This window comes from Salvelinus namaycush, chromosome 16, assembly GCF_016432855.1.
Source record: "Salvelinus namaycush isolate Seneca chromosome 16, SaNama_1.0, whole genome shotgun sequence".
In the NCBI taxonomy this organism is placed as follows: Eukaryota; Metazoa; Chordata; class Actinopteri; order Salmoniformes; family Salmonidae; genus Salvelinus; species Salvelinus namaycush.
Genome location: NC_052322.1, coordinates 21,043,129 through 21,162,262, shown reverse-complemented (window position 1 = coordinate 21,162,262; position 119,134 = coordinate 21,043,129). Strand labels below are relative to the sequence as shown.

General features: G+C 41.0%; 4 protein-coding genes and 1 long non-coding RNA gene across 11 annotated transcripts; 3 read left to right on the top strand and 2 right to left on the bottom strand.

The window, feature by feature from the left end:
* The first annotated feature begins 19,361 nt into the window (after positions 1 to 19,361).
* On the top strand, positions 19,362 to 21,967 carry LOC120060695. 2 transcript variants are annotated; one of them, XR_005478259.1, is made up of 6 exons: positions 19,362 to 19,474; positions 19,712 to 19,755; positions 20,147 to 20,238; positions 20,387 to 20,499; positions 20,638 to 20,696; positions 21,531 to 21,967. It is a non-coding gene; the product is annotated as an uncharacterized LOC120060695 (long non-coding RNA). The 2 variants fall into 2 exon arrangements; XR_005478258.1 differs by lacking the exon at positions 19,362 to 19,474 and having other exon boundaries at positions 19,508 to 19,755.
* A 3,951-nt stretch (positions 21,968 to 25,918) lies between these two features.
* Positions 25,919 to 28,919, top strand: LOC120061169 (cell division control protein 42 homolog). 2 transcript variants are annotated; one of them, XM_039010759.1, is made up of 6 exons: positions 25,919 to 26,059; positions 26,513 to 26,636; positions 26,803 to 26,875; positions 27,108 to 27,217; positions 27,429 to 27,626; positions 27,867 to 28,499. In XM_039010759.1, exons 2-6 carry the CDS (start codon positions 26,532 to 26,534, stop codon positions 27,954 to 27,956), a joined length of 576 nt encoding a protein of 191 aa, XP_038866687.1. In that variant the 5' UTR covers positions 25,919 to 26,059; positions 26,513 to 26,531; the 3' UTR covers positions 27,957 to 28,499. The 2 variants fall into 2 exon arrangements, with proteins under 2 accessions (XP_038866687.1, XP_038866686.1); XM_039010758.1 differs by lacking the exon at positions 27,867 to 28,499 and adding an exon at positions 28,610 to 28,919 and having other exon boundaries at positions 25,929 to 26,059.
* A 2,838-nt stretch (positions 28,920 to 31,757) lies between these two features.
* On the bottom strand, positions 31,758 to 47,022 carry LOC120061166 (F-box only protein 6-like). Of its 4 annotated transcripts, none has more exons than XM_039010755.1 (6): positions 46,897 to 47,022; positions 38,347 to 38,608; positions 38,141 to 38,246; positions 34,389 to 34,484; positions 34,156 to 34,291; positions 31,758 to 32,350 (listed from the first exon to the last, which is right to left on the bottom strand). In XM_039010755.1, exons 1-6 carry the CDS (start codon positions 46,942 to 46,944, stop codon positions 32,204 to 32,206), a joined length of 795 nt encoding a protein of 264 aa, XP_038866683.1. In that variant the 5' UTR covers positions 46,945 to 47,022; the 3' UTR covers positions 31,758 to 32,203. The 4 variants fall into 4 exon arrangements, with proteins under 4 accessions (XP_038866683.1, XP_038866681.1, XP_038866680.1 ...); XM_039010753.1 differs by lacking the exon at positions 46,897 to 47,022 and adding an exon at positions 46,468 to 46,787; XM_039010752.1 differs by lacking the exon at positions 46,897 to 47,022 and adding an exon at positions 45,994 to 46,173.
* On the top strand, positions 46,035 to 54,503 carry LOC120061168 (THAP domain-containing protein 3-like). The gene is made up of 4 exons (XM_039010756.1): positions 46,035 to 47,310; positions 47,419 to 47,614; positions 47,834 to 47,965; positions 53,755 to 54,503. Exons 1-4 carry the CDS (start codon positions 47,240 to 47,242, stop codon positions 54,016 to 54,018), a joined length of 663 nt encoding a protein of 220 aa, XP_038866684.1. The 5' UTR covers positions 46,035 to 47,239; the 3' UTR covers positions 54,019 to 54,503.
* Positions 54,504 to 54,764: 261 nt separating this feature from the next.
* On the bottom strand, positions 54,765 to 63,867 carry LOC120061165 (dnaJ homolog subfamily C member 11-like). Of its 2 annotated transcripts, XM_039010750.1 has the most exons (16): positions 63,778 to 63,867; positions 61,847 to 61,976; positions 61,615 to 61,688; positions 61,372 to 61,473; positions 61,151 to 61,279; positions 60,914 to 61,036; positions 60,619 to 60,692; positions 60,325 to 60,514; positions 60,124 to 60,209; positions 59,418 to 59,534; positions 57,099 to 57,254; positions 56,172 to 56,241; positions 55,966 to 56,023; positions 55,712 to 55,854; positions 55,304 to 55,433; positions 54,765 to 55,185 (listed from the first exon to the last, which is right to left on the bottom strand). In XM_039010750.1, the coding sequence occupies exons 1-16, from the start codon at positions 63,847 to 63,849 to the stop codon at positions 55,160 to 55,162; spliced, it is 1,680 nt and encodes a 559-aa protein (XP_038866678.1). In that variant the 5' UTR covers positions 63,850 to 63,867; the 3' UTR covers positions 54,765 to 55,159. The 2 variants fall into 2 exon arrangements, with proteins under 2 accessions (XP_038866678.1, XP_038866679.1); XM_039010751.1 differs by lacking the exon at positions 59,418 to 59,534.
* Positions 63,868 to 119,134: the final 55,267 nt, after the last annotated feature.

The window sequence follows — 119,134 nt, the reverse complement described above, 5'->3', positions numbered from 1 at the left end:
TCTCACTGAGACGCGCTTCACTGCTCTACTCACTATGGCTGAGTGCAGGGGAGGAGAGGGAAGGGTGGAGGTAGAGAGGGAGAGAAATGTTGTAATAGAGGAGAATAAATCACAATATACTTATCTGTCCAGATGTCTGTAAAAAACACTTCCTAGACTGTAGTGTGTGATGCCTCATATGTTGGTTTGTTTTTCTGTTGTGTGACCACATATACAGTTTCCAGGTAAACAACAATGCTAGTTTTATCCTAATCAGCACCACCCCTATTATCCCTGTGTCTGGCAACAAATGCAGCCAGCTAATGGAGTTTTCTGCTGTTTGGATTGAATCTCCACTGCTACTGCACATTACAGATGTATATGTTCATGCATGGACATTGTTAAAACGCTTAGGCCTTTTGTGCATGATATGCGTAAATACTTGACACATCAATCTAGTCTAGTTTTACATCCATTTTGCAAAATCTCCCCTTCCACATAAACTAATCCTCTGTTATGTGTCACCCTTACTTTTTTCTCTTCCACCATTTTGTTTTATCAGTGTGAGGAGGAGAGCTTTAGATTTTGTAGCCCTTTCAAAATGGAATCCCACTAAAACTAGAGTTCACTAGATATGAACTATTGAAAAATACCTTTGATATAAAAGTGAGCTTTGTCAAGAACAATTGTAATATTATGGCTCTTCAAAAAAATCAACAAACAGTATGTCTTAAAGAGGATCTTGGTATGATGATGCAGTGAGCTCAAAGTTTTGGGACAGTGACACATTTTTGTTGTTGTTTTGGCTCTGTACTCCAGCACTTTGGATTTGAAATTATACAATGACTATGAGGTTAATGTGCAGACTGTCATCTTTAATTTGAGGGTATTTTCATCCATATCAGGTTAACCTTTTAGAAATTACAGCACCCATTGTAGGGGACCAAAAGTATTGGGACAAATGTACTTATGTATTTTAAAGTAGTTAAAAGTGTAGTATTTGGTCCCATATTCCTAGCATGCAATGATTACATTAAGCTTGTGACTCTACACACTTGTTGGATACATTTGCTGTTTGTTTTGATTGCGTTTCAGATTATTTTATGCCCAATAGAAATTAATGGTAAATCATGTGTTTTGTCATTTTGGAGTCACTTTTATTGTAAATAAGAATAATGTATTTCTTAACACTTCTACATTAATGTGGATGCTACCATGATTACCGATTAGTCCTGAATGAATCGTGAATAATGAGTGAAAAAGTTACAGATGCACAAATATCATACTCCCCCAAAAATGCTAACTTCCTCAGTTATTGTAATGGAGAGAAGTTAGCATGTCTTGGGGGTATGATATTTGTGCGTCTGTAACATTCTCACTCATCATTATATATCATTATTCAGGAGAGGGGAGGGAGAGGAGGCCTGAGACACTTATCTGTAGTTTATGCCGGCTACAGTAACTTTGACGTTGATGTGGCCAGCATACCAAATGTCAGCAGGCTTCAAGGAGGGGGGTGTGTGCCAATGCGACAGACCGAGACAAAAGAGAGGTGACGGAGAGAAAATAAATTAGAGGTTGACTCATGGGCATTAATCCTGAGAGAAAATGAAAAACTGTCTGCCAGTACAGTTTTTCATTTAATCTGATCAATAATGTATGGATCAAGATACGTGACAGAGACTTTGTCTGCTATTTAGAGTGTAAAAGTGTTAATCTGATAAACGTTCAGTATTAGAGACATCTGATTTGCAGGATTAATCAGCATATTTTCTTTTAGCCAAATCTATTTACAGAAAATCTACTATGTCTAAATAAATCGTGTTGTGTCATAATATTATTTCATTTCTACATTCGGTCCCCAATTGAATTAAGAAGGGCCATCTTGATGTTGATATTGACATAATTGGCATTTCATTTGATTGGATACAATTACTGAGCAGTAAATGTAATTTCATGTTGAGGGAACACAACATATGTGTACCATCAAGTGTTGAAAGTCAGCAATCTCAACCCCACAACTCTACTATAATCAGAGCTTTAGTGGGCAAGTGACACTTTATTAGATGTGCTATTTTGATGATGTAGTGGATGGTAACTCTGGGATATAATAAATACAAATATTAACACTTAAAGTGATACTTCAGGATTTTGGCAATGATGCCCTTTATTCCCCAGAGTCCGATTAACTTGTAAATACAATTTTATGTCTCTGCGTGCAGTTTGAAGGAGGTAGCTAACTAGCCTTATGACTGGAAGTCTATGGTAACTGCTAGCATGCTACTAGATACCATAGACTTCCAGTAATTGTGCCAATGCTAGTTAGCATTGGTTTGCGAAACTACCTCTAACTTCCTTCATACTGGATGCAGAGACATAAAAAGGGTATCCAATTTGTATGTCACAGGGAAGTAGAGACAAATCCCGAGGTTTCCCTTTAATTAAAAAATATATACTTTTCTTAATAATAGAGTATGTAAAGTATAAAGTATGTAGCAAAAATTGTCAAATCAAATGTATTGGTCACATATTTAGCAGATGTTATTGCGGGTGTAGCAAAATGCTTGTGTTTATAGCTCCAACAGTGCAGTAGTATCAAAAAACAATTCACAACAATACACACATCTAAAAGTAAAACTATGGAATTAAGAAATATATAAATATTAGGTTGAGCAATGTCAAAGTGGCATTGACTAAAATACAGTAAAATAGAATACAGTATATACTGTACATATGAGATTAGTAAAGCAGTATGTAAACATTATTTAAACATTATTAAAGTGACTCGTGTTCCATTATTAAAATGTATAGTAATGAAAATATAATGAAGTTCTAATTACATCCCTCAATTAATGTTAATACATTTCCCTTGGTGATCAATAAAGTGTTCTATATATCATTTGCATTACCAGATTGATCATGAGCAGTCAAATGGGCTGGAAGCGCACAGTGAGAGGGATGGACACCAGACATCCTGCAGTGATGGCTGCCCATGAGATACTAAATCAAATCTAATGTTATTGGTCACATACACATGTTTAGCAGATGTTATTGCAGGTGTAGTGAAATGCTTGTACTAGCCAGGTATCCCGCGGTCTTCTTTGGTAGAGACATGGGGGACCGGAGACACTGCGTATGTGTACACAAAGCCTGCATATGCACCCTGGGAATAGAACGTGGAAGTCCACAGATTAATCCATTGCTTTATACATACACTAATATGGAGCAGGCTGCATAGTTTTAACAGAACAAGGCAATCGGTCATGAACAGGACCATTCAGTATGTTCCTAAAGTGGTCCGTGATCTCTATCACATTCTCTGTCATGTTCCCCATCCTGCAGCCTGTCCTGGACAGGAAGGGATCCACAATCAGAGGGCTCACCAGCGCCCCAAACCCAATGAAGAAGTGTAGGGCCTGCAAAAACAAGAAATTGTGATGTACGGGGAAAACATTTACTCAAAATACTCAACTGAACTGGGCATAGTTACCTCTCTTACCTGGCGAAAGACAGCTGAGTCCGTCTGATAGATGGCGACAACCTGGATTTTGGCATTGGTGTCAATGATGCACATAGCCAGACCGGACACAGCCATGGCGATATCCAACAGCAGCATATTATGGCAGAAGGGGGATGATGGAAAATATTACAGAGATAAGTAGCAAGGACAAAAACAGGGCAGCTAGAGCACTGAACAAACAACCTTTGTGCGGGGGGGGGGGGGGGCAGTATTATCTTACTAGAGATAACATACACACACACACATACTAAAGGTTTGAATGGATCAAACATTGAACACGATTAGCCAACACTATGATTGAATTATGCAAAGTATGCTGACTAGGGCCTCACTATGAATACAATAGGCTACAGAGGTAATTCCCAAATTTTCTGATGCATTCCCTGAGCTTCAATCTCAAATAACAGTAATATTTTCTTGTGAGAATTCAACTAGCACAGTTGTGCTCAAATCCTTGTCAAGATGACTACTGTGTGAGCAGAAATAGGCTCTTGTATAATCTAAGATGTATTCACTGGGCTGGATCTCCATAAAATGCTTCACACAGGGATCAGAGAACTGTTTGAATAGTCACTCACGTTTTCTTGAAGACCCCTCCGATAGAGCTGCCGATGATCAGGCAGAACTGCTGGGAGTGTAGACTCAGTGTAGACTGGGTTTGACATTGCAAGTACAACATGGTGGGTCCCAGGAAGGCTATACAGAGTCCAAAACTGAAGAACACACTCCAGTATGTACAGGTGTGGTGTAAGTTCCTTTTAAAAATTGAATTTGAATTCGCTCTTTTAAAAACATGATTGTATTTGTATGTATTATGGATCCTCAGTAGGTGCTGCCAGGCAGCAGTCAACTGTTCCTGGGGTCCAGCAAAATTATTACAATACATTCACAACAGATTTCACAACACAGTAAGTGTGTGCCCTCAGGCCCCTACTCCACTACCACATATCTACAACACAAAATCCATGTGTACGTGTATGTGTGTATGCATGTGTCTGTGCCTATGTTTGTGTTGCTTCACAGTCCCCGCTGGTCCATAAGGTCTATTTTTATCTGTTTTTTAAATCAAATGTTACTGCCTGCATCAGTCTGTTCTGGACTTGGGGGCTGTGAAGAGACCCCTGGTGGCATGTCTTGTGGGGTATGCATGGGTGTCCGAGCTGTGTGCCAGTAGTTCAAACAGACAGCTCGGTGCATTCAATATATCAATACCTCTCACAAATACAAGTAGTGATGAAGTCAATTTCTCCTCCATTTTGAGCCAGGAGAGATTGACATGCATGCTTCCAGTTCTCTGCTGCCAATGACTGGAACGAACTACAAAAATCTCTGAAACTGGAAACACTTATCTCCCACACTAGTTTTAATTACCAGCTGTCAGAGCAGCTCACAGATTACTACACCTGTACATAGCCCATCTATAATTTAGCCCAAACAACTACCTCTTCCCCTACTGTATTTATTTATTTTGCTCCTTTGCACCCCATTATTTCTATTTCTACTTTGCACATTCTTCCACTGCAAATCTACCATTCCAGTGTTTTACTTGCTATATTGTATTTACTTTGCCACTATGGCCTTTTTTTGCCTTTACCTCCCTTATCTCACCTCATTTGCTCACATTGTATATAGACTTATTTTTCTACTGTATTATTGACTGTATGTTTGTTTTACTCCATGTGTAACTGTGTTGTTGTATGTGTCGAACTGCTTTGCTTTATCTTGGCCAGGTCGCAATTGTAAATGAGAACGTGTTCTCAACTTGCCTACCTGGTTAAATAAAGGTGAAATAAAATAAAAAATATATAAATATTATTAATGTTAGCTCTCTGTGTACATCCAATGGCCAGCCGTGCTTCCCTTTACTGAGCCAATTGCTATTTTTTTGGCACCTGACCACACGACTGAACAATAGTCCAGGTGCGACAAAACTAGGGCCTGTAGGATCTGCCTTGTTGATAGTGCTGTTAAGAAGGTAGAGAAGTGCTTTATTATGGACAGACTTCTCCCCATCTTAGCTGCTGTTGTATCAATATGTTTTCACGATGATAGTTTACAATTCAGGGTTACTCCAAGCAGTTTAGTCACCTCAACTTGCTCAATTTCCACATTATTTAATACAAGATTTAGTTGAGATTTAGTGAATGATTTGTCCCATATACAATGCTTTTAGTTTTTGAAATATTTAGGACTCACTTATTCCTTGCCACCCATTCTGAAACGAGCTGCAGCTCTTTGTTAAATGTTAGCTGATGTGTATAGTGTTGAGTCATCTGCATACATAGACACACTGGATTTACTCAAAGCCAGTGGCATGTCGTTTGTAAAAATTGAAAAAAGTAAGGGGCCTAGACAGCTGCCCTGGGGAATTCCTGATTCGACCTAAATTATGTTGGAGAGGTTTTCATTAAAGAACACCCTCTGTGTTATGTTAGACAGGTAACTCACTATCCACAATATAGCAGGGGGTGTAAAGCCATAACACATGTTTTTTCTAGCAGTAGACTATGATCGATAATGTCAAAAGCCGCAATGAAGTCTAACAAAACAACATTGTTTAACAAGCTTCAGAAATGAAAGTTGAAAATTTGCAGTAATAGACCTAACTAGCCTTTTGTTATTTGATGCCCAGTCTACAGTATGGTAACTACTCTGTCTCTATCTGCTGTAGGTCTTGTAGTATAATATTTGCTATCTTAAGGGATTCACTCTCTTTTAAAGCTTTTAAGATAGAGTTTCCCCCTGAATGACATAACTGAAAGGATGTCCTTTGTAGTTCATGGGAGATTCATGAACATTGGATCTATTTCAAGTGTCAATGATTTGCTTGTAGGTGCCAAACTGTGTCTAAATGATATTTGAAAGCTAAATGTCCTATCTGTCATAGGTTGCAGTCACTTGTGTCTCTCCATTCATAGTTTAGGTCAGGCAATGACACAAGATGACAGGGTGCTTAGTTTCTTTTGGTGCGACCATGAAGTTGCATCATGTTGTAACGAGAGCCCAGGAAGTAACCATGCACCCTTGGTTGTGGGTGAGTCCACATTCCAGGCCAAGACTTACAGTTCTGTTAGTGATGGCGTCACCCTTTACAAGCCATCACGAGAACAAACAAACTGCTCTTCCTTTCGCCTTTTACGACTCTGAGATGACCCTGAGGGGGGTCAGCAAACAGAAAACAGACACCTTCGGCAAGTCAGCAGACCATCTTGTGATCTGCATGTGGTACTGAGTAAACGACCAGCCAGGTTTTTGAGTACTTGGGATGTGTATCCCAAGAGGAGAGAAGTCAGGAACTTTTTTCCCCTGCTCTTTATAACAAAGAGAAAATGTCACCAATAGCGCAAAGGACATTAAACATGTTTTCCAGACAATGTATCAAACTGAAGGACTCATGACATGTTGATATAAACTTGAATCATACAGTGATATTTTCCTTCTACTTTTCTATGTCATTAAAATGGGTATAATGGTATTTTGCTGTAACATCAAATGTATGGATTTTACCAAAATTATGTTTGGCACCTACAGGCTCATATTACATCGTCGGGACTGTTATACGGGTTTTGTACAGAAGGAACATTCTGTAAACACTTACGGTGAAATCTCAGATGTATCTCACTGAACCTAAATGTGGTGAATTCTTAGAACCAACAGGGTTCCGTGATGCCCTGTCCGGCCAGATGTTAGATCAAGTTTCTTTGCGGTGCGGCCACACCAAGTTGAACTGAGTGATCCCATCTGCTTGGCAACCGAACACCGATCAACTTTTCCAACTTTTATTGCCTTCAAGACCAACTGAGTTCGCAATCTATCTATCTGAAATCAAAGGAAGGATTCATTGCACGGAAGCAACTAATAGACTTTACTAAGGATAGAGAGCGAGAAGAAGTGGGTATCGCTCCTTCGGCTGTGAACTACTCTTGCCCGCTGTCCTCAGCTCCAATGACAAAAGATACTGGGACAACCATCCTTCAACCACTCATCCCATTCTAACGGAATCCCACTGAGGCAACAACAACATACAAGTAATTTTCCCTGATACATTATTCAAATCCTATGAAAGTGGTGTTGTGTGTGTAACGTGATGGAAGTCATTGAGTAATTGTAAGACGGCAAGTCTAATCTACCAGCCCATGGTCAATACTGTTCCGGCATTGTCTACATTTGGATGCTAACTGATAGCCTAGTTCACTGGCTATTCCTGGTTGGTGAAGCTCTCTATAATTTTGCGGTTGTGAAACCTGTGTCGGTGTAGCCTCTCACATCTTCTCTTTCAATTAATATTATTCTCAAAGTCCTGTAAATGTGTTGTTGTAATCCCCACGTGTCGGACATACGCACCACCAACACAGGCTCTCCTCAGTGATGTGTTTTGTCCCCACTCCTGTACATCTTGTACACTAATAGTTGTACTAGTTCCCATCCTGACAGACACCTCGTTAAGTTCGCTGATGACACTGCCTTGATCAGCCTGTTGCATGATGACGAGGAACACCATGGCCCGGTCCTAAATTACTTTGTAGAGCGGTGGGACGAATCACACTTGGTCCTCAATACTAATAAGACCAAAGAGATGTGCATAGACTTCAGGAAGTGTTCAACACCTACCTCTGCAACATCTATCAGATGTCAGAACATAGAGATTGTAGAGGAATACAAATATCTGGGTGTCCTCTTGGACAATAAGCTTCAGTGGAGTAAATGTACAGACCTGATCTACAAAAAGAGTCAACAGAGACTGTACTTTCTCAAAAAGCTGGGATCTTTTTATGTTAATTGTACTATACTGACTCTGTTTTACAAATCTTTCAATGAGAGTATTTTAACTTTTTGTATTGTTTGTTGGTTTGGCAATGCCACTGTCAGCCAGAGAAATATGCTGAGAAGGATTATCACCACAGCATGCAAGGCACTTGGAATCAAACAGACAGGCCTGGATGAGATCTTTAAGGTCAGGGCCCTCCACAAGGCTCACAAAATAATTTTAGACCCAAGCCACCCCCTGTACCCAGACATTGAACTACTCCCCTCTGGGCGCAGGTATAGGGCACCCCTCAGCAGGAAAAACAGAACTAGACAATCATTTGTACCAGGTGTGATATCCCTCCTAAATAGCTCGGATTAATGTTCCTATCGACCCAGTAAGGCCAGCAGGCCAGTCTCTTTTTATTGGTATGTAACTGTTATGAAAGTTGTATTGTCAATTTGTTTTGCATTTAAACGCCACTTTAAACGTGTACATGACACTGCAACAAAATTTCCCCATGGGGACAATAAAGTCAGTAAAGTAATTTGTACATGTAGGTAGGGGTGAAGTGACTATGCATAAATAATAAACAGCGAGTAGCAGCAGTGTACATGTAGGTAGGGGTGAAGTGACTATGCATAAATAATAAACAGCGAGTAGCAGCAGTGTACATGTAGGTAGGGGTGAAGTGACTATGCATAAATAATAAACAGCGAGTAGCAGCAGTGTGCATGTAGGTAGGGGTGAAGTGACTATGCATAAATAATAAACAGCGAGTAGCAGCAGTGTACAAAACAAATGGAGGGGGGAGTGTCAATGTAAATAGTCCGGTGGCCATTTGATTAATTGTTCAGCAGTCTTATGGCTTGGGAGTAGAAGCTGTTAAGGAGACTTTTGGTCCGAGATTTGGCGCTCCGATACCGCTTGCCATGCGGTAGCAGAGAAAACAGTCTATGACTTGGGTGACGGGAGTCTTTGACAATTTTATGGGCTTTCCTCTGACACCGCCTATTATATAAGTCCTGGATGGCAGGAAGCTTGGCCTCAGTGATGTACTGGGCCGTACGCACTACCCTCTGTAGCGCCTAACGGTCAGATGCTGAGCAGTTGCCATACCAGGCGGTGATGCAACCGCTCCACTACAGCCCCGTCAATGTTAATGGGGGCCTTTTCGGGCCGCCTTTTCCTGTAGTCTACGATCAGCTCCTTTGTCTTTCTCACATTGAGAGAGAGGTTGTTGTCCTGGCATCACACTGCCAGTTCTCTGACCTCTTCCCTATAGGCTGTCTTATCATTGTCAGTGACGCTGTTGTGTCGTCAGCAAACTTAAGGATGGTGTTGGAGTCGTGTTTGGCCACGCAGTCGTGGGTGAACAGGGAGTACAGGAGGGGACTAAGTACACACCCCTGAGGGGCCCCAGTGTTGAGGATCAGCGTGGCAGACGTGTTGTTGCCTACCTTTACCACCAGGTGGGGGCTCGTCAGGAAGTCTAGGATCCAGTTGCAGAGGGAGATGTTTTGTCCCAGGGTCCTTAGCTTAGTGATGAGTTTGGTGGGCACTATGGTGTTGAACGCTGAGCTGTAGTCAATGAACAGCATTCTCACATAGGTGTTCCTTTTGTCCAGGTGGGAAAGGGCAGTGTGGAGTGCGATTGAGATTGCGTCATCTGTGGATCTGTTGGGGCGGTATGCGAATTTGAGTGGGTCTAGGGTATCCGGGAGGATGCTGTTGATGTGAGCCATGACATGAGTGCTTCAGGGCGGTAGTCATTTAGGCAGGTTACCTTTGCTTTCTTGGGCACAGGGACTATGGTGGTCTGCTTGAAACATGTAAGTATTACAGACTTGGTCAGGGACAGGTTGAAAATGTCAGTGAAGACACTTGCCAGTTGGTTCGCGCATGCTTTGAGTACACGTCCTGGTAATCCGTCTGTCCCCGTGGCTTTGTGAATGTTGACCTGTTTAAAGGTTTTGCTCACATCGGCTACCAAGAGCATTATCACACAGTCATCCAGAACAGCTGGTGCTCTCGTGCATGCTTCAGTGTTGCTTGCCTCGAAGCGAGCATAAAAGGCATAAAGTTTTAGTTTAGAGCATATCTTCAAAGGATTCCAACATGCTCTTGGTCATTTAAATGGCAGACCTTCCTCCTCTACCAGGGTTTGTGATCTGGCCAGGAAAAAGTACTTGTGAGAGTTAAGGTAAGGAAAATTATTATCTCAAGTTATTGACAAATTGTCACATCTGCTCTCAGTTACATATGCAACATGAACATGTTTGCAAGTCTAAAGTCCAGGAGGTTGACTGGGGATGGAGGGTAGGAGGAAGTGCATCATACAACACCACTAGTTTTATATTGTGTTACATTTGTGGTAAAACGTCACCCATTGCAGGAAGAGAAAGGGATTTAGAGGGCTTCTCTTGGTGAGTGTCTTGGTTTGCTGGCCTATAGTTCATTCCTGAATTGATTTATTGAGGCTACTGGCAAGTTATGGATTTCCGGGTCACCACAGGGGCAAGGAATAGGATTCAAGAAATGGTAGTAATTCTAATCATCACAAGCATTTCTTGAATCCCATTCTTTGCCTACACATTGAACTGGAAATCCAACCCTGTTGTGACCTGGAGGGGAACCACAGGTCACCGACACCCAACCATTTACGGTTGAAGTCGGAAGTTTACATACACTTAGGTTGGAGTCATTTTTCAACCACTCCACAAATTTCTTGTTAACAAACTATAGTTTTGTCAAGTCGGATAGGACATCTACTTTGTGCATGACACAAGTAATTTTTCCAACAATTGCTTACAATTGCTTACAGACAGATTATTTCACTTGTAATTCACTGTATCACAATTCCAGTGGGTCAGACGTTCACATACACTAAGTTGACTGTGCCTTTAAACAGCTTGGAAAATTCCAGAAAATTATGTCACGGCTTTAGAAGCTTCTGATAGGCTAATTGACATCATTTGAGTCAATTGTGGGTGTACCTGTGGATGTATTTCAAAGCCTACCTTCAAACGCAGTGCCTCTTTGCTTGACATCATGGGAAAATAAAAAGAAATCAGCCAAGACCTCCGAAAAGAAATTGTAGACCTCCACAAGTCTGGTTCATCATTGGGAGCAATTTCCAAACGCCTGAAGGTACCACGTTCATCTATACAAAGAATAGTACGCAAGTATAAACACCATGGGACCACGCAGCCGTTATACCGCTCAGGAAGGAGACGCGTTCTGTCTCCTAGAGATGAACATACTTTGGTGCGAAAAGTGCAAATCAATCCCAGAACAACAGCAAAGGACTTTGCGAAGATGCTGGAGGAAACAGGTACAAAAGTATCTATATCCACAGTAAAACGAGTCCTATATCGACATAACCTGAAAGGCCGCTCAGCTAGGAGAAACCACTGCTCCAAAATCGCCATTAAAAAAAGCCAGACTACGGTTTGCAACTGCACATGGGGACATAGATCGTACTTTTTGGAGAAATGTCCTCTGGTCTGATGAAACAAAAATAGAACTGTTTGGCCATAATGACCATCGCTATGTTTGGAGGCAAAAGAGGGAGGCTTGCAAGCCGAAGAACACCATCCCAACTGTGGGAATGGTGTTCGTTTGCTGCAGGAGGGCCTGGTGCACTTCATAAAATAAATGGCATCATGAGGAAGGAAAATTATGTAGATATATTGAAGTAACATCTCAAGACATCAGTCAGGAAGTTAAAGCTTGGTCGCAAATGGGTCTTCCAAATGGACAATGACCCCAAGCATACTTCCAAAGTTGTGGCAAAATGGCTTAAGGACAACAAAGTCAAGGTATTGGAGTGGCCATCACAAAGCCCTGACCTCAAACCTATAGAAAATGTGTGGGCAGAACTGAAAAAGCATGTGCGAGCAAGGATGCCTACAAACCTGACTCAGTTACACCAGCTCTGTCAGGAGGAATGGGCCAAAATTCACCCAACTTATTGTGGGAAGCTTGTGGAAGGCTACCCAAAATGTTTGACCCAAGTTAAACAATTTAAAGGCAATGCTACCAAATACTAATTGAGTGTATGTAAACTGTGGCGGATGAATCAGAATTAGTTGGGTAACATAGATTAATAAGATGTTTTATTTATATAATATGCTTATGTGAGATACTTGTCATTAGAATGTATCCTTTTGGACTATAGTTTTGGCAATTGCACTTTTCCCTCAGCTAGGGCTCAGTCACTTGGGGCCCAGAGAAAGGAGAGGTCAGGCTTGTCTTTCACATGTCCCTGGTGCTATGCAGAATATCAGAAAGGGAAGAGGACAGAATGGAACATTGTCTTCATATGTGAATGTGTCTTTACCTATTCTTAAACCATGTGAAGGGATGGCGTGATTAATGGGGAACCAATTACTTGTCTCCACAATGTCTGTGCGCCAGTCACTCCCTCCTTTTCCCATTGCCCCCCAAGGTGTATGGCAGTGTCTGAAAACATTGTATGTCCTCTCTCATCTTACACTTATCCTGGGATAGTGTATGACCTAGAGGCTCACTCCCCTCAGTGAGCTTGTCCAGGAGTGGGGTCAAGAGGGGGTTTACTTGAGATGGGAGTATCTATAGTTGACAATTGAGTTATGCCTTGGATGAGGTCATGTTTTTATACCAGGAACGAGATTAGAACCTCGTTTTAGAGACCAAACTGAGCGATAATTTATAGCGAATGCTATCTGGCTAAGGGATACTCCTTTCTCAAGTAAAAGTCCCTTTGTGAAGAGTTCCTAAGATCTGTAGTTCGTCATGTAAGTTGAAAGGGGCGTATCTTGGCTATAAAAGATCTTTGTATTTTTCTGTAGTCACTCTCAAAATTCATTATAGATAGTGAATTGTTGAAAGTCAAAGGGCTATTGTAAAGCTCATATTATTAAAGATGAAGTTTAAGTATAACTCTGACTGGTGTGTGGTTTGTAACTCTCCTATTTTGGTAATACAGGAAAATGCCACCACAAAACTTCTGACCCACTGGGAATGTGATGAAAGAAATAAAAGCTGAAATAAATCATTCTCTCTACTATTATTCTGACATTTCACATTCTTAAAATAAGGTGGTGATCCTAACTGACCTAAGACAGGGAGTTTTTACTAGGATTAAATGTCAGGAATTGTGAAAAACTGAGTTTAAATATATTTGGCTCAGGTGTATGTAAACTTCCGACTTCAACTGTACCATACTGCACCCACTATCCTCCACATAGATGTTTAACATAACGACTCGTTCATGTAATTTATGCTACACATTCGCTACACATTCATGCTGCAATATGCTACATATCAGAGGATGCTGGTGGGAGGAGCTATAGGAGGACGGGCTCATTGTAATGGCTGGAATGGAATAAATGGAACGGAGTCAAACACAAACACATGGAAACCTTGTTTGACTCCGTTGTGTTCCTTCAATTCCAGCCATTACAATGAGCCCGTCCTCCTATTGCTCCTCCCATCAGCCTCTGCTACATATACTTAATTTACTTGTTAAAGGCTCAATAGTTCTATTTGTGTGCAACTGAACAAACTGTGTCAAAATCGAACGAGTTGCTGGATTCATATTGTGTAACTGATTTGCCAAGTCTATTGGAGCGGAGATGCTGGTCGAGTAATGACCCCTGAGAAATACTGTGTATGTTTTGATAAGAGGCATTGATTAACGACCATCAGCCTCAACACTTCCTCTTTCATAGTTACACCAACACACAAGTCACTTTTTAGGTAATTGTCAACTAACAACTTCAACGAACTAACATCCTTGCAGAGATTTGTAAGGCAGTTGTTAATTTCAACTGTATTGTCATTTGAAGGAGGGTGAAGTGGTTTTCCATGGTTGGTAGAACTGGTTCTGTCAAAGTTGTCACAAACAGAATTATAAGAATGTGTGTCTATATTAAACAAAATATTATTATTTACTCGTAACCTCTCAGATATTTGGTTAAGCACCCTGGCCTCACTATCACGATCACAGTTCAGGAGGCTGAAGAAATTTGTCTTGGCCCCTAAAACCCTCACAAACTTTTACAGATGCACAATTAAGAGCATCCTGTCGGGCTGTACTGCCCGCAACCGCAGAGCTCTCCAGAGGGTGGTGTGGTCTGCCCAACGCATCACCGGGGGCAAACTACCTGCCCTCCAGGACACCTACAGCACCAAATGTCACAGGAAGGCCAAAAAGCTCATCCTACACTGCTCAAAAAAATAAAGGGAACACTAAAATAACACATCCTAGATCTGAATGAATGAAATATTCTTATTAAATACTTTTTTCTTTACATAGTTGAATGTGCTGACAACAAAATCACACAAAAATTATCAATGGAAATCAAATTTATCAACCCATGGAGGTCTGGATTTGGAGTCACACTCAAAATTAAAGTGGAAAACCACACTACAGGCTGATCCAACTTTGATGTAATGTCCTTAAAACAAGTCAAAATGAGGCTCAGTAGTGTGTGTGGCCTCCACGTGCCTGTATGACCTCCCTACAACGCCTGGGCATGCTCCTGATGAGGTGGCAGATGGTCTCCTGAGGGATCTCCTCCCAGACCTGGACTAAAGCATCCGCCAACTCCTGGACAGTCTGTGGTGCAACGTGGCTTTGGTGGATGGAGCGAGACATGATGTCCCAGATGTGCTCAATTGGATTCAGGTCTGGGGAACGGGCGGGCCAGTCCATAGCATCAATGCCTTCCTCTTGCAGGAACTGCTGACACACTCCAGCCACATGAGGTCTAGCATTGTCTTGCATTAGGAGGAACCCAGGGCCAACCGCACCAGCATATGGTTTCACAAGGGGTCTGAGGATCTCGGTACCTAATGGCAGTCAGGCTACCTCTGGCGAGCACATGGAGGGCTGTGCGGCCCCCCAAAGAAATGCCACCCCACACCATGACTGACCCACCGCCAAACCGGTCATGCTGGAGGATGTTGCAGGCAGCAGAACGTTCTCCACGGCGTCTCCAGACTCTGTCACGTCTGTCACGTGCTCAGTGTGAACCTGCTTTCATCTGTGAAGAGCACAGGGCGCCAGTGGCGAATTTGCCAATCTTGGTGTTCTCTGGCAAATGCCAAACGTCCTGCACGGTGTTGGGCTGTAAGCACAACCCCCACCTGTGGACGTCGGGCCCTCATACCACCCTCATGGAGTCTGTTTCTGACCGTTTGAGCAGACACATGCACATTTGTGGCCTGCTGGAGGTCATTTTGCAGGGCTCTGGCAGTGCTCCTCCTTGCACAAAGGCGGAGGTAGCGGTCCTGCTGCTGGGTTGTTGTCCTCCTACGGCTTCCTCCACGTCTCCTGATGTACTGGCCTGTCTCCTGGTAGCGCCTCCATGCTCTGGACACTACGCTGACAGACACAGCAAACCTTCTTGCCACAGCTCGCATTGATGTGCCATCCTGGATGAGCTGCACTACCTGAGCCACTTGTGTGGGTTGTAGACTCCGTCTCATGCTACCACTAGAGTGAAAGCACCGCCAGCATTCAAAAGTGACCAAAACATCAGCCAGGAAGCATAGGAACTGAGAAGTGGTCTGTGGTCACCACCTGCAGAACCACTCCTTTATTGGGGGTGTCTTGCTAATTGCCTATAATTTCCACCTGTTGTCTATTCCATTTGCACAACAGCATGTGACATTTATTGTCAATCAGTGTTGCTTCCTAAGTGGACAGTTTGATTTCACAGAAGTGTGATTGACTTGGAGTTACATTGTGTTGTTTAAGTGTTCCCTTTATTTTTTTGAGCAGTGTATAAACACCAGGAGTATATTCCTGTTTGTTGGGACAACTCTACTGGGCCTGTTCCTCAGCAGCATCTTCCCCTGTATGCTGACCTACACTAAGGACATTCTGGACTACCAAGGTACATGCATCAATCACCAGCACAAAAACAACACAGTAAAAACCCAGTAATAGAGTGGTATGATAGAGTATGATGAGATAACATATCATCTGTCTGAGTGTGTTATTCAGCTTCTCTTTCTTTCTTGGCAGGATGTGCAACCGAAGTGCTGGGATGGGCAAAATGCCTTGAGAATTCATTGGCGAGTGGGTAGCCCGCCTCTACCATCCGTTTTATTGGCCAACGTGCAATTATTGGAAAACAAACTGGATGATATATCCGTTCGAGATTATCCTACCAACGGGACATTAAAAACTGTAATATCTAACGTTTCACAGTCGTGGCTGAACGACGACATGAATAATATAGAGCTGGCTGGGTTTTTCGTGCATCGGCAGAACAGAACAGCTACGTCTGGTAAGATGAGGGGTGGGGGTGTGCGTCTATTTGAAAATAACAGCTGGTGCGCGATGTCTAATATTAAAGAAGTCTCGAGGTATTGCTTGCCTGAGGTAGAGTACCTCATGATAAGCTGTAGACCGCTGGGCCAGACGGATTACCAGGACGTGTACTCCGAGCATGCGCTGACCAACTGGCAAGTGTCTTCACTGGCATTTTCAACCTCTCCCTGTCTGAGTCTGTAATACCTACAGTACATGTTTCAAGCAGACCACCATAATCCCTGTGTACAAGAGCACTAAGGTAACCTGCCTAAATGACTACCGACCCGTAGCACTCACGTCTGTAGCCATGAAATACATGGCTGACGTCAACACCATTATCCCAGAAACCCTAGACCCCCTCCAACTTGCATACCGCACCAACAGATCCATAGATGATGCCATCTCTATTGCACTCCACTCTGCCCTTTCCCACCTGGACAAAAGGAACACCTATGTGAGAATGCTATTCATTGACTACAGCTCAGCATTCAACACCATAGTGCCCTCAAAGCTCATCACTAAGCTAAGGACCCTGGGACTAAACACCTCCCTCTGCAACTGGATCCTGGACTTCCTGACGGGCGCCAACAGGTGGTAAGGGTAGGCAACAACACATCCGCCACGCTGATTCTCAACATGGGGGCCCCTCAGTGGTGCGTGCTCAGGACCCTCCTGTACTCCCTGTTCACTCATGACTGCACGGCCAGGCACAACTCCAACACCATCATTAAGTTTGCTGATGACACAACAGTGGTAGGCCTGATTACCGACAACAATGTGACAGCCTATAGGAGGTCAGAGACCTGACCGTGTGGTGCAAGGACAACAACCTATCCCTCAACGTGATCAAGACAAAGGAGATGATTGTAGATTATAGGAAAAGGAGGACCGAGCACGACCCTTTCTAATCGATGGGGCTGTAGTGGAGCAGGTTGAGAGCTTCAAGTTCCTTGGTGTCCACAACACCAACAAACTAACATGGTCCAAGCACATCAAGACAGTCGTGAAGAGGGCACGACAAAACATACTCCCCCTCAGGAGACTGAAAAGATTTGGCATGGGTCCTCAGATCTTCAAAATGTTTTACAGTTGCACCATCGAGAGCATCCTGACGGTTTGCATCACTGCCCCCATCACATGGCAACTGCTCGACATCCGATCGCAAGGCGCTACAGAGGGTAGTGCATACGGCCCAGTACATCACTGGGGCCAATCTTTCTGCCATCCAGGACCTCTATACTAGGCGGTGTCAGAGGAAGGCCCAAAAAATTGTCAAACACTCCAGTCACCCAAGTCGTAGACTGTTCTCTCTGCTTCTGCACGGCAAGCGGTACCGGAGCGCAACGTCTAGGTCCAAAAGTCTCCTTAACAGCTTCTACCCCCAAGCCATAAGACTGCTGAACAATTAATCAAATGGCCACCTGGACTATTTACATTGACACCCACTCCCCTTCGTTTTTACACTGCTGCTACTCGCTGTTTATTATCTATGCATATTCACTTTACCCCTACCTGTACAAATGACCTCGACTAACCTGTACCCCCGTATATTGACTTGGTACCTGCTGTATATAGCCTCGTTATTGTTATTTTATTGTGTTACTTTTTATTAGATTTTTTACTTTAGTGTATTTAGTAAATATTTTCTTAACTCTTTCTTGAACTGCATTGTTGGTTAAGGGCTTCTAAGTAAGCGTTTCACGGTAAGGTCTGCACCTGTTGTATTCGGCGCATGTTACAAATAAAATGTGATTTGATTTGGCATTCAGGCCAAAGTGTTCAATCTTGGTTTCATCAGACCGGAGAATCTTGTTTCTCATGGTCTGATAGTCCTTCAGTCGCCTTTTGGCAAATTCCAAGCGGGCTGTCATGTGCCTTTTACTGAGTGACTTCCGTTTGGCCACTACCACAAAGGCCTGATTGGTGGAGTGCTGCAGAGATGGTTGTCCTTCTGGAAGTTTATCCCATCTCCACAGAGGAACTCTAGAGTTTTTCAGAGTGACCACCGGATTCTTGGTGTCCTTCCTGACCAAGGCCCTTCTCCCCTGATTGCTATATTTCCGTCCTAATTTCACACTGCATAAATTCAATAGAAAATTCTGATGCTAATGGAACATGTTGTGCAGTGTCAGTTCTAGTCTGAGCAACCACCTGAAATTAGAATTTATTGAAAGAAGTAATATTTTGTTCTTACTATTTCCCTAAGCAACCTTGTTTGTTCTGCTGGAGGAATTTGTAAACTTGAGATAGGAAGCTAATCAGATGTAAGTGTAACATTAGTAGGGGATCTCCCATTGTATACCCATAGGATATGAATTTACCTTGGCCAACGTCAAATGTGGGCCATGTTGGTCAGGAGAAGCTGTGTGCAATTACATTATGTTTCTAAACACCAGCCCCAAAAATTCATGGTCATATGTGGGCCATGTAGGTCAGTTGTGTACAACTACAGTAGGTTGCTAAACACCAGCCCCAAAACTACAAGGTCATTTATTAAAACATGGTTAATTCATGGTGAACTAATCTCTAAGGTCATATTCACTCCAAACCAGGTTTTAACATCGGTTATTGGCATATTATGACTGAAGGTAGTCCTTGGTGGATATAAATATTTGTAAATAGTTTGTCTCTGACTACAATGCCAATGAAGGACATAATGAATCATTACCACACACTCTTGGCAAGTGTTACAGCTTTTCTGCTCTCTCATTTACTGTGTTCCTGTTTAAGCAAATAGTATCTCACCTTGGAAACACCTACCGTACGACATGTATTTTGATCTGACGCAAGTTATTTCTTCATGAATAAAAACGTTGAGTCACACAATTTCACAATACTGAGATTTTCCTAAGGATATAAGCACATAACAAAGTCAAACTTGGCTCAGAATGTTAAGAACATTCTAGAAGTGTTACTAAAGGTAAGAAGTGTTATCTTTTTTGAAAGTCTGGTTCTCCTTTTATCATCTTAAACCATCCCCTTAAGTTGAGTATGCTCGTCGACTTAGGTTACTGTATAACCAGGGACAAAGACAGTTTTAGGACATTTTCAATGTTAGTTTAGACTAAATTCAAAGATGTGTTGAAATACATTAGGGCGTCAAGTTATTCATCACTCTGTGTGCTGTGCCTCACCAATTTGGTCCGTTCACTCATAGAGAACAACAACATTTGCTGACACAAATGGGAAACAAACCATCAAGTAAGTAATTTCCTATTCATAAAAGGATCTAGAAAATACACAGTATTTCTTACATAATATACTGTCACACATACATCTTTACATTGTGATGCGATCAAAGATGTGTATTTAATTGTAATGTTCTATATATGGGATGGATAAGTGCATGGATAAGTCAAAGGTGACCTTGTGGTGGCAGTGATTGGGACTTAAACAGCTGTAAACAGGCAATATTAGTCAAATAAAATATACTGTATGGTTGTTATATGAAGTTGTCATGAACACATGTTTCTGTTGGCTGTTTTTTGTGGTATTCCTTTGACACAATATTAAAGCACTAATTTAATTTTGCTCTATTTTTATTATTTGATATTGTGTTATGGCTACTATAAATATACTCATATCCTTTAAGGCAACAACTACTACAATAGCACCAACAACAGTAGCAACAACAACTACTCCTACAACCACATACATACCAACAACTACATTAATTGACCAAAGGTAAGACTTGAATTCTACAACTAATTCAAAGTCACTCAAATTCATACATTTTTTTCACAAACACCAAGTCAGATAAAAGGCTTACTGTATATAATACATGTTCAACTCTTAAATCACCGTTTTTCTCTTGTTCCTTTTGACCCTTTAGGTCTGTACCAGTGGAGCAGATCATTATTGGCCTGGCCACCTGTATTTGTGTTCTCCTTATGGTGGCTGCATCAGGTCTGCTTGTTTATACCCTCTGCAGAAAGACAGCTTTGGGTGAATAATCATCTTATTTTGAAACTTATTGAACCAATTTAACGTAAAACAGACAGAGATGTATATTGGTTTATTCTGAGAAACATAAAAAAAAAAATATGTTTATTTCTTCTGTTTCCCTTTTCTGTTATTTTCCAGCATGTGGGCCAAAAGCAAAAGAGTTGGATGATGAAACAAAAACCACAGACAAACCACAGGTTTGGAAATGCATCATTCAACACAGACCAAAAGCATACTCTATACCTAAGTATTTAGACAAGTTCCTATTATTTGTACAGGAGATAACTGTCCCAATGCACTGTTTCAGACCCCTTGACCTTTTCCACAATTTGTTATGTTTCAGCCGTATTCTAAAATGGATTCAATAAAAAATAAATTACCATCAATCTACACACAATACCCCATAATGACAAAGCAAAAACAGGTTTTTGAAATGTTTGCAAAAGTAACAAATATAAAACACACAACACACAAATATAAAACACACAATACTTATTTACATAAGTATTCAGATGTTTTGCTATGAGACTCAGGTGCATCCTGTTTCCATTGATCATCCTTGAGATGTTTCTGCAACTTGAAATTCAATTGATTGGACATGATTTGGAAAGGCACACAGCTGTCTATATAAGGTCCCACAGTTGATAGTGCATGTCAGAAACTCCCCAAATACAGGTGTGCCAAGCTTATAGCGACATACACAAGAAGACTCAAGTCTCTAATCGTTGCCAAAGGTGCTTCAACAAAGTACTGAGTAAAGGGTCTAAATACTTATCTAAATGTGATATTTCCGGAGTTCGTTTTTATACATTTGCAAACATTTTTAAAAAACATTTTTTGTTTTGTCATTATGGGGCATTGTCTGTGGATTGATGAGGGAAAAAACAATTTAATCAATTTTAGAATAAGGCTGTAACATAACGAAATGTGGAAAAAGTCAAGGGGTCTGAATGCACTGTAAAAGCATACATTTACCAGTCTCTCACAATACACAACTTTAGGGTGTAATTTGTTTGTATATTATTTTACAGGTTGTTGTTATTGAAAATGAGCACACATATGCAAACGATGGTAAATCCAAGGCACAGATGATTGATGACCACTTTACTAGTGACCTGACCATCCTAAGGGCTAACGCCAAACCATCACCAACCACAGAGATGACTGAATATGCCAGTGTTAGAATCCACAATTCTGATGTTTTAAATGTATAACAATGCACAAACATGCATATCTTCAAGTATAATGCTCTAAAGTCACAGGAGTGGGAGGCAGCTCAGCATTGGAATCTTTACATTTATTTTGAATGATTTTGATGGGGTTACTAAACATGTGTTTTTGATTGCAATGTTTATTCAATGCAATTATGTTTTGTATCATATATGTTTAATTTATTGTTATCTATAATTTTGTATATTTTTTTAATCATGATATTAAAGTAGCATATAAATAAACTGCCTTACACATATTTGGTGGTTTTCTCACAAAATGACCAATAATCCCCTATTCTTATAAAAAAAAATGTCAACATACAAGTAAAGAAAAGCTAATTCTTTATGGGAACACCTAGGATCTGGTGTCATTCATTGGCATTTAAATCGATGATCTGATTTGAAGAGAACTAACTTCACACCACACAGCCCCTTATCCACATCGACGGGACAGTAGTGGAGAAGGTGGAAAGTTTTAAGTTCCTCAGCGTACACATCACGGACAAACTGAAACGGTCCGCCCACACAGACAGCGTGGTGAAGAAGGCGCAGCAGCGCCTCTTCAACCGCAGGAGGCTGAAGAAATTCGGCTTGTCACCAAAAACACTCGCAACCTTTTACAGATGCACAATCGAGAGCATCCTGTCGGGCTGTATCACCGCCTGGTACGGCAACTGCTCCGCCCACAACCGTAAGGCTCTCCAGAGGGTAGTGAGGTCTGCCCAACGCATCACCGGGGGCAAACTACCTGCCCTCCAGGACACCTACACCACCCGATGTCACAGGAAGGCCAAAAAGATCATCAAGGAGAACAACCACCCGAGCCACTGCCTGTTCACCCCGCTATCATCCAGAAGGCGAGGTCTGTACAGGTGCATCAAAGCGGGAGACTGAAAAACGGCTTCTATCTCAAGGCCATCAGACTGTTAAACAGCCATCACTAACATTGAGTGGCTGCTGCCAACATACTGACTCATCTCTAGCCACTTTAATAATGAAAAATTGATGTAATAAATGTATCACTAGCCACTTTAAACAATGCCACTTTATATAATGTTTACATACCCTACATTACTCATCTCATATGTATATACTGTACTCTATACCATCTACTGCATCTTGCCTATGCCGTTCGGCCATCGCTCATTCATATATTTTTATGTACATATTCTTATTAATTCCTTTACACTTGTGTGTATAAGGTAGTTGTTGTGAAATTGTTAGGTTAGATTACTTGTTAGATATTACTGCATGGTCGGAACTGGAAGCACAAGCATTTTGTTACACTCGCATTAACATCTGCTAACCATGTGTATGTGACAAATAAAATTTGATTTGATTTGAGGCCTTTACTGCCCCCCAAAAATCCTGCAATTCTACACTTTTTGCCATGGGGCAGGGATTTTTTTCTTCTGTTTTATAGCTCATCTCATGCTGTTGTTCACATTTTGTCATGAGGCTGAGAGAACATTTTGTAGTTTTAAGTGAATTTCTTGCAATCCTACAAATGTTTCTATCATATGCTGCCAGGATAGATCTATAGCCATCTCCTGCCAGTACAATCCTTACTATAGGCAGAACACAAAGTACTGGTGTAGGGGACCTATTTTAGATTATTGTCAGATTGTGGTGAAGACCAGCAAGCCCAGAGTTACAGAAAGGAGCTACATCATGGAGGGTACGAATGCTGGGGTCTTCACTGTCACAATGAGTGAGTGCACTGAGGCAAAGTGAGGAGGGGAAGTAGTGGTGTGTCATCTCCAGACCTGGGAGGAATGTCTACAGCTACATGTCCTCTGCACATTTAATGCCACTCAGATTGTGACTTCAGAATGTTTCACCCACAGTGTTGTGAAACCATGCAAAAAGCCAGATCAGTATGATCTGCATGAAGTGTACCATTTAATTTAAGATCAACTATTGCGTTCCTTCCACATGGCTTTCTGTAGAAAATGAGAATATGAAAACAATGTACAGTGTATGTCCTTGTACTTGATCATATTGTAAATTATAATATGACATTAACATATATTTTTCCAGGCATATCTTTTTCAACTGCTACCACTGCATCTATCGATTTAACAACATTAGTGCAGGAGGAAAGTGCACCATGGCGAGTCCTAAAAAATAATATTTTCAAAGGGTAGAATGTTTAGTTTATAGGGGAGGGGGTTGGTGTCAGCCATAGTAGTACGGCACCCCTGCAGCAAATTAGGATTAAGTGGCTCAATCAAGGGTACATTGACCGATTTTTCACCAACAACAATATACAATATGTAAATAAATAGGCTTCATGTGTCTATATTATGCGTGAATATAATTTCAGGAGATGGGTAGTCCTACCCCTCTTAGTTTTAGTTTTATAAAATAAAATCCATAAATGTCAACAAGTCAACAACAATGTTCATCCGGGACTTGGGTTGGGTTGAGGTCCCAGCACCATGCTAATGAATTATTTGACATGAGTATTCAGAAGTCAAACTATTGTCCTGGGTAGAGCTTTTTGAGTCAACGCGACAAATTCAAGATACAAGAACCATTTGAACAGTTTGCTACTAAAGGAGCGGAAACAGCCTGGAGATGTGTAAATAGACAGCGAGGAAGAAGGAAAGGTGCTGAGTGTAGAGGGAAGCGGTGTGGGGAGAAAGATTGGCGTCACCGGGAGCTCAGAAATTCAACCTGATGAGAGTGAGGAGGAATTACCTGCAGAGGCAGGTGCGGTGAAGACCGCTGAGGTTGAGCCTCCTCCCGATGATAAAAATGATTATTTCCCAGTGGTAGTGAGATTTTTGGAGAGAATGGATACTTGCATTCTGGCTGATCCATATGTGGTTGGGTAGAGAAGAGTTTGGGAACTGAAATGTAAGATTCTCGGTGTCTGTGACGCCTACCGTTTGGTCCGGTGGAGAGTGCGGTGAAACAGATAAGACACTGTCTGTCCTGCTGAGTTTTGATGCAGTCTTTACCAGATAAAGTAAAGTTAGGATGTGTCAGTTATCCTGTGAGAGCTTTTGTCCTGAACCTAATACAGTATTTTAGGTATCAAGCTTATGGTCATGTTGCAGCAGTGTGTAGGAGGGAGATTGCTAGATGTAAGAAGTGTGCAGGACGGCATGAGACAAAAGAATGTGTAGTATCGGTGGAAAAAGATGTGTTAACTGTAGGCGTACCCATGTTGCTGGAGATCAGAAGTGTCCGGTGAGAGAAAGGCAGGTCGAGGTTGCCAGGGTCAGAGTAGTACAGAAGGTGTCTGAGGTAGAGAAGAGAGTAGTAGTGGAAGATGGGTCCAGGGTGAGGGATCCTAAGAGGATCCCTGTGACTAGGCTGAGGCCAGTAGAGAGTGCTAGGAATAACATGTGCTTCAGTAAGGTTGGCTTCTTAGCAATAATAGCCATTGTTATCAATTGTACTGCAGAAATAAATTGTAAAACACAGAAAATAGATGTCATGGTGGCAGCTGCAGAGAAGTACTTGGGTGTATGATATGTTACTGCAGAGGAGTTATATGGTGTGTTGAATGATAGTGTCCAAAGTAGTGGAAGAGTGGTGAGGTTTTAATGGGTGTAGGGTTAGCTGGTAGGGCCATTTTTCTTCCCTTTTCCCATCCCCCTTTGTGTCACAAAGTGCAATGAATTCACACTCCATAACAGGGCAAGATAAGAAAAATACCATAGACTAATAGAGGCCGTGACTGGTCTCACAATCCAATACAGTAGATGGCAGTGTATGCACTTTTCAGTTGGTTGTGATCCACCAATACAAATCAGAGAGGAAGAGGCGAAGTGAGAGTCATAAGAGGTCCAAAATCTGTCTTTTCCTATAGGTGGCGTTTTTTGTTTTTTTGCTCATCAAGCAAGGAGTTTTTGTATGGAGGTCAATAAGAGAGCAAATTTGGTTAACACAAAATGTAATGGCTTATTTGCTACGGGGACTTATAAAATCAAATATAATTTTCGTAATGCTTAGGTAGTCACGAGCGCACTGATATAGGTACGACACGTGACACCCCGGCAACTTTGAGAAAAAGCACTTTATATCGGAGGTAAGCCTGTTCACGTGCGTATCTGCCCTCTCATTGGCTAGAATGGTCCCCCCTGATCTTGCCTCCCATTTTTAAGACGTTTGTTTTAATTGTTAGAGCGGCCAGTTGAGTATTTGGTCAATATAATTGATCCGTCTATGGTTTCATAGTCCCAGAGCCACATCGGCCCGAAGTTTACCTCCACATTATTTGCTATCGTGCACCCCCTACTGGTGTTGACTGGGATCACACGCACTGTCACTAGTAGCAGAAAGCCAAGCAGCTGCCAACGCCCGGCGAAGTAAATACCAGATTCAGTGAGGAAGAGGTAGGAAAATCACCGAATTACATTTTATCCTCATCAATAATTGACATGTACAGCAATACCAAAGCGATTATTTAAGGTGTTTTAGCAATAGGGTTGTCATTCATTGTTAGGAAAAATAAAATTAATAGGAAATTGAGAATGAGCTCGCTAGCCAGCCAGCCAGTTAGCTGCTAACACCGACCCAGCTAACTAACTAACGTTAGCTGTGTCAGTTTAAATTAGCTACAACCAAGTAGCTAGTTATATTTGTATTGAGTCTGTACAACGAAGTCCATAATGTAGCTAGATGGTTATTGCTAGTTACAACATTTCCATTTAGACCTGGTTTGCTAGCTAGCAAACACATTTCAGACGCCAGCTAGTTAGCTAGTAGGATAACAACAGCTGGTGGTGGTGGATACTCCCTGCCACTCATCTGAAGTCTTGTAGCTAACTTTCACTTGTCTTTTTCAGACAAAAGTAGAGCACAAATATGCAGACGATTAAATGTGTTGTGGTTGGAGATGGAGCAGTGGGAAAAACCTGCCTTTTGATTTCATACACAACCAACAAGTTCCCCTCTGAATATGTACCAACAGTAAGTACATCTAATTTATACATTGGATTTCTCTCGGATTAATTGATCTAGTGATTGTTTCACACTGACTCTAACAGAAGAGACTTGGGTCTTCTCAATAACTACCATTCTGAATAATCATGGAACAGGACAGATGCCTCATTCTCTTTTCATTTTCTCATCACAGGTGTTTGATAACTATGCAGTAACTGTCATGATTGGCGGTGAGCCTTACACCCTAGGATTATTTGATACTGCAGGTAAGAGGCGATCCTTTTCATGGACATGGTCTTCAGTGCTTCCACTGTGCTTCTACACCGGCATTGCTTGCTGTTTGGGGTTTTAGGCTGGGTTTCTGTACAGCACTTTGATATATCAGCTGATGTAAGAAGGGCTATATAAATACATTTGATTTAGTTCCCAATTTTTAAAAAGAATATGTTGGTTGATTGCTATTCACATTTAATCAATGCTTTATACCCGTCTCCACAGGTCAGGAGGATTATGACAGGTTACGACCTTTGAGCTATCCCCAGACGGATGTTTTTCTAGTTTGTTTCTCTAGTGTTTCACCCTCTTCATTTGAGAATGTTAAAGAAAAGGTGAGTACAATGCCAAACCCATGAAGCATACAATGCACATTTTTGAATAAAGGAATATTGAGTTAAAATAAATTATTTCTAGTAGGTTAAATGTAATGTCAAATTGGCAACAAAATTAAGTGATGGGAAAGATACTAGTTATAGTGTCGTTGACTAGCTGACTGACTGACCATTCTGAGTGTTTGAAAACAATGTTTCCTCTCTCTTGCAGTGGGTACCTGAAATCACTCACCACTGTCCCAAGACACCATTCCTGCTCGTTGGAACTCAGATTGATCTGAGAGATGACCCTTCCACTGTAGAGAAGCTGGCCAAGAACAAACAGAAGCCCATCAGCCCTGAGATGGCTGAGAAGCTCGCCCGCGACCTGAAGGCAGTCAAATACGTCGAGTGCTCTGCCCTGACACAGGTGAGATGTTCTAAAACATAAACAAAACAGGTAATGCCTATCACTTGCACGATAACCTATTGTGTTAGATGTACACGTTGCTGTATGTCGTCTTTGTGCTAAGCTTGACGTTTCAATCTCTGTTAGTGGTGGCCTAGAACTGCATGGAAACCCATCCATACAATGCTCTTTAATCTTGTCTGTCTGCTAACTAACCTCTCTCTAATGCTAGTCATATTTTCCTTTTTCTCCCCTCTCTAGCGAGGTCTGAAGAATGTATTTGATGAAGCTATCCTAGCAGCTCTAGAACCTCCTGAAACCCAGCGAAAGAGAAAGTGCTGTCTGTTCTGATGACAAGCTCTTTTAAAATCTTGCTTTGCCTCTGATCGTCTGCTGCTTCTTTAATGTCAAGAAATTACTGTCTGTCAAGTAACTAACCAAGTTGCTCTTTTAAAACGTGTGCCCATTAACTTCTTTCATTTCAATATCTGATTTTGTTTTGACTTACCCTAATAATTGCAATAGACTATACTGCCTTGGCCTTCATGGCAAGGATGCCAACACTTTCATTTTAGTACTTAATGTGCAAGTTTACATTAGGCTGTAGCTGAGTTTGTGTGTTCCTTTTAAAATATATTACCTCAGTATTTATATGCTTAGGTTCCATTCAACCCTTCCAGGAAACATTTCTGTGCTGTCTAAACAAGTATTATGAGCTTCAACTAACTTAATGTTTTTCTATCACATCAATGTATTTCTTTTCTACTACTATATCAAAGACCGTAACTAAACATTATTGAAAGTTTAAGTTTTCCATTGGAGGTTAAGATCTTTGCAATCTTGAATGACTAAAACCTGTTATGATATATGAATAAAGGATAGTTTAAATTACAACTCTCCCAGTTCAGTCAAATTTATTTTACATTCAAACAATTACAATAGTTGTGTTTACACACTGCAAGGTTGAAATATGTATTTGGTACATTCATGTTTTGTGTTTGCAGAAAGGACTAAAGAATGTGTTTGATGAGGCAATACTGGCTGCCCTGGAGCCTCCGGAACCCAAGAAGAGGCGCAAATGTGTGCTGCTCTGAGCATTTCCTCTCCTATTGTTTAGAGCATTTCAACAACATTACATGGACAAAAGCAAACCATTATTGCACAAGAGTACTTCAATCCTATTGGTAACTGATACAAATACTTTTAAAATGTTTGCAAAGTAGTGTGTGTGTGTGGACTTAATTGAACTAGATTGATCTTTACTAGAACCTGTGATAACTATCCTCTTATAAAATAATAAACTTCTTTCCTAGAGCCATCTCAGTATTTTTAAGTTAAACAGATTGGTGGCTTCAGTGTTGTCCGAAGAGTTCAAGGGTCACAGACGCAAAGCTGATGGCGATCAATGACAACAGAACAAAACCCTTTCATGTTGAATAGTGTCAGGGCAGCATTGCCAGACTGATTTATAAAGAATTCACGTTTTTAGGTGTATATAATGCCTTCGTGAACACCTGATGTAAACAAATCCCCCTTCAACTGGGAAAGTGATGATGGCTTCGGTAAGTTGGTATTGAACAATATATACAGTATGTCAGGGCTGTATATTTTTTATTTGATCAAATCCTTGTCTGTCACATACTTTGTACTGCATTCCAGGCACTTAAGTCTTAACGCAAATTGTTGCAGTGTTAATTCAAGACTTTTGCTTTAGGAAACAGATTGTTCCTCCTTTGACTGGAACTACATCTTACAGTATATTTATTTGTTTTATATATATATAAAAAAGACATCTCACATTGTCAACATTAAGAGTGTAAGTGCATCAACCTAAAAGCTTAGAATTCTCAAGTGTGCATTCTTTTCAGATTCATTCTCAGAGTAGGAGTGCAGATATGGCCCACGATGCAACCATGGGGTCTCAGTATATTGATGTAGTGTCTGTATTGCAGTTGATTAAAATCACCCTACAGTAGTTGAAGATACAATAAGGACAGTACACTTTAAAATGTATTTATTACTCGAGACAAAGCATGAGAAGTAATTTCCACATGATAGCAGTACATAACCAAATTGGCATACTTTATATTAATGTATTACTGGTTCAAACACTTCAATCTTCATGCATTTGGAAAGTAATCAGACCCCTTGACTTTTTCCACATTGTTATGTTACAGCCTTATTCTAAAATGGATTAAATCGTTTCCCCCCTCAATCTACACACAATACCCCCAAATTACAAATGAAAAACAGGTTTTTAGAAAATGTATTACAAATAAAAAAGGAAATATCACATTTACATAACTATTCAGACACTTTACTCAGTACTTTGTTGAAACACCTTTGGCAGCGATTACAGCCTCGAGTCTTCTTGGGTATGACGCTACAAGCTTGGCACATCTGTATTTGGGGAGTTTCTCCCATTCTTCTCTACAGATCCTCTCAAGCTGTCAGGTTGGATGGAGAGCGTCGCTGCACAGCTATTTTCAGATCTCCAGAGACCTTCATCGGGTTCAAGTCCAGGCTCTGGCTGGGCCATTCAAGGACATTTCACGAAGCCACTCCTGCGTTGTCTTGGTTGTCTTCGCCCCCCAGTCTGAGCGCTCTGGAGCAGGTTTTCATCAAGGATCTCTCTGTACTATTGCATTTAAGAATGGAGGCCACTGTGTTGAGGACCTTCAATGCTGCAGAAATGTTTTGGTACCCTTCCCCAGATCTGTGCCACGACACAATCCTGTCTCGGCGCTCTACAGACAATTCCTTCGACCTCACGTCTTGGTTTTTGCTCTGACATGCACGGTCAACTGTGGGACCTTATATAGACAAGTGTATGCCTTTCCAAATCATGTCCAATCAATTGAATTTACCACAGGTGGACTCCAATCAAGTTGTAGAAACATCTCAAGGATGATCACTGGAAACAGGATGCACCTGAGCTCAATTTTGAGCGTCATAGCAAAATGTTTGAATACTTATTTACATAAGGTATGTTTTTTAAATGTTATAATCTAAATTTGGAAACATTTCTATAATGTCTGAATACTTTCCAAATGCACTGTATATCCTTATGCAGTGCACCATGTAATCTGTGTATTCTCTAAATATACAGTAGCAGTCAAGTTTTATTTTTTATTTTCTATATTGGAGATTAATAGTTAAGACATCAACACTATGAAATCATGTAGTAACCAAAAAAGTGTTAAACAAATCTAAATATATTTTAGATTCTTCAAAAAGTAGCCACCCTTTGCTTTGACAGCTTTGCACACTCTTGGCATTCTCACAACCAGCTTCACCTGGAATGCTTTTCCAACAGTGTTGGTGTTCCCACATATGTTGAGCACTTGTTGGCTGCTTTTCCTTCACTGAGATCCAACTCATCCCAAATCATCTCAATTGGGAGGAGGTCAGGTCATCTGATGCAGCATTCCATCACTCTCCTTCTTGGTCAAATAGCTCTTACACAGCCTGGAGGTGTGTTGAGTCATTGTCCTGTTGAAAAACAAATTATAGTTCCACTAAGCGCAAACCAGGTGGGATGGCGTATCACTGCAGAATGCTGTGGTAGCCATGCTGGTTAAGTGTGCCTTGAATTCTAAATAAATCACAGTGTCACCAGCAAAGCACCCCCACACCTCCTCCATGCTTCACTGTGGGAACCACACATGCAGAGATCACCCATTCACCTACTCTGAGTCTCACAATGACACAGTGGTTGGAACCAAAAATCCCAAGTAATGATGGACTGTAGTTACTCTTTGCTTATTTGAGCTGTTCTTGCCATAATATGGACTTGGGCTTTTACCACATACATATACATGCATACACACACATAACCCCTACCTTGTCACAGCACAACTGATTGTCTCAAACGCATTATGGAAAGAAATTCCAGAAATTAACTTAAGGCACACCTGTTAATTGAAATGCATTCCAGGTTACTACCTCATGAAGCTGGTTGAGAGAATTCCAAGAGTGTGCAAAGCTGTCATCAAGGCAAAGGGTGGTTACTTTGAAGAATCTCAAATAAAATACATTTAGATTTAGTTAACACTTTTTTGGTTGTTACATGATTCCATATGTGCTACTTCATTGTTTAATAATAGTGAAGACAAACTATGTACGAAATAATAAAAACGCTGGAATGAGTAGGTGTGTCCAAACTTTTTACTGGTACTGTACATGTTAACAATTACATTCTTATACATGTTAAGAAAAGTAGGTGAATTCAACCAAAAGATTGCAAACGTTTAGTGTGGCATTTGTCAAAGTGGGTCAGACGTTTATATACATACTAAATTACATTCAAGTTAGCACTTTCCTTGGTCTGTCTGTCTTTGTTTATGGCTTCAATGTATTCCAGCCATATACAGTGCATATTTGTATTGGTCTGTATAATTCAGAGACGGACACAAATGATATATTCTACAGCCAAAATAGTCTATATCCACAGAGAAACAACATATTGCCTAAGACAGAAAAGCTGGAACAAGGTATACACAAAAGTATTCTAAGGGAGATTTCAGATGCTAAAGTAAAGCTTTCAAGTAGGCACAACATTCACATGTAACCTCTTGAAATTGGGAACACCCCGAAAGCTATCTGTCCACTGATAGGCAGATCTCAACGCTACTGTTGGTGACCCTTATTCCATACCAGCCGGCCCAGAACTGAGTGTCCTTTCCCCCATGAATGAATCGGATGTATCGCACACCTGGTCCATAATTCTTGAACACATGAGTCATCTGAAACATTGAAGAGATCATAACTTGCAACGCAATCACTGACAATGTATATCCCACATAAAAACATCTTAGAAGAACACAAAACAAGAAATCACATTGTTCATGCATACTCAACTTACAGACCCATGTATATTGATGATTATCTTATACTTTAATGTTTACATACTGTTTTACCCAGTTCATATGTATATACTAGTCAAGGCTTTCCTACTTAACTATTGCTGTACATATACTATCCATATACTTTTGACTGGTACCATACATGCATACATAACAGTTGAAGTCGGAAGTTTACATACACTTAGGTTGGAGTCATTAAAACTCGTTTTTTTTTTTAAACCACTCCACAAATTTCTTGTTAACAAACTACAGTTTTGGCAAGTCGGTTAGGACATCTACTTTGTGCATGACAGTAATTGACAGTGTGCAGTAATTTTCCAACAACTGTTTACAGACAGATTATTTCACTGTATCACAATTCCAGTGGGTCAGAAGTTCACATACACTAAGTTGACTGTGCCTTTACACAGCTTGGAAAATTCCAGAAAATGTCATGGCTTTAGAAACTTCTGATAGGCTAATTGACATCATTTGAGTCAATTGGAGGTGTACCTGTGGATGTATTTCAAGGCCAACCTTCAAACTCAGTGCCTCTTTGCTTGACATCATGGGAAAATCAAATCAGCCAAGACCATAGAAAAATAATTTTAGACCTCCACAATTCTGGTTCATCCTTGGGAGCAATTTCCAAACGCCTGAAGGTACCACGTTCATCTGTACAAAGAATAGTACGCAAGTATAAACACGATGGGACCAGGCAGCCGTCATTCCGCTCAGAAAGGAGACGATTTCTGTCTCCTAGAGATGAACATACTTTGGTGCGAAAAGTGCAAATCAATCCCAGAACAACTGCTAATGACTTTGTGAAGATGCTGGAGGAAACAGGTACAGTAGTATCTATATCCACAGAAAAACGAGTCCTATATCGACATAACCTGAAAGGTCGCTCAGCAAGGATGAAGCCACTGCTCCAAAACCGCCATAGAAAAGCCAGACTACGGTTTGCAACTGCACATGGGGACAAAGATCGTACTTTTTGGAGAAATGTCCTCTGGTCTGATGAAACAAAAATAGAACTGTTTGGCCATAATGACCATCGCTATGTTTGGAGGAAAAAGGGGGAGGCTTGCAAGCCAAAGAACACCATCCCAACCGTGAAGTACGGGGGTGGCAGCATCATGTTGTGGGGGTGCATTGCTGCAGGACGGACTGGTGCACTTCACAAAATAAATGGCATCATGAGGAAGGAAAAATATGTGGATATATTGAAGCAACATCTCAAGACATCAGTCAGGAAGTTAAAGCTTGGTCGCAAATGGGTCTTCCAAATGGACAATGACCCCAAGTATACTTCCAAAGTTGTCGTAAAATGGCTAAAGGACAACAAAGTCAAGGTATTGGAGTGGCCATCACAAAGCCCTGACTTCATCCAATAGAACATTTGTGGGCAGAACTGAAAAAGCGTGTGTGAGCAAGGAGGCCTACAAACCTGACTCAGTTACACTAGCTCTGCCAGGAGGAATGGGCCAAAATTGACCCAACTTATTGTGGGAAGCTTGTGTATGTACATACATACACCCAACATTATTCATCCTAATAGTTCTATATTTCTTAATTCCATTCTTTTACTTTTTAGATTGTTGTGTATTGTTAGATATTACTGCACTGTTGGAGCAAAAACATCTGCTAAATATGTGTATGCGACCAATAAAATGTTATTTTACTTATAGGTCTGACGGTTTTACCTGATTCCATTTCTGATCATTCCACTGTTGAAAGATGACAGTATCTGGACTAAACTTCCTAATTGGCTTCTTCTTTTGATTTAGCAACTCAACACAGATCTCATATTCAGAGCCACAGTCCCAGCGTGGAGCATACCTGATATGGACACACAAACATACAAGTTGTACATTAATGTTCCTCTGACAAGCAGAGTAGCAGACAGTGAACAACAATATTGTAATATTCTTCTCACCAGTCAGATATTACTATGGCAGGTTGAAAGTCATCCATTAAAGAAGGCCTGTAACCCTCTTCCTCCAAGTCAATCAGTTGAGACTTCATGCAGGTCCTGAGATGAACCAAAGACAACAGGACACACAGCCAACCCATTTACCATGAATGATAGTAAGTAACTAGGGCTAGGAATGCATACATGGGACAGCATCGCATACATGGGCTACATATAGTAAGACATAGGGGCGCTGTTTCAGCAGAGAGGAAGAGGCGAAGACAGAGGACTCACTATAGCCGTAATCTGTCCTGAATAAAGCCAATGTGTTTCTATCGGCATAATATGCAGACCTAAGCTTGTCGCCTGCATTCCTGCCTTTGGGACAATGAATTCCATTGTTAGCGTAGACATGAGCATCTCGTCAATATATACAGATCTCTGGTTTCAACCACTTGCGAATGGAAAGGAAAGTTGGCGGGTGCACAGTTCACTGTCCGGATGCTGGCTTCCCCTAAATGATATAATTACTCTTATCTAAATAAAATACTTCACCAAAGACCTTGACTTCGCCACAGAGGATCGTTAGCTTTTAGCTTTAAAAAAAATAAATAGTCTTGGAGTGTTTCAAATCACAAGTGCATAGGCCTATGCCTATTTGGGATGCCAGCAATTTGGACAGAGCGCATGGCAATAGGTCTAGCTGATTATTGAGTTGCGGATGTCAGTGAAAAGCATCTAAAATGTGAAGATAATGCATCTTGAGTATAATTTAAAATGTTGAGACAAGAAGAAGGGGAGGGGCGATTGGCGAAGAAAGACGTCACTCTCCAGAAAGTGCTCCACTCGGCTCTCCAGAAAGTGCTCCACTCGGCTCTCCAGAAAGTGCTCCACTCGGCTCTCCAGAAAGTGCTCCACTCGGCTCTCCAGAAAGTGCTCCACTCGGCTCTCCAGAAAGTGCTCCACTGTCTCCCGCCAATTCTCACATTCATTGTGTGGATTGTTTGCCCTTTAATTGTTTATTTTTATAAAATTCCCCATTGCATACTGTACAGTGCATTCAGAAAGTATTCAGACCTTCACTTTTTCCACAATGTTACATTACAGCCTTAATCAATTTTAGAATAAGGATATTTTTTCCTCAATCTACACAATACCCCATAATGACAAAGTGAAAACAGGTTTGTAGAAATTGCTATGAGACTCAAAATTGAGCTCAGGTGCATCCTGTTTCCATTGATCATCCTTGAGATGTTTCTTCAACTTGATTGGAGTCCACCTGTGGTAAATTCAATTGATTGGATGTGACTTGGAAAGGCACCTGTCTATATAAGGTCCCACAGATGACAGTACATGTCAGAGCAAAAACCAAGCCATGAGGTCGAAGGAACTGTCCGTAGAGCTCTGAGACAGGATTTTGTCGAGGCACAGATCTGAGGAAGGGTACCAAAAAATGTCTGCAGCATTGAAGGTCCCCAAGAACACAGTGGCCTCCATCATTCTAAAATGGAAGAAGTTTGGAACCACCAAGACTCTTCCTAGAGCTGGCCACACGACCATACTGAGGAATCGGGAGAGAAGGGCCTTGGTCAGGGAGGTGACCAAGAACCCGATGGTCACTGACAGAGCTCCAGAGTTCCTCTGTGGAGATGGGAGAACCTTCCAGAAGGACAACCATATCTGCACCACTCCACCAATCAGGCTTTTATAGTAGAGTGGCCAGACGGAAGTCACTCAGTGAAAGGCAAATAACAGCCCGCTTCGAGTTTCCAAAAGGTACCTAAAGGACTCTCGGACCATGAGAAACAAGATTCTCTCGTCTGATGAAACCAAGATTGAACTCTTTGGCCTGAATGCCAAGCGTCACGTCTGGAGAAAAACTGGCACCATCCCTACGGTGAAGCATGGTGGTGGCAGCATCATGCTCTGGGGATGTTTTTCAGCGGCAGGGACTGGGAGACTCGTCAGGATCAAGGGAAAGATGAATGGAGCAAAGTACAGAGAGATCCTTGATGAAAACCTGCTCCAGAGCTCTCAGGACCTCAGACTGGGGCGAAGGCTCACCTTCCAACAGGACAACAACCCTAAGCACACAACCAAGACAACGCAGGAGTGGCTTCGGGACAAGTCTCTGAATATCCTTGATTGGCCCAACCAGAGCTCGGACTTGAACCCAAATCGAACATCTCTGGAGAGACCTGAAAATAGCTGTGCAGTGATGCTCCCCATCCAACCTGACAGAGTTTGAGAGGATCTGCAAGGAAGAATGGAAGAAACTCCCCAAATACAGGTGTGCCAAGCTTGTAGAGTCATACCCAAGAAGACTCAAGGCTGTAATCGCTGCCAAAGGTGCTTCGAGAAAGTACTGAGTAAAGTGTCTGAATACTTATGTAAATGTGATGCGTTTTTTTTATTTTAATAAATTTGTTTTTGCTTTTTCATTATGGGGCATTGTGTATAGATTGCCTACACATAATATCCCATAATGTTACTGTGGAATTCTTTATTTTTTATTTCACAAATTAATACAAAGCTGAAATGTCCTGAGTAAATAAATATTAAACCCCTTTGTTATGGCAAGCCTAAATACGTTCAGGAGTAAAAATCTGATTAAACAGTTGCATAATAAGTTCCATGGACTTATTCTGTATGCAATAATAGTGTTTAACATGATTTTTGAATGACTCGCTCATCACTATACCACACACATGCAAATATTTGTAAGGTCCTTCAGTTGAGCTGTGAATTTCAAACACAGATTCAACCACAAAGACCAGGGTATTCCAATGCCTCGCAAATAAGGGCACCTATTGGTAGATTGTATTGGTGAATAAAAGCAGACATTGAATATCCCTTTGAGCATGGTGAAGTTATTAATTACACTTTGGATGGTGTATCAATACACCCAGTCACTACAAAGATAAAGGCGTCCTTCATAACTCAGTTGCTGGAGAGGAACTCAGGGATTTCACCATGAAGTCAATGGTGACTTTAAAACAGTTACAGAGTGTAATGGCTGTAATAGGAGAAAACTGAAGATGGATCAACAACATTGTAGTTACTCAACAATACTAGAAATGGAATGGAGCTAAGCACAGGCAAAATCCTAGAGGCAAACCTGGTTCACTGCTTTCCTCCAGACACTGGGAGATTAATTCACCTTTCAGCAGGAAAATAACCTAAAATACAAGGCCGAATCTACACTGGAGTTGCTTACCAAGAAGACAGTGAATCTTACGGAGTGGCCGAGTTACAGTTTTGACTTAAATCTGCTTGAAAATCTATGGCAAGACATGAAAATGGTTGTCTAGCAATGATCAACATACAATTTGACAGACCTTGAATAATTTTTAAAAGAATAGTGGCCAAATATTTTACAATCCAGGTGTGCAAATCTCTTACCCAGAAAGACTTACAGCTGTAATCACAGCCAAAGGTGATTCTAACATGTATTGACTCAGGGGTGTGAAAACTTATGTAAATTAGATTTCTGTATTTCATCTTCAATACATTTGCAAAAATGTCTTAAAACAAGTTTTCACTTTGTCATTAAAGGGTATTGTTTGTAGCTGGGTGAGATAAATAAAATCTATTTAATCCATATTGAATTCAGGCTGTAACAACAAAATGTGCAATAAGTCAAGGAGTAAGAATACTTTCTGAAGGCTCTGTAAGGTCCTGGGACGTTGATGAGTAACAATGTGGTAGTGAAACAAAGTGGGGCCAAGTAAAGGTCTTCTCACTGTAATTGTGATATGGTAAAGTAATATACTCACGCGTAAGAAGTCACAAAGTATTTTATGGCCGTGTTATTAAGGTCCCCTGGCTCTATGTTCCATTGATCCCCTCCATTCTTCATAATCTGCCAGCCATTGAATTTATCTGGAGAAAAGAGGGATTTGAATTGTTGGTTCTGGAGTTAACGACAGGATCCCCACCCCAACGTAGAGAATTTAGAAATTTCTCTGGTCTCGACTCTTACCCTCTGCTCCGGGGTTTTTGATAAGATTACGTCTCTTCTTACACAAGAAGTAAAATAAACGCCAGTCTTCCGGTAGTTTAGTGGCATCACATGTCTGGTATCCCTCTCTTCGGCACCTCTCTCTCCAAAGAGAATCACTGTCTACTACTTCTTTCCACTCATGACACACCAGTCGACAGACACACACCACCTGGTGTGGATGTACATTCAGCAGTATCTCCTCCAGGACTTCCAGAGGGAGCATAGGTAGCTTGCCTGTGAACTGAAGAAGAGAATGGATGTTTTTGTTGACATGGGAGACTTTAGACAAATGATGTACAAACAGGTTTGGTGTCAATTCCAATTTAATTGGAAATTCCAATTCAATTCTTGAATTCGATTTAAAATGTCAACAATCTTTAAAGTTATGGAACTGGAATTAAATTGGAATTAGACCATTTTTAAAACATTAAACCTCAGGAATTGACTTTAAATTCAGTATTTAAAAATGTCCCAGTTAAGGGAATTAATGCACATAGTATCAAACATTGACTGCAGGATTTTCAGTCATTTCAACTTGTATATCTATATTTCCAGGATAGCTAAGCTGTCTGAACAGTGACATAATCAGCCTGAAAGCCGGAGGGAATTGATTGAATTATTTGAATCGTTAGGGATAATATTGAATTGGGAGTTGAATTATTGGAACTTACAAGGAGAGAGAATTTAATTTGTGCAATTAACCCCAACCCTGCAGGAGTAGGCCTAGATAGGTACACTTGCCCTATTAAGCCCACTTCCATTTTTGGATTCAAATAAAAAGGCAAAAAATTATTACATTTTCTGCTATTTAAAGTGAAACTCAAATCAAAAACGAATTCAAGTACCCAAAATGTTTTGCATGTCAGCAGTCTAGTTTTCAAGATATTGGACTTTCAAGAAGCAAAGCGTCACTTGCCACATCATTATGAATCATAAGTGTACCTATCTAGGCCTACTAGAGATCGACCGATTAATTAGGGCCGATTTCAAGTCTTCTTAACAATCGGTAATCGGCATTTTGACGCCAATTACATTGCACTCCACGATGAGACTGCGTGGCAGGCTGACCACCTGTTATACGAGTGCAGCAAGGAGCCAAGGTAAGTTGCTAGCTTGCATTAAACTTATCTTATAAAAAAAAAAATATCGTTAACTACACATGGTTGATGATATTAATAGTTTATCTAGCTTGTTCTGCATTGCATATAATCATTGCAGCGCCTGTTAATTTATCATCGAATCACAGCCTACTTCGCAAACGGGTGATGATTTAACAAGCGCATTCGCGGGAAAAAAAGCACTGTCGTTGCACCAATGTGTACCCAACCATAAACATCAATGCCTTTCTTAAAATCAATACACAAGTTTTTTTTAAATTAACCTGCATATTTAGTTAATATTGCCTGCTAACATGAATTTATTTTAACTAGGGAAATTGTGTCACTTCTCTTGCGTTCTGTGCAAGCAAAGTCAGGGTATATATGCAGCAGTTTGGGCCGCCTGGCTCGTTGCGAACTGTGTGAAGACCATTTCTTCCTAACAAAGACTAATTAATTTGCCAGAATTGTACATAATTATGACATAACATTGAAGGTTGTGCAATGTAACAGCAATATTTAGACTTAGGGTTGCTGCCCGTTCGATAAAATATGGAACAGTTCCGTATTTCACTGAAAGAATAAACGTTTTGTTTTCGAAATGATAGTTTCCGGATTTGACCATATTAATGACCTAAGGCTCGTATTTCTGTGTGTTTATTATATTATAATTAAGTCTATGATTTGATAGAGTAGTCTGAGCGGTGGTAGGCAGCAGCAGGCTTGTTAGCATTCATTCAAACAGCACTTTCCTGCGTTTGCCAGCAGCTCTTCGCTGTGCTTCAAGCATTGCGCTGTTTAAGTTATATGAAATACAAATGGTATAGAGAGAAATAGTCCTATAATAACTACAACCTAAAACTTCTTAACTGGGAATATTGAAGACTCATGTTAAAAACAACCACCAGCTTTCATATGTTCTCATGTTCTGCGCAAGGAACTTAAACGTTAGCTTTTTGACACGGCACATATTGCACTTTTACTTTCTTCTCCAACACTGTTTTTGCATTATTTAAACCAAATTGAACATGTTTCATTATTTATTTGAGACTAAATTGATGTATTATATTAAGTTAAAATAGTGTTAATTCAGTATTGTTGTAATTGTCATCATTACAAATATATATTTTTTTAATTTAATTTAAATAAATGTATTTAAAAACCGGCATCGGCTTTTTTTTTCAACTCGTTATCGGAGTTGAAAAATCGTAATCGGTCGACCTCTAATTATGATGATGCAAAATGCATCATACATTTTTTTTATTTGTTTGCGTGGATTTTTCCTTTAATGGTTTCAACCAGTTCATATCTCCATTCCAGTTTTTATTCTAAGCCAATTAGATGTTTTATTATTAGTTTATGTTACTGTAGGCTATCGGTTGCAGTGTGCGCACGTGTGGCGCGCATGGAACAGTGGTTATTATTGAAAAAACTGCTTATAAAACACAAATTCTGTTTATGATATAGAAATAATTACAGCACACGTAGGTTAAAAATGGGACAGATGGGTATTTAACTTAAAAAATGGCTCACTCGGTCTTCTAGTGTTCAGTAGCACAAAAAGACACCCTATATACAGAAAGGAAATAAATGAATATGGATCAATGTGATCAATACAAATGTGGCATGATATTGTAGTATGTAGTGTATATTTATACCACAGACCATTGGTTTCTAAATACTTGAGTAAACATTGCTATTCTGTCTTTTTCACCATAAATCATTTCTGTAACATTAAGCCCATTATGCTTTGGAACACATGGCGATAGTGTGTTGATATCCCTAATATTCAAAAAACCTGAGCATAATTATGATTTTTCTTCAGATTTAAGTGGATTTAAAATAAAATACTCAAACTACAGTTATGCATCTGTCCAACGGTTCCTTTACCAAGATTAAAAACCTCTGTACTCTCTCCAAGATATTTGGAGTGAACATGTAGACATTCATGCAAAGAGAGAAGAATAGGATCAGGGTTGAAGGATATCAGAAATAGAAGACCTTACAAGTAGTAAACAAAAATGGAAACAAATGTGGGACAAGATGACTATTGGACGACTACTCATGCACACCCGGGGCATTGTCATATTGTTGTCCCTCATTCATACAGGAGTTTCTCATTTTTGTTTCACCACATGAACCTTGGTAATATAGAGTGAGATTTGAACATGTTTCAGACAGGCTTTAGGAAGACAAGTTGAACTAATGAACAAGAATAATGGTACACAAAATGTGAACCAGCTTTCAGATAATTCATTAAAAGTTGTGTTATGGTCTTTGTGCAGATTTGATTAAAGTCTTCAAATCAAGCTTTATTTATACAGCACATTACAGACATGGAATGCAACACAATGTACTTCACTAAATATTTACTACAAGGAGAGAAAACAAAAGAACAATAAAAACTGAACGACTAAAAAGCAACCTAAGGACAAACAAAGCTAAAAAGCTGTGTTTTAAGATCTGTTTTAAATATGTCCACAGTTTCAGCCCCCCTCAGGTTCTCTGGGTGACTATTCCAGAGGCTGGGGGCATAATAACTAAAGGCTGCCTCTCCATGCCTTGATTGAAGTCTACGATTAGATTAAATCAGGTGTGTAGTGGTTGGCAAGAACAAAAGCCTGGGCCCAAATTGATCTCTGCGGATACGATTGGACACCCCCTGTTATGAACGCTACTTCAATGATGAATAGTAATGATCAATTGATTTTTATAACCTTATGGGAGATTATTATAATTTAAGCTTACATAAGAAACGTCAGTTTACACATTTGGAAATTAATTCAAATTGATTATTTAAGAGGTGGGCTTATTTGGAACCGCCATGTGCTTAGAAGGGTACGTTTAGTACCCATTAAGCCCAGTCTGGACTTCTCATAAATTGTATCAAATATTTCTCACATTAGAAAGTAAGTAACTTCATAAAACTACACGAGAGATTAATCTTTCATTTTATTTCCACTTCTTTACAAAAAAATTGGGCTCTACACTGCATAAAGTGAAATCTAAGAAAGCCTAAATATCTTATATTGAGTGATAATTCACTTAAAATTGTTTTTAAGTCATTGGCAGATCATTTAGCTTATTTTAACCCCAAAAAATACACATTGTTGGTTTTTCCTTTATTTTGTCAGTTACTCATATCTTGTAATAAGATAATACAAGTAATTTAAGTCTTTTTTAGATTAAAATAAGCTAAATTGTGCCAATGACGTTCGAGAATTTAACATTAAAAATGTCTAAACAAATTATGGTGAGTTTAATTAGGTACACTTACCCTAGCTCTGGTTTAGATCCATGTAATATGGATATCTTACTAAGCTAGCCTAGATGTAAACACTAGCAACAAGTTGACAGGCGGAGGATATAAACTCAGCAAAAAAAGTAACGTCCTGTTTTCAGGACCCTATCTTTCAAAGATAATTCATAAAAATCCAAATAACTTCACAGATCTTCATTGTAAAGGGTTCAAACACGGTTTCTCATGCTTGTTCAATGAACCATAAACAATTAATGAACATGCACCTGTGGAACGGTCATTAAGACACTAACAGCTTACAGACGGTAGGCAAATAAGGTCCCAGTTATGAAAACTTAGGACACTAAAGAGGCCTTTCTACCGACTCTGAAAAACACCAAAAGAAAGATGCCTAGAGTCCCTGCTCATCTGCGTGAACGTGCCTTAGGCATGCTGCAAGGAGACATGAGGACTGCAGATGTGGCCAGGGAAATAAATTGCAATGTCCATACAGTGAGACGCCTAAGACAGCGCTACAGGGAGACAGGACAGACAGCTGATCGTCCTCGCAGTGGCAGACCACATGTAACACCTGCACAGGATCGGTACTTCTGAACATCACACCTGCGGGAACGAACAGGATGGCAACAACAACTGCCCGAGTTACACCAGGAAAGCACAATCCCTCCATCAGTGCTCAGACTGTTTGCAATAGGCTGAGAGAGGCTGGACTGAGGGCTTGTAGGCCTGTTGTAAGGCAGGTCCTCACCAGACATCACCGGCAACAACGTTGCCTATCGGCACAAACCCACCGTCGCTGGACCAGACAGGACTGGCAAAAAGTGCTCTTCACTGACGAGTCGCAGTTTTGTCTCACCAGGGGTGATGGTCGGATTCGCATTTATCGTCGAAGGAATGAGCATTACACCGAGGCCTATACTCTGGAGCGGGATCAATTTGGAGGTGGAGGGTCTGTTATGGTCTGGGGCGGTGTGTCACAGCATCATCAGACTGCCTGCAATGACAACAAGCTCAATCTCAACGCTGTGCGTTACAGGGAAGACATCCTCCTCCCTCATGTGGTACCCTTCCTGACATGACCCTCCAGCATGACAATGCCACCAGCCATACTGCTCGTTCTGTGCGTGATTTCCTGCAAGACAGGAATGTCAGTGTTCTGGATCTCAATCCCATTGAGCACGTCTGGGACCTGTTGGATCGGAGGGTGAGGGCTAGGGCCATTCCCCCCAGATATGTCCGGGAACTTGCAGGTGCCTTGGTGGAAGAGTGGGGTAACATCTCACAGCAAGAACTGGCAAATCTGGTGCAGTCCATGAGGAGGAGATGCACGGCAGTACTTAATGCAGCTGGTGGCCACACCAGATACTGACAGTTACTTTTGATTTTGACCCCCACTTCATTCAGGGACACATAATTCAATTTCTGTTAGTCACATAACTGTGGAACTTGTTTAGTTTATGTCTCAGTTGTTCAATCTTATGTTCATACAAATATTTACACATGTTAAGTTTGCTGAAAATAAACAGAGTTGACAGTGAGGGGACTTTTAGCTAACTCCAGTGGTTAGAATGTGACATTAGAACGTCTCTTCCTCAACATATGATTCTGTCTAGACAATTTTGTTCTCAAATGTCCTAGCTAGGTAGATATTGCTTCGTGCCGCAATGAGCAATTGTTTATGGATGGCTTGTTGTGGAAGCTTCTGTAGCCTGGTGCCCTTGATCAACCAAACCTAAACTATTCGGTTTCACCAAAACAACATTTCCCTTCAGAGGCATATCCAATATCTCTCGGAACAATAGTTACGATTTTTTGGGTTGAATGTTTCACTCGCTATCCAATAAGCATTTAAAACACGTTTTTATCTCCCATTTTCTACAATGGCAGCCCACAGACAGAAAATGGGAGACCCTGGACAAAAATAGTTTGTTGAGCAGAGGCAGGCTAGGTAGGCTTTGGTTGTATCCATCGATAACATTCAATAAAACAACGAATTACATAAATTCTTGCACCAGGAGATCAATTATCAATTCTAAACATGTATTATTCTTCTCTATGCTGCATGATCTATTTTCCGCTGGTTCGGAGCACCTCTCTGGAGGACTTAGCAGGAGAAGAATGTAGCGATCTTGCTGAAAGATTCTTTGCAGCCAGCAGGTCAAACAAACTATTAAAAATAACAAGTCACTCTGAAAAATGTATCACGACTCAAGTCAGTAAAAAAAGTTCTAAAATAAATTGTTTGCGAACTGCAAATCACTACTAGAGGGGCCCACCTTTAGCTCCTATTGATGATAGAATAGTCAGATTCTAATATTCTTAATTTGCCACCTTGCGCACAAAACATCCATTGAATTATTCAAATAATTGTCGTGAGGACAATTTAAATATTAATCCAATGTCTAGCATTTTTGGGGGATGACATGATGCTGCTGGCGCTACTCCTTGTGTGCATGGGAAGTTGGACTATGTACACCGCGTCTTCCTTTTCCCCAACGCAGTTAAGACAAAACCACGCCCCGTTATTCAGAGTAGCGTTCTACAATGCTTTGAGCGCTCTCCAAGTCCAGGAAGTAAATATCACGTAACGCGAAATTTCAGTCACTGATTAATAACACTTGCCCTTGCATTTCAAGATTGAACAATATAATAACAATGTCGTGGACAATCTAGCCATTAACGCTCAATGACAGATTCAATGGCTGTAGCATAGCGTATTCGACTGAATGATTAGCTAATAAATATTTGAGAAATGAATAAGCATGTGCTTTTACCTGATAATACACTACCAATGATAATATAACGTCAAATACCGAGCTAGTAACGTTAAGTAGCCTAGGTAAACGGAATTCAGCAGAGTTCTGAGACATTTTTACAACTCATTGAAACTCAAAATAAATACATGGGCAAATGTTACCAAACATGATAATAATAGTATGTCGCCACCCTAAGAATGGGATTAGTTGTCCACAGAGAAGAACCGCGGGCTATAAACCTCCCGCCTAGTCCTTTCTTTGGATTGGTGGATAGATCTCGTTATTTTAATTAATTTGTATATATTAGTTGAGGGGTGTTGACGTCAACCGTCTGTATTCAATGGCGATAGATGCTATGCTAGCCTCGTGTCATGAATTAGAGACAACTCCAAAATAAAATTGTTTTCTCAAAGTTGCTGGTATGTCACGTGTCCTTATATCAATACACACATAACCTGAACCGTACGAAACTTCTATTTGATCAAAAAAAACTCACGTAGCAAATATCCCTTACATTTTTGTTGACCAAATTTGACACTCGTTGACCTAGCGAAAGAAACAAAATAACGCTGCCGGGTGAGAAGACAGATGTTTGCCCCAGTGATCCCTCTCGCTTCTCCTCTTCCTCTCTGACGGATGGGAAAATGGGTAGATTATGTTGAAAACGGTCGGACATCTTGGACAGTCTCTAGTTATTTTAAATCTCAGTGACGTAATGAAAGACGGACGCGTTGTCACAAAAAAAATACGGTCGGCTGCATATATTGTGAAATTATTTTGATGTATTATAAAAGTATAGGGTTTTATGTTGCTAGAACCGTACCGCAACTGAGAATTTATTCACGTTTAAATGGAGTATTTGGCTGTCAGTGTCAGAGCCAATTCGCTTCTAAACAGAACATGTAACGTTAGTTAACTAAGGTTCTTTGAATATAGAAGGATTAGCGTTAGGCTCCTTTAGTCCATTATTGTGCTAGGGTTTACTTACGTTTTCCAGGACCGAATTTGAGTCCGAATCATTGCGTGTTTTATATAATTGACCCCACTTTGTTATCCTCTTCATACCGAAAAAGTGGTGTACAACTAACGTTAACACAGGAGTTAGACGTCAAAAGAAATACGGAAGTGAAACGATAGCACGCAATTAGTACCACTTCCTTTTTAAACTACGAGGAACGAACAGGACAAAACGAAAAATAACACAACGTTGCGATGCCTATGTAGCTGTTGGTTGTTGAGTCATTCTGGCGCAAAAGCCTCAAAGTTCCCAACAATATGCTGTCACCTGTTCTGGTGGTCCTAGTAAATGGGTGCGTTCCAGAGCAACGGCAACGTGATTGTAATCGATGCGCACTTTGGATTCTGCGCTCCCTAATCTGAAATATCATTGTTTAATCAATCAACAATATGCTATTACCTGTGCTGGACGTACTTTTTTAACCTTTGGTCTTGGAGACACACTCATTTAATCAATACATTCTCCAAACAGAGATGGTCTAAAAGGGTACGAGATGGGACGAATACACCTTGCATATTACGACATATGATCAGAGACGGAAGAGGAAGCGAGACATCCCACTCCCTCGTTTTTTTCTGGTTCATATACATTAGACCAGACCACAGTTTATATCGCATAGCCACCCCGGAACCATGTTTTCAATGATAAACGCTTAATTTATCCACCATATTTGGTATGATGACTCTTTTGATATACTGAGGGGCGACGACCGTCGACCGCCATCTTAGTTCGGGGCAATATCATGCCGAAAAGTTGTTCTGCATATAACTGTACCAATAGGTACAGCAAACATACAGAAATTACTTTTCACAGGTTAGTTATATTGTTTGATTAAAACGCAATGCAATTACCATATATATTTTTACATGATTGTATGTTGATTTCACTCAATTCACTGTATAACATATCTTATTTCTACAGATTTCCTTTCAGCAAACCAACTGTATTTAGACAATGGCTGGATAACATATGCCGAGATGACTTTTATCCAAAGAAACACATGGTCATCTGCTCCCTTCATTTTACTATGGATTGTTTCAGTGGCTTAGGCAACCGCAAAAACCTGCTGTGGAACGCTGTACCCACCCTTTTTACATTTCCACCACCAAATTCTAAGGTAGGCCTACTCATTTCATCAGCATGTTTTGGATTCGTACCTTTTCCAAACATTTTAGGTATCTAATGAATGTGCATTAGCCTAACTTTTTATGTGTGTGCATGTAAGAGAACTTGCATGTAAGAGAACTTCTGTCATCCAAAAAAAATGTTTTCTAACTGGCTAATAAAATTTGATTTGATTATTGGCTATTAACTAATGTTTTTATTTTATTACTAGAAAAGAAAGTCAGGAAAAAGGCTCAAAATGCTTCCAAAGTGTGTCAGTGTGTCCCAAGAAAAGATGGAAACACAGAATGACCTGGACCCAGAAGAGAGACTTCTATCCAAATCTGCAGAGGGCAACAAGAAAGTGAGCTTTTACCTAGCTGAGAATTCTCAACTACGCACGATACAATGGAGTTGAGTGGCAAAGAGATTCCAATTCCCACTCACAACTCTGTCAGGACAAGCACAAGTACACAGTAAGCGTTAAATAATTGATATTTATAAAAGTAACAAGTAGGGATGGGCATGGTTATTTGAATATCCAAACGGATGATTGTATTAAATTACTTGGAAGAGTATTCATTTGAGAGAAAAAAATATAGCCTAGGCCTATTTTAACAATGAAAAGACTTGGTCTAAAATGAGAGAAAATTATCAATGTGACATTGCTACATAGCCTACAAGGATAGATCATTACATAGCCTACAAGGATAGATCATTACATAGCCTACAATGATAGATCATTACATAGCCTACAATGATAGATCATTACATAGCCTACAAGGATAGATCATTACATAGCCTACAAGGATAGATCATTACATAGTCTACAAGGATAGATCATTACATAGCCTACAAGGATAGATCAGTACATAGCCTACAAGGATAGATCATTACATAGCCTACAATGATAGATCATTACATAGCCTACAATGATAGATCATTACATAGCCTACAATGATAGATCATTACATAGCCTACAAGGATAGATCATTACATAGACTACAAGGATAGATCATTACATAGCCTACAAGGATAGATCATTACATAGCCTACAAGGATAGATCATTACATAGCCTACAAGGATAGATCATTACATAGTCTACAAGGATAGATCATTACATAGTCTACAAGGATAGATCATTACATAGTCTACAAGGATAGATCATTACATAGCCTACAATGATAGATCATTACATAGCCTACAATGATAGATCATTACATAGCCTACAATGATAGATCATTACATAGACTACAAGGATAGATCATTACATAGCCTACAATGATAGATCATTACATAGCCTACAAGGATAGATCATTACATAGCCTACAAGGATAGATCATTACATAGCCTACAAGGATAGATCATTACATAGCCTACAATGATAGATCATTACATAGCCTACAAGGATAGATCATTACATAGCCTACAAGGATAGATCATTACATAGCCTACAAGGATAGATCATTACATAGTCTACAAGGATAGATCATTACATAGCCTACACATGTTTCACATGTGAAGCTTGTTGTTACTGTCTGTCAATCAAAGTGATTCTACAGTCAGTGTGAAGTAAGAGATTACAAATATTTTAGGTATTTTACAAATTACAGGTAGCCTACTTTGCTGACACTGACAAACATATCTATAAAAGCAATGTTGTCCATATAATAGGCCTACAAGAAAGGGAGACACCAACCAGGTCGTATTATTCTGTACTTAAATCCGAGACACTCAATTTAGAATGATATGTTACGTTTCGTATGGCGTTTATTCATTTGTGGATGTCCATCACCCATTTCATATATGTTAGGAATTACAATTCGTATTATATGTTACGAATTTGCAATGTTAAGAATTTGCCAATGCTCTCCACTGGTGCCAATAATATATGCTATACTGTTGTTCGCTCAATTAAGTTGAGAATTTTGATAACTAAAATACATTAGTATTTTTATTGCCTTCTCTTTACAGCAATACCATTTGTTTTCCAAACTATGTTTTCCCGCAATTGTATTTTGAAATATTGCGATATGCCTGGCTGGGCTTCTACTTTTCACTGACAGTCGCAACTCAACAATAATTTGCCCATTATTGTGCACACTGCCTTTCCTTCTGACTGTAGGTGATTTAGAATAATCCACTTAAAAAAAAAAAGAAGCTAATGATCCTCTGTGGCCAAATCATGCTTTAGTAGCCTAATTTCAATGATTGTATTTATGTATAGACAGGATTAGAGTATTTAATTTTGGCAATTTTAATTAAATTTACTTTATGCACGGGATTATAGGCGTGTGTCTTCTCTAAATAAACAAATGAAATAGGGCCTAGGCTAAAATACAGCACAGTAAAGCATAACATTTGTCCGTTTCTGTTTCATAATCATCACGGTTAAAACCAGAGAGTAATGTCTATCCTGTAAAGTCCACAAAACATACAGTATATAACAAACCGTTGTATGTCCTACGCTACACAGAATGGTCCCACTATTGATTCAGGAGGACCATGGACAGTTACCATCTGCACAGCCTTCGCAAAGAAAACAAGAGCGCGGCCTCTGCCAGCTGGCTGGACAGAGCCTCTCCTGCCATCTCCAGTGGACGAGCATTAGGTCTTATGCAGTACATTCATTTAATACATAAAGTTTAATCATGGTTTACCTTAAAATTATTTCTTCCTCATTTTCCAAGCAGCAAAATCTGCAACTATGTCCTTAAAATCAAGTGCCCTGAGTACATAATTCTCAAGAGCCATAAGATTCAAAGGGTTCAGTCTTTCCTGTCTCATCGTTGATCTCAGTCTGTTTTTGACAAGACCCAGCTTTGAAAAGGAACGCTACCCTCATGCATTGGTAACAGGTAAACTCAAGAATATTTGCTAGGCAATGTCAACATTGGGAAAGACTGCTTGTAGGTTCCTCTCTCACCATGTGAAGCAATACCCTGGCAGATGTTTTTCTCACTTTTTATGAACATGCTGTCTTACACGTCGACCCAGAGCATCCCAAACATGCTTAATGAATGACATGTCTGGTGAGTATGCAGGGCATGTAAGAACTGGGACATTTTCGGCTTCCAGGAATTGTGTACAGATCCTCGCGACATGAGGCAGTGCATTATCATGCTGAAACATGAGGTGATGGCGGCGGCACGACAACGGGCTTCGGGATCTCGTCATGGTATCTGCATTCAAATTGCCATCGATAAAATGCAGTTGTGTTTGTTGTCCATAGCTTATGCCTGCCCATACCATAACCCCACCATGGGGCTCTGTTGACAACGCTGACATCCGCAAACCGCTCGCTCACACCACCCCATACACGCTGTCTGCCATCTGCTCAGTACAGTTGAAGCCGGGATTCATCCATGAAGAGCACACTTCTCCAGCGTGCCAGTGGCCATCGAAGGTGAGCATTTGTCCACAGAAGTTGGTTACTACGCCGAACTGCAGTCAGGTCAAGACCTTAGTGAGGACGACGAGCACGCAGATGAGCTTCCCTGAGATGGTTTCTGACAGTTTGTGCAAAAATTATTTGGTTGTGCTTGTCCAAATCCAGTTTTATCAGCTGTCCAGGTGGCTGGTTTCAGATGATCCCGCAGGTGAAGAAGCCAGATGTGGAGGTCCTGGGCTTGCGTGGTTGCACGTGGTCTGCAGTTGTGAGGCCGGTTAGATATACAGTGCATTCGGGAAGTATTCAGACCCCTTGACTTTTTCCAAATTTTATTACGTTATTGCCTTATTCTAAAATGGATGAATTAGTTTTCCCCCTCAACCTATACACAATACCCCATAATGACAAAGCAAAAACAGGTATTTTTTTGCAAATGTATTAAATAACTAAAAATATATATATATGAAATATCACATTTACATAAGTATTCAGACCCTTTACTCAATACTTTGTTGAAGCACCTTTGGCAGCGATTACAACCTTGAGTCTTCTTGGGTATGATGCTACAAGCTTGGCACACCTGTATTTGGGGAGTTTCTCCCATTCTTCTCTGCAGATCCTCTCAAGCTCTGTCAGGTTGGATGGGGAGCGTCGCTGCACAGCTATTTTCAGGTCTTTCCAGAGATGTTCGATCGAGACTTGTCCCGAAGCCACTCCTGCGTTGTCCTGTTGGAAGGTGAACCTTCTCCCCAGTCTGAGTTCCTGAATGCTCTGGAGCAGGTTTTCATCAAGGATCTCTGTTCTTTGCTCCATTCATCTTTCCTTCGATCCTGACCAGTCTCCCAGTCCCTGAAAAACATCCCCACAGCATGATGCTGCCACCACCATGTTTCACCGTAGGGATGGTGCCAGGTTTCCTCTAGACGTGACGCTTGGCATTCAGGCCAAAGAGTTCAATCTTGGTTTAATCAGAACAGAGAATCTTGATTCTCATGGTCGGAGTCCTTTAGGTGCCTTTTGGAAAACCAAGCAGGCTGTCATGTGCCTTTTACTCTGTAGCACTCCGCCTGATTAGTAGAGTGCTACAGAGATGCTTGTCTTTCTGAAAGGTTCTCCCATCTCCACAGAGGAACTCTGGAGCTCTGTCAGAGTGACTATCGAATTCTTGGTCACCTCCCTGACCAACATCCTACTCCCCCGACTGCTCAGTTAGAGCTCTACGGACAATTTCTTCAACCTCATGGCTTGGTTTTTGCTCTGACATGCTCTGTCAACTATGGGACCATATATAGACAGGTGTGTGCCTTTCCAAATCATGTCTAATCAATTGAGTTTACCACAGGTGGACTCCAATCAAGTTGTAAAACATCTCAAGGATGATCAATGGAAACAGGATGCACCTGAGCTCAATTTTGAGTCTCATAGCAAAGGGTCTGAATAGTTATGTAAATAAGGTATCTGTTTTTAATTTTTATACATTTGCAAAAATGTCTAAAAACCTATTTTTGCTTTGTCATTATGGGGTATTTTGTGTAGATTAATGAGGCCATTTTTTTTAAATTTAATACATTTTATAAGGCTGTAATGTAACAAAATGTGGAAAAAGTCAAGGGGTCTGAATACTTTCCGAATGCACTCTACTGCTAAATTCTCTAAAACGGGCTGCTAATGGTAGAGAAATAAGCATTAAATTATCTGGAAACACCTCCTCAATTTGAGACATCTGTGGCCTTTTATTGTCCCCAGCACAAGGTGCACCTGTGTAACGATCTTGTTTAATCAGCTTCTTGATATGCCACACCTGTCAGGTGGATGGATTATCTTGGCAAAGGAGAAATGCTCACTAGCAGGGATGTAGAAAAATAAAAATGTTGTGCTAATGAAACATTTCTGGGATCTTTTATTTTAGCTCATGGGACCAACCCTTTACATATTGCGTTTTATATTTTTGTTCAGTGTAGATAGAGAATTTGAGCCATATTAGCATCGACATGAAATCAGTCAAAACACCTCAAAACAAGACATGGTATCAAGAACAAGATGAAACGAGCCACTTACGATTCCCTACATGGCAATTTGTCATTCTTGCTAGCAACTTGGCCATGCAGAATCACAACACACTGACTTCTGCCCCATGGAAGCGCACACATCGTTTTAGTGTAGTTGTTAGCAAACCCATCAATAGAAATGCATTTGTTAATGTCTACATTTGTTTTGACACATTTATTCTATTACAGACACCTTAACACATACTTTTAAATTATATTGTTAGCTTAACATAAAAATATAAAACATTTTCCTTCAAGTATTTTTTATAGTACTAATGTTACTGTCCCCACTACAACAAAACAATACTTAAATACATGTAACATTTAATTGAAATTCCAGTAATTCCTATGGAGGACTGTTCATACTGGGGAGTGCCAATTTGACTGACCGGTGGATTCAAAGCCACTCAATGGCCAAGCATCAGCAATCCAGGGTTAATACACAACATTGGCCAAAACTAATTGCCACTCAACTCCACCGAGATGTGACATTATGTATATCTTGAAGTTGAGAATTCTCAGTTAGTCTTTACCCTGCCCAGTCAGTCTTCTAATACTCAACTTCTATGTGAGTCTTGTGCAACATTGTATTCTGTATGGTTTGAGACTGAGCCATAGGGTTGTTACATACATTTATGCACTATCACATTGAATCTAAACACCTGAAATTATTCTTTATCAGTCACAACTGATTTTCTTTATTCTTTATTTAGCATGTTGTCATCTTCGATCACAGTTACTCGCTGTCCGACCCATGTGGAGTGAAGGCCCAGCTATTCAAAGCCTTGGATACCAACAAATGGCTCAACAGAAGGTTACAAATGAAGAGCCAGCTGATCAACAAGATGCGGTTTAAATTGAAGGCAGCACGCTCCGAGTTGTCAAGTCTACGCAGCTGGCAGAATCAGGCCAGGGCTGCTGGTAAAGTATCTATACGGCCAAGTGTACAGAGGATAGCTGTGAATGATATCAGCTGACACATTGACATTGGTTTTATTGGAAAGCTATTTTGTATTGGAACACAAGGAGTTAAATTAATTTGCTGATCCTCTTCTGAAAACATAGTCTTGAAGACAGACTTTTCCCAATTTCATCTTGGTCAATGAGTGTAAAATATTTATTTTGGAAAGCTTTGCAGCCAGATCCATCTTGCTGCCATCTGCAAAACCATTCTTTAGATAATATAGTATACTTTTCCCAAGAGTTTAAAGGGACCTTCCTGGACTGAGTTTTTATTCCTGAATTAAAATCAATCAAGGATTAAAACACAAATGAAGTTGAAAAATATTCCATTGACATCTGCACATGCAGGCCTTTACAAACATGACCTGAATGTTTTTAATATATATATTTAAAAAATACCATTTCATGAACACATACATTTTCTTATACATTCCCTAGAACTAAAGTGTAAATGCATTAGATGTTCATGTCAATAAACCACTCAAGTTACATAACTGAATATAGGCCTACATCTCATGCCTGTTTTTTTCTGTACTTTAAGTACAGTATGTGATGTTATCAGAGTCAGGTCAGCCTTGTACTATTCACTGACCTGTCAGGCACAGGACACCCAGATGACATAGCCTTATTGGGCAACCATGTCAGTAGATACATTGATCTCTGACAGTTCAAACCATACAGAAGGTGGGGTACACTTCCAATCAACTTTGGGTTCAACTTTTGACTAATAGTTTGTTGTACAACAAAAATGATGACAAAATATTTTTTCCAGCTCAATTTCCAAAATGGGCTATTGCAGCTTGGAAGAGATTTTAATAATATGGCAAATATACAGAGGTGCATTAATACATTCAAGAGGGTCACATAGGCACTGCAGTGCCTATACAGTACTGAGTCATCCATTACGAGCCATACCTGAAAGGGGAGAACTGAGATTACGACCATCCCATTTTGAGTGACTTTAGACTGAATTTCATTCAATAGGGCAACCCCCTGTTGAGTAAGTTTCTGCCATTTCTCCTCTTATGGACAACATAAAGAGGGGATATGCAGGACTTTTTTTTAGGACAAGGGGTAAATCGGTGTCTGTCCATCCATTGCCAAACTATCAGTTTAACGTTGTGTAATGTCCCATTCGGTCCAGAAAAGAGGTTCCTATGTGTCGGCATCAATCCTGTGAGCTACATGAGGGAAAGAGAAAAAAAAACAGCAATTGAATACTGTTGAACAGAAATACAGTATGTGTTTTAAGAAATGTAACTCATGTAGTTGAGCAGACACATTGGTAAGGCCACCTACATTGTTTTGGTATCCTGAGTGCTTCCCCTTCAGGAGAGAGGACTTGATGCATCACTCCCTGGAACTGATACAGTACCTTCAGACTCTTCTCCTCCCCCACACAGGGGTCATAGAACCCAGGTAGTCCTGACTGGGAGGACAACACAATAACAACATCAGTCATCATCACAGACCTGTCAACCCTACTTATTACACCTAAGGCAGTTTATAGTTTTATGGTGTGTTTCTGTAACCCAAAAAATGGCATTAACATTATCAGTACCATGTACTGTACCAAATATCATACTCCGAAAAAATTGGAATGGACAAAAATTACTCTAATACTGATATTTTGCATTCAGTAATGCCAAAGGGAACTCCGGGCAACTAAGTTATGATAGAGTTAGTCTAGTAACTATGGCTGTATACTTTTGTGGCCTCTGTGAGGATGAGTTTGGAGTCCTTCACCAGGCACTGCAGCGGAACAGTCACATCGATGACCTTTGCCCTCTCATGCTTCTGACTGTTGTCCGTCACAAACTTGCCATACCAGGCGTTGAGGATGATGAGACCTGATCCAGGAAACATTATCCTGTCAGCATATTGAGTCACTGAACTCATTTTATAGCTTCTATAATGTGTTCTTATACTGATCATTCTGGTGCTGACAGAAGCCCATTTACCCATTTTAGATTCCTCGGTTTCAATGATCCTGCGCACAGATTCCTGCATTAGCAAAACCTTCAGAAGGAAATCGAGATGTCAGATCAAGCTGCTAACATTCACACACAAGAGACCAATAGAGCATCTAATCATATTGTAAGGAATGTGTGTTTGCTTGATGCCGATATACATTATGTATTTCTATGAGGAGACATAGTGCACTCACAGCAGACTCTGCCTCTTGCCTCTTCCTAGCAATGTCCGAGGCTGAACTCTCCCGGTGCTTCTCCAGGTCACTAGACAGTGGAGAGGCATAATGGATGAATTAATAATACATGTATTAATAATACATTTATTGAACTTCTACAGCGTTTTTCATAATAGGAATCTCAAAGCGCTTCATAAGTAAGAAACAAACAAGCGATATGAATGCTGCATCCTCTGCAGATGGAGAGGGTCAGCTCATGGTTTGAGAGGAGAGAACTGGTCAGAGGATGGTCAATTATAGAAATGGAGTCTTGGTGAGGGCAAGTCTGGAAACCAGCCTGAGTCATATAGGCACTGGACTTCTCTTCTGCTCTGTGAAGCACCCACTTTGCACTAGAAAGCTCACAAAACAGTTCAGAATAGTATCCAGTCGTCCGCACTATGAGCCCTCTGCCTCAGCACTGCTGGATTCCTCTGTCTCTCATTATTATCACGCTTAAAGCGACTCCTCAGGTGATGTTCTCAAACGATCAGGAACTGGCAGCCAGGTGAAATAAAAAAAGCTGGTACTGAGCCCAAATGCATTTTTTTTTTTTTTTAAACAAACACTAGCCAGCTAGCTAACTAGCCAAGCCAAAAATCAGTGTCTCAAAACCACCAGATATAAGCAAATCCACAAAAATCCACAATGAGGGGAAAAAAGCACTTTAAAATATGTACAAATTTACAGGAGCTCTGTGTCTAGGCTGCTACCAGGGTGCTATGGCAACTATCAACCTAATTAGGAGGGCTTCCCAAGATTGCGTTGCACACACACACAATTTGTTTACTATGACTTCTTCTATTAGTAAAGCCAAGCCACGAAGCTGTAAGGCCATCACACAATGAGCAGTTGAAATACTGACACAAACTTTAACATGGAGTGTAGATAAGTGGGCAGTCTTACTGTTCCTTCTGGGCACGCACGTAGGGCCTGATGACGAGTCTCTGAATAGCGAGGTAGAAGACGAGTGGTCCAACTGTGGCGTAGAACACTGCACTGGGCAGGAGCTGGTCAGTCAGATGGATGGGGAAGAAATATGTCTGGCTGGCTCGGTTCAGCCTGTACAAATAAGATGCATCATCAATAACAAAGTTTCCATCTAACCATTTTTAAATGTGTGTAAAGTACCTGTTGTATTAAAAAATGTAAAATAAACTCACGACAGGCCTGATGCCGGTAAACGGTCCAAATGGCGACAGAACAAAATACGAAAGACAGGTGTGGATAACGTTTTTGTTGGTGAAATAAATCATGCGAAACAAATGGCAGTGAAAATGTTTTCTTTCACATTTGTTGATAGAATGACCATCACGTCCCAGTAAACTTGCAGTCATGCTATGATATTGTGTGGTCCTCCCATGACTTTTAAAACAATACACAATTTATTAGGCTGCAGATGAATTAAGTTACGATGAACTTCACAGGGTGGTGAACAGTCATGAGCTTGATGCTCCTTTCCAATAAATATGGAGTTTTTTTTGTATGCTGGTGACATGATGATCGGTGCTTGGCTGCCAATTGACAAATAAAAATCTCACTCTGATACATAATCATAGTGTATCTGAGCTGTTGCTAAAGTGCACGTGCCAAGACCAGAGCAGGCACACTTCCTGTTTATCACAGACTTTCTGTTTATCACAGACTTTCTGTTTATCACAGACTTTCTGTTTATCACAGACTTTCTGTTTATCACAGACTTTCTGTTTATCACAGAGTCTGGATGGGATGGAAACATACTGTAGCACTTCTGGTTTTAATTTGGTACAACAAAGTGCTTTTATACACATTAATTAATTAAGCACATCATTTATTTAGAGCTCCCGAGTGGCGCAGTGGTCTAAGGCACTGCATCTCAGTGCTAGAGGCATCACTACAGACACCCTGGTTCGAATCCAGGCTGTATGACAACAGGCCGTGATTGGGAGTCCCATAGGGCGGCGCACAATTGGTACAGCGTCATCCGGGTTTGGCCGGTGTAGGCCGTCATTGTAAATAAGAATTTGTTCTTAACTGACTTGCCTAGTTAAATAAAAGGTTACATTCAATTAAATAAAACAATCTATTCCAAGAGGCCAAAGCTGCAGGTAAATTAGAATATTCACTTAAATCTTTTGACAAATTGATGAAAACTTCACTAAATGGCTTAGCAGTTCCAACAGAAAACATGTCACTTATTCCGAACAAATGGGTCATTCTTGAATTGCGTTAGCATTTGCATCCCTCGCATTTGCAACCATGAAAAACACAAAGTCTTGTATCTCACTCATCGCAATATTTGCAGTGCGACCTCATTTCGCTGACTACCTTTAAGTACTTAGGGCAAGCTAATTGGCCCATCTTTCCCATTAGTGATGCTGAGACTCAGATTTTTCACTTTAAAAGGGATGTCAAACAAAAAACAACTATTGCAAAGTTAAGCAAACCATGGACTACTTTTAACAATTTCCACTGAACATTTTACAAAAACATTTACTTTAAGAACTGAGCAGATGCAAAGTTTGGTAACAGAATGATGGTTTGTGCCTCACTCTGTTATTGTGGAATTGCCAAGTAGTGACATGTTTTGGGGATTTAAAGATATCTATTATTTTGAATGCTAGAAAGTAAAAAATATTTAATATATTGTATAGCCAAATAACAAAGTTTTTTTTAGTATAATATGTGTCCCTAAGTCTTGTCATTTGTGTTATTGCCTTAAAATTCCCTCATTACAAAGATATACAACGACCTTGAGCATTCCCTCCAGTGGTAAACTAATTGGGGAGGGGTAGAGTTGAAAGAAAATGATTAGCTAATCACACCTTTTTAGTATGTCAAAATATAGGATTCCACTGATAATTTGGTGTGTAAATACATCATGTCATTGGTTTTACTCAATGTAAATGAAGGGAAATTAAATGGTGAGCAAAAATGATAAATCATATCACTTCAGTACATTTTTTGAAACGTGTTAATGACCTTAGTTTTGAGAATCTGTGGCCGCCATTAAAGAAAATTCTTAAATGACCTAAAATGTGTCATTGGTGTTACTACTCCTACTGATGGCACAATGTTATGATAATGGTAAAATATAGTAAGTCATTAAGTCACCATATTAGTTGATTTAGAAGATGAACAAAATACATGTAAAAAAATGCCACTACTCAAGAATAACCCAAATGCCTTATGCCAACAACTACTGTACTGAGGTTGTTTGGTTAAGAAGAACTGAGCCATACTTACTTTATTTTGAGGGAGACGCCCTGAGGCACTCCTACACTGACAGTCGCCCCCAAGACACTGTGCCGACTGATCTTTCTCTCTGCACCATACTCCACCACCGTCCCAAAAAAGCCAGCTCTACAAGACAATGACAGACAGTCAGCGAGTCTTCCTATATTGTCCGTGAACTGACCAGATGATTTATAATAAAGGTTTCAGTTCTAAGGTTTAATGGCCCCCATTTATCAAAACAAACAAATGTTCAAATCAGATTTTTTTTGGTATTTTACCCTCTTTTTCTCCCCAATTTCGTGATATCCAATTACGATCTTGCCTCATCGCTGCAACTCCCCAACAGGCTCGGGAGAGGCGAAGGTCGAGTCATGCATCCTCCGAAACATGACCCGCCAAACCGCGCTTCTTAACACCCGCCCGCTTAACCCGGAAGCCAGCTGCACCAAACATTGTTCAACTGACAAACGAAGTCAGCCTGCAGGCACCCAGCCTGCCACAAGGAGTCGCTAGAGCGGGATGGGATAAGTAAAGCCCCCCCCGGCCAAACCCACCCCTAACCCGGACAACGCTGGGTCAATTGTGTGCCACCCTATGGAACTCCCGGCCGGTTGTGACACAGCCTGGGATTGAACCCGGGTCTGTAGGGACGCCTCAGACCGCTGCACCACTCGGGAGGCCCAAATGTTCAAATCTCATTATAAAGTGGACATACTTGATTGAGCCCTTGACTTTGGTCTGGTCATCGTCCTGGAACTTGTACTGGTAGCTCATCATCATGAAGGAGTGAGGGATCCCAAGCTGCAGAGGGCCAACAAATACGGTTAGGACAGGAAATAGAGAATACATCCGTTACAGACAGCAGTCCCTTCTTATACTACAATTGCTCTATTTAATTATATTATGCTGTGCTGACCTGCATGGCCAAGGTGAAGTGGCTGGTCTTCGTGTCCCTGACGATGCTGGTGTTCATGGAGGACTGGGTGCCCCAGCGCCACTGCAGGTAGCCCATGGTGTTCTTGTCCAGGTGCCGAGCCAGCATCGTGGTGCAACCAGGCCGCACACCCCGGGACGAGAAATGGAGTCCACACTGAGCAGTCACAAAGCTGGAGAAAAACAAGTCATTCTACGTCTTTTCTGATTCAACTGTAGCCCAAACACAATGGGATGCTGCTTTACAGATTTCTAATGTTCTGGAATCTTGACTTACCAGCGAGCTGTGAGGTTACGGAATATCTTCATACCTAAGAGGGGCCCGTGTGTGTCCCCTGCCCCAAACTCCACCTGGTGGATAAACAAATAACCTCTCAGTGTAAAATAGAACTTTCACATTGTGCTACTCAGTGTAAAATAGAACACAAATGTGATAATTGTTTGTTTGCATGTATTGTAGGTGTGTGAGCATTTGAAAGCACTAGTATGCAGTGTGTGTGAGTGTGTGTGAGTGTCTATATGTGCATGTGTATATGTAGGTAGAAACTGTAAATGATTGAATGGTTCCTGACCTCCCCCCAGCCCTTAGCAGAGGTGACTCTCCGCAGTGCCACGTTAATATTTCCTCCTCCGTTTCCATTGTGGGTTGAGAGGGAGCCAGAGAGAACAGCTGTGTCTGAGGTGGTGAGGGGGGCCTGCAATAGGTAACAAATAACATTACACCTAGTTTTCCAATGTGGTGGTCTGTTAGCCAAACTTCTACCCATATTTTAAGAACTTTTCAAACCCATTTCGAGCTTTTCTATTACCTCTATGGATTGTGATATGTGCATCTTGTTGATCTCAACATGTGGGAAGCCCCCTCCAGGCACATCCTCGTAATCCTCCTCATAGTGATCAAAGAGGTCTGTGGCATCTACACCCACACTGATCATCCCCTGAATGAGACAGTCACATCAATAAATGATCATGCAACAGCAGGGTTTCAGTCCTATAGTCACTAATACAGCACACACACAAATAAACAGACCTTGGGATTGGTCCTCTGCTGTAGCCGTCTCTCCTCCCTCTCTCTCTGCAGACGCTCAAACTCCTCTCGGATCTCTACTGGTGATCTTTTTCTCTCCACCACCTGGAATCAGTAAGACATGAGCCATTTCTGCCTGATGATCAGCGACACTCATTAGCTTGACAATGAACATATATAGTACTTCCTGCCACAGTAGCCTATGTATATTATAAAGGCAAGCCCAAAAGAAAATGCTGTACTTACCTCCCATCCTTCAACATCCAGTCCTCTCTTGCCATAGATGTCATAGATAGCTCGTGACTGTGGGTCACTAAGGACTACAGGGAGAAACATGCAACTTATCAGTTCCAATGAAAGGTTCAGATACATAGAATCCAGAGACAACAACGAGCAAGTTGACCTAAATGTTCAGCTGAAACAGCGCAAAGCCATGATCGAAAAATGGCATGAAGCCACAGTCTAGGATTCTTCTTACCCTCATAAGCTTGATGCACTAGGTTAAAGAGCTGTTCCGCCTGCCTTTTCAATTCAGGGTCTCTGTGCTTGTCTGGGTGGTAGAGCATGCACAGTCGCCTGTATGACACCTTCAGTTCCTCCTGTGTTGCCTAATAGATGAACAGAAGAAAACATGAGAACTTCAACTTACTTGTGAGAAAGTACTAGCTAGTTAATATGATTCCAAGTAGACAAATACATCTTTACAACAAAGGGTTTCTAAGTGACGACCTAACATTACATGTTGCACTTGAGGCCTAACTATCAAGCCAAACAGCTAGTGCACTTGCATGTGTAACAGTCTTGCTTCCGTCCCTCTCCTTGCCCTAACCTGGGCTCGAACCAGGGACCCCTCTGAATACGACGTGTCACCCAGGAAACATTGTTACCTATCGCTCCATAAAAGCCGCAGCCCTCGCAGAGCAAGGGAGACAACTACTTCAAGGTCTCAGAGGGAATGACATCACCGAATGAAACGCTAATCGCTTGCACTGCTAACTAGCTAGCCATTTTACACCCGTTACAAAGGGGAGAACAACTGCCCTCTTTCATTGCAGCCACGGATATTCAAGGCTGACCGCGATACTGCAAGCATTGTTTGCAGAAAACAGGATCCCCATTATAGTAAATTAACAAATGTCAATCTTTACGTAAATAAAACATTCGAAGACAATCATGGTACTAATAATTGATTCTAATACACCAGATATCCTTGAACCGATCATTTTAAAATCGCAAACAAGTTTAGCCTGCAGTACCCCGGTCGGCCTTCAACTGCAGTTGCTCAATGAGAGGGGGCAGCACCGAGCTAGCCTGCAATGTTACTTCCTGGAGTAGCTCTAACTACGCATGCTATGTCTCAATGCGCTATTGAGTCTTTGCATAGGAATGGTGTCACGTGATCAGTGGCATTGTCCATTCATATATACAGTCATTGGTTTACAATTGATGCTCTCGAACACGGCCAATATCTGCATAGACGACTCAAATAATTTATAAGAGAAAAACAGACCATACCCGCCATCTATTCTACGATGGCATGGACAAAAGTCAGGGATAATGTCCTTGTCACCAGTCACTCAATGTTGGTTGGCTAGCTGCCCAACTTGTGCCAACTAACTTTACTTTGACTAGCAACGTTAGTAACACATTTATTGGTTATCAGCTAATGTTAGATACGGGTGATGTGTGTTAAACAATTGTATAAATATTGTCAGCTAACGTACATTTGGTTAGCCACATTTGATCCAAGTCTGAAATCAATGGGCTTGTTCGAGTGTTAAGGCTAAAGCAACCGACTGTAGACAGCCGAAAGTCGGACACTAATGTTGTTTTCCAACAGCAAGGCTCAGTGCAACATGGCAGTGTTGGCATTGTTTATAAAAGTTTCTTTATAATGTTGAAATAAACATCCCCCATATCACACAAACATAAATATAAGTGTATACATTGTAAAAATCAATTGGTGGGAGAGAGCCTCTAATATCAACAACGTTGTTACTGATTGACAATAGGGCCTCCCACAAAGAAGATGGCTGCAGAATGAAGTTGGGGAACAAAAGCAGAAACTTTCAGTCGACTGCAATAAAAACTTAAATGACCTTTGATCACGTTTTTTGTAGAGTTCATGCAGCCGACATGTAGACGAAAACCAGACAATGTTATCCCCATAATGCAACACACTTTGAAAGGCGTGAGCAACGATGGTCACCAACTTGACAAAAGTGATCCTCTCGAACGCGCCCAATCATAAACGGGGGTCAACTGACTTAGCTAGCTATCTGGCTAGCTAGCAAAACGGTACGCCGCCTACATTTATTTGTTCCAGAAAACTTACATCAAACCGACTATGAAATCACTTATCAAATTATCCACACATACACATCTGAACAGCATCCAAACATGCCGTACCTCTCTTCTGACATTAAGTAAAGAATAGTAATCATCGTTGTCAAATTCACCGTCTTCCAAGGCCGGCGCCATGTTTACAACCTTTCATTCCCTCTTCCGGTCTGTATCTGTCAAACCGCACCACTGTTGACACCTTGTGGACTGGATGTCTTTATCAAGCATGCCTACCAACAACATATTGACAGACTCAAAAACCAGCCCACGGCGCACCAGAAATATTTTTGCGTAAATTAGGCTATATAAATCTATTTGATCAATAATTTATCTCAAATGGACGTTATTTTTTCTTTTTATGGCACAAAAGAGTGCCTAAGAAGATGTTCAGTTAAAAATTGCAACAGCAACAACCATTTAGTGCTATTTCTGTAGCCTAATTGGCAACTGCTTAAATAGTTTGGTAAACAATGTACAATGCATGATAACTCTGTCAGCTTCCTTTACAGGTTAGATTCATGAAAACTCACACTTCAACACTGTCTTCCCTTGTTACAATGTTACAAAGTTGTTAAATTACACATTACATGATTCCGTGTGATAAAGTTTATTATCACACGGAACTTTAAAATATATACTATATTCAGTGCATTATGCACATAATGATTATTCTCACTCTCTTCAAATAATATCTAATGCTTTTAGTGTCTTGTTTTTCAGAATAGGGACTTCGGGGCTTTGATTTTCGCTCAGTGTTATTTTTGCTCCGTTTGCTATGCTGCTGTGCGAGCGCGTCGATAGCTGCGCTGTGACATCACCCGCCTCCTCGATGAATGGAGCTGTCTTTTCAGCACCCATGCGTCTGGCCCATCAGAGACACATTTATTTGTATTTTATTTAACCTTTATCTTATCAGGGAGTCTCAAGGTCTCTTTAGAGATGAGCCCTGAATTACATGAATTACAGAAAATTCACACATCAATATAAATGCAAAATGGAAGCAGAAAGAAAACACAGGGTTGTAATTCAAATGGTTAGAGCTGCAGAAACGTCTACTATCAATTAGCCTATATAAACACTTTACATGTATGTATACGTTTTTTTCTGTTGCATAAGCTAAATGGTTGACTTTATGAAATTATTGTATGTAGCCTAATCTAAGCAGTATACATTTGAATCTGACATAGACTATGACTTCATGCCCAATTCCAAATGGTGTCATTATAACATAATTATTAGTCCATTCCAAAGCAGATTGGTTCATTTACTTTTGAGGTGATACCTTTCGGCCAATGACGTGGTCTGGTAGTTGCATTGGATGCGTGTTTTTTCTTGATGTCACTAGCCATTCCAGAGTAACATTGTCAGTCATTGCCTCACAACCAATGGTAAGTTTGCATTGGCTGGACTCGCTGCTTCTCCTCGAGTCCCTCCTCGTGCTGTCCTCGCCGTGCACGCGCGTGGTACCCACGGTCGTGAGGAGGAGGAGGATGTTGCGCGCGAAGGGGAAATGGCTGCCGAAAACAAGCCGGAAGGTAAGAGAGATATAATGGGATTAATTTACCAGTAAGACAACTATGTGATATACAATATTTTAAAGTCAGACTTTGTTGAAATATGTGATGAGAGACGTGGAGTTTTTACAAGAATAGCACTCTTGTATTTCCTCCGAAATACCAGGCAGCTTAACGTGGAGACAACATTACCTAGCCAGCTAATATTAGCTAGCTTTCTAGCCAGCTATGCCCATCATAGCCTACACATTATAAAAACAAGAAGACAAAATAGCCAGCATGATCTAAGAGCCGAATTGTATAATCCTATTTTATTCTAGATTCAGTTCAGTGAAGCAGCAAGCTAAATAGCTATACAACAAGCCAAGTTAATGACAACAACATGTCATTGCCAACTTCTGTTCTATTTATCCAGCTTTGAAAATAAGCTTGTTTTTATTACATAAACGCAAGCAAGCTATTACATAGGCTATTTGACATGGAACATCTATAACATCCTACGTATCAAACGTTAGATTGTAGTTTAGTTTGCTTAGAATGCATTTTAGCCATCCAGTGACCATGTCTGGTAACAAAAATGCTTGCTTGCAAGTCCTGGACAATCTTTTTATTTACTCGACGAGATCACCCGTTGGTTGAGGTTCCTGAAAGGGAAAGGGAACTACCCTATCGAGTGAGATTTTAGCTGGTTGTCTTACAGACAACATTATATTATTGCTTAGTTAAAAGTGTTATTTTATAATAATGTCGATGTTTGCTATAATATATATATATATATATATATCTTTTTTTTAAAGCTAGAATGTTGTACCATACACAACTTTGGAATTGAATGCCACCAGATGTGTCTCAGATGTGATGGATAGTAAGATTCTAAAGAGCGTTTTTAATTTAGCCAAAAAGGGTGTTATCTTTCTGTCAAAGGGACAATCTGAAAAGGAAGTTTTGATATTCTAGCCTATTTCACTAACTATTGAATATTTGAAGCTAATTTGGGTTGAAATGTGCATCTGGTCTGGATCCATATTGACTTGAAAATGTCATTTAATTTGGAGAGTATAACACTTGAGTATTAGTTAACAGTCAAAATTATAGAGGACAGGTAAAATGCATTGTCAAAATAATCAAAATGTTAGAATAAGACAGGAGGAATGCATGCATTTAGAAGCGTAACATGTTTACAATGAACATTGTTTAATTAAGGCTATTAAGAAGCTTGATTATGACTAAACCATATTAACCTGCAAAGTAGATTTGTTTAGAAGAAAATCAATGTTATAATTAGTATCCTAATTGCAGTAGAAGTATATGTATACTGCATCATAATTATTGATAGTATGTGATAATACAATCTAGTGGACAGCCTATTCAGTCCTATAGTGTATATAGGTTTAGTATATGCATTTTAAACTTAAAAATGTGCACGGTTTTCATAAACATTAGAGTTGTTCTGCGTCGTTTTTTAAACTGCAGTCGAGCTTTCTTGCATTTAGTCTATGATGCTCTTCATATTGTTTTCAAATACATTAAGTTGTATTGTTCATCTGTAACCAGGGGGTGGTGACAAAGAGCGAGCTCATATTTTCAAATGGCTGGCAAAAACTGGAATGCATAGAGTGGCCTAAAACAGACATCAAATAATTAGATACACTGAAATGTTCCATATTGACGCACTAATGTAGAGAGAACTATTGATGTCAAAATAATTAGGGGAGTGTTCATTTAGGGTGAGCTTAGTAGCCTCAATAGGGAAAAATTGTTGCCATCCTGTACTTTCTATTTGTGTATGCCTTATCACAGCTTGAGCCACCTCCAATGTAGAATAAAAATACTATACATACTTATGATCTAGGTTTATACGATAAAGATAACACTGTTGGTCAATGTGTTTGTATACTGTTGTGTAAGACCACAATAACAAAGATGAGAGAGCTGAGCCTGTGAGCTGGTTGTGCCAACTCCTAAACAAAACTCCACAGGGGGGTGGTATTGAGCTGAAAAAGGAATGACTATACTGGGACACACTTTACATTTAAAGTGTAGTAGTAGGCCTAATGTATATGACAAAATTAAAAAGGGAGGATACCTATCTCTGTAATAGGAATGACGTACTACTTCACAGTGGCGTTTAGACCTAATGCATTACATCCATACACACAAGATGAATGTAACTATAGTCACTACCTTTGTTAATTTCTTTGCCTCTCCATCACCAGGAGCTTTTACTGAAACCCTGACTTGAAACTCCCATTGCTGAGCAGGTTGAGTTATTTTTGGTGTTCCTGTGAGGTTGGTCAGTGAAGGAGGGGGAGGGGGAGGATGAAGGAGGAGAGAGAGTGCTTCATGCCTCCACATAAACACAATGTCCTCTCAGGCAATCTGGAACCGGGTAGCTTTTACATAGAATAGTCATCCAGTCTTTATTTTTCCATCCAATATTCATTCAAAATCAGTTATCCAATGATGTGTCTCAGTAAAGGAGAATATGAAGAATATGAAATAGTCTAGACCTAGAGATAAAAAATAAATAAAAAATAAATAATATTTATATTATTTCAGCACTACTACTAATGCACTACCGTTTTCTTGTAGATCCAGTAATCCTCCCATAGGTATTAACACCATCTATTTTATCCTTTTGTCCTTGAAGCACCTGGACTGTGGTGGGGTGGGGGCTATAGGTATAGTTTGCTTGTTTGGCAGGTCTCCTGATGGCACTGGAGGAGGTCACATCCTGTGCGACTCCCAGGGGGATATGAGCCAGTCTCTCTCAGTGGTCTTCTTTGTACAGAGTAACACCATGAGTTACTTCTGACCCATCTAACTGATTGCTAGACCCTGGGGGATAGGGCTTTCCCCAACACTTCCTAAAGAACAGTGAGTCTAAGAATACTACTAGTCACGGAGGGAACGGAAATAGCAGGTGTTGAATGAAGATCATTCCAATAAAGTGACACATCTTTCCTTCTCAATTTAGACTTTAAAGTAAACCCCCGACACCTTTGAATCCTTCAGGACTTCAGAGTGGTGATCATGTATTTGTAAAGGGTGTGAAGTGGACAGAGGCAATGCCAGATATGTTTCTTATATACACTCCACTAACTTAGTCTCCTTGGTCTGTAGACAGAATGCCATTTCTCTCCTCTGTAGCCTAGCCTATCTCTGGGTCAGTACACTTAACCTGGTTATAACATGTTCTCACTGAAGGGTATCTTCCTCAACAGAGAAAACATAACCTTGTATGTCAACTTGAATGTGATATATGGTCATACTGTACTGTAGACCTGTGAGTAAGAGAGGCTATAATACACTTTAAAAGTATCAATGCTTTTGCAAACAAATATGGTAGGGGCCTATTTATAGTTGATGTCTGTCTGGGTTTGGAAAGTTCACAGGGTGCAAAAATAGAATAAGTCCTCTGGAAATCACACAGTCATTAACTTCAGTCAGGCTGTATGTAGCCTAGTGTTACATCATCAAACAAGTGACCTTCTCCCCCTGATCTCAGAAAGACCGTTTCTTCCTCAGCCATTCCTTTGTATAGTTCTGTGTGGAATCAACCAGCAATCAGGCTGGAAATTTTTCCTTTCCCTTAATTGAATTAGTGAGGTGTGGATGGATGGAAGTTTGCTCTGTCCGTCTCCAGGCTCTGGCTGACTCTGGCTGCCGATGACAGGTGGTGTCATACCTTAGACCAGTCTGTCTCTATGCCGCCAAGGCCCTCTCTGATTGATCACATTGATTCATCCAGCTTACTACTGATGTGATGTGGACCAATATTGACCTGAATCAAACCCAGCCAGGCCTACAATGAGCCTGATTGCTAGGCCCTTCACTCGTCATTAGGGACCATTCCCAGAATAGGGAAAAAAAATAGAACTGTTTGTTTAAACCAAGAGATGCATTATTCAGCAGCATAGAATAAATTATAAATAGAATAGATAAGCAATCATGTAGGACTATACCAACGAGCAAGCAAAATGTCTGGCACTATGCTATGGAACAAATCAATCAGGCTGGATCTGTCAGATTGTCTGATACGCATGTTTTGTTTTTTAAAAGCTAATTTAGAACTCTGAGTTATTCTACATATGTATAAACCAATATGCAACAATTTATTTTTTGTTAGGTTTTTAAAATAAGATGTATTGTATGCTAGGCCTGTCAGAACTGTTTGGAAATACGATCTCTAAGATCAATGAGATGTAAAGTAGAATGTGCCAGACTCAGTGACAGCTGAAGTGTCAGTCTTGAACTCTCAACATTGACATAGAACTACTCATGAACCACTTTTCCCACTTGCATAAATGGTGTGTTTTTTTTAATAATGTCTGTGAAAGTTTCAACTGTGCACCTAAAATCAAAATATTTCCTTCACTTTTCACTAGAGATGCCTCGTGGTGGAAATATTTTGGGGTGTATGACCTTGCTTATTGGAGCTTAGGTTTACCACTTTGCTCTTTGTCAGTAGCATGTACTATTTTGAATATAGCCCACTGTATAGCTGTGGATGACTATTTTGCTGAAATATGTTATCTTTACACCTCGGCAGTGAATAGTGCTGATCACCCGTCCTGTTAGTTGTTTTTTTTGGTCATGATACTATATTGCAGGCTAACTCTTCACAATCCAGGGGTTTAGGTTAAGCCAAGGTCAGGGCTAGGAGTAGTACTGTTATCCAGTCTCTGTTGTTTCTGTAATACCTCTGTCTCCTGAATAACTCAAGCCTTAGTTACATTATTGTGGGGTTTGTTTCTAATCTGTTGTTTGCAGGTAAACATCTTCACTGTCCAGCTGCTCTCTGTCTGTCAATGTGTTTGCATGGGGGAAAGAAACAGGGCTGTACTGGGCTATTGTAAGCATCTGGGAGAATACCCTACTTCTTTTCCTCGATTTTCTCTACTCTCTTTTTGCCTCCTGAAGGACTGAAGAAAATTCGTAATCCGGATCGAATGTACAGATCAGCTGTGTGTTATGCCGGCCATGCTCCTCCTAAGAGTATCAGTGATGACACAGAGATGAACAGTAAGAGAGTGTTAATAATACTGCATCCCCCCGTGGCACTGTGCTCTGCTCCGAGAGCCCACTATAGCTGGCACATCTATTATTCATTCATCGATTCATTTATTTACCTCTTGATTTTCATCTGACCCCCCCCCACCCCCACCCCCTCCTCCTCTCTTCTTTTGCTCTGGGTGTTCCTCCTGAACCGGAGAGGAGCTTGCTGCTCTGGTGATTGAAGTGTCTGCTTTACGGGATCATGCTGTCAATAGCAGAAGTGTTGTCGTTAACTAAGAGTGATTGTTTCAGGTTGAGGCCAGGAGATCAGGAGCAGGGCAGGCCCTGAAAGAGAAGGAAGGCTACCACTTGGAGCTAGAAGCTCTCCTACCCATTCATCTGGATGAGGAATGCACTGGGATAAGACTGCTATGTTTACTAAATGCTAGAAGTGTTTCTATGGCCCTGATAAGTTGCATAATTTCAGTTTTAACAGCTAGCCTAATCAAGAGGAGCCTCCTTTGAATTCACAACATTCCGTTAATGAAAAGATTGCCATGTATGCTGGAGCGTCGTAGAGCAGTTTGTGTCTCTTCTTCTTTCTTCATGCTTAAAGACCACAGCAGCTTCCTTTACAGTTCCTCTACTGCCAAGGACTCTGTTGATCTAGGTAATGAAGTGTATTTGGAGTAGTGTTTTGAAAAGAGAGGCTGAAATCAACCACATCTCCTTGTTATGCTCTTCACTCATTACACTGTTCTCCTTGATATAGCTTTAGCCGCTTCAAAGCTCTGGGTTTTTACTCAACACACTTTGAGATGTAGATTTAGAGGCAGCAAAGGAGTTGGTTGGTGTTGTAGTCTGTAATTCTTAGTGATTGGGATTCAGGACTAACGCATCACCCCCCAGCTGTGACTAGTCTGTTTTGTGAGTGTTTTCTCTAGTCTTGCTCTCCCTACATGCTGGTGCGTGTTATTATGGCATCCTATTCCCATGTCAGGCGGCCTAGTTAATGTGCTTTCTCTGCCTGCTTGCCTGGCTGCCTGGAGGTTTCACCAGGACACTGTAACGCTGCTCAGAGCAGCCCAGGCCCAGGCAGGTAAACCAGTGATCTGAGTAATTGTGGGAGTAGTTATGATAAAGGGCTGGCTGAGTCCTTCCCTGGCTGACTGTGTGTGTGTGTGTGTGTGTGTGTGTGTGTGTGTGTGTGTGTGTGTGTGTGTGTGTGTGTGTGTGTGTGTGTGTGTGTGTGTGTGTGCGCCGTGTGCGTGCCACAAGCTCTCACCTTTGCTCTTCTTGAGATGGGCTTTGCATGGATGGGTGAGAGCTGAAATACGTAAAGAGATGTTTTCAGTTTGTTGCAGGCAGTTAACTGTTCGTGTGGATGTTTGTTGAACTTCCTGTCTAATATGTTGTGCAGCTCTTTGACTTAGCCTTTCTCAGCCTCACTTCTGAATACAGGCCTATTCAATTTAGCAACACCATGGGAGACTCAAATTTTCAAGATTTTTTTACTCTCAGTAGCCTAACACTGTTATATAAATAATTCAGGCTAACTAACTACGATATTTGGTTGGCCAGCATTCCACAAAAAGTGTACATCTCCCTCTCTTCCCTCTCATCAAGAGTCACCAGACTGTAAGAAAGTTGGCCTGTAGAGTGGAGTCTTTGACAACAACCATTGTTATTATGATTACTGCGAGGGAAACATGATGGCGCTTTAATTTGCCCTCTTGTCATAGTAAACCCCATCTCAAGTTTCCCCCCTAGCAGTGGGCCTAATCAAGCATTGTTTTGACTTTTAAGAAGTATGGGCCTACTCACTGCCTCTCTAATCATTCATATTTGAAGAGATTATGCTAATCAAGAAGAGGTCTGAGGGGTACACTACAAAACAGGATCAATGAGATGTGCCAAAATCTTCTGAAATAACTGTCTTTTCTTTGTTAAGGTAAGCTTGAAATGAGCATGGTCTCATTGACTCAACAACCAAAAACCCATTTCTAAGTTTAGCTTTCTTAATGAACCAGAAAATCTGTTATTTCCGGTTGTTCATCAAAGTTAGCTGGCTAACTCATTGATCCTGCTTTGTATTATACCCCTCAGCTTAGTCCAATCAAAGCCTTGTTAAGCCAGATGCAAAATCAGTGAGATCTTAAATCTTTTTAGAGTTTGGGTATAGGTCTGTATTGGCATCATACTGTAGTATGAGAAGAGGAGGTTCATATAGCAATAGCTTAGATTTGTCTATATTTCCTTTAACATAAAGGCTAGTTATGACCGATGCAACATGGAAGTCGAGATGGAAATTAAGAATGAGGTTTTTGATGCAAATAATATGCTGAGTGTATGATTAGCTCATTTTAGAGATGGAACTCAAATGCTTTATTTGTCATCAGAAGTGGTTGTTTGGTTGGGTAATGGCAACAACTCAGCAAAAGAGGTTAACTCCCCTCTACCTACCCTCCCTCCTCCCACATGTCTTACAACAGCTCACCCAGATTGATTGCATTTGATTGACAGCATGTTATTAGCCCAGCACTGCATCTTGGCTGACCAATCAATGCCTTCTAGCTCTGGTTTCGCTTCAATCAGAGTTTTTATTCCTATTATTCTAATAATGTTTTCAGTGTGGACCAGCCACTGGAGAGGGGGACAGTGTTTGTGGATGGACTGGGTCTTTAGTGGGCCTTGAGGATGAGGTTAGCAGTGTTTTCCTCCACAAGGATTGAGGCACTTGAGGGTTGTATCTGTCTGTAGACAGAAAACTCGTTAGGCTATTCACTTATTTGATCCCCATGTCTGGTTCTAATTTATTTGGATCTGGTAATTATTACCCTGTAAATGCTCCAGACTCTCTAATTGTATACCAGTCTGTTTGATTTGTTCTATGTTGTTTTAGCATGTCTTGTGATGTCTTTGCTGTGTCATGTGTTTCATATGCTTGAATGGGCCTATTGAGTATGCCTAATGAAAAATGCATGGCTGAATTGCATGTAATAGAAAATATGTTTGCTGCATGGCTGTGTGCTTGACTTCCTTTCGTGTATGGATGTTTCATGCCTTTAATATTGTTATTTACTGTTGTTTAACATTTTGTTTGTTTATCTGATTGGAGTTATGTTTCTGTTATATACTGTGTATTCATGTTTGTGATATAGCCTAGTGTTGTTCATTTGTCACTAAAGACATAGCTAGACTATATATTGCATATTGAATACTGGGCAGTTGTGAAGTATTTTGGATTTAGCTTAGCTATTTTCAGTAGAACTTTCCTGCAATGCAACTTGCAGTGGTGGAAAAAGTACTCAATTGTCATACTTGAGTAAAAATAAGATACCTTAATAGAAAATGACTCAAGTAAAAGTGAAAGTCACCCAGTACAATACTACTTGAGTAAAAGTCTTAAAAGTATTTGTTTTTTAAAAATATATCATTTTCTTTAGGAATGTAGTGAAGTAAAAGTTGTCAAAAATATAAATAGTAAAGTACAGATACTCAAAAAACTACTTAAGTACCTGTACCTGTACACAGCCAATCTGTAAATAGCACACCCAACTACCTCATCCCCATATTGTTATTTATCCTCTTGGTCTTTTGCACCCCAGTATCTCTACTTGCACATCATCATCTGCACATCTATCACTTCAGTGTTAATGCTAAATTGTAATTATTTCGCCTCTATGGCCTATTTATTGCCTTACCTCCCTACTCTTCTACATTTGCACACACTGTACATACATTTTTCTATTGTGTTATTGACTGTACGTTTGTTTATGTGGCACTCTGTGTTGTTGTTTTTGTCACACTGCTTTGCTTTACCTTGGCCAGTTCGCAGAAAGTAAATAAGAACTTGTTCTCCACTGGCGTACCTGGTTAAATAAAGGTGAAATAAATGTTTTTTAAAGTAGCACTTTAAAGTACTTTACACCACTGGCAACTTGTAGTTTATTTGAGGTTTAAAAAGCTTCTGTTTGTAATTTCCACTTTGACATTTCAGACATGTTTTTCTCTTACGAAAAAGGTATTAAAAGTCAATTTTTTATAATCCACAAAATAATTCACATGTCCTGTTGCTGCAGGATTATCTCCCTGCTTTGGCAAACTGGCTCAAATTAAGATCCTACATCTGTAGTTCTTAAGAAAGATCTTAGATCTTCACAAGTGCTTCACTAAATAGCCTAGACACTATGCACAGCCAACAATGGTTTACTGAATGAGCCAAGGTACCATAATATTAGCTCACCATTTCCCCACAATATGGGCAGCACTAGGCACAGATTAAAATGAAAAACTGTCACTCTCGGAGCGCACTGAGCCAGAGACGGAGGAGGGAGGGTTTTGTGTTGAGGGCCAGGGTATTGATTAAAGATTTGTTTTTGTCAGCCTTTCCAGCCTCATGACCCACGCTCTCATCTCCAGGGTGGGGCCAGAACAAGCTAGCATGACAGATACCCTTAAATTCCCCCAACTGTTTGCTGCTTCACAGGCAGGATCAGTGATAATCCAAAGATCAGCACAGAGGAATATATATTGTTGGGGTCTATTTGATTGAGGGTGTTCTGACTCATGAAAAGGCATGCTTTATCCTCTCCCAAGTCCCTACTACCAAGGAATAGAAATAGGCTTGACAGTGTGCTCATCAAAAACAGGCCCTGTAGTAGGCATAGAACAGCAGATTTTATAGGCCCCTTACTGGCTTTTGAAGGAGCCCAAATCACCTGAGTAGTCGGGTGGTACTGTAGGTGGCTAGGCCCTAGGCAAACTTTCACTTAGACAGCTCCTTTATCATCACCAGGGCAATAATTGGCTGCCCACCAGCCCAGCCCTGCTCAGCCCAGCTCAACTCAGCCCAGCTCAACTCAGCACCTTCCCAGCTAGCACATAACTTTCTGAGAACCATATGTTTCTTAGTGCTTCGTGAGAGCGTGGTTGACCTATGGTAATGGTGCAGGATAGTTGCTTGACTTTGGAACATTGTCAGCACATTTAAGTAACTTGACAAAATAACTTTCATTTCATTACTTAACAAAACGTTTCCTTAAAGTTCAAACATGGTTACATTTAATTTACATTTTGGTAATGTTCTAGGAACGCTCTCCAACTGGTTTGACATTGGGAAAGTTCTCAAATAGTTCAGAGAATGTTAAGAAACAACCTTCTGTGGGAATTTCAGTACTTCAGCATAACGTTTCCTACAGGTTTCCTCATGGTTCTATTTAAAGTCATGTTCTCAAATTGTTCAGAGAACATTACGAAAACTTTCAAGAAAAAACACAAGAAACTTTTAGTAACATTCAGAGAACGTTCTAAGAATGTTATTTAAAAACCTGTACGTTCCTTTATTAGCATCAACAAACTCTCTCTCCTCTATCTTGTTAAGTGTGTTCAGGTGTGTTGACCGCGCCCACTAATTGGCCACACGTGATCTTTATGAGTGCTTGTTTTCCTTTGAAATTAGGTTTGTTTGAATAGACTAAAATAAACAGCTTTGTATGAGTTCAAAAAAACATGACATGCTAGCTCCATCCTGGTGGTGCAATGGACTAATTCAATGGATAGCGAACAGAATATTATAGGTTTGAATCTCATTGACGCCGTGCCACAATAAAAAGGTTAATGTGATTGCATGATTAATGAAATATCACATGCTTGGAGTTCAAAACAGTTAACCCAAACTAAGCTAGCAGTGTTATTCAAAGTTTTATATAAACATGATCTCAGAACGTTATTTAATTACCATAAAATAACCTAGAATTTCCATTCTCAGAACGTTATTAAAACCTCCCAGGAAAACTTTCAGGGAACCATAGTAAAACGTTCTCAGAACCTCTCTGCAACCTAAAAATGTATGTTCCCAGAACTTCCTTTCTCAGAACGTTCCAAGTGCCAATGGGAAACCAAAAACATACGTTCCAACAACTTCCAAAGAACCAAATGTGCTAGCTGGGTTCTGATATAACAAGCTCTTGTTTTAGCCTGTGTTGCACTTGTGTTTTACAACCAATTGCTTGTTGTTAGCCAGATGGGATAGTTTATTTTGTGGGCTATAATAATCATACCGGCATAAAATCAGACAAACATTGATTTGATTTGCAAAACAGGATCGTGGTTGTTTCTCATAATGATGCAATTCTGTAGGGTGGTGGAAACAAATATATTTCATAATATTCCCGATAGGTGTCTATTGAGGGCTAGTCTATTGATGTAATCTTACACACAATTAACTCTGTAGGCTTATTTGTTGGTAGATGAGCATTCCTTAATCTGAGAGTATTAGCGACTAAAATCGTCAGTCGATACAGACTGGCAGGTATACATCGACAGATAAAGGCCTTACTCATCAGTTTGGCTTAGAAAGTCATCGGGGGTCATCTTAGATCTCAGACTCTTTTAGTTCAATTTTCCATTGTTGTTCCTTCCAATTTGTGAGCTCTTTCTGTTATCAGCCATGTCTTCTGATATATCTTACATCATAGCCTTAAAAATGTGTTGACCATGTTTGCTATAAGCGACTTGATTAGGCCTATAGAAGGCTGCCTACCCAATGGTGCAGCATTAGACTGTGCCTTTAAGAGATACAGGCGTTTCTAAGCCAGGATAGCCCGGTATCTCAAATTGTTCTGTTAATTTTCACATCGATACTTAATTGGGAGGATGGATGTTTGACATGCTTTTTATCTTTGTATCGCAAACCGGTTTTGAGAAAATCATGATGAAAGTGGCCATTTTAGGCCTTTTTTAAAAGGCGTTACATGTCTGCTGTATCATCTTGGTGTCATTACACTCCTTATAGCAGGGCTATTCAACTATATTCCTACAGGGTTCAGATTTAAAAAAGGTTCATTGCAAGGGGGCAGATTATTATTCAAAAGAACTGTATAAAAAAGCAACGCACACACACCAATAAAAAACATTCTTTAAATTAAATATTCATTAAAGTAATTAGGAAAAAAGTGAAGGGTGTTCAAACAACGTCGAGGTGCAACCAACATTTTATATAATCATTGAAAAGGAAAAGGCACAACGCTCGCTCACCATTTTTGAAAATTTATTTAAACAACTATTAAATTATAACAATTTAAAAAATGGAACCTTTATTTAACTAGGCAAGTCAGTTAAGAACAAATTCTTATTTACAATGACGGCCTACCGGGGAACAGTGGGTTAACTGCCTTGTTCAGGGGCAGAACAACAGATTTTTACCTTGTCAGCTCAGGGATTCGATCCAGCAACCTTTCCGTTATTGGCCCAACACATTGACCACTAGGCTACCTGCCTCTTAAAAGTAATTAGGTCATTTTAAATTCATCTGAAAACTGAGCAGCTCAATAAATAACACAAAGATATGTCAAATCAGGTAATGCCACATTCCAGTCTGAAGAAAGTATGCTTTGAATGTGTTTTTTTATCACACTCCCTTCTAACAAGTCCTTGTTAGCATCAGAGAGGAAAAAAGACATACATGTTCCTGAGAGTCGTAGCTTTCAGGAATATGGTCATAATATTTTGTAGCTTAAACCGTTCAAACGCTAGAGACAAATTCATATGAAGAAAAAATGATCAACATGCCACATAGGTGCTATGAAGCCCCCCAAAAATGCTAGAAACCACACTATAGACCAGGGGTTCCCAAACTTTTTAACTCAGGGCTCCCTTCCAGCATTGTAGATCATCCCACGCCCCCCCCTACACGGGCCCGCACTCACCACGTCTATTTCCATGGGCACAAGCTCTGTTCATGACACAAACAGTTCAGGTTTACAGCAACAACAAAAAACATTAGCTGACATGGGCTTGTTGTTCTGGACATTTCTGACAAGTTATTAATAGCTCTCTAAGGTCTGCAATGACTAACATGACAAGAGGAACTGATGATGCACTACCCAATTTAGAAATGTCACCTTGTCCATTCTACTATTACAACTTTCAAAAGTAAGTTGAAAGTCTGCCGACCCCACGACCCACAGTTTGGGAACCACTGATATAGACAACCACAATAGTGCTTGTCATTTTGGCATTGAACGTCAGATTTTCACTGAGATTTTTTTGTTAATGTGAGCATTCAAAATTCAAAAGGCACTCGCACATCTGAGCTATCTTTTTTGCAGGTGCATGGTAACAGTTGAATAAGATGAGAAAATAGAATGAACCCGCACACTGCTCTTAATAGTATCACTGCTCTTTAATAAGCTTATGCCGCGTAGAGTAGACCAGAAGGCTAAACTGAAAAACCTAACCTCTATCAAATAAAAAGATGGCGGAGCCGCAAAGGTACTTCTGTGCAAGGGTGTTTATTTACATAGTGAATCCGAAAGAAAAACAACAGTACTGCCACCAAAATTATACATCCTGACAGCTTAAAACAATGCTGCCCCATCAACAGCTCAATCCAAAATGGTCACCCCTTTGAACTGAAAGAGAGGCTTAACTGAAAGAGAGGCTTCTTTTGTGTGGGAAGCCCCTCCCATCAGAACATACCAAACACATATTCATTAAAAAATGACCATCATCAAAGCCTACATTTTCCACTCAGCTAAACATCATGAATTATATGCATTGCACCTTTGCAATCCTTTTCTCATGATACAATATAACAATATAACACATTTACAAAATCCCATCACTACTGACATGGTGCCCATTCACATGAACGAGCCATTCGGGACAGGCACTACAAAGCCAGCCCGATTGCCGTAGCTCTGGTCCTTATCCCAGCAAACCCGGAAGCTATTAAGCTTATTAAAAAGCAGTTACATTAATGTGAGCATTGCCAGAACAATCTGAGATACCTCAAATATTTTTGGTCTGTCCTGGTGTGGAATTGCCCATAGGCCTAGGCTATTGTATTACCAGCACATTGATTAGCATGCAGAATGGTATATCAAAATGCAAAGCCTTCATCTAGCTAGTCTGATTCATTTCATTAGAAGCAGATAAATTCCAGATTTCCCAGGATGTCCCTTTCGATGTTCAGACGGAGAGGGAGACCACTATTTCAATATAATTTCATCTAATGAACATCTTGGCCTATCTGATAAACATCTAATTCCAGTCTCAGATTTCATTTATCCTTAAAGTAGATGAGAAATAAGAAATACACATTTTACAAGGTGGTTAGGCCTAGAAGACAGTTTTTAAAACAGTCATATAGTTAAAAATTATTCATTTGGAAAAGAACAGTCACATAGTTTGTTGTGTGAGGAATATTTCCTTTTACTCAATTATCGCCCCCTATTTTATTTATTTTAAGCAACAAGTGTTTTTTTTAACAACATCTCTATTTTGGCAGATGTTCCATTTCTGCATAAACATTCTCAGAGGCAATTTCTCTCTGGTAATTTGTGGTTCAGATGTAGATTAATCACTGACTTTCAGATGTTTGTCAAAGGCTTATTTTGCTAGTCTGGCATCCAACCTATTCCCATGTGGAAGCAGTTTGGGGCTCTATCTATCACACCTACTATATATATGTGGATTCCTTTTCGTCTCACCGGCACAGTTGACAAACCTTTTATTAGTGAGCAAAACTCTGTTTGAACTAAAGCTTTCAAAGGAACCCCTTCTCCTCCTCCACAGCTGCGGAAAAGCCCAGTGGAGAAAATCAGAGGATCGCTGAAATAACATGGCAACAAATTGACAATGTGGGCTTAATAAATGGGAGAAAATATGCTTCAGTTTAGCATTTTAAAACAGGTTCTGTGGTTCGTTCTGTGTTCTCTAAACAGAGAGCCAGTCTGAGCCTAATAACAGGACATGAGCTTGACAGTGTGAGAAGCGGAGAACATGGCCCTCCTACGGTGCTCAAGAGGTAGACAGTGAACAAATCTGGAACGTGGATGCCATATCTGAAACACAAGATTTGCTCTACTCTGAGCTTTTTAAACTTTACCCAATACCTTTTTTACTTAAGTTGCATGCATATTATATGCTACATCCTTATAACCAAATTGTACAAACAGTTAATAAAATAATAATGAATGGGACTGATGATGATATCTCCCCTCGATGATGTCGTCTGAAGGTGTGAGGGATAGGCTGGCTAGGTTAGTGGGCCTGCTGCTGCTCTGCTGAGGAATGTATTATACGAGCTCTGTGTGTACTGTAGGGAGGAAGGTGAGAGATGGCCAAGGCTCGCCTTGGACACAACTGGTTAATATCTGAGTGTGGTTCGCTCTGCCTTGAAACATCACCTTTAATGCTGGAGCCTGGACTCAGTGGACAGTGGTCTCACATGGCTTCTCATTGGAAAGCAAACAACATATGAACATTCTGCAGGCAGAGTATGCAATGTGTGCTGAAAGCTAATCCACAGTTAGAAAAAAGTTAGAAAATATAATTAGTCCAACAATAGATAATTGGTCTAGTCTTAAAAAGCAAAGCATTTAATAAGGCAATCTTTTACATGTTTTGCCCTTTTCGTTATGTACTTCTCTTTTTGTTTTGTTAGATGTTCATGTGTGATTTTTACCTTATTGCCCATTTCCTTGTTGTTCCTAATTTGCCCATGTCCCGTTTTCCCTCTCATTTCCCTCCCTGGTGCATGGTCATGGCTAGAAGGGATCCAGCTTTTGTCAAATTAAAGTCAAAAGTAGATTTATTTTGCATTTAAGCTAACCCTAACCCTAACCCTTTTCCTAACCTTAACCTAATTCTTCTGAACTGCTATGTTAATTATCCTAACCTGCTGCGTAAGTTCTCCTTACCTGCTACAAAAAGTCAAATCTGACTTTAATTTGACAAAATCTGGATCCTTTCTAGCCATGACCCTGGTACATCTCTGATCATTTAGCTCTATCCTGTTTGCCTCTGATGACAACAATAACACCACTTTGGTGGTACCTATAAGCAGATGCTGCATGGGCTTGTTAATTGGGCGAGGCGAATGATTATAGATACCTGTTCAGCTCAGCTCATATAAAAATAGTTTACACACGCAGAATTACTAGGTACAGCTGGATGCAGCAAACAGCTAAAGAATCCATCTCTACTACCTGCTCCCTGTGGGAGCAACACTAAACATGGCTCTGATGTTTCTCTCCCTCCCTGATCAGGTGGCTGGAACAGCAGTTTGTTTGTACCATGTGAATGAATGGTGGGATTCTACAAGCTAGGGCTTACTAGACCTATACATTCTGTTCCCTTTCAATAGGTCTCTTGACATAGGCCTAGTGCACGACTGGAATGGAGGTTCTGTACTTAAAATCAGAAGTATTTGCCATGGGCTCTCTGTGCATGGGCTCACCAGAATTGATAGAATGTTAAGAATTCATCCATTAATAGCCCTTTAAAATACATTAGCAGGAAAGAATGCAATGTTTTCAGCAGATGTGCCATGATGGGTCACCAGTGACTTTAGTCGGAGGATAACAATCAAAGAAAGATGCTATACTCCTGGTAATATACCCCTGGTATAACCTCACTGAAACGCTCTCAAAAGCAAGTGCGGTTGCTTTAATTAATACCAGATCAGAAAGGTTCTATTATAAGGGTCTATTATTATCCTTCTACTAAAAAGACACCTTAAAATTAGATAAATAAACATTCTTTCACATTTCTTTTACAAACAAATACACAAATACACTATATAAATTAAAATAAAACTTCAAATGAGTGGATTTGTCAATTTCAGTCACACCCGTTGCTGACAGGTGTATAAAATCGAGAGAGAAAAAGCACGCAGCCATGCAATCTCCATAGACAAACATTGGCAGTAGAATGGCCTTACTGAAGAGCTCAGTGACTTTCAACGTGGCATCATCATAGGATGCCACCTTTCCAACAAGTCAGTTTGTCAAATTTCTGCCTTGATAAGAGTTGCCGCGGTCAACTGTAAGTGCTGTTATTGTGAAGTGGAAACGTCTAGGAGCAACAATGGCTCAGCCACACAAGCTCACAGAACAGGACTACCGAGTAAGTAGTGTGTAAAAATTCTCTGTCCTCAGTTTGATCACTCACTACCGAGTCCTAAACTGCCTTTGAAAGTAACGTCAGCACAAGAACTGTTCGTCGGGAGCTTCATGAAAAATGGTTTCCATGGCTGAGCAGCCGCACACAAGCCTAAGATCACCATGAGCAATGCCAAGCTTCAGCTGGAGTGGTGTAAAGCTCTCCAGCATTGGACTCAGGAGCAGTGGAAATGCGTTCTTTGGAGTGATGACTCACGCTTCACCACCTGGCAGTCCGACTGACGAATCTGGGTTTGGCGGATGCCAAGAGAAAGTTTGGTGGAGGAGGAATAATGGTCTGGGGCTGTTTCTCATGGTTCGGGCTAGGCCCCTTATTTCCAGTGAAGGGGAATCTTAATGCTACAGCATACAATGACATTCTAGACGATTCTGTGCTTCCAACTTTGTGGCAACAGTTTGGGAAAGGCCTTTTGCTGTTTCAGCATGACAGGGCCCCCTGCACAGAGCTCTGACCTCAACCCCATCAAACACCTTTGGGTTGAATTGGAACACTGACTGCGAGCCAGGCCTAATTGCCCAACATCAGTGCCCGACCTCAATAATGCTCCTGTGGCTGAATGGAAGCAAGTCCCCACAGCAATATTCCAACATCTAGTGAAAGCCTTCCCAGAAGAGTGGAGGCTGTTATAGCAGCAAAAGAGGGACCAACTCCATATTAATGCCCATGATTTTGGAATGAGATGTTCGACGAGTAAGTGTCCACATACTTTTAGTCATGTAGTGTATAATGGTAATTGGAAATAGTATAATGCACGATGGGTGCAAGTCCACATTATCACACTCACCAGTAAAATAATAAAATTCAGCAGGAAACAATGCAATTTTTGCAGCAGATTTGTCTTGATGGGTGACTTTAGTAGGAGAATGTAAAGCTGTGAAAGAAAATTATTCTTTAGGCCCATAGCCAAAATGTAGTCCTATAAAACATAACACTGTCTACAATGGATCATGTTCGTTTTGTTTGTAACACATTATTTATTCAGTGTGAATTTCTCTCCTAACAAATAATTATTCAGAAAACTTGATTTACATAGTAGCCAAGGTTAGTGCGTTGTACAGTACAGTAGCATTGCTTCCATTCTTTGAAAGGCCGCCTGCTTGTAGGATGTCATGCCATTATGACTGGCAGATAGTAACTCCTCTCTCTGTTTAAACCCACTCCTAATGATAAGCTGTTGGTTGGGAATGAGCTATGCTCATTTAGTATGTAAATTGCAAAAGCTATGGATGCATACATTTTCTCGTAGCCGTGTGTTGCTTACAATTTTTTTTATTTTAATTTCCTTGTAATATTCATCTCAAACACTTATTAGTTTTGTCCATAATACCATACATTCACAGTAAATTTGGTCTCCAGACAAATAGCATTTGCACACACCTAAGTGTTGGATGAAATGCCATCTGTATATTTGAATAGCAGGAATGAGGAGGCTATATAATTTGAATGAACAATAGGACCTTGAATAGCATGGGCCTAATGCATGATTGTATCTAAGTATGTCTACTCTGCACTGAATTTGCTACATTATCCATGTGGTATGATTGTGAAATGTAAGATGTAGTGTAACCAGGTAAAGCAATGGGCTTTACATGGTTACTTTCTTTGAATAATTCACATAATTATGGTATTCAAGGCATGAAGGCCTACAGCTTCTCACATCATAGACAGAGTAGTATGATTGGGCGTTTACATTTTGTGCATTAGGCCCCATGGTTCTCTTTGTGGATATGGAAATATTGATGTCAAATGTAAAGTTATGGGAGACGGACATATAATCGACAGATAATAACAAGTTGTGTGTAATTGAAGCCGATTCCCAGATAGGCTACCTCTACAGACAGTGTTATTGTAATTTAGAAAGTCCGCTTCAGAACAATGAGGGTGAATGACAGTGATTTGACTGTGCTCCCATGCCCTTTGAAACTGTGGAGAGAGTAAGATGAGGCAGGGATCAGGCCAGGGAAGCATTTGATATACAACCCAGCTGTAATTGCACTACAGAACAAGTAGTATTTCCTTTTTTTCTCATCCACTGGCATTTGGGCCTGTGTGAGAGTGTTGTACCACTTTAGCTTGCAGTTTGAATCACTGAAACAGTGGACAGTGTTGTTCTAGGCAGACTTGCCATTGTGTCCTTTTTAGGATAACAGAAATGGGCTTTGCCTTTGTCCAAAGATGGATTGTTGTGATATTACCTGGTGAGGTGGGTTGTACCATAACGGCACCACCGTTGTCTTCTGAAACTGGGCTAATTCAACATTGTCTCTGACAAAGTTCTGATTCCTCAGGTCTCACAAGGAGCAAAAGGAGCACGCATGCACTTACACACATCTTTCTCTTTTTGCAGATGAACATGGACATTTGAAAATATACCTGCCCAAAAAGCTGCTTGAATGTCTACCAAAATGCTCGTCGCTGCCAAAGGAGAGACACAGGTGGAACACCAATGAGGTATGGGCCCTTCTTCTCCTCGCGGTTATCGTTGCAAATGTTTCTGATACAATGTAAAAACACATTATGTTAATTCTTAAGGGTAGGTAGCATAAATGTAACCACATGTAACATATGGATTTGCATTAGTATACGCATCAAAAGTCCCAATGAAAAATGACAGAAAATGTGTCTATTTCTTGTGTTATTACATCAAACCTATCAGAATCCCGAAGTCATGCCGTAAATTGTTTTTGCGGCATGTGACATAATATGGAGGACCCGGCAAGCATGCCAGAACGTACAAACCCTACCGTTACGCTTGTTTACACTGAGCTGCACTGGGGTCGGAAAGCAATCTTGGTTACATTAAGACACTGTGGAGCCGGCATGAGATATAGGTTAGAAAACGTACCTCACTGCAAGGATGGGATATGCCAATACTCCAAATTGTACCTTTGTCCACACTAAGGATGTGACAAATGGAAAAATGTTAATGTTTAAACAGCATTTTTTTTTGCAGTTTTCCATTAAAACAATAATAAACATTTTCCACATGAATTCATAATGCAGCTGCGCTGCTGCCTGCAACAGTTCGGGTCTCACGGTGCGTCCCTTTCAGATGGTTAGCATTGCACCTGTACTACCATTACTGTATCTCAATTCCACCTCTCAAAGTTTGCATTTCCTTGTCATTTAACTTTTTAAAGTATTGCCGTATAGGACTTTGCTGCTGTCGCTTGCCTTTCTCTGACATTTTTCCAACTTTTAATGATGACGATGTAATGGTGGAGAGTTGATTCCAAAATAATTTATTCCTCGACTCTAGCACATTGACTCTCGGTGTCGACTCCCATTTCTGAGTGTCAAGATTAGATTCTGCAAGGAATCGACACCTAAGATTCAGTATTTTTGGAATTGAGAAGACTGATTGTTTGGCGTACTTCCAAGACACTTGCGTCTTTCATAGCGAGCTAGCGAGGAACAGAGGGAGAGGGTATGGGCACAGTGTAGGCAAGTCGGCCACCAGGCATACAGTCAGAAATGTGTACTTGGCCTATTAAAAAGCAATCAGCTGTATCTCGCAATGGAATGGTGTATCTTGTAATTTCTTGGCTTGCAATGTCTCGCAACTTCAGTAAAGGAGGGCCTATCTTCAATGAATAGGCTAGGATGTTCTACACGCAACAGATCGAAGACTGAACAAACTCACATCATTAGATAAGAGAAAGAGTAGGGGTGTAATCATTAGTCCAAACAGTTCCGTTTTGCAACTAAAACAAGAGTTTCTATTGGACAAATTCAGGTAAGTCCCTTCCTGTTTCATTGCATTTGCTTCTATTTAAGAAATGTTTTGTAACAGAATTTGCGTATTGAATACACCCTAAGCGACACAACGGAAGGAGAGAAAGGAGTGGGCAGGCAGAAAAAACCTGGTGTGCATAGGTCTCGCAAATTCACCAAAGTAGACTAAAGTTTTTCCCTTCCTCTCTGGTTTTATTTAAATTAAACAACTTTCCCCAGGCCTTTATAGCCTGTCGACTAGTTAGGCTATAACACAGAAAATAATATGTTTTGTGATAACTGCACTGTGATTAACATTTTGTGGGAGAAAAAAAAAAATATTTCGGTTTGGGATTTTTCTTAACATTAAGGATCCCAATTTTGTTTAAACAGTTTAACGTTTAAAGTTCACAAACCTAATCCACACTGCTCCATCGAGAAGATTGTAATGTTACTAGTTTCCCTGGAAAACTGCCCTTTTCGTCCTCATGCTATCTAGCAGTAGTCACAGCAGCTGTTATGGAATGGCACATCACGTTGAACAAAAAAGAAGCTGATTGACTGACACTGCCATTCCAAAATGGCTGTGTTGGCTACTGCTAGCTAGTATAAGGGTGAAAAGTTCAGTTTCTGGAAAAACTAGCAGTATTTCAATTTTCTCGATGTATCAGTGTGGATAAAGGTAAAAGTTGGAATACAGTGGCACATCCCATCCTTGCATTGAGGTATGTTTTCCGACCCATATCACGTGCCGACTCCACGGTGTCTTAATGTAACCATGATTGTGTTCCGACCCCAGTGCAGCTCATTGTAAACAAGCGTAATGGTAGGGTCAGTATCTTCTGGCAAGCCAGCCTATTCCATATAATGTAAACTCCCCAAAAAATAACTTAAAATGTACAACTTCAAATTAAACCAAATCGTTTGCACTCATGACTACTGTTTATTTATTTATATTTCGATCTTGTCTAATCGCTGCAACTCCCCAACAAGCTCGGGAGAGGCGAAAGTCAAGTCATGCGTCCTCTGAAACATGACTCGCCGAACCACGCTTCTTAACACCAGCCTGCTTACCGGAAGCCAGCCGCACCAATGTGTCGGAGGAAACACCGTTCAACTGACGACCGGAAGTCAGCCTGCAGGCACCTGGCCCGCCACAAGGAGTTACATGGCTACAGGTTTTAATAAAATAAATGTGCCAACTTAAAAGCAAAAATGTATGAATTTACTGTTACAAATCATCTTGCAAGGTTGCTAGCCAACTAGCCTGCGAGTGTTAGCCCTACTAGCCTGCTAACGTTAGACCTACCAGCCTGTTAACTTTACGTGACTGCATGAGTTGCTATCAACACCTAGTTTACAGCTACATAAAGTAATCCAAAGTTTTAGAAATACATGACACCATCTAACCAGTTATCAAATAATGTTATCGGCATATGCGGTTATCTTAGCCAGCAAGCAAGCCAGCTAGCTAACGTTAGCTAGCTAGTCTAGCTAGCAGGCTAAAATAACTAACTAGCCTAGCTAGCCAACCACCATGGTTGACATAGCTAAGTAGTAAGCCAGAGAACAACACCAACTAGTCTAGCAAAGGCAGGAATCCACAGAACACAAAATAAACCAGCAGATATAAAGTAGAGAGAGCGGAGACTTAGCTGAGTTAGCTACCAAAGAAAAGCCAAGAAGGCACTTCAGAGGGAGAGGCCGTTTCACCAGCCGAGGGAGAGTCAGCTAATCCAATAGCGAGCTTGCTAACATGGAGTAGATTCTCCATATGACGTTGAGAAATAGTCATTGTGGGTAGTTTAAAGATATCCGGAAATAAGTTAATAAATATGTAAAAACCCCAAAACATAACTATGTTTGTAGTTATAGGTAACCAGATTGTGACTAAAATTAAGTTACTAAGTGTTTGACCACACTATGTTGTTACTTTGGTGAGTAAAAACTCATGCTTCCTACCCTTTAACATCAGACACAAAATCTGTCATTCTGCAGGCCTATATTTGCGCATACATGGTTTTACTCACGTTTTTATAATTCAACATAACTTCAGCATAACTGTTTTAAATTAGTTAGCAAAGGAACAATTAACCCCCCAAAATTGCATTGTTAAATCTATTTTGTTTATGCTGACAAAGTACATATTATCTCAAAATAATCTATCTAAATTGTCTTATGTGTAGCATCACATGCTTATATTTATTTAGGTTCCAACATCAACACCGCTTTTGCAGCTGATAGAATTATATTCACTAGATTTTCAACTTAATTTATTCCTGTTGCTTAGCTTCCCATTTCCAGTTTTTCTGTTTGGCCCTCCAGTCTAGCGGCCAATAGTAAGACATAGAGGAAAAATGTATGATAAAAAATGTAGCATGTCACGGAACACAAACATTTTAACAGTTAAGCTTGTGATTTTCATAATGTACATGCCCAGAGCCCTGTATTCCTAAAGCACATTAGCATTCATTTTGAAGCCACTGTAAAATATTAATTGTCTTAATTTGTCTAGAGGCTCTGTACTGTTTGGCTGCTGTAGAAAGGAATTTGGAGAGCATGATGTTCTCGGCAGATTCTAATTGAAGGTTTCTTCTGCATTGTGAGCACAGTGTCATTGAGCTCCTTAAGGATAGTATGACCTTTGAACGTACCATGATGCTCACTGGCTGAATAAAGCACTCAACCTACACACATAAGAACCTGCAAGTCAATTTCCACGTACACTACATGGGCAAAAGTATGCTCCTCAAACATTTCATTCCAAAATCATGGACATTAATATGGAGTTGGTCCCCCCTTTGCTGCTATAACAGCCTCCACTCTTCTGCAAAGGCTTTCCACTAGATTTTGGAACATTGCTGCGGGGACTTTGCTTTCATTCAGCCACTGCGGGGACTTTGCTTTTCATTCAGAGCATTAGTGGTAGGTCGGGCACTGATGTTGGGCGATTAGGCCTGGCTCGCAGTCGGCGTTCCAATTCATCCCAAAGGTGTTCGATGGGGTTGCGGTCAGGGCTTTGTGCAGGCCAGTCAAGCTCTTCCACACCAATCTCGACAAACCATTTCTGTATGGACCTTGCATTTTGCATTGTCATGCTGAAACAGGAAAGGCCTTCCCCAAACTGTTGCCACAAAGTTGGAAGCACAGAATCATCTAGAATGTCATTGTATGCTGTAGCAAGATTTCCCTTCACTGGAACTAAGGGGCCTAGCCCGAACCATAAGAAACAGCCCCAGACCATTATTCCTCCTCCACCAAACTTTACAGTCGGCACTATGCATTGGGGCAGGTAGTGTTCTCCTGGCATCCGCCAAACCCAGATTTGACCGTTGGACTGCCAAATGATAAAGCATGATTCATCACTCCAGAGAACGCGTTTCCACTGCTCCAGAGTCCAATGGAGGCGAGCTTTACACCACTACAGCCAACGCTTGGCATTGCACATGGTGATCTTAGGCTTGTGTGCGGCTGCTCGGCCATGGAAACCCATTTCATGAAGCTCCCGACGAACAGTTCTTGTGCTGACGTTGCTTCCAAATGCAGTCTGGAACTCGGTAGTGAGTGCTGAAACCGAGGACAGAGGATTTTTATGCGCTTCAGCACTTGGCAGGCCCGTTCTGTGTGCTTGTGTGGCCTACCACTTCGTGGCTGAGCCGTTGTTGCTCCTAGACATTTCCACTTCACAATAACAACACTTACAGTTGACCTGGGCAAATTTGACAAACTGACTTGTTGGAAAGGTGGCATCCTATGACGGTGCCACGTTGAAAGTCACTGAACTCTTCAGTACGGGCCATTCTACTGCCAGTGTTTGTCTATGGAGATTGCATGGCTGTGTGCTTGATTTTTGTGGCTGAAATAACCGAATCCACTCATTTGAAGGTGTCCACATACTTTTGTAGTGTAGCGTATCCATGTAAGAGCTGGAATAAGAGCTGGATCAAGTTGGATGTGTCTTATCGCTTAGCTTATGTTTATTTTTACACTATCCATTCTTAATTAAAGGAATACCTGTTTAGCCTAAACCATAAATGTAACTGTCGATCACACGAGTTCCTGTTTAGTAGGGCTGCATATTCCACAACATATTCATCCAGCATTATGTAGAACTCATAATTTCAACATAACAAGGTATTTAACATAGGCTGCATAAGAGCCTGGAGGTGTTTCACATTTCATATATTGTATCACACCAATAAGAAAAGATAACAATTCGTTTAGCTTTCTGTCGCGGAAAATGAAAGTGCAAAATGTTATTATTTGTATGCCGTGTGAAAAGAAATCACAGAAGCCATTTGTCCTTGACCTATAGGCCAGGCATTTTACATTATTTCATTTATTTCCAGTGCAGCCACTTTAAAATGTTATGCAAGTGAGACAGTGTATTGCTTGATCTTCACATTTTATTTGTCATGATCTGTTTTTGTTGTATGGATTGTCTCTCTTGTCTACATACGTGGAGACTAGCAGGGAGACTGGAACTAAACATTATTTAGTTTGCTGCCTGAAGCTGGAGGGATTTTGAATGATTGCAATTGCAGAAGTTTCTCTAAGGAAATTCAAAAGCTGCTGCCGGGGAAGGCATCGCTGAATTCTTAATACAATTGATCCCAATGAAGCAAACGTTGTGGTTTGAACACATTAACCGACAGGCAGCGGAATCGTCAGAGGAGCCAAGGCAAAGAAAAGCAGCACTGTTTTATTTGTATAATTCTAAAGTTATTAGCTAAAAGTGTTTCTTTTCCCTTTCATTAATTACATTTTAAGTCTGTGACTTTTTAAAAGAAAATAGTGTGGAGCAAAGTGATTGGTTGAGAGACCTTCTGATGGTCTCAGCCCCACTGTCATAGCTCACCTGTCACTCCCACATCAACTCAGGACCGCCAAACCTCTGGAGTGACAAATAGTCAACCATCTTCTCTTAAAGGTGCATTTATGAAATAGAAAGGCATTTTGATCCCTCAACAGTGAAGTGATGTAGTGACAAGTCTTTGTGCTTGAATATGCTGTATAAAGAATGAATGACAATGCCAAGATAGAGACAGAGAGGGAAGGAAGCCGTTTTTGGTATTACAGTCAAGCTTCAAGAGTTGAGAGAATTTGTCAGAATTTTGTCACCACTTTTCCTTGGGGTGCAGATCAGTTCAGATCAATGATCCTATGGCTTTATTGAAATTCGATATTGAGATAATTAGTTGTTAATGAGTGAATTAATCGAATTATATGCGTGAAGATTTGATCAAAGTCACTGCCACTAATAATGACAAGGAATTAAAGCAACGTGCAAAACCCAGCCACCCGTACTTTTGATTAACAAATTTGGGCCAGAAATACTGTCGTCATTGGTTTTCTAATTGAGTGAAAAACAACTGGAAGCGTCAGAGCAAACATGATGGTAAATTATTAATGTGATCCGTACCTCAAGACAAAATATGGGTGGTGTTGAAATTAGTGATGTCACTTTTATTTACATCAGAAGTCCTTACTTCTAATGTCTTTGTTGCTGTTTTAGATGATTTGTTTTGTATTAGCCTAATCCCTTAGCCCTTTGGAGTAACCTAATTGTTGCAGTGCCAATTTGAATAGGTCTACACATGAATTAACATACACAATATAATCTCTGTATTAGACATTATCTCTATTTATCATTCTCTCAGTCTGCCTCACTTTTGTTTCCTTGCCATGTTATGAACAAGTATAAAATAATCCGCTATTATGTTTTCTAATTGAGGCTACTGTTTTAGCTTGCTTCTCCTGTCTGACCTGCAGAGTTCTCCTAGCAGTCTAAATGAATGAATGGATTTTGAAATTGCTTTCATCAATGCAAGCACATTTAATAAACGGACACAGTTGTGTTTCTGATGTTACTTTAAGAGAGCATAATATATTGCCATTTTTGTTATAGGATTAATGTGATAGGTACGGTACCTCATGTCAGGTTTTCCAATACCACAAGCAAAGAGAGCATCATACCTAATTATGTTGCATGTTGTGTGTTAGGAGAGCACTACTTTACAGGGTTGAGAAGACGGAGGGAGATAGGCAACCTTCCCTAAAATCAAGGGCGTTTCTCTTTCATGTGCACCGTGCGAAGGGAACCAGCTCTCTGTCTCTTTCTGTGCTGTGGCTCGATGGTGGCAGGCGGGGAGGGAGGGGATTACAGTCTCTTGTCGGCAGCGATTGTATGACTCTTAGCGAAAGTGACACCTCATCAATTCTCTGCATATTTCTGGCGCTGGTTCAGCATGCCTAATGCAACCTTGTTGTTTTTCTCCCCCTCTGATTAAACTCTCAACATTTTGGGTACTATGATAGAGAGCACCTTTGATGACCACTTCAGCTTGAATGCAGGATTGCTCACAAACTAAACGCTTTCCTTAAACCTAACCTATCCTGATGTGTGCAGCTATTATCATACTGGTTTAAAGATGTCTGTCTCAACCCTGTATGAATTTAAAGGCCTCATCCCTCATAGGTAGGTTGGAAAGTTCTTGGCTTCTACCTTGTTGCTGAATAAGTGTTTGTCATCCCTCTAGAGGTGAAAGAGATTCTCCTCTCCTGCCTCTCCAAATGTGTATCGGAATGGAGTGAGGGTGTGAAGGCAGTTAGTGCCGAGCTATTCATTTTTATCTAACGTTTATGGGGAGAAGGTATGAAGTAATACATTTCAAGCATTTACTGGAAAATTAGATAAACCAATCTGATAAAAATGCGAGGGAAGGAAGGCAGGAAGAGGGCGGAGGAAGGGGGCAGACTCATCCTCTCTCAGAGCTGGTGATAGGCATGCACGCTGCGCTCAGCTTTTAAATTGTCAAAGTGAGATTAAGAGGAAATATGGGGCAAAGCTTGACAATTTAAGCATAGCGGAAATAAAGGGAGGTATGTTTCCTCTTAGGTCGGGCATGCCAGAAATCAGTGTTTTCTCAAGGAGGGAAATATTTGACTTGTATAATTTGTGAACCCTTCACAAAGAATAGGACGTTTTGCACCTCAGGTTCGACTAATGCTGCAGAGAATTACAAATATTACATATTTTGTCTTTTATTGCAGTTTACATACATTGCATTTCATGACATTGATATTGATTTACATAAAGTATACTTTAATAACCCCTAAGACTAAAGCTATTCCCATAGTTTGTTTCACACAGAGCCACACCCCTTCTTGTAGTCGAATCATGTATCATTTTGTGTCATTGCTCTTTCAGTCAGCACCCTGCCTCCTAATGCTTACTGAGATGAGTCTAGGCCCAGGAGAAACAAATCCTCACCAGAATTCCTCTCAGGTTCACAACCAACTGCTTGCTATTGTCTGCTGGCTGCTCTGGCAGCCATGACCTCTATTTGGCCGGACATTCCTGTTGAGATTAAAATCTTTTTAAAGAAGGACACCTCACACAGAAAGGGCTTAAAGCTTCTATCCCTTCCCAGATCAAACAGAACCGCCTCCATGTTTAGGTTACCTCAGCATGGGAAGGTAGGAGGACTGGAGATGTGTTTTAGAATTTCAATGCCACGTAGCAGTGCTATTTTTTAAATGCATCTCTTGCTCTTTGGCTCTCGTTGAAACTCTGGGTCCTAAGTCTGGGCCTGGTATTCATCCAATGGTAAATTAAGTGGACTGGTCTCCAAAATAGTTTGTTAAATACCCACCAATCTGTATACATTTAAGCCAATTATGGTTACTTTGGATGAATGCCTCTGTTTGTGAGATATCAGAATGCATTAGAAAACATGTCGCAATCAGACTTGCCATATTGAGGGGAATAACGTCTGATCCTCAGTCAAAAAGAGTCTTGAAAAGCAGAAGCGCTGGTCCACAGCAGCAGGAAGCCCGGGCGAGAGGGGACAGGGGACCTAAGCTGGTGTGACACCCTCAGTCCTTAATGAACGCCACACAGCAGCACTCTGAGAACTGCACTGTGAGGCACAGTGAGCAAAGCCTCCCCCATAGCTGCCCCATAGCTGCCTGCTGCCTCTAAACTGGTGCTGAACCTCTGAGAGACAAGACAGCATCAGCTCAGGCCTCAGTCGGCCCACTACACATTGAATGCCCCTGTCGTCAGTAATAATCCTCTAGTGCCTGCCGCTAACTCTGGCAGTGGCACGGCATGGTGCCTGCATGCAATATGCCTCCTCTCAGGACAGCACCCAGCCAGAGCCTCACTGGAGACTGGACACACTCAGCGGACACACTCACTATACTACTGGGCAGTGGGTGAATCAGACCGACTGGGAGGGAGGGCCAGAGAGGCAGCTAGCCTAGCGATTCAGTGCTGGTCAGACTCAGAAGAACCACAGCTAATGAGTCATGAAATGCATACGACTGAGGAAGGGAGGTAATCTTGGGAGTCGATGACTGACAGTAGGAGATAGGCAGCGATAATGATGAGGACAATTGGATACAGTGGTGTAATCATTCAGAACCTTATCTCTGGCTGGAACGTCATGTCTGTTAACCCTTTCCAAGGCGTTTGTTTGCTACAACTCCCCACTATTATTATTTGAGAATCCAAGGCACAATCTTTCAAAGAGAGCTGCAGGAGATTGCTTCAATCAGATACAGTTTTCATCATTCCTCTGTTCTTTTGTAACGGTAATGATTACTTTTATGTTTTTATTGAACAAAATATGAAAGGATTACAATGGCAGTAGAGCTGAGCAGGCGTCTCTCCTTGTTCTCTCCTTTCAAAACAAACTAGCTACCAATGTCATGTTGTTTCCGTTTGATCCAGATGAAGTTTATTGTATCATTAACGAATCACCAATTTTTTAATACCTTGCTGAAAGCTAAATGAGGTTCATTTACATGATGTCCTTCCTATAGCCCTGGATACTCAGCTCTGTGAGGTTTGTGTTCTTCCCAGAACCTTTTTACTATGGCTTGCAGCTTCTCTAGTGCTGCTGCCTACTGCTGAGGCTGGTGAATCCCCCTCTGAATATCCTGACCTCATTACAACATTGGCTGGATTAAAGCTTTCTCCGATGGATTAGGATGATTCTGATTAGGATGATTGGGCCTGCCCTCATCAAACAGCCAGGTGTTTGACTCCCTTTAATGCATTTTCAGTCATTGCTGCAGCACAAACAAATTAGATATTTTTTTTCCAGTGCCTGTCAATGTTGTTTTTATGGACATCAGTGCTTGGAGAATTCACCTAATCGAACACAAGGCCGGTTCTGATTAAATGTTTATCTTAGCCCAACCTCATCCTTCCTCTACAGAGTGTAATTAAAATGACTCCCTCCGAATCGCAAATGTTTATGGAAATGTTCATTAGCTTTTCTGGGGCAATCAGTGGAAAGTAAAGGTCATGTTTGCCTGTTTGTTTGTTTGTTTATTCTTTTTTCTTCAAATCAAGATGCCTTAATGTTAGTGTTTTTCTACACCATGAACAGGTGTTCAGTGCATGTTGTGAATGTGAATGGGCCTGGTGATCAGGTCTCAGGTGGAGTTTGGACTGCTGCTTTAACTGGCTGAGATGAAGGGAGAAATACCATTGGATACAGTGGGGATCCATGTTCTTTTAACTAGGTCTTGGGGTTTAACGTTATTTAGGGGTTTGAGAACATTTCCACCCCAAATCCATATTATTACGAAAATACTTTGTGCAGAAGAAGCGCAGGCCTCAGCTGCAATGCCTTGGTCGACTTGCCTGGCCTTGTAGCACTCTGCCCTATGTTTTGATAGCTTTACTGATTGCTAGTGCTGTAGCTTACTGTGTCAATTGTGTAGCTGTGGTGTGGCGAGCCTGTTTTTAGCAACCCACAAGTAAGGTCATTTAGGGAGTCCTGCACGCTACAGGGACCTTTTGGTTTCTTCCCCTGGATGTGCACATGAAGGCAGGGGTCTTCGGCCTCCTCTGAAGACAGGGGTGCCCGCTCAAAATTGCATGACCTCTATTGTAGCACAGACAGGTCACTCCACCTCCTGTGAGAAGACTAAATTGAACCCAGCTTGTGTCTTCGTTTTTTTTCTCTCCCCCACACTCTTTCTCTCGCACTAGTTTCCCTCTCTTACGCTTATCTTCTGTCTCTTTTCCTTTTCCCTCATGTGTTCACTGAGGTGCAAAGCTATTCAGGGATGGAGGAATAGATTTCTTTACCTTTTCGCACTAAATTGCTGGGTCAGGGTTTTTTGGGCGGAACCGTTTTGTAATGGAATTGGACGTTTATTTACTCGAAAAAAGTTCCAATCCTGATTTCTTCTCCAGAGTTCTTTCATCTTGTCTGTGTGCTGCGTGTTTCAGTGAGTTGTAGTAGGTCTCTAATATTTACATGTCTGTGTTAGAGAGAGTAACTGCCATTGTGCTCTCTCTCAGCTCTGGGTGGAAAGGATCAAATGGCAGGAGAGCCATCAGTTCTACTGATGACAGGTTTGTTATTCCATTACGCTGAGTGCATCAGACCGACCTGCAGAGTCAGTGCATGTAATCTATAGGCTACTCTCACTTCCTACTACCCAAATCACATCAAATGTTATTGGTCACATACACATGGTTAGCAGATGTTATTGCGAGTGTAGCGAAATGCTAGTGCTTCTAGTTCCGACAGTGCAGTAATATCTAACAGGTAATCTAACAATTCCCAACAACTACCAAATACACACAAATCTAACAAGTAATCTAACAATTCCCAACAACTACCTAATACACACAAATCTAACAAGTAATCTAACAATTCCCAACAACTACCTAATACACACAAATCTAACAAGTAATCTAACAATTCCCAACAACTACCTAATACACACAAATCTAATAAGTAATCTAACAATTCCCAACAACTACCTAATAAACACAAATCTAAAGGGGTGAATGAGAATATGTACATATAAATATATGCATGAGCGATGGCCGAGCGGCATACCCACAGCATACTGTGCACTGTAAGGGAATGTGATAGGTGACACTCCTTTCCACACAGGATGATGGATGAGACCATGAGATCATGTGATTCGTGTTTGGGAGGGATTATTATTTTAATACTAATCCAGTTTGTTCCTCTGCTTAGAGATTGTTCTGATTTGGATTCTAGATAGTTCTGATAGTGTGTACACCGTACATCTCTCTCAGCTAATGATATCAATAACGCTTTAGTTACAATTAGGGCGCTGGGAATTGGGGCCAGGGACGTCACAATATAATATTATCACGATATGTAGGTGCCGATACGATATGTATTGCGATTCTCACAATTCTGTATTGCGATTCAATACTGTGATTTTATTGAAATTCAACGTTCCAAACATATTGCTTACCATATGTCTGCTGCAGAGGGACAAGAGAGAGCCATGAAATTCATGGAATTAAATGTAAAAATAAGATGGAAAACAAGCTATGAAGGAAAAATACTGCAGTTTTGGTGCAGGTACAGCCAACTAGCGCAACAATAATAATCTGTGATAGTGCGTTGGTTGGTATACCATTGTTCTTGGGATTTCTGTTTAGGCACTTGTCTATGACACATTTGTATTTCCTAACAGTTGTCTCCAAACTCAGTATCGTTTTTTTCCAGCTGTTTGTCCTATTCAGTCTTTTATCAAGGTCAAACATTTCAGTCACAGCTGGTCAGCGGAGAACACACTTTGTCTCTTTGTATTTTTGTTTTGGAGCCGAGCGAGACACAATGTTCTATTCCACAAGGGGCATCAAAAGATCCCATCACTTCCATATTTCAGTAGGAGCGATGTCGTTGGGTAATCAGTGGAAGGCTGCATGGGTTCTACTATTTCTGCTTCATGGCACCTTTCCTGCTTCTCTCTCTCGCTCTCTCCCTCTCTCTCTCTCCCTCTCTCTCTCTCTCCTTTCTCTATCTATCTCCCTCTCTCTCTCCTTTCTCTATCTATCTCTCTCCCTCTCTCTCTCCTTTCTCTATCTATCTATCTATCTCTCTCATTTCTCTTAATCTTGATCTCTCTCTATGCCTTTCCCTCCCTTTCTTCCCTTTCTTGTTGTGTGTGGGGCTTTGATCTTTAAAGGTCCTTGAGAATGAGGAGCCAGCAGCAGCCAGGCAGCAACAGCAGCAGGCTGGGATTCTCTCTGGGACTGCTTGGATCCCTTCCCATCATCCTCTCTCCATCTGATGGACAGCTCCAGTTATGGCAGGCTCAGGCAGTGCCTCTCATACCTCTCCTCTCCCCACTACAGCCCTGATGTATTGGGGGCTTTGCCCACCTGCCTGATAACCCCCTCTTTCATTTTCAAAGAGAAAGGAAAATAGAAATGGAGCTCTCATTGACCTTGTTTGTTACATTGATACAGTGTTACAATATAGTTATTTTCATGCATTTATCTGATCATTTCATGTCTTCAAGTAATTCTTCAGAAACTCAGAGGCAGTTAAGCTGACAGGGGAATTTCCTTCCTCTTTGGTGAGACCTCTCTCCCTTTTCTAACGGAGCTCTGCCTGGCCTGTCCGATGTTAGCACTCACACTGTAAGTGTTAAGCATTTATGAGATTTGCAGAGCAGGAACCTGAGCATTTGGCAGGTTGACAAGACTCTCTAGACGCCCAGCTGACTGGACTGTCATCTCTCCCTGAGTTAAACCCGGGTACTCTGTCAAAAACCAAGGCCCACTTGCATTGAGCTAACAAGGTGTTTGCCTCAACATCCCTTTCTTTTCTTCTTCTGAATTTATGCATTTTAATGGTATTTTTGTTGTGAGCTTAGGCTACTTTCTCAGCTTTTAGCAGACTAGTACTGGTACTGAGAATATGGTGTTTAATGTACTAGGCTATACACTTTAGGCCTACAACTGATGGGAGTATTTTAATTAACTTTTACTACATGGTTATTGACACAACTGGGAAAAACATGACACTTCAACCTTGCTGGAACCTCAGAAGGCCTTTTACACGGCAGAGAAGAGTCTTCCTTTGACCTAGAGTATGTGAACAGGTCATTAAAGTAGGCATGGCTACATGTTCTATACAGTGCTGTCAATCAAGCACACTGCCTGACCTTTGAGGTATTTCTGCATTTCAAAATATCAAAGGTTATCCCCCTTTAGTTGTTCATTGTTTTTATCCTGTCAGAGCTTCTCATTCTGCGTCGTTCTCGGCTGTGTCCCTCAGCTCACCAGATCCAAGACTAGCATAGTTCAGACATCCTCTTGGAGAGACGTCCTTCAGCCTTCTTTGTTAATCTGGGCCACATGTGAAGCCCTTTTTCTCAGAGATGTTTACACATCAATGCAACCGCCGGGATTTAGAAAATGTGCTGGCGAGGGCATAATGAGCCATCCTGCAGGTCCCACATCACAGACTGGACAGGTTCTGAAAGCCGTTTAAGCACCAAAATAGAACAGTGTAGTTATAGAGCTAAGTGCTCTCTCTGTAAGGCAACTGTTCAAACAATCATATGGTTCATGATTATATTGATATGAGATTAATCCAGTCTACATTTTACATTTCTCCTCTAAACAGTTTGTACATTTCACAAGTGATACACTTTGTCAGGAGGCTGTCTCAGTAAATTGTTGAGATTCGTTGACAAGGCAGAAGACTTCATTCTCCATGATAAAGATTGAATGGTATAATATGGTTTCTCTGGAACCGTTGATTTGCTCTTTATTTATGTGATCAACAATAGCTTGTTTTATTAGGACATTGAGAAAAAAATCACTGGCTTTGTTGTAGGAAAGAGACTGTTCTTTACTGAGATGAATGCTAGAGGGAATCTGTCTCTGCCTCTTAATTACTTCACACAGTGATTTAGCTCTTACTATCTGAACACCTTGTGTCTTCTGGGGCTGTGGAGATGGTATGATGATAAGGTGTACCAGGCAGGCTTTATTACCTGGATGGGTTTCAATTTATTGAACATTTCCTGCAGCTGATCCTAGTTCAGCCACTCCCTTGAACGATATAGGCTTATTCAATCCCTTCTATTCCAGTGTTTGCAAAGCCTTGGGCCTCAAACTTATTCAAATGAATGTATAGATAACCAATGTGTCTGACAAATAGCCTAGTACTGATTAGTAACTGCTGAGTTGTGACTTTGAGAGCTGAGCCAGACCAGTTACATTTGTTTGTGCTGTTGAACATCTAGGCCTACTGTATCTCCACTTGCAAACACAGAGATTATTTTTACATAATTGGGATCCTCAATAAATTCTCAAGTCTCTCAAAATGTGGACTCTCATTTTGGAGACAAAGAAGGAGCAGCCAAGCAGTAAAGTTGAATAGGTTTGGTATTCTGAGGGTTGGAGGTTTGTCTGGAGCGCTGTACCTCTCCGTGTTAATTGCCAGTGAGATCCTCCAGCACATGCTCTCTAGTTAGAGCCCAAAAGGTTGAGGTGTCGACACAGTGCGCTTCGACAGTTCATTATAACGTGCACTCCTCTTCCCTCCCTCGTTCCTCATATCCTCTCCCCTGGCCTGTCCTTTAACAGAACCTTGAGGAGCCATTGAAATTCCGGGCTGCGTCCTCTTTTGAAATCTGTTGATGAAGCAACGCAGCAGAGCCGCTCAGCGACCGTACGTAGCTCTGCTAGTCTGCTGTTCTGTTCTCCCAGCGCTGGACATTTTTCAAAGTCATGTTTATATAATTAGCAAGGAGTCAAAGTGTTTGACGATTTCCTAACAATGGAAATGCTTAGCAGTCTCATCTGGACTGAACGGGAGGCTTGACTGCTTCACTGGGACCTGTTCTCAGCTCAAGGAGGGACACACACTCGCTCACTCTCTCGCTCATTAGGAAATGTTGTTAGTGTATTCTCCAGTTTCTATATTCAAAATGTTCACATTTTGGGGGGGTTGCAATTGTGAACAATAGCCCAATCAGACATAAAGTAACATCCAGTCGGCCAATCATATGGTTCACTGCAGTTTAGCGGTCAGTGGGTGGTGGTGGGTGGGTTGCTGTAGTCAGGAGGTGTCCATGCACTTAGCATTTGAAGGCCTGAAGACCAATGTCTTGTTTGTGATGTCACTGATAACGTGCCGTGGAAGCCTATTCCATATATGGACAGGAGTGTGTATGAAGCTTCTGTCCAGGGAGCATGTTTTGGTGACTGGGAGGGTGAGAGCATGGTCTGGCATGGCTGTGCATAGGCGGCGTCTGGTATATGATGGGGGGAGCTTGGAGGTCCATGGGGCAGTGGTGGGTGTGCATTTTCTACTGGTCTGTAGCAGCAACCTGTCGTCTGTGGTGAAGGCTGGGGATGGTGAGTTGTGAAAGGGTGGTGTCCTGGTCCACACCAATTATTTTCAGAGCCTTATTCTGGATGTTGTCAAGCAGGCAGATATGAGTAGGTGGGGCACTCATCCAGCTCAGTGAAGCGTACTCCATGACACTGCGAACATGTGCCTTGTAGATGGTGGCTCTGCTTTCTGTGTTAAGTTTGCTGGCCACTCTCCTCAGTGCTCCCAGTTTCTGACCTGCTCTGATGGAGATGTTGGGGAGGTGTTTGGACCATGACAGTTTGCTGTCTATTGTGACTCCGAGGATGTCAAGCTTCTTAGTTGTGGCTAGCTGGCAACCATCATAGTACAGGGTTGGGTTACATGGGTAGCTTTTCCATCTAACTAATGATCTGTGACAACCTGGTACACAGTTTGAATAAATCCCAATCATGAACTAGCTGGAACCCAGAAGTGTTTATGTGAGAGTGTTTGCTGTCGATTCTCTTAAAGACACAGAGGACAGAAATCATTTGTTTTGAGGACTCAAGGAGGGAGGGATGGAGTTAACTAAGATGAGTAAAAACCCTTCTCATACTCTGATATTTCAGCACATTTTACCATGACAAGAATCGCACACTTTTGAATTGGAAGACAGTTATATTCGCTATTTTACTGTGTAATGATGAATGTACATGCTTTTGTTTCATTGTCAAGATTTGTACTCTTGTTAAGCATCCCATCTCTGAGAGTGAAAATGTTTTCTCTTTAATTGGAAATCGAATAATGTTTTAAGTCCCTCCTTGGTGCTAGCTGGAGAGATGTTTGTGCCTCACTACAAAGGCAGTCAGACTCAAATCTTCATTAGATGTGGGATAAACCATTAATCCATTCTTGCACTGTTATATTTCCATGTATATTTGTCCACCTACACAGTATGCCAAATAAAGAGAGAAACCTCCCTCTTGAATAAGAATTTGTTCTTAACTGACTTGCCTAGTTAAATAAAGGTTAAATAAAAAAAATTAAAATGTATTGAGCATTTGTGGACTGAAAACAAGCTCAATCCAATGCTGTTCAGCTCTGATTGAGTGTTCTTTATGAACCTCAATGATATTTTATGTCCACTGTCCATTCACTCCCAATCGTCATGACCTTTCAAACAAGTTCCAAAGTATGTACTGTAGGTACATGTGAATTGATTGGGGTGCAAATAGTGATATCTTTCAATGAGAGTAACCCAGTATGTCTTTGTGTGTTTAGCGATGTCTCTATTTCCATTCTTGTAGTGTCTGGGTCAGGTCAATATCATATTAGCACCGCTATTGCATTTTCTTTAGTTCCCATGAATAATGTACAAGTCAGACAAGTTTTCCTTGAATAAACACAGGCTATTATTCAGGATCTGTTTTCATGGTAAGATGCCAGCCCCAGTCCCAACCTTAGTATGCATTTTTTTGCGAATTTCATTAACCTTATTGCATCTCTCGACTGGTCATAGAGAGTTGTCACCACGAGGGACAGAGGCCTTAGATGAGCACTACCTTTCATGGTGACCTTGTGGGAAACAATCAATGGCCTCTCCCCCAATGCTTAATAAATCCCACCAAGGGCTTGGTCCACAGGTCCCTGTAATGTATAGACCTGGAACACCACCATTTATCAGTTTGTCTCCCCAGCTAAATTATTTAGTTTTTTTTTTGCCCGGGCCATACTTACTCAGTCTCTGGCTTGTTTTAGCCCAATAGTCAGTGACTTATTCCAGTCCAAGTTTGCTTCAGTGACCTCGAGTTAGATGCAGATGTGCGATGTGGTCCCGTGTGGCTCAATTGGTAGAGCATTGAGCTTGCCTTGCCAGGGTTGTGGGTTCGATTCCCACGGGGGCCCAGTATGAAAAAGGATGAAAATGTATGCACTCACTACTCTAAGTCGCTCTGGTTAAGTGCATCTGCTAAACTTAAATGTATGTGTAGCTAGCTACTGTAGCCTAGACCCAGGCCTACTGCTAGCTAAAAAAAAACAGGATGCCTCCTCTCCACTAATGGCAGATGGGCCACAGAGGAGCCAGATTTTTACTTGCCTGTTTAATCTTATATTTATGTATTTTATTCATCTCTCGCTTGTTCTGTAGTCTCCTATGGCCATGGTGCGCCTCCAGTCATAACCTCTTAAATCCACATTGGAGCTCAAAGCGGTAGTGTCGGCAAGCAGAAGAAAATTGCTTTCACTTACAAGAACAAACTATGGATTTTTGCTTAGACTCTCAATGGCAAGCGTTGCACCTAAAGGCTCTTTTTTGCTTTGAAAATCTGAGTAATTGAATTTTTATAAAAAAACGATGTATTGTTTTTAAACGATTCCTTCTTTTTGAGTGGGCTAAGAAATGTTAGATTTATTTTGAGGACATAAGTAAGTAATACGTAATAATTAGTCCTGCAGGCGTTATTACAACAAGTCTGCGCCAGATGAATTCAGGAAAGGAGATTAGACATCATGCTGTGGGTTGAACAATGGAAAAGATAATAACCAATCTTTTCCAGAGTGATACATCAAAGTTTGAAATTCCAATTTTAGAGTAAGAAAAGAACTAAAACTAAATCGATACAGGCTTTGCATGTTGAAAGGTTCTCCTCTTATTTTCATGCATTTTCATTGTTTTTGTTTTGTTTTCTCTTTCTCTCTTTTTGTATTTGTGTTGTTGTTGGTTTTGGGGTCTTTTCTCCAGACTTGTTTTCGCTCAGCATCAGTTCTTCTGCTTCTTGGAATATTTGCGCTGTGTATTAATGGGAGATTGATGTTGCCGATGACTTCAGTAGAACAGCAATGGGCTTGCATACCAAACAAGAGGGGAGGGAGGGTGTGCCAAGTCTCAGCTCGGCTGAACCAACCTTGATCCAAAATCTCCCCTTAACCAAACCATGTTCCCTCCCTTCCATCCAGGGGATGAAAGAGGGGATTGTTCTGATATGGTGATCAAAGCTGTGCCTCCGTATCTCAACACTCTAAAGGAACACCTGGAATAATAATGAAGAATTCTGTAGGAGCAAAAAGGGCATTGTGATGCATAATGCATTTGTAAATAATGTTTATGTAAACATCTGCTCGGGGCGTTATTCCCATTTATTCATTTGATTTATTTATCTCCCCCTGCTGGCTGGTGTGGCTGATTTGTTGATTGTAATGGTCTGACTCAGGGAGGGACATACTGTAAACCAGGGGTAGGCAACTAGATTCAGCTGCGGGATGATTTTTGTCCAAGCGGTTGGTCGGGGGTTGAAACTAGCAGGTGGCCTGCAGGAGATTTTTTTCCTCTTGCACCGCAACAATTTTTCTAAAGTTAAAAAAAGACTACAAAATCACCAGGAATTTAGCAATAAATTAGTTTAAATTAGGACAAATTTTAAACAAATTTGTTGCTAAATTACTAGTGATTTTGTAGTTTTTTGCAGGGCCAAAAAATATCTGATAGTTACAACCCTGCTAGTAGGCGACCTATACTTTGGAGATAAACAGGAATCAAATTTGGCAGTGTAGATCTGGCAGGTTTACAGATCTGGTTTGTTTTTGTCTTAATATGTTAATTTGTTTATCGTTAACTAACACGTCACATGGTTGGTATTATTACATGCATATTGATGTAGGCTAAACATACCATGCTAATGATGGCACTATGTGGGGTTAATGGTGCCTTAATGCAAAACATGTCACCTCTGTTAGTGTGCCTTCCTGGTGTAGGTTAATGTGACATAGGATGGCAGGCCCATAGAGATGTAGTATACAGTGCATTTGGAAAGTATTCAGACCCCTTGACTCCTTAAAAAAAAATTACATTACAGCCTTATTCTAAAATTGATTAAATATAAAATTTTCCTCATCAATCTACACACAATACCCCATAATAAAAAATAAAAAAACATGTATTTACAAAAGTATTCAGACCCTTTGCTATGATACTCAAAATTGAGCTCAGGTGCATCCTGTTTCCATTGATCATCCTTGAGATGTTTCTACAACTTGATTGGAGTCCACTTGTGGTAAATTCAATTGATTGGACATGATTTGGAAAGGCACACACCTGTCTATATAATGTTGACAGTGCATTTCAGAGCAAAAACCAAGCCATGAGGTCCAAGGAATTGTCCGTAGAGCTCTGAGACAGGATTGTGCCGATGCACAGATCTGGGGAAGGGTACCAAAACATTTCTGCAGCATTGAAGGTCCCCAAGAACACAGTGGCCTCCATCATTCGTAAATGGAAGAACCACCAAGAACCACCAAGACTCTTCCTAGAGCTGGCCGCCCGTCCAAATTGAGCAATCAGGGGAGAAGGGCCTTGGTCAGGGAGGTGACCAAGAAACTGATGGTCACTCTGACAGAACTCCAGAGTTCCTCTGTGAGATAGGAGAAACTTTCACAAGGACAACCATCTCTGCAGCACTCCACCAATCAGGCCTTTATGGTAGAGTGGCCAGACGGAAGCCACTCCTCAGTAACAGGCACATGACAGCCCGCTTGGAGTTTGTCAAAAAGCACCTAAAGGACTCTCAGACCATGAGAAACCATGAGAAACAAGATTCTCTGGTCTGTTGAAACCAAGATTGAACTCCTTGGCCTGAATGCCAAGTGTCACATCTGGAGGAAACCTGGCACCATCCCTAGGGTGAAGCATGGTGGTGGCAGCATCATGCTGTGGGTATGTTTTTCAGCGGCATGGACAGGGAGACTAGTCAAGATCGAGGGAAAGATGAACCGAGCAAAGTAGAGAGAGATCCTTGAGGAAAACCTGCTCCAGAGGGCTCAGGACCTCAGACTGGGGCAAAGGTTCACCTTTCAACAGGACAACGACCCTAAGCACACAGCCAAGACATCGCAGGAGTGGCTTCGGGACAAGTCTCTGAATGTCCTTGAGTCGCCCAGCCAGAGCCCGGACTTGAACCCGATCAAACATCTCTGGAGAGACCTGAAAATAGTTGTGCAGCGACGCTCCCTATCCAACATGACAGAGCTTGAGAGGATCTGCAGAGAAGAATGGGAGAAACCCCCGAATACAGGTGTGCCAAGCTTGTAGTGTCATACCCAAGAAGACTTGAGGCTGTAATCGCTGCCAAATGTGCTTCAACAAAGTACTGAGTAAAGGGTCTGAATACTTGCATAATGTGATATTGTTTTTGCAAAACTTTTTTTGCATTGTTGTTTTGGGGTATTGTGTGTAGATTGATGAGGGAAAAAACGATTTAATCAATTTTAGAATAAAGCTGTAATGTAAGAAAATGTGGCTAAGGCTAATTTTATTTCTAGGGTAGGCCATAGAGAATGTAGTACTGATTCTAATTCTAGGGTAGGCCATAGAGAATGTAGTACTGATTCTAATTCTAAGGTAGGCCTTAACGAATGTTGTACTGATTCTAATTCTAGGGTTGACCGTAGAGAATGCAGTACTGATTCTAATTCTAGGGTAGGCCTTACGAATGCAGTACTGATTCTAATTCTAGGGTAGGCCTTAGTGAATGCAGTACTGATTCTAATTCTAGGGTTGACCATAGAGAATGCAATACTGATTCTAATTCTAGGGTAGAACATAGAGAATGTACTACTGATTCTAATTCTAGGGTAGAACATAGAGAATGTACTACTGATTCTAATTCTAGGGTAGAACATAGAGAATGTACTACTGATTCTAATTCTAGGGTAGAACATAGAGAATGTACTACTGATTCTAATTCTAGGGTAGGCCGTAGCGAATTTAGTACTGATTATTATAGTGTTTGGACTGGACTGGAGCAGGCTCAGGCCCATGGAATAGAAAGAGAACGAGGAGGTGGAGGATTCCAATCTCTGCCCTAGCTTGCCTCTCTCTATAAATACCCCTGTCACGTTTCTATCAAATGAGCCCTGTGCTCTGAAAGGGCTGGCGTGGATGTTTTTCACACATATCCGAGAAGGTCCAGGGGGCTCGGCAAAGGTCAACGTTCTGCTCAATAACACATTGAGATGAGTGAGCTGGTGTATTAATGTTTATTATAATGTATGTCACAGATAAACCAGTATCATTAGAATTAATTATCCAGGAGGTAAGAGAGATGAGTTTCTTGTGAAATGAAATTCAACAACTGCTATTGTGGTTTTCTACTTCACATGTCTTTGTGGATGTAGAATGAATGAATGAATGTGTTGATAGATGTTTACAAACCATGAATTATTAGCACCTTTGCATGAGCTGGTGTTGTCACAAAAACCTTTTCAGATAGTCTGTTTCTCTCCCTCCTCTTCCTTAGGGAAAATAGCTGGGTAGAAACACCAGGCTGGCTTAACGGATTTATCACATCCAAAGACGAGAGCTGAATTTATATATGATATTAGAAAACATTCTTTCTCCTCTCCACTTGAAGGAAAGTTTAAGTTGGTGCACTCCACTTCTCCTTCTCAGGGAGATAAAATGTCCTGGGGGCTCTTCATAACGAGACGCGCCGTTGGTTTGTTAGCTAGCGTAGCGTTGTAGCCTTGTTACATTCTGATTTGTTTCCTTGTCAGTTTAAGAAACAGCGTTCTTCTTTAAGATAGGTCCCCTGGGGGCTACAGAGTTGGGGAACCCCTGATTTCAAAGGTAAACATCCCTCATTCCCTTCCTGATGCTGATGCTGCTGCTACTTGCCTACAGCCTGGTTCTTTACAGCTACCAAGCCGATGATGATGCCGTTTCTTGGGAGACGATGGTAATCCTGACACTGCATCCTCTCAGAGTCAGTCAGGCGTGGCGTTAGAGCAGAGCGCTGCAGCCGAGATATGGATGTGTCCCCCGCTAGATTGGGGAGGGAGATTTTTCCATCCACACCTCCTGTGGAGAGAGACTTGGCGATGCCAAGGGAGAGCAGCTATGTAAATAATGAATGCTTTGGGGTGTGAAACATATACACAGATAACCTTCAAGACAGGCGCGGATCAGTGCCTTCATATTATCTCAAAGGATTAAGGTAAAAATCTACAGGAAACCTCTTGATAAAAAACACAATCCTAGATACAGATACTAGGTGTTATATGTATGCTTGGTGGTACAGCAGATAAGAAGAAGAGGTAGGAGGTAATCATGAGAGACAGGTTCTGCTCCGCCAATCTGGTGATGGAGATCACATGACCTAACTAGCTCCTAGCTGATACTGTATCACCAACCTCCAACCAACCTTAACCAGAAGCCTTGTAGCATTCTCTGTGTCATTCTTTTCCTTATAACAATGGTTTTATTGAATTCGTTTTATGCTTGATTGAATATACACCTTATGTTAAGGTCATGAGCTGGGCGTGTGGATGACGCACAGAGTCATTGTAAAGATGCATTACTCAGGAAGGTAAGTAAGCTGATGTGGTAATATGACCACTAGACTGCAGCAAGGCATCTGCTTCTAAAGACCTTGTGATGTTTCTGTGAAGCTGTCTGACTCAACTACACGCAGCCAAACAGATAAAACATGGTGCAACTTGATCTCCCTGTCTTTGAGCAGCTACATGGAGAGATGAGATGCATTCAACAACGAGCACTAAACCATATGCTGGCACCCACCAGAGAAGAAGAAACACAGAGAACAAAACTGCTTCTTATTCGCTATAGTCCCCATCTGTCCTAATAGAACTGTGCAACCAAAGAGCGTCCGCCTGCTTTGCTTACCATCTTTTCAGAAGCCAGGGCTCTTGCTGTGCCACAGAACTGTATCAGGGCTTCATTCTCTCTGCTCTGCTCCACCATGCTGGATGCATCCACTGCCCTCCTCTCTTCTCCTCCACTTCACTTCAGCTCTTCACACTGTGTCACATCACAGCCCTTTGTGTTGAGGAAACGCCACTGATACAGAACTGAAAACATCAAGTGAACTAAAGAAGAGACATTCGAGGGAAGAGACAAACTAGGAACGCCCCCCACCCAATTACAAAATCAAATCAAATTTTATTTGTCACATGTGCCGAATACAACAGGTGTAGTAGACCTTACCGTGAAAAGCTTACTTCCAAGCCCTTAACCCTTAATCAACAATGCAGTTTTAAGAAAAATAATAATTAAGAAAATATTTACAAAATAAACGAAAGTAAAAAATGTAAGTAAAACAATAAAATAACAATAACAAGGCTATATACAGGGGGTACCGGTACCGAGACAATGTGCAGGGGTACATGTTAGTCAAGGTAATTGAAGTAATATGTACATGTAGGTAAGAGTAAAGTGACTATACATAGATAATAAACAGTGAGTAGCAGCAGCGTATAAAAAAGGGGGTGGTCAATGCAATAGTCCGGGTAGCCATTTGATTAACTTTTCAGAAGTCATATGGCTTTTGGTTAGAAGCTGTCAAGGAGCCTTTTGGATCTAGACTTGGCACTCTGGTGCAGTAGCAGAGAGAACAGTCTATGACTAGGGTGGCTGGAGTCTTTGAAAATGTTTAGGGGTTTCCTCTGACACCGCCTGGTATATAGGTCCTGGATGGCAGGAAGCTTGGCCCCAAGGATGTACTGGGCCGCACGCACTAACCTCTCTAACGCCTTACGGTTGGATGCCGAGCAGTTGCCATACCAGGCGGTGATGCAACCAGTCAGGATGCTCTCAATGGTGCAGCTGTATAACTTTTTGAGGATCTGAGGACCCGTGACAAATCTTCTCAGTCTCCTGAGGGGGAATAGGCATTGTCGTGCCCTGTTCACGACTGTCTTGTTATGTTTGGACCATCATAGTTTTTTTTTTTTTTTTTTTTTTTTTTGAGTCCATAAGTATTCAATCTCTTTATTATGCCAAGCCTAAATAACTTCAGGAGTAAAAATGTACATAACAAGCCACATAATAAGTTGCATGGAGTCACTTTGTGTGCAATAATAGTGTTTACTCTGAATGACTACCTCATCTCTGTAGCACACACATACAATTATCTGTAAGGTCCCTCAGTCGAGCAGTGAAATTTTAAAACAGATTTAACAAAAAGAACAGGGAGGTTTTCCAATGCCTCTCAAAGAGGTGCACCTATTGGTAGATGGGTACAAATTAAAAAAGCAGACATTGAATATGCCTTTGAGGATGGTGAAGTTATTAATTACACTTTGGATGCTGTTTCAATACAACCAGTGACTACAAAGACACAGGTGTCCGTGTTAACTCAGTTGCTGGAGAGGGAGGAAACAGCTCAGGGATTTCACCATGAGGCAAATGGCGACTTTAAAACAGTCACAGAGTTTAATGGTTGTGATAGAAGAAACCTGAGGATAGATCAACAACATTGTAGTTACTCCACTATACTGACCTAATTGACAGAGTGAAAAGAAGGAAGCCTGTACAGAATATAAATATTCCAAAATCATGCATCCAGTTTACAATAAGGCACTAAAGTAGAACTGCAGCAAATGTGGTAAAGCAATTCACTTTTTTGTCCTGAATTCCAAGTGTTATGTTTGGGGCAAATCCAATACAACACATTACTGAGTACCACTCTCCATATCTTCAAGCATAGTGTTGACTGCATCATGTTATGTATATGCTTGTCATGGTTAAAGACTGGGGAGTTTTTCAGGGTAAAAAATAAACAAAATGGAGCTAAGAACAGGCAAAATCCTAGAGGAAAACCTGGTTCAGTCTGCTTGACACCAGACAATGGGAGATTTACATTTACATTTAAGTCATTTAGCAGACGCTCTTATCCAGAGCGACTTACAAATTGGAAAGTTCATACATATTCATCCTGGTCCCCCCGTGGGAATTGAACCCTGGTCCCCCCGTGGGAATCATAGTTTGTTGGTGATGTGGACACCAAGGAACTTGACGCTCTCGACCTGCTCAACTACAGCCCCGTCAATGTGAATGAGGGTGTGCTCGGCCCTCCTTTTCCTGTAGTCCACGATCAGCTCCTTTGTCTTGATCACGTTGAGGGAGAGGTTGCTGTCCTGGCACTACAATGCCAGGTCTCTGACCTCCTCCCTCTAAGCTGTCTCATCGTTGTCGGTGATCAGGCCTACCACCGTTGTGTCGTCATCAAACGTAATGATGGTGTTAGAGTTATGCTTGGCCACACAGTCATGGGTGAACAGGGAGTACAGGAGGGGACTAAGCACACACTCCTGAGGGGCCCGCATGTTGAGGATCAGCGTGTCAGATGTGTTGTTGCCTACCCTTACCCCCTGGGGGCGGCACGTCAGGAAGTCCAGGATCCAGTTGCAGAGGGAGGTGTTTAGTCCCAGGGTCCTTAGCTTAGTGATGAGCTTTGAGCACACTTTGGTGTTGAACGCTGAGCATTCTCACATAGGTGTTCCTTTTTTCTAGGTGGGAGAGAGCAGTGTGGAGTGCAATATAGATTGCGTCATCTGTGCATCTGTTGGGGCGGTATGCGAATTGGAGTGGGTCTAGGGTTTCTGGGATGATGGTGTTGATGTTAGCCATGACCAGCCTTTCAAAGCACGTCATGGCCACAGATGTGAGTGCTACGGGTTGGTAGTCATTTAAGCAGGTTACCTTGGTGTTCTTCGGCATATTGACTATGGTGGTCTGCTTGAAACATGTAGGTATTACAGACTTCTTCAGGGCCTTATTGAAAATGTCAGTGATGACATTTACCAGTTGGTCAGCGCATGCTCTGAGTACATGTCCTGCTAATCTGTATGCCCCGGCGGCCATGTGAATTGACCTGTTTAAAGGTCTTACTCACATCGGCTACTGAGAGCATGATCACGCAGTCGTCCAGAACAGTTGGTGCTCTCATGCATGCTTCAGTGTTGCTTGCCTCAAAGCACGCATAGATGTAATTTAGCTCGTCGGGTAAGCTTGTGTCACTGGGCAGCTCGTGACTGGGCTTCCCTTTGTAGTCCGTAATAGTTTGCAAGCCCTGCCACATCTGACGAGCGTCAAAGCCGCTGTCGTAGGATTCAGTCTTAGTCCTGTATTGACGCTTCGCCTGTTTGATGGTTCGTCGGAGGGCATAGCAAGGTTTCTTATAAGCACCCGGGTTAGAGCCTCGCTCCTTGAAAGCGGCAGCTCTACCCTTTAGCTCATTGCGGATGTTGTCTTTAATCCATGGCTTCTGGTTGGTGTATGTATGTACGGTCACTGTGGGGATGACGCCATCGATGCACTTATTGATTAAGCCGGTGACTGATGTGGTATACTCCTCAATGCCACATATTCCAGTCTGTGCTAGCAAAACAGTCCTGTTCCTTAGCATCTGCATCATCTGACCACTTACGTGTTGAGTGAGTCACTGGTACTTCCTGCTTTAGTTTTTGCTTTTAAGCAGGAATCAGGAGGATAGAATTATGGTCAGATTTGCCAAATGGAGGGAGAGTTGAAGCTTTGTACCTGTCTAGATGTGTGGAGTAAAGGTGGTCTAGAGTTTTTTTTCTCCTCTGGTTGCACATGCTGATAGAAATGAGGTAAAACTAATTTCAGTTTTCCTGCATTAAAGTCCCGGGCCACTAGGTGCGCCACGTCTGGCGAAGTTGGGTAGAAAAATAACATTCACAGGGTTTTGAGTAATGACAGTTATATTAGTTATTGGATAGTAGCAATGATGAATCTGAAAATAAACGTCCTCCTCTCCTCTTCCCCATTATTTGGCTGGTCTGTGAGAGAGAGGATTACACACAGCATAATAACTCACATAACTAGGGTAATTAACACAAGCAGCTGTAACACAATGACCCCTATTCATCAAAGCTATTGGGCCTTGCATGTTTTAAATGTGCAATTATTATTATTCCAAAAAGACAAATCCTGTACAGAGAACCAGCTTTCCAGCTGAGTACTAAAACCGGTCCTTTGTTAGTGCTCTTCTGCACAGCTAACATTAACTTAGCTATTTAATGGTGGTTGTGTGTGTATTCCCTCTTTCTCCACTTCCGGTCGCCAGACACTATTAGTAAAGACTGATGAAGTCCAAGGGTGTGTGAGTGTGATTAGATCCAAGTTAGTCTGGGAGGAGAGGTGAGAGAGAGGAGAGAGCGAAAGAGAGAGAGAGTGCTGTTTAGCTAAGATGAGCTCCAGGCTCCCCCTGAAGGACAGACAGACTTCAGCCCAGGCCTACATACACCAGACTGGGTTGTAGATAGGCTACTGCGAGGGTTAATCCTGGAGCCACAGGCAGGTGTATTAAAGAAAGCATAAACAGATACACAGTCAGGGAGACAGGCCATAGGAGAAAGCAGGGATAATTGAAGTCTGGTAAGATAGAATGTACGTACAAGCCTCATCCTCAGGGCTAGTAGTCAACAGCAGTGCTGTGTTGCTTTGCATCTTAACTTTATCAAGCTAAAGGAAGGACTCAGTCTTCAAAGGCAGTGGTTTAAATGTTGTTTATTGCTGCCCAGATCCAGGCAGCCCCAGCTAGGGATGGATGTATGGGAGCAGCGGGGGAGTCCATAGAGCTCCAGAGGGGGAATTAGTAGTGCTCTATGTTAGACCTTAGAGCTGCCTCAGTCAGTCAGGAATGAGTAATGGGTGTTGTTGATGCCCCTGGCAGGGGTTGGTATCTCCCATCCACCCTCCATAAACTACTCTCATTTGAACATCTACTTTTAGGGGACAAATTATCCTTTAATATTGAAGGATAGCTATTGAAAAGGCAGACCTAGGCCTATCGCAAGTCTGTTGGGGTAAAAACCTTCCTTTACACGTAGCAACAAGTTAAGCCTTCACCTCCTGATCCAAATAGTGTTTTTGGGGGGCACAGTTATTTTATGCTTGACTTAATCATTTATGACACCTTCAGTTGTTTTTACAAGGTATCTTTGCCTTTGACTCCCCTGATTCCCTTCAACAGCGGGAGTAAAACACCCAAAGTCAAATTGAATCCAGAAAGGAGGATTTTAAATGGAAAGATAAGGTAGCAGATATGCCTTAATCATCATTTGCTCTTGATTAGGAAATCAATGGCCTTTGATGCCAGAGTGTGTGTTTGCCTTTGGTGTTAAAAGTGTGACAATGACAATGTGGACTGGGAAATTGGCCTTTTAAACAGCTGCTATCTGTTTTGTAGTTCGGAGCTCCATTCTTTAATGTGGGGAAAAGTCCCCTTCTAGGACTTAAAGCCTGCCTGTCAAAGAAATGACTTTCTCTTTTGGGTGAAACTTTGTTGAAGAAATGCTTGGGAGCTTTGAAAGCTGAGAACTTTTCTTAGCTAAAGATTGCATTTTTTTCTGTCTGGTTCAGTTGGTTTACGTAACACATGAGGAATAAAGTTGTCACTCATTTTCTGTGGCAGTTTTTCAGATGTGCTGAAGAGGGAAAATGTTTGATTTGTGCCTAGGTTTCCCCGTGTGGAATGTAAAAACTCAAATCCTCTCTGTACCTCGGTATGTATTGACAAAATAAATGTTGGTATAGAGGTAGACTCCTCAATCCGCCAATCCTGTTTTGATACATGCATTATACGTTTTCCACTTTAAACATGTATTGAACATATTTTATCCTCCCTTAAATTCCCCATCCATATTTAATAGGTGTGTTAACAATGTGTTTCATGCACATAGCCTATGTTCATTCAACTGAATGTAATGAAAGCTGTGTGTATTATCATTATCTTATCTAAGGCACATTTGTATTTTTTTATACCATGCTGTGAGAATTTGCACCTTCAAAGATAAGAGTAGACCTGCAGATGACTACATTGTCACATTATTTGCTACAAATTGACTGACAACTTTGACTGTGCTTATATAATTTCCCACAACATAATTGGTTATTTCATCTGTGACTACATCAGATGTGCATGCATGTTTCATTTGTGATATTTACAAGAGAAGATCAGGCCTTTGCTTTCTCTCTCATCAATATGTTAAGAGTGATGATTTTTAACCCTGGTTTACCAGGCATCTTTCCCTCTCCCCTTCTCTTAGCTGCTCTCTCCTCATTCCCCTCTCTCCTCCTGCTCTTTGCTTTTGTGTCATGCTGTTGTACTGGCTGTGTTTTCACCAGCTCTGCATATCGATCCTGTTTTATCGCCACTGGCTCTCCGTGCAATAAGCCAGCAGGAATATGGATGAGGTTTGATCGTCAGGGGATGTAGCTTCTGATTAATATTCCCTGCTTGTGAAATATGATGAAAATTCACATTTATGTGCCTCATATGCACACTGATTTCTGTGTGGAAAGCATTTGTACTGCGCAATGAGGGATGTTCTCTGGAATGATGATGAGGGGGTTGGAGATAGGGACTGCATCCCAAATGGCACCCTATTCCCTATATAGTGTATTACTTTTGACCAGAGCCTGTGGGTCCTGGTCAAAAGTAGTGCATCCGAAAGGGAATATAGTGTCATTTGGGACGTACACAGAGTCTGGTCTGTGGAGACCTGGAGCTGCTGAGTGCATGGCCTTCCTTGCCCCCGTCCCCCTATTCCAGCAGTGTGTATATTATGTATTGATTATAGTGTTTCCCCTAGGATTTTTTTCAGCTGCGGTAGCAAAGTTAGCATTGTGGTTTTAAACAGGTTTAAAACATTTTGCTCTTTTAAACCTTTCCTGCAATTCCACACATTTTGCCATGGGGCTGAGAAAACATTTTACAGTTTTAAAGCTAGTTTCCTGCAATTCCACACATTTTGCCATGGGGCTGAGAAAACCTTTTACAGTTCTAAAGCTAGTTTCCTGCAATTCCACACATTTTGTCATGGGACTGAGAGAAACATTTTTTTGAAGCAAATGTCCTGCAATTCTACACATGGCTTATGCTGTGTTCTAATGCTATCTGAATGACTCAAACAAAGTCAGTTGAATTTTATATTCTCCCTGAATGTCTAGTTTTTATTTTCGTGATTGTTAGTTCTCATAGATTATATATATATATACAGTATATCACAAAAGTGAGTACACCCCTCACATTTTTGTAAATATTTGAGTATATCTTTTCATGTGACAACACTGAAGAAATGACACTTTGCTACAATGTAAAGTAGTGGGTGTACAGCTTGTATAACAGTGTACATTTGCTGTCCCCTCAAAATAACTCAACACACAGCCATTAATGTCTAAACTGCTGGCAACAAAAGTGAGTACACCCCTGAGTGAAAATGTCCAAATTGGGCCCAAAGTGTCAATATTTTGTGTGGCCACCATCATTTTCCAGCACTGCCTTAACCCTCTTGGGCATGGAGTTCACCAGAGCTTCACAGGTTGCCACTGGAGTCCTCTTCCACTCCTCCATGACGACATCACGGAGCTGGTGGATGTTAGAGACCTTGCACTCCTCCACCTTCCGTTTGAGGATGCCCCACAGATGCTCAATAGGGTTTAGGTCTGGAGACATGCTTGGCCAGTCCATCACCTTTACCCTCAGCTTCTTTAGCAAGGCAGTGGTCGTCTTGGAGGTGTGTTTGGGGTCGTTATCATGTTGGAATACTGCCCTGCGGCCCAGTCTCCGAAGGGAGGGGATCATGCTCTGCTTCAGTATGTCACAGTACATGTTGGCATTCATGGTTAACTCAATGAACTGTAGTTCCCCAATGCCGGCAGCACTCATGCAGCCCCAGACCATGACACTCCCACCACCATGCTTGACTGTAGGCAAGACACACTTGTCTTTGTACTCCTCACCTGGTTGCCGCCACACACGCTTGACACCATCTGAACCAAATAAGTTTATCTTGGTCTCATCAGACCACAGGACATGGTTCCAGTAATCCATGTCCTTAGTCTGCTTGTCTTCAGCAAACTGTTTGCTGGCTTTCTTGTGCATCATCTTTAGAAGAGGCTTCCTTCTGGGACGACAGCCATGCAGACCAATTTGATGCAGTGTACGGCGTATGGTCTGAGCACCGACAGGCTGACCCCCCACCCCTTCAACCTCTGCAGCAATGCTGGCAGCACTCATACGTCTATTTCCCAAAGACAACCTCTGGATATGACGCTGAGCATGTGCACTCAACTTCTTTGGTCGACCATGGCGAGGCCTGTTCTGAGTGGAACCTGTCCAGTTAAACCGCTGTATGGTCTTGGCGACCGTGCTGCAGCTCAGTTTCAGGGTCTTGGCAATCTTCTTATAGCCCAGGCCATCTTTATGTAGAGCAACAATTCTTTTTTTCAGATCCACAGAGAGTTCTTTGCCATGAGGTGCCATGTTGAACTTCCAGTGACCAGTCAGTATGAGGGAGTGTGAGAGCGATGAAACCAAATTTAACACACCTGCTCCCCATTCACACCTGAGACCTTGTAACACTAACGAGTCACATGACACCGGGGAGGGAAAATGGCTAATTGGGCCCAATTTGGACATTTTCACTTAGGGGTGTATTCACTTTTGTTGCCAGCGGTTTAGACATCAATGGCTGTATGTTGAGTTATTTTGAGGGGACAGCAAATTTACACTGTTATACAAGCTGTACACTCACTACTTTACATTGTAGCAAAGTGTAATTTCTTCAGTGTTGTCACATGAAAAGATATACTCAAATATTTACAAAAATGTGAGGGGTGTACTCACTTTTGTGATATACTGTATATATATATATATATATATATATATATGTCCATTATCTTTTCTACATACACTATATAGAAAGTATGTGGACACCCCTAAATATTAGTGGATTCAACTATTTCAGTCACACCCGTTGCTGACAGGTGTATAAAATCGAGAGAAAAAAAGCACGCAGCCATGCAATCTCCATAGACAAACATTGGCAGTAGAATGGCCTTACTGAAGAGCTCAGTGACTTTCAACGTGGCACCATCATAGGATGTCACCTTTCCAACAAGTCAGTTCGTAAAATTTCTGCACTGCTAGAGCTGCCCCGGTCAACTGTAAGTGCTGTTATTGTGAAGTGGAAACGTCTAGGGGCAACAACGGCTCAGCCGCGAAGTGGTAGGCCACACAAGCTCACAGAACTGGACCGCCGAGTGCTGAAGCGAATAGCACGTACATATTGTCTGTCCTCGGTTGCAACACTCACTACCGAGTTCCAAACTGCCTCAGGAAGCAACGTCAGCACAAGAACTGTTCATCGGGAGCTTCATGAAATGGGTTTCCGTGGCCATGTAGTGTACTTTATATCTGGTTTTAGTCGTTTAAATTTACACTGAAAACGTTTTACAATCCCCCCCAAAAATGATTATATATATATATACCATTTGGAGTAGCTGCAACGATTTCGCAGGGGAAACACTTGAATGCAGGACTGACAGGTCCTAATTAGTGTCAAGGCATTACAGATGGATATCCATTTATCTCCAAATGGAAATGTCAGGATGCAGCCCCATGGCCCCATGCCATTCTACTAGAACATACACACACTGTATACATACCGTACGTAGCTTAGTGGGTGAGATGGGGATCTTGTGCTCACTAAAGTGGATGAGGTTGAGGAGTGATGTACTGACTGTAGCACTGACCTACTGAATGTACTGTGTGGTAAAGTAGATACAAATCTTATGCATCTAAATCAAATGAGTGTTTTTGTGCTGGTCCCTAAATGCTCAATGGTTTGAGACTTGTATGAAACAAAACGGAGAAGCAAAGCAATTATTTGTGTTGTACACTTTAACTGCGTGAGTAATAATTTCTATGCTGGACCTTATCTGGGGAAATTCACTGCATTATATGATTATGCGTCGATAACTAATTGCACCAGTTAAAATCATACAATGCACTTCTGTTTTAGAAAGCCCTGTTTACACTTCACTCTAGTTTAATTGTTTTGATGGTGATGGTGTCCCAGACACCCTAATGTCTGCTTTCCTCCTCACGCTAGTAGCTCCTGCTCTGTCACCACCATAGCTCTCCTCTTAATGACGTTCCCGCTCCAGCTGTTATAAACACAACCAAATAATAGGCCACTTCCAGCTCTGTTTGACTTCCCTTGCTAAGCACTATCAATCCAGTCTAAAGACTAGCTCTTCAGCTATATCCCAATACAGGCATTCTCCGCTCGTCTTGTCTCGTCACAACAACTGCATTATTAAAGAGAAGCCACAACACTGACGTTAGAGGTAGTTAGTCTGTCTGCAACCACCCACCCAGACAGACAGACAGTACGTGCCCTCGACTGTGCTACATCTGTTGACTTCCGAGTATATAAAAGCATCATTTTAAAGAGAATTTATCTGCTGTGTAATAAACCAGCCTAGCTACAGAGAATTGTGTCAGTTGC

Coding starts and splice junctions, on each gene's coding strand:
- LOC120061168 (XM_039010756.1), top strand. CDS start 47,240: ATGCCGAAAAGTTGTTCTGCATATAACTGTACCAATAGGTACAGCAAA. Junction 47,311..47,418: donor ACAGAAATTACTTTTCACAG/GTTAGTTATATT, acceptor TTATTTCTACAG/ATTTCCTTTCAGCAAACCAA. Junction 47,615..47,833: donor TTCCACCACCAAATTCTAAG/GTAGGCCTACTC, acceptor TTTTATTACTAG/AAAAGAAAGTCAGGAAAAAG.
- LOC120061166 (XM_039010752.1), bottom strand. CDS start 46,155: ATGTCCGACCGTTTTCAACATAATCTACCCATTTTCCCATCCGTCAGA. Junction 38,247..38,346: donor CAAAAACCCCGGAGCAGAGG/GTAAGAGTCGAG, acceptor TCTTTTCTCCAG/ATAAATTCAATGGCTGGCAG. Junction 32,351..34,155: donor ATGATCAGAAATGGAATCAG/GTAAAACCGTCA, acceptor TCAATGTTTCAG/ATGACTCATGTGTTCAAGAA.
- LOC120061165 (XM_039010750.1), bottom strand. CDS start 63,849: ATGGCGCCGGCCTTGGAAGACGGTGAATTTGACAACGATGATTACTAT. Junction 61,689..61,846: donor AGTGCATCAAGCTTATGAGG/GTAAGAAGAATC, acceptor TTCTCCCTGTAG/TCCTTAGTGACCCACAGTCA. Junction 55,855..55,965: donor AACCGAGGAATCTAAAATGG/GTAAATGGGCTT, acceptor TTCCTGGATCAG/GTCTCATCATCCTCAACGCC.
- LOC120061169 (XM_039010758.1), top strand. CDS start 26,532: ATGCAGACGATTAAATGTGTTGTGGTTGGAGATGGAGCAGTGGGAAAA. Junction 26,876..27,107: donor AGGATTATTTGATACTGCAG/GTAAGAGGCGAT, acceptor CCGTCTCCACAG/GTCAGGAGGATTATGACAGG. Junction 27,627..28,609: donor AGTGCTCTGCCCTGACACAG/GTGAGATGTTCT, acceptor TTGTGTTTGCAG/AAAGGACTAAAGAATGTGTT.